This window comes from Ctenocephalides felis, unplaced genomic scaffold (genome assembly GCF_003426905.1).
Source record: "Ctenocephalides felis isolate EL2017-DRISC unplaced genomic scaffold, ASM342690v1 CF-g0.4_SCAFFOLD_00845, whole genome shotgun sequence".
Lineage (NCBI taxonomy): Eukaryota > Metazoa > Arthropoda > Insecta > Siphonaptera > Pulicidae > Ctenocephalides > Ctenocephalides felis.
Window position 1 is genome coordinate 68485954 of NW_020536999.1, and position 105475 is coordinate 68591428.

At 29.4% G+C, this 105475-nt stretch overlaps 8 protein-coding genes across 8 annotated transcripts; 5 read left to right on the top strand and 3 right to left on the bottom strand.

Moving 5' to 3' along the window:
• Window positions 1-2255: 2255 nt before the first annotated feature.
• LOC113373564 (putative ATP-dependent RNA helicase DHX30) lies at window positions 2256-20016 on the top strand. Its single transcript, XM_026613858.1, has 12 exons — window positions 2256-2408; window positions 2482-2634; window positions 4632-4809; window positions 6850-7067; window positions 7128-7202; window positions 7272-7413; window positions 10041-10251; window positions 11100-12306; window positions 12562-12696; window positions 12768-12981; window positions 15212-15490; window positions 19813-20016. The coding sequence occupies exons 1-12, from the start codon at window positions 2309-2311 to the stop codon at window positions 19988-19990; spliced, it is 3090 nt and encodes a 1029-aa protein (XP_026469643.1). The 5' UTR covers window positions 2256-2308; the 3' UTR covers window positions 19991-20016.
• Window positions 20017-23736: 3720 nt separating this feature from the next.
• Window positions 23737-25148, bottom strand: LOC113386808 (probable 39S ribosomal protein L45, mitochondrial). Its single transcript, XM_026624569.1, has 3 exons — window positions 25012-25148; window positions 24261-24934; window positions 23737-24074 (listed from the first exon to the last, which is right to left on the bottom strand). Exons 1-3 carry the CDS (start codon window positions 25127-25129, stop codon window positions 23781-23783), a joined length of 1086 nt encoding a protein of 361 aa, XP_026480354.1. The 5' UTR covers window positions 25130-25148; the 3' UTR covers window positions 23737-23780.
• Window positions 25149-35327: 10179 nt separating this feature from the next.
• LOC113363197 (inner centromere protein-like) lies at window positions 35328-40815 on the top strand. The gene is made up of 4 exons (XM_026605682.1): window positions 35328-35719; window positions 39051-39309; window positions 40079-40328; window positions 40500-40815. Exons 1-4 carry the CDS (start codon window positions 35364-35366, stop codon window positions 40691-40693), a joined length of 1059 nt encoding a protein of 352 aa, XP_026461467.1. The 5' UTR covers window positions 35328-35363; the 3' UTR covers window positions 40694-40815.
• Window positions 40816-42306: 1491 nt separating this feature from the next.
• On the top strand, window positions 42307-46311 carry LOC113374464 (pachytene checkpoint protein 2 homolog). The gene is made up of 8 exons (XM_026614503.1): window positions 42307-42391; window positions 42464-42638; window positions 42864-42944; window positions 43049-43165; window positions 43261-43488; window positions 44027-44374; window positions 44438-44759; window positions 46181-46311. The coding sequence occupies exons 1-7, from the start codon at window positions 42348-42350 to the stop codon at window positions 44753-44755; spliced, it is 1311 nt and encodes a 436-aa protein (XP_026470288.1). The 5' UTR covers window positions 42307-42347; the 3' UTR covers window positions 44756-44759; window positions 46181-46311.
• Window positions 45883-47616, bottom strand: LOC113374472 (cysteine-rich hydrophobic domain-containing protein 2). The gene is made up of 3 exons (XM_026614510.1): window positions 47262-47616; window positions 46158-46368; window positions 45883-46092 (listed from the first exon to the last, which is right to left on the bottom strand). The coding sequence occupies exons 1-3, from the start codon at window positions 47378-47380 to the stop codon at window positions 45925-45927; spliced, it is 498 nt and encodes a 165-aa protein (XP_026470295.1). The 5' UTR covers window positions 47381-47616; the 3' UTR covers window positions 45883-45924.
• A 162-nt stretch (window positions 47617-47778) lies between these two features.
• On the top strand, window positions 47779-72508 carry LOC113370745 (activin receptor type-1). Its single transcript, XM_026611437.1, has 11 exons — window positions 47779-47916; window positions 48091-48229; window positions 48825-48903; window positions 48974-49211; window positions 49572-49795; window positions 49886-49995; window positions 50106-50210; window positions 50572-50794; window positions 51129-51322; window positions 61055-61280; window positions 72107-72508. Exons 1-11 carry the CDS (start codon window positions 47853-47855, stop codon window positions 72257-72259), a joined length of 1755 nt encoding a protein of 584 aa, XP_026467222.1. The 5' UTR covers window positions 47779-47852; the 3' UTR covers window positions 72260-72508.
• Window positions 72509-76685: 4177 nt separating this feature from the next.
• LOC113363167 (inner centromere protein-like) lies at window positions 76686-84381 on the bottom strand. Its single transcript, XM_026605646.1, has 12 exons — window positions 84152-84381; window positions 83261-83374; window positions 83067-83183; window positions 82802-82913; window positions 82411-82578; window positions 82121-82332; window positions 81745-81964; window positions 81602-81683; window positions 79207-79620; window positions 78080-78338; window positions 77066-77315; window positions 76686-76894 (listed from the first exon to the last, which is right to left on the bottom strand). The coding sequence occupies exons 1-12, from the start codon at window positions 84257-84259 to the stop codon at window positions 76701-76703; spliced, it is 2250 nt and encodes a 749-aa protein (XP_026461431.1). The 5' UTR covers window positions 84260-84381; the 3' UTR covers window positions 76686-76700.
• Window positions 84382-88569: 4188 nt separating this feature from the next.
• Window positions 88570-96385, top strand: LOC113372448 (protein krasavietz-like). Its single transcript, XM_026612782.1, has 11 exons — window positions 88570-88683; window positions 88791-88948; window positions 89115-89186; window positions 89959-90135; window positions 90868-90968; window positions 91615-91753; window positions 91829-91994; window positions 94102-94345; window positions 95019-95238; window positions 96056-96178; window positions 96250-96385. Exons 3-11 carry the CDS (start codon window positions 89126-89128, stop codon window positions 96276-96278), a joined length of 1260 nt encoding a protein of 419 aa, XP_026468567.1. The 5' UTR covers window positions 88570-88683; window positions 88791-88948; window positions 89115-89125; the 3' UTR covers window positions 96279-96385.
• The last annotated feature ends 9090 nt before the right edge of the window (window positions 96386-105475 follow it).

The following is a 105475-nucleotide window of genomic DNA, read 5'->3' on the forward strand; positions in this document are numbered from 1 at the left end:
TTTTTTAAAATCGATTCGGTAGAATGAGCTTGAATGTGGACGAAAAGCTTAACACTTAACACTCTTTTTCAAATTACAAAAAAACGGCTCGGCAAATCGTCTCACAAAACTGACAAAGTATAGTGCTCATTGAGATACATCAAATGCCTTTTAAATTTCTGAAATCGGTTCAGGCGTTTTTGAGCAAACGTCGACGAAAGGTCTAATTTTGACAAATGCCAAAAAACGATATCAATTTTTGCAAACTTTGACGAATTTTTATAGCTAAACGAGTTGTCGTAGGGCGGTAATATTTTAGTATGATCTAGATATCTAGAAGACTATGGTGTCTACCGTAAAAAAAATCATGAAAATCGTCGAATTTTTTTTTTAAACTTTATTACAAGAAAACGGCCCGTCCGATCTTTACCTAAAACTAATCAGCACGATTCCCAATCAGTATCTTTCGAACGGTTTTTGAATTTTCAGAATCGATTTAGAATTGCGGGCTAAAACGTGGACGAAAATTTTTTCATTTTTCTGCGATTTACAACGAAACGGCTTGGCCGATAATAGCGCGAAACTGACAAACGATAGTCCTCATTGAGATACATCGAATGGCTTTTAAATTTTTGAAATCGGTCCAGCCGTTTTCGAGAAAACGTGAATTTACTGCAAAAAATCTGTTCAGATACACGCACACACACATACTTTTTCCAAATTTGGTCTCATTCGATTCAGAATGGCTTGAAACATCGAGGAAACATAAAATTATCAAATCGGATTTTTTTATGAAAACATAAACTTCTCCTTCGGGAAGTTAAAAAAACGATTTTTGTGACCTTTGACCTTGAAATTTAATAGTTGCGTACACCATATCATATGTGGGTTTTGAGACAGTTTTTAGGGTGTCAATATACAAGTATTTACAGACTTACAGCTGGGTATCTCAAATTCCGAGGTGAAATACTAAAACGACTGGTCTCTATATATTTTAGTTTTAAACTATACACTTCTTATATTTATATATATGGCTTTAAACTAGGTTAAATTAGGCTAGTTTAGCACACAACTGGTATCTTTATCATTTTCTAATTTTTGCCAATTTTTTTTTATTGACTGATATTTTTTGACACTTTTGTTTCATTGGGAATTGTAAAACATGTGTAAAACAAAAGTAATCACCTAAATCAATGATAAAAACAAAATATATCGCACAATCGCAAATTAAACAAATGAAATGGAAAACCCTATGGAAAACATAAATCATACATGAAAAGTTTAGGATTGTGTACTAAATAATGTTCTCAGCAAATTAACAAAATATGAGCGAATCAACAGCCAAAAGGTAATTATACTAATGTTAATTCAAAATAAAAATTATTTTATGTGGTAAGTTACATATTTTGTAATATTATAAAATTATTAATTAATAATTGAAATTAATTAAGAACTTGAAAGTTTTTAATCCATTTAATTAATCATTTTTAATTAGTCATTTAATTAATCTATAGATACAATCAAAAAATTTTTTTTTATTTTTTTATTATGATATAATTGATGTAATATTATATTATATATTCATATTTTATTACAATATAAATTTGTAATATTTTATAAAAATTATGAAATAAAAATTGACAATGACATTGACAAAATATAAACGAATTTAAGATAGAATTAAAAAAAATAAAAAATGAAAAAAAAATTTAGATTAATTAAATGACATTTTGTAAAATGGATTAAAAAATTTCAAGTGTCAAAATTGTACAATGAAATAAATAAAAGTACATTATAGAAATATCAAATAATTCTCGATATTTTGACTTCAAAATTATTCGTTAAAAATTATATTTACAAATTGATTGACATTTGAAAAATAAAACAAAATTTGTGTCAAGTGGTGCATGTTTAATTAAATGGCGGTCAAGATAATGAAACAAAATCAAAAGACAGTTTTTAGAAAGTGAATTAATATGCTATAATTTTTTATGAATTTCAAAAATTGTCGTTAGCAAGTGAGTAAAATGGATTTTGTACAGGTTATGTGTATTTTAATTAAGTTTTTCTGTAGTGAAACGTTGTTTTTTCTATTGATGAAGCAACGAAATAAATCGAAATTGAACAATATTTTTTTGGTTTTTGTTTTATTAATTATTCTCATTACTAAACTTTTAAATTTAAGCGACATCTATTAAAGTAAGTATTTTTAGTTTTTCTACTAACACTTTGAAATATCCATGATATGTCATAGCAAATACATGTGACATCTATATTTTACTTCAATTTCAACATTATTTCAAAATCTCGTTTAAAAAGAGTGTTAAGGATGAAATCTGTTTTAAAATTAAATATTTCCTGCTTCGGAACAGGACAAACGAATCTAAAACATTTAACAAATTGTTGTTTCCACCGAATAAGTTTGCTAGGTGAACATAACCTACAAAAAACTTGTGTTGTTAAATTAGCCCAAAATGTTAATAAAGGCATGATTTATTTCAGAAATTTGTCGAAATTCGGCATCTGGCAGTACGAGTGTACTTTCTAGGCACTACAGTTTCCAAAATTCTTCTAAAATTAGAAAATTCGAAATGCCAAACCATAACAGGAAACCTGAGATGGAAGAAATTAAGCTCAACAATGTCTCTTCAGCAGGTATGTATCACCAAGATAAAGTCATCAGCTATGCAGTCATCAAATTTAAGTGTTTATCTAAAACTCCGAAAGACTTATGGACTGTTGAATTATGATGCTGCTAAGTAAATTCCAAATAGCAGTCCTCAGCTTTTAAATGCACCAAAGTACTAATGGTATAAGCTACCAAAGTAAAGCTATCTAATGTGGTAATCGTAATACAGTAGAACCTCGATTATCCGGACCTCGGTTATAGGGATTCGGGATTATCCGGACTACCAACCACGACCAATTTATATGTATGTACATACCTACAATTCGATTTTTAGCATAATTAATGCTGCAATTTAGTACATGTATGTAATGTCATTGAATTAAAGATATATGTACAAACATAAAGAAGTGTTAATTTCTTAATAAACATTGATTTTTGTTAATATCTATGTATGTAATTTTTATTTTTAATAAATACACAACATTATTCTTCATGCATTTGATTATCCGGATTTTTGATTATCCAAATGCCCATCGACAACAATTAGTCCAGTTAATCAAGGTTCTACTGTAGTAGGAGAGAAAAGGTTTAGTTTATTAGGTTTTTAGTAAAGCATATTGTTGCTTTATGGTTTGTTAATTTTATAAACATTGCTTCATTAACAATTCAGTTCTGACGAAATCCTTTAATTTTTGAGTCGGAAAACTATATCAACATTTACAATGGGATAGATTATGATGACTAAGGTAAGCTACCACATGTTATATTTTTCATTATTTCCTACAAGCACATTGGTAGTATTACACCTCATTTGGTTTTTGAATCATTCCCATCATTTATCATTTTTAATCCATTTGCCTTTAAAGTTGATATAAGTTCGGCTCCAGGTAAAATAAACTCCATTAGAATGTCCTGCAAAGATAACAAGCTTCTTACAATAATCAATTTCTTTCAGATACGTATTGTGAACCTTTTTCTTTTAACCTGATAGTGGCTATGAAGATTTTGTAATCAATAATTTCTTAATTGCATTTAGTAAAATATGAATTCTAATTAGAATGAATATCTTTGAAGTGTTTTTGCTGTGGCTAACTTTGCACAAACATAAAGAAGTGTTCATTTCTTAATAAACATTGATTTTCGTTAATATCTATGTATGTAATTTTTATTTTTAATAAATACACAACATTATTCTTCATACATTTGATTATCCGGATTTTTGATTATCCAAATGCCCATCGACAACAATTAGTCCAGTTAATCGAGGTTCTACTGTAGTAGGAGAAAAAAGGTTTAGTTTATTAGGTTTTTAGTAACGCATATTGTTTCTCTATGCTTTGTTAATTTTATAAACATTGCTTCATTGACGATTCAGTTTTGATGAAATCCTATAATTTTTGAGTCAGAAAACTATCTCAACATTTACAATGGACAGATTATGATGACTAACGTAAGCTACCATATGTTATATTTATCATTATTTCCTACAAACACGTTGGTAGTATTGCACCTCTTTTGGTTTTTAAATCATATCCATATTTATCATTTTGAATCTATTTGCCTTTAATGTTGATAAAAGTTCAACTCCAGGTAACAAAAAACTCCACTAGAATGTCCTGCAAAGATCACAAGCCTCTTACAATAATCAATTTTTTTACCAGATATGTATTGTGAACCTTTTTCTTTTAACCTGATAGTGGCTATAACGATTTTGTAATCAATAATTTCATAGTTGCATTTAGTAAAATATAAATTCTAATTAGAATGAATTTCTTTGAAGTGTTTTTGCTGTGGCTAACTTTGCACTTCCAATTCTTTTGAAATTGAAATAGTCACAGGATTATCTCACTAATGTTATTTTATATTTTAATGTGAAGTGGATTAGCGATATGAAATTTATTTTTTTCTGATTGTCATAGATAATAACACCATTCCGAATTTCGCTCTGTTGAAATCTTTCATTGAAATCAAAATTTGATATGAGAACATAACTGGTTTAATTTTCTGTTTAATATTATTTCAGAGTGGAAGAATGCAAAAAGACTGGGTTCAAGCTCTTTAGAACTTTTACATAATATTGCTATGAAAGTAAAAACACATACAAAAAAGGATATGATGCAGGATATTTCGTTTACGCGAGGTGAAGATATTTGGTACTGCAGTCGTGTCATATATTGGCCTACAGAACTTAAATTTGTTGGGTAACGTATATTGCTAAATGGTGCTGGATTTACAGTAAGGGGCGACAAAATATGTATAGTGAGAAAAAAATTCTATACAATATAATTAACTATTTTGCTTAATAACATTTTTTATTTCAAGAAATATAATTAACAAAACATAATACGATTGCTATGCAAAATTTGAGTTCAAATAACCGTTTATTAAAATTTATTATTTTGCCTTGCCTCTTTCTCCAAACGTAAATTATCAATTACTTATTTTTAATAAGATATTATCAAATTTGGCAATTTGGCTAATATAAAGATTCGTAAACGAGCTGAAAGTTTAAGAAAAATATGTTCTTCAGATCTAGAGCCCTCTTAAGATGACGAATTTGTGCGCTTCCAAGCTTAAAGTGCAAAAAAAAAAATTAAACTAGTGACGCATGGCATTGTGCCTTCAGGCAAATTACTGGAACTTACCGTGCTGAAAATTATATTTTATAAAGAGGTTTAAATTTTTTTGAAAAATGAAAAAAATTACTTAAAAAACTTTTTTTTAATATTTTGAATTTTTTTGATAATTTTGAACTTTTTTCAAAGCAATCGCGCTGCGTAACTGTTTCAGAGACGAAATATCGAAAACCAATTACAGTTTTTTAAAATGGCTGGACCTGTCTGTGCCAGAAACTAATCAGCACGTCTCTCCAATACAAATCTAATACCTTTTTAATTATTCAAGACAATTTCAAGAAACGGATCAAATGATTTGAATGATTCGATTCCTTTTGATAAGGAGTGGTGCTGATTAGTTATTAGTTATTAGGCCAAGGCAGGTCCAACTGTTTCGAAGATACGGGCTAAAATACCAAAAATGATAATTCAGTTTTTGAGCAACGGAGCGTCCAATATCTTTCAAAAAAATGTACATGTATTATCAAAATGAAGAACTGTTTAAATTTGTGGGAGGCAGGTCTAGCGGTTTCGGTGATCTAATAAAAAAATTTGAAAAAGAAACATTTGGCGGTCTAAAATGATTAGAAATTTACACGTCAAATTACCAGATATTCTATAGATATTTTAATAATAAGTATAAATTTTGATTACTTTTGTTTTTGTTTCTGTTTACTTTTGTTCTATATTTTGTATCTACGCAGCGCGATTGCTTTAAAAAAATGTTCAAAATGTCCAAAATATTTCAAAATATAAAAAACGCTCAAATTTTTCAAAAAAGAAAAAAAAATAATACATAAGGAAAAAAATAATACATAAATTTAAGTATCAATTATTATGAATTTTTTTCTAAAATTGATTTTTTTCAAAGTTTTAAAGAAATATTACTTTTTTATTACATTTTTTAATTTTAATTTTCGTACGGGAAGTTGCAGCAATTTGCCTTAAGGCACGATGCCAACCACCACTATTTATAGTATGCAATGCGTAATAAATTTTCGGCAATCAAATAGTTATTATAATTTGAGGAAAATAATATATAAAGACTATATAACTAAAATTTCAGAGATGGAGCGGCATTTTTGTCAATGCTCCAGGGCGCCAAATTTCAAAATCAGGCCCTGTTTATTTAATTAAAGTTAAGTTTAATCGACCGCGTTTTTAGAAAGTACTCGTTTGTAACTATTAGGCGAATGTGTGTTTTTCAATATTGTATTATTCTTAAACCATTTGTCAAAAATAACTAAAATGTTTGAAAATCTGCACAAAATTGAAAAACCTGCAATAGTTTCTTACATTATAATGATTCACAGTGACTTGGTATACTTATAAATCAAGCTTATATAAATTAATTGATTTCATATTGAATAAGTCGATCATCACACATGTCGCAAAGTTTGTACAATTTTACTTAAGACAAAAAGCTTAGTGTTTTACTTAAGGCAAAAAGCTTAGTTTATTGTTTTTGTCGCCGCTTATGCCAAACTTTTACAAATTTAGTTAAATAGTTTTATAGTAGAATCTGTGTTTTTACTAGTTATTCTATATTACCTTTTATTTATTTATTCATAATAATTGATATTTAAATTTATGTATTATTTTTTTTCTTATGTATTATTTTTTTAGGAAGGGGAGCAACAAAAAAATAGCAGCCCAAAACTGCGCAAAAAATATTTTGAGTTATTTGTTGATATCGAAGAAAATCAACTCAAAGTATGAACCTATATTGTATACAAAAAACGAGTTAAAAGAACTACTTACAACAAAACTTGTTGACATTACATTACCGTCAAATCTCATTGGAGAAGTCCGAGAACTAAACCAGTTATTCGATGATCAGATTGGTTAGTACAGATTGTTCAACAATTGAAATATTTATTTTAAATGTTATATTTTTGTTACAGTTCCTATCTTGAGGGACAACAATCAGTTCTCGAAACGTGATCCAGATTTTGGCTATGAAACAAGCTCAAATCAAAGTTAATATTAATAAGTAGATTATTTTAGTAGTAAATGATTATAATCTCACTAATTTATATTTATTTTAGGTGGTGATAGTTTGCCACATAGTCATAAAAATATATCATATACAAGAATTCAAAGAAGAAATGCAGTGTTGACGGAACGTGCGGAAAAAATCCTAAACAATGAACATTCTGCAAGAAAAAAATTTCCAATTTTTAACTATAGGTTTGTACTTTTTTTGTTTCGTAATTGTTTTTTTAGAATACCGTAATATCACGATTCATCAAAGTAGAGCTGTTAACATGCAAATAATAAGTTAGAAAGGAAATTGCTTATGAATTTTTTTATAATAAAAACTAGTTGTAAGTAGCATTTTGCCTTAAGGCAAGTTGATAAGAATTGTAATTCAGCTATTTAGATGAAATAAAATGTTCAATGTACTTATACTTAATCAGTAAGAATTGAGATTCAGCTATTTAAGGGGGTATTCTACTGTAGAATTTTGAAAAAATCGAAATATTTTTTTTTTCATATTTTCAAAGTTTAGTTATTCAAAAATATGTCATTAAAAGGATTTTTTAAAATTACTATTATTTCCTGAGTTATATCCGTTTTAGTGACATGGCCTCGGTTCGGGTCTGACCGAGTCTCAAAACTTTGAAGGCGTTTTTCTCGGAACTACTTTTTTCGAGCTGGCGGTAAGGAGTTCTAATTAACCGATTTACTTTAAATTTGGAGAGGATCTTCTCTATACATCGCTTTATCGCATGGACCTGTCCCAAAACTATAACTTTTCATTTAGTATTTTTAAAAAATTCGGAATTGTTAAAAAAAAACATGAAAAAAAAAATTTTTTTCAAACTGCCGCCATTCAAACAAAAAAAAATTTTTTAACTTATCCAAGGTTCATACGATAGCGGCATCTATAATAATTAAGAATTCATCTATTTTTTATATTTCGGATCACCAGGAGGGTTGGAATCATGTACGCCATGACACCCTCTTTTTTTTGAGCCCCCACTTTGACTGCTCATAACTTTGTGAAATCTAATTTTTTTTTTAAATATTTTTTTATGTAATAATAAAATATCAATAAACAAATGATAAAAAAATCGATAGTAAAAATATTATTTTTTTCCTTTATACAGCGCTTCAAAAACCGGGCAAAATGCATGCTTCTACAGTAGAATACCCCCTTAAATGGATTAATAATTGCTTATTTGGAATAGAACAGTTTATTTAACACATGTTCTGAATGTTTTCACATTGGGCTTAAAAATGTATTTTAGTGGAGTGTGGACGTAAACTGTAATCAGTAGCTACCAACAAAGCAGCACCGAACGTACAGATGCTTTAGCATAGATTCTGATTAGAAACTCTTAATCTAAATAGCATAGATTCTGATTAGAATAGCAAAATTCTAAACTTTGATGAAGTTTTGTAATTCAACCGCTTATCGTAGACCTATAATATTTTTGTGGTATTTCAGGAAATTCATAGTTCATAAACGACTCGGCCGATCTTTGCCAAAAACTAATCAACGCATTTTCCAAACAATATCTTTCTAAACGTGGACGAAAGATTTTACACTTTTTTGTCAAATACAAAGAAACGGCTAGGCCGATCGTCGCGCAAAACTAATCTATGCTAGTCCTTATCAAGATATATTGAATCGATTTTAAATTGTTAATAAAACGAACCATTTATTTTACACAAAAATAAAAGTAATGTAAACCAATATATTTACAAAAACAAATTGTTATTCTGTATATTCCCTATTTCGAATGTTGTGCCTTTTCGCCAAAAAGGGCCAATTAAAGGGGTTTAGCGCCTTCTTTTTGTGTTCTTTTGGAAGTTGTTGATGAGTGGATAAACTATGTTAACGCCTCATAACTTGCTTTCGAATTTTTGTCAAAATTTGATTTATTGCAATTACCATTGAAAGTTCTATTTGCTATTTTTTGAAATTACTACTAACGAAAACTTCTTGTAGGGTGAATTATAGTAATCACAAAAAGTCGAAAATGAACATTTTTGCATATCATTACGTTTTAGGATCATGTGATGTTAGCACGCCTTAGGAAAAATTGATGTACTCGTGTGTGTGAGTGCATGTAGTATATGTTTGTATGTTTGGATACAATTTTTCGTCCACGATTTCGAGAGGACGGATCATTTGATTTGAATGATTTAAAAGTTCAAATTGAATCGTATTAATGCGGAGACGAGCTAATTACTTTTTGGCAAAGGCAGATCCAGCTGTTTCAAAAATGAGGGGTAAAAAGTAACAAGAATGGCAATTCTAAAAGAACGGAGCGTCCGATTTGAATGATTCAAAAAACATATCTGTATTGATATAACGAAGAATTGGTTAAATTTTAGAGACAGTAGGAGTAGCGGTATTCGGCGGAGATCGAATAAAAAACAGTTTTAAAAAATGCCAAATTTTTATTACATTTCTATGGGTTTCGTGCCAAAATTTGTAATGTTTAGCCGTTAGACTGTGACGCGGCGTAACGCGCTAAGCAACAGGATTCATTGCTTCGAAAGAAAATTTAACTTTTCAAAGAAATTTAAAGCATGCGTAACTTGCCTTAAGGCACGATGCCGTGCACGACTAGTTAACTTCTTGCTTTGGTAAATGCCTCAGATAATTATTAAAAAGATTAGTTGCTGTTTTCTAGAAGTATTTCTTCGCTATTTAACTTCTCTAACTTTGTTTCGTTAATTCCACGATTTCTACGGTAAAGAAAGCAGCGTTAATCGCGGTATTACGGACTAATTTTTATATGATGAATAAATGAATGAATTATGATTTATTTGGTACTTAGCTAATTTCTATAAAATTTCAGAGAACAATTATTGGATTTGCTTGAATTTAATCAAGTTGTAGTGATAAAAGGAGAACCAGGGTGTGGAAAAAGTACACAAGTGCCCCAATATATAATGGAGGAAGCATCAATAAATGGTTTCGGCAATGAATGTAACATTCTAATTACACAACCTCGAAGAATAAGTGCAATCAGTTTAGCACGAAGAATAGCTGAAGAGCGAAATGAAAGGGTGAAGTATATTTTTAATTTTTGAAATAAAAGGACTACAATATTTCGATTTAAAAAACAGTATTCAGTTCATATCACAGAAATATTTATTAATTTTTCTAAATAAGTATGCTTGCTAGAAAATCCGATTTGCTAATTTCGTTTTCCAGACGTTTCACGAAACGAAATGGGATGAAATTTGTGTGCATGGGCTAAAATTTTAATATATAAAAAATTTAAATGAAAAAAGAATGAAACTCCATCAGAATAATGTCTCTTGTCTCAAATATTTTTAGCAAAAGTACAATTTGTATAGTTTGAAATAAATAAAATAAAATTTAAAAAAGAATAAATAAATAAATAAATTTATAAACAAATAAATTTCAACAATGATAAGTTGCTCGCATTATATGTATAACTTTTAGTTTGAATATGGTCTTTATCAGAAATATTTAAATCATTATTTTATCAATATCAATTAAGTCGATTATATAACTTTATATAATTTAACTTATAATATTATATACATATTATAAGTTAAATTACAATATATATAACTTATAATATAATATAATATATAATAATAATTTTATTTATTTAATTAGTTACATTATTATATAACTTTATATAATTTAACTTTATATTATATTACAAGCCTATATAACTTTCTTTGCATAATCTCTCATATCAGGCGCCCCAGTCTGACTGAGATATGAAAATAATATATCAATAAAAAAAAAAATTGGAATTGACATACCCAACAAAAGCTAATTATGATTTTAACGTACAAAAAGATTGTTAAAGTATACTAATACAAAATATATATTTATTTATTTCATAATAAAATAATTAAAACTATTTTATTTTTAGCTCGGTGATGTCGTTGGATATCAAGTGAGATTGAATTCAATTACTCCTGATAATACAGGAGGTAATATACTATTTTGTACCACTGGCATCGCATTGAAGAAAATTCAATATGATCCTCTCTTGCAAGCATACTCTCATCTTATAATTGATGAAGCACATGAGCGAGATGCAGACATCGATACTTTATTGCTTTTAGTTAAATATTCTATGAAACAGAATCCAAATCTTAAAGTAATTGTAATGAGTGCAACAATGAACGCAGAATTGTTTAGGAATTATTTCAATAATGGTGCAATATTAACAATACCTGGTTTTACATATCCAGTTACAATGAACTTCCTAGATGACATGAAGAAGTTACCAATGTTGAAAAAATATTTTAAGTGTACAAATGAGGAGAGGCCTCTAATATTTGAAGAAGAGGTTGCTGGTTTGATAAATTGGATTCACAAAAATAGACCATCTGGTGCTATACTTTGTTTTCTTCCAGGATGGCAGGAAATTATGATGGTTCGAGAACACTTAGAGGATTTGAATAACTCGTCGTTACAAATTTTGGTAGCCCATTCAAAAGTATCAACCGAGATGCAAAATAAAATTTTTCATGTTCCTCCACTAAATGTGAGGAAGGTAATTCTGTCCACTAATATTTGTGAGACAAGTATTACAATTAATGATGTGTCATATGTTGTCGATTGTGGAGTGCACAAAAATAGAAATGTTCTACCTTCTGGTTTACAAAGTTTGGAAGTAGACTGGATTTCGCAGGCTAGTGTAAAACAGCGCCAGGGTCGCGCTGGTCGCGTTAAATCTGGTGAAAGCTTTCACCTGTTTACAAAGAAGCGATATGATGCGCTAGATCCGCATACACTTCCGGAAATCCTCAGAATGCCCCTGCAGAAAGTTATTTTGGATAGCAAGACTTATCATTATGGTCAAACAGCCCAAGAGTTTTTAAGCCAGCTGATAGAACCTCCACCTGAGAGCAGAATTGAACAAGCGGTGAATGAGTTAATTGGCATGTCAGCTCTCGATGAAGATGAAAACTTAACACCTTTAGGAAAAAGAATTGCGTGGTTCTCGTTACCACCTAAATTGTCAAAGGCCTTAATTCACGCATCTATTTTTAAATGTTTTGATCCGATACTTACAATTTCTACAATGTATTCAACTGATGGTGAAGCAGGAGTAAGTGATACAAGAGAAGGTATTGATAAATGTATTATTTACTTCATTATTTATTATGGCATGTCTTCAATCAATATTGATTTTTGCCAGTTTTATGTCATTCTAGATCATGTAAAAACATTAACTTCTCTTTTGGGAAGTTAGTAATCTGCTTGCCTTTAGTACATTGACGAACAACGTTATTTATATACATAATTTATATTAGAATAAAATATAACTTCTTTTTTCATCTAAGTATTGCTATGTTCAATATTTTATATTTTGTATTTTTCAGATAATCGTTTTCTCAAAGCACAGTATGACAAACTCAGCGACCACGTAGCTGTGGTCAAAATTTATAATGATTGGAAAAATTGTAGAGAATCTTCCAGCATGAAATTTAATGAAAAAATTATGAAACAAACTGAACGTATGGATTTATTATGAAATTTAAATATTATCTCAAATGAGAAGTAAAGTATATTACATTTTTTATTGCAGAATTACGGGAGCTTCATGCGGAGAATGTGTATGCTTGTGGAATTTTGAATAAATCAGATGATTATAGATTAGAAAACTCCGAATGCAATGAATTTGCTAATAATGATGAGTTGATGAAAGCAATATTATTTAGTGGTGTCGCTTCAATATGTGAATATCATACTCATAAAATTGTAAAAGGATTACCTAAAAGATCTCCACATTTCTCTAATGTGTAAGTAATTATAAATGATTGTGAATTCAGTTACTCTTAATTTTTATCATGAAAAAGTTAAGTATTTAAAAGTTTTCACATATTTTAAAGTGATGTAGTTTTCCATCTTCTGGAGGTATTTCATTTTACTCACTTTTTACTTTCTGAAGATAATTTCATCAGAAAATTCGATTTGCTAATAAGTTTTGGCATTCTGAATATGAGTGAGCCAGCATTTAGTCGTTTTTTTTTTTTCAAAAACGGCTGAATAGATAAAAAATTAAAAAGGTATTCCATTAAAATCGTTAAACACTCGCGTTGTATGAGACGGTCGGCCGAGCCGTTTGTAAGTAAAGCGAAAAATTATTAAGGAAAGATATTCTTTCGAAATCGGGATGTCAAAGATCGGTTGTGTCGTTTCTTTGTAATCGATAGTTTAAAACGCCTGGGGGTCCTCAGCGCCCGCATGCAAGATTTGTTCTAGCGCCCCCTCCCCCCAATAACTTAAACTCTTTTAACATTTATCATTAAAATTATACAAATATTTACGTAAGTTCATACAAAAAAATTAGATATAATCTACAAGCGTATAAAATACATTGATTTTAATTTTATTCAAAAAATCGAAGCGGTTTGCGGGTTGACCGTAATTAAATATTTTATATGTTCGAGTATTTCTGACATATATATAATAATAATATTTGGGTTTTGAAACATTTTACTTATTTAATTTTAAACATTTAAACATTCGTTTTTCATGTTGGATGTTTTAAATTTCATTTTAATTTTTTTTTTTCATTATTTACAATATCCAAAATTGCATCGTAAACTTCTTCTTATCGATATCGTAAGGGTCGAATTGTATTCATGTTTACTTTTTCATCTGATTGATTATATCAGATTGTTTTAACGTATTTTAAAAGATGCAACGAAATTACATATTTTCTGAACTATATCGAAAACAAAACACAATTATATTTGTATCTGTATTATTTCTGCTTCGTTAATAATCAAATTTAGTATGGATACCACTAGGCATAAAAAAAGCTCACGATTTCTGTTTCTAAGTACATTTTGTTTCCATTTTTCATATTTGCTCTATTTCTAAAAACCTAACCCAAATTTAATCAGATGCGAAATATTTTCAACAAAAACAAAAGTTACACTTAAGTTTCTCGGTCTCAATAAGTCATTTTCTAAGCACTGACTTTCCATTTACCATTTTTCTCTATTATAATTTGTATCTATTTTTTAACAAGTTCCGTTCAAACTAAATCAGCTTCCAATTTTTCGTCAATAATGCCTAATAATTTAAACTTTCATAGGTTTGCGCTTACGGTATTGAACACTAGATAATTTCTTTTTCTATTCCATATTAACTTCAATCGAAACTTAAATAGAGGCTTACGACAAGTTGGCTGCGGTTCTAGAAAATACTGTGTATATATTAGGCGTCTGTTCATTATTTAATAATATGTAATATTTAAACAATTTGTAGAAAATAACTTATATGTTTGATTAATTTGCACAATATTGAATAATTTTTTATAAAATAACACTTTCGCTACGAGTGGAGCTATACGAGCCAGCAAGCTGTCCAAGTATTTGTTACACAAAATATTTTAAGATTATTTAGTCATTTTCAATAAAAACGTTTTAAAAATTAAATTGACGTGCATCCTAACCAACTAGCATGTCATTTATACCAGGCTCAAAAGAAATGTTAGTAGAAAAATGTTTAATTTATAATTTGAAATTTTGAGTCAAATTAAACATTTAAATTATAACATAGTTTATCAACTTTTTAATATTATTTAATTCATAATATTAATTAAGGGGCACAGCTAGTATGACAACCTAAAAAAAGCGCTAATTATGGGAATTAAAAAAAAGAAAACTAGTGAATCCATATATTTAAAATTTTGAGGGTATATTTATACATGTTTTGAGAATACATAGTCAAATTGTTGAAATAAAATATTAAATATTTTTGAAATGACACGCAATCTCCGGCGGCACTAAAAAAAAGGTCCTCCACTGCTGGAGTGATTGCAGTCTTCTAAAAAAGAAGAAGAAAATTTCACACTAGATGTTCCCCTTAATATGAAATGCTATTACTATTAATATAGTTGAAATTGTTACCATATATTTTTCTTTAGTGATCATAAAAAAGTAAAAGCACGTTTTCTCCAACAACTAAATAATCAATTGCTTATAGCAAATTCACTTATATTATTATATTTCTTTTTAGATCTCAACAAATTCTACAAATTACCTGCCAAAGTGTGCTATACGATCGTACAAGCTTTCCTTCACCATTTTTGTGTTACATTTCTGAGTTACACTCAGTTGAAAGGCGTAGATCTTTAGTATCAGAGGCTTCTGTGCTATCACCCTTAGCTCTAATGCTGTTCAATGAATCGGGAATAGCATGCGATTTTGAGGACACGAATGGAAATCGTGCTTCAGATGAATGTCACAAAACAATTACCATTGTAGATCATGATGTCAAATTGAAATGTCATGATGAGTAAGTATATATTTCGAGTAGTTTAGTTAATAATATAAATAATACAATAGAGGGTAAATCAGTACTTGCATTTTAATTATTTATAATAATTACAATTTATACTAGTAGTGAGTTATACGTGTGTATACTTAGCACCATGATGGTGGAAATTGGCAAAACTGATATGACCTGATTTTTTGACGATTTTGCTGCTGTCGATTGGTGTAAACTAAATTTTTTTTGTTCTTTCCTTTCTCGGGATAAATGGGGGGGGATTATTGAAATATTGTTAACTAATTTGTCTCTTTAGACTATTTCAAGTAAAAGTACATAGATCTAAATGCATCAAATTACTTAGCACAGCGGATTGCCATCCGTTTCCATACTACGAAAAAACCAAGATTATAAAATTTAATTTTTTGAAAATTTCTTTTTTGCATCGCAGAACAAAAAAATCACAGATTCCGAAACAATTTTTAAACTTTTTAAAAAGTGTCCTATTTTTTTAAATTGGTGAATTTGGAAATTTTTCGATGCGTAAAAATCTATGATGGGTAAAATGTTTCAGAAAATGAATTGCACCATACGACAGCAAAAAAAAATCACTGATAACGATGGATTTTTTTTTAACTTCCCGTAGGGTAAGTTATTGTAATGGGCCGAAAATCGGAATTGAAAATTTTTACATTTCTCGACATTTTGAAGGTTTCTGAACATTTTGGCTACTTCAGAAAAAATGGATGTGTGTGTGTGTGTGTGTATGTATGTATGTATGGATACAATTTTTCGTCCACGTTCTCGGGCGTACGGATCAACCGATTTAAATGGTTCAAAAAACAATCGATTCCTATTGATAAGGAGATGTCCTGATTAGTTTTTAGCAAAGGCAGGTCCAGCAGTTACGGAGATAAAGAGCAAAGAGTGCAGAAAATAGAAATCGAGTTTTTGAGAGAACGGAGCATCCGATTTGAATGATCTAAAAAACATTCAATTAGTAATGATTGGGAGAAGTGGTTATTAGTTTTTCGCAAAGGCAGGCCAAGCCATTTCGAAGATACGGAGCTAAATGTACAAAAAATGGCAGTTTTTGAGAGAATTAAGCGTCCGATTCAATTGATTCAAAGAACTTTCTGCTTGTCTTAACAAAATTATTGATTTTGGATAAAAATGTTTCAATTTTTTTTTTTTAATTTTTTGTATATCGAAAATAATTCAGATTTTATTTTTAATTCTGACTATAGTTCTAATATACTTTAAACAAATAATTTCAACTCTGCAATTCAGTTTATATAATTCTTATAAATATTAGACAATGTTACAATATTTATAATAATCTATTTGAAAACATTCAGTATTCCTCGAACATATCGTTACGGTACGGGAAGTTCCAGCAATTTGCCTTAAGGCACGATGCCACCCACCCCACTATTTTTTTTGCATTTTCAGAGGGGTCGGTGCTGACTATTCGTATAGTTAGCACCGAATTTGGCCCCACCCATTTATCTCGAGAACGGAAAGAGCAAAAAAGTTTTAGTTTACACCAATCGACAGCAAAAAAATCGTCAAAAAATCAGGTCATATCAATTGCCAATTTCCACCACACGTGTGGGTTGCAATAAACGTGCTTGTACTATCATAGTACGTACAGGTACTATCATCAATCGTAGTACGATGTAGTGGTGATCATAGTATGATGTAGGAAATACAATACCGGTAGGCCGCCCGAATTTTCTGCGGTTTTAATGCCGGTAGTTATATTAAAAATATCGATATTTTCGGTATTTTTACATAAGCGCTATTTCATACATATTACACTCGAATTTAAATTCCTCGGAACAAATTTATATTTAAATTCCATAATCGCATCAACAGATTGTATCTTTAAGTGGCTCTATGGTATAAACAAATATCAAAGTATAATCTCAACTCGTCATTAAACTGATTATTGCTTCATATCGTGTTACAATAAATAAAATAGGACTGATAGATAATGATGTTTATTTCATATTATGTAAAACTGTAACGGTTTTGTAAAATGATATCTGCGCTAAATGTTTTATATCATAAATACTCACAATCAACATAATAAAGATTACCACTGCGTACAATAATTACTAAATATTTTTAACTTCCCGAAGGAGAAGTTTATGTTTTCATCAAAAAATCCGAATTGCTAATTTTATGTTTTCTCGACGTTTCAAGCCATTCTGAATCGAATGATACCAAATTTGGAAAAAGTATGTGTGTGTGTGTGTGTGTGTGTGAACAGATTTTTTGCCGTAAATCGACGTTTTCTCAAACACGGCTGGACCGATTTCAAAAATTTAAAAGCCATTCGATGTATCTCGATGAGGACTAGCGTTTCTAACTTTTGTACGACGATCGGCTGTTTCTTTGTAAATCGCAGAAAAGTGAAAAATTTTTCGTCCACGTTTTAGGCCGCAATTCTGAATCGATTTTGAAAATTCAAAAATTGTTCGAAACATATTGGTTCGGAATCGACCTGATTAGTTTGTGGTAAAGATCGGCCGGGCCTTTTCTTGTAATAGAGTGTTAAAAACGATTTTCATAAAAAATTTTTGACGGTAGATACCATAGTCTTATAGATCATGCTAAAATATTACGGTCCTATGACAAGTAGTTTAATTTTAAAAATTCGTCAAAGTTTACAAAAATTAGCGTCGTTTTTTGACGTTTGTCAAAAAAAGTTGTGATTTTGCATATTTATTTCAATTACTATATATTTTCAGTTTTTTTGCATTAGCTTTATTAAATATATATAATATATATATATATATATATATATATATATATATATTAATATAGTATTTACTATATTTGGCGTACGATTTTCTTGGGTTAATACTACAATTTTGGCTTTTTTATATTTTTTTAAAAATTTAACTTCCTTTTTATCATTAATAATAGATATACATTTAAAAAATGAACTAGTGGCGCATGGCATCGTGCCTTAAGGCAAATTGCTGAAAATGAAACTCGTACTGTATTAAAATATTCGAGAAATTTTAAATATATTTAGTCTGAATAAAAATTAAAATCCGAATAATTTTAGATAATTAAAGAAAATGAAAAGATTTTTTTTTGAAATTTTGGAAATTAGATTTTTTGTGAAATTCGTTTTGAATTATTCAAAAAACTTTCTGCTTGTGTTGACTAAACGATTGCTTTTGGGAAAAGAATTATTTTTCAATTTTTTTTAATATCGAAAAAATATTATTTTTGAATATGAAAAATAATTCGGTTTTTAATTTTAAAGTTTTAAAGCTCACTTATATACCTTTTATAAATCATTGATTTTTTTTTTTGTTTCGGGCGACATTCATTAGCTAAATCGTGTCAACCGTTTTGGTATAGATTTTTCGCGAGGGACATTTCAAGTTCAAAAGGCAAATTGCTGGAACTTTCTGTACCAAAAATTATATTTTTAAAAAAGATTAACATTTAAAAAAAAAATTCACTCTGAAAAAATTAGATTTTTGAGAAACTATAAATTTTTGACTAAAACTTACTTTTTTTTTAATAAAAAAAGACTTTTTGAAGAAAAATTCATTTTGAAATATTTTGGAAATTTTTTTTTCAAAGCAATCGTACTGCTTTAACTGCATAGAGACGAAATATCGAAGCGCGTAAGCGCTGCGTCGCCGTCTAACGGATAAACACTGGTACGGTACCCATAGGAATGTAAACAAAATTTGTACTTATTGTTAGAATCTCTATAAAATATCTGATAATTTGATGTGCATATGTCTAATGATCATTTTCGACCGCCAAATGGATTTTTTTTTACTTTTTTTACTAGATATCCGAAACCGCTAGACCTACCTTCATGAAAATTTGATCAGTTCTTCATCTTGTTAATACAAGTAAAATGTTTTTTGAATTATTCAAATCGCTCTATTCTCTTAAAAACTGAGTTACCATTTTTGGCACTTTTTGCTCCATATCTTTGGAGCGGCTAGACCTGCCTTTGCCAAAAACTAATCAGCACGTCTCCTTATCAATACGAATCGAATGTTTTTTGAATTATTCAAATCGCTTCATCCGTGTTCCCGAAATCGTCGACGAAAATTTGTATCCGAACACACACACACACACGCTCACACACACACACACACATACATCCATTTTTTTTAAGGTATGCCAAAATGTTCAGAAGGTTTTGATACGTAAAGATATATAAAAATTTTCATTTTCGATTTTTTTGCTATTACTATAACTTGCCCTACGGGAAGTTAAAAACAGTATCAAAAACCAGGCCATAAGGTTAATTTTAGTTTTATTAAAAATTTAATTTCATGATATAAAAAATTGAAATGTTACAGGCAAATTGAAGATCTGGTCAAACTACGTCTCGTAATATTTGACACTTTACAGTATTTTATCATAAATCAAGGAAAGGCAGATCTTGATCATGAACGCCATAACGAAATGTGCAATTTTAGAGATAATGTAGTGTCATTAGTGATCAAGTTATTAAACAGGATGAAGTATTGTAGTTAAATCAATTCTTAGTTTATCATGAAGTCTGTGATCTTTATACATATATGAAGGATAAAGTTATGTTTTATATTCTTCAATAAAGGATAGATTTAATTTTCAATGTTTTATTTTTTCGATTTTTAAAACATTTCTAACATCTTTTTAGGATATTTTTTACAGTTTTTATTTATATATGAGCTGAGTTAAAAGATCGCGCTTTACTTCAGTCAAAATTGTGCGAGTTGCTTAAAAGTTTGATATCCATACGTTTCTGCTAACATCCTAGCTTTCTTTCAGTGGAATATCATTATAATTGTATGATCAAGTCAGCTTTGGGGACTTGTTCGAGAGGTCCCGGGTTCGATGCCCACTTCGAGCAGCCTGTTGTCAGGCAGCAGTGACAACGATTTTCACTTGGAAATATAGATAGCAATATGTTTTCAAGTGAAAATAGCCCTCACCCGGCATTGCTGAATCTATAAAATTACTTGCCCTATTACAGAAATTGTAATACGGAGATGTGACAACTGATTGGGTTGCCATCTGTCAAACAGACTAGTATTAAGTCAATATTAGCACAACAGCTTATAGGACTATTAGGTTCTGATTGCTGTTCAGAAGTAATAAAAAAAAGTCAGCTTTGACATCCGAGGATAACAAGACTTTGTCAAGATTTTTTACATATTTTGTATCATTTTTTTGGATCATTGCAGTTCCGGAATTTTATGGTAATTACTAACACATATAATAGCCCAGACCACTGGTCTTCCGTTGTCCCACTTATTTAGTACGCCAAGTCCTCGGGTCACAGCGTGCTAGACAGCAGGTTTGACGACAACACTGGGCGCGGAGTGATGTGGCCATCAAGTCAGCTTTAACATCCAAGGATACAAAACAGTATGTCATGACTCTTTAGATATTTTTATGAATAATATTTTGTATTATGTTTTTATACATTTGGAAATAATTTATTATGAATCAACAAATTTCCATATAATAATTAAGACGGACAAATATATGTGAGCACGCCACTTAGAGCAGAATTATATGCGTTATATGAAATTATCATATTCTAATACGTAATAGCCATCGTTTTTCAACTTAACTTTAGTTTCGTAACGAAAGTTACAGAATGAGCTGCGTGACGGTTTTATTTATGTTATCTTTTGTGGTTTACTGAGAAGCGAACATAATTACTTTTTCCAAATTTGGTTTCAAACGATTAAGAATGAGTTATGTAGTGATATAATATAATATATAATATTCATATTATTAACTTCCCGTAGGGTAAGTTTTTGCAATCGTCAAAAAATCGAAATTGAACATTTTTACATTTCTTCACGTTTTGAAGGTTTCTGAACATTTTGGCATACCTCAGAAAAGATAAATGTGTGTGTGTGTGTTTTGTGTGCCCGCATTTTTTTGTTAACGTTTCGGGCGCACGGATCACCGATTTGAATGGTTAAAAAAATATTCGTTTCCTGTTAATGGGGAGATGTGCTGATTAGTTTTTGGCAAAGGCAAGTTCAGCCGTTTTGGAAATACAGAACTAATGATTTGAATGATTCAAAAAAAATTCGATTCTTATTCGATTCCTATTGATAGGGAGACGTGCTGATTAGTTTTTGGCAAAGGCAGACCCAGCCATTTCGAAGATACAGAGCTAAATGTGCAAAAAATGGCAGTTTTTGAGAGAACTAAGCGTCCGATTAGAAAGATTCAAAGAACTTTCTGCTTGTTTCAACAAAATAATTGTTTTTGGGAAAAAAAAATGTTTCAAATTTTTTTTTTTTTGAATGTTTTTGGTAAAGATCTGCCGGATCGTTTTCTTGTAATAATAGTATAGGAGGCAGCAACGTTTTCAAAACAAGCATTTTAACCAGGCTAGTTTTTTGGTATGTGGTCTTTCGTGCTCCCTCGGTTAGCGTACGGGCCGTCTGGCAGCTGGAAGTGGTTGCGTTAATTAGTGCGCAGCCAACTTGTACAGCGCGATTTCGAAATTTTGAAAGCATTGTAGTCAGTCCAATTTTCATTTTTTTGACTTCGAATAGGTTCACCTCACTCACATTTTTTGTTGCCAGACATTTTGGGCGCTGCTATAGCTATATTTATAAATATGTGCAATACGCCAATTTATTTATTAATTTTTTTTTTAATTCAAATCATTTTAGTCCGTCTGAAACTTTAATATTATGTTCGTTAAGGATAAAAACACAAAATTAATTTGCCAGACGTTTCTGCGGTTGTTAACCACGTCTGGCAATAAAAAAAAAGTCTGGCAATATGATACTAGTTTATAGCATTTTAGTCAGATTTTCATTTTTTGACTTTGAATAGGTTATCCAGACTCACATTTTTGTTGCCAGACATTTTGGGCGCTGCCAAATATGTGCCAGACGCCAATTTATTTATTAATTGTTTTTTAAATTCAAATCATTTCAGTCCGTCTGTAATTTTAATATTATGTTCATTAAGGGTCAAGATCAAGTTAAGTTTTATTTAACTTTGAATAGTACACGTATTGCGCTCTTATGAATATAATAGTTTTTTGTTTTATTCGCGCCAATGTATTTGGCGATTGTCTCACTCTGTCTACTATAGTAATCATATTGGCAAACTTTTTTCGTTGCCAGACATGCTTAACAACCACAGAAACGTCTGGCAAATAATTTTACGTTTCTTGACCCTTAATGAACATAATATTAAAATTACAGACGGACTAAAATGATTTGAATTTTAAAAAAAAAATTGGCGTCTGGCACATATTTGGCAGCGCCCAAAATGTCTGGCAACAAAAATGTGAGTCTGGATAATTTATTCAAAGTCAAAAAATAACAATTGGGCTGACTAAAATGCTTTCAAAATTTTGAAATTGCGCTTGCGTACAGGTTGGCTGCGCACTAATCAACGCAACCACTTCCAGCTGCCAGACGGCCCGTACTCAAACCGAGGGAGCACCAAGGACCACATACCAAAACCGGCCTGGTTAAAATGCTTTCTTGAAAACGTTGCTAGCTGTCGGACCATAAAGTGCTAAAAAAAAAATTAGACGATTTTTATTTTTTTTTTGACAGTAGATACCGACAAGTCATTTAATTTTAAAAATTCGTCAAATTTTGCAAATATTAGTATCGTTTTTTGTCGTTTGTCAAAATTAGACCTTTGATCGACGTTTGCTCAAAAACCGATTTCAGAAATTTAAAAGCCACTTGATGTATCTCGATGGGGGTTATAGTGTGTCACTATAACCCCCATCTATAACCCTATAACTATAGTTATAGGTGAAAATCTACCGAGCCGTTTTCTTGTAATTAACTGTAGAAAAAAAAATTTGGCGATATATATCATGGTCTTGTGGAACTTACTGAAATATTACGGCGTTACGACAAATAGTTTAATTTTAAAAATTCATCAAAGTTTGAGAAAATGAGTATTTTTTTTTTACGTTTGTTAAAATTAAAATTAGACGAATTACTTGGTATTACAATAGAGTACTTAGTCTTAATAAACATACTAAACCATTAAAGTCTTACAGAAACTGGTTCAATTATAAAAATTATTGATTTTTTAAAATTTGTTTCAGAAAATACTCCGGGTTATCATGTTTGTTTTCAATTATGTGTAATAAATCCACTCGGAATACTTTTAATCACTCATAAATTAATTTATTTTTTATTGGTTGTCGATTATTTACACACATCGGAAAGTTTATGTAACTTGCCTCAATGCAAAATACCAATACCAACTAGTTTAATAATTTATTTCTTCAATATCTATAACAAAATTCATATCTACATTGTAAATTATGTTACTATGTTGCAGTGACTAATTTTTGTTCTCCTTGTGGACCTTCACTTGGCAGGACCGAAACTTCTTCTTCTGGATTAAGCTCCTCAGTTTCCTTTTGAGGTTCATTTTTAACTCTGTAACTTTTTGCGGATGGTTCTTTGGGTGGCATCCAATCTGGGATGATTTTATCATGTACTCTCCAAATACCATATTCATTGGATAAATGTTTCTCGAAAACAACATACTCCAAAACATCTTTACTTAGTATTTCACTTCCATGCATTAAACGCCCAAAGCGGTCATAAATAGCTAAAATCTGAGAAAATGTGTTAAATTATTACAATGAAATACATATGACTGTATTTAACTATATATTAACTATATTTTTTACAAACAATTACTGTTTGCATTGTAAAATATCTTAAAAATATTATCTTAGATTTTATAGTTTTATTTAATATAATTTTCGAAATATTTAATACAATTTCTTTTATTACTATACCTGTTCAGTGTGGAATCTAACTGTAACTTGAGCAAAGATGTTGTCTTTCGTAATCATATCAGTGCAACGAGCATGAACAACCCTAGGTGGTTCTAAGGACTTCAAAAACTTCCAATGTATAGTTTTATCAGAAATATTATTAAGAACTTCATTATATGCTCTTTCTGTTACAACTTCTGGTAATTTATCTTTAGCCTTTGCGCACATATATTCGTGGACCTTAATGTAGACATCTTGAGCAAGTTTTGAAAATTCTGGAGGCTCAAAATCTTCATCAAAGTTACGTATTTTACGTACAGCCATCATAGATTTTGATTTTTTCTCAAGAAATTCTAGTTTTTGTTTGGCTCCTGTTTTGCTAATGGCAGACATTTTACCATCTCCTTCAGGAGGTACATAGGGTTCAAATACACCTCCAGTACTGCTGATGAAGAATGCCCGTTCCATCCAAGGTCTGACAGGTAAAACACCCATTTCCTTCATTTTAGATCGCATTTCTTCAATACTCAAATTTTCATTGTCTTCATTGAAATTTGGCAAGTCAACTTTAATAACTTTTTGTGCACGCAGCTTTTTAAACTTAGGGTTGACATGCTTTGTTCGTCTATGCCTAACATGTTGTTGATTGATTAATATATTGGAACCATCGGATATAATAAACTTGATTGAAAAACCTGTAAGAGGTAATATAAAAGTTAGCAACACAAATTATTTATGAAAAGATAATTTGTGTTAATAAAAAAGAATTAACCTGGATTAGTTTGATTCTGCATTGTGTTGTTGCTGCAGACATAATTCGTTAGTGTCAATCTATTAATTAAGTAATTTTCTACAAATAACGCAAGCATTAACTTTATGTCATATTTCATGTATGAAAATTTTCAGGTTAATTTTTTGGCGGCCATAGATACATAAAATAATTAGCCACAGAAGAAACCCTAGAAACTAAAGGTGCGTCCACACCTAACGAACGAACACGAACGAACATAAAAGAACGTACCAGAACGAACGGCAACAGCATAGTGTGGAGCCACAACGATCACGAACGAACATAAACAAACATGGCGAGCAATGTTCCGCAACTTGTCGGTACATCAAAGAGAATTGTTCGTTCATGTTTGTTCTCGTATGTGCAGTGTGGACGCTACCACGAATGTAGACAAACATTTTTCTTTTTTGATGTAAAAATGTGCAGTCCTGCATTAGTTTTTGTTGTGTTTATAATAAGATATTGATGTTATTGACAAATTTTGTAAATTTGATGACTTTAAATAATTTTGCTCTTTCTCGCCACTTTAAATAATAAATCTGACGTTTCACGGTACATCCTCGAACAAAAAGATTCAAGCCCTCACTGCTTTGAGGCGTTTGTTTGGAATCTTTTGCGTTTGTTCGTATTCCTGTTCGTTCTTCTTTGTATTTTCTTGTTCGACATGTTCGTTCGTGTTCGTTCGTTAGGTGTGGCGCACCTTAAGGCTAGACGCTAGACAATCCAAACCAAAACAGTCTGCAAGGAAGTACTGAGCCCTACTGAGCCATAGATAAAAGAAGTATAATGGGTTTACTTATCTATGATAATGGGTTTGTTCATAGATAAAAGAAGAGTATAATCAAGGGTAAAGAGTATTTATACTTGTTTATCTATGAGTATAATGTAGAATGGGTTTGTTAATGCGTTGAAAACGTTATCATTTAACGTCATATTTTCAACATTTACGAATGTATCGCAATTGAGCATCACTCTTTTCATAAAATTATAATAATATAATCAATAATCAGTTGAAATATATCATCTAAATAATCAATATTTTAAATAAAATTATTTATTGCATTTTGTTTCGTTTAATACTCAACTCATAGATAAAAGAAGAGTACTCTTCTTTTATCTATGGAAGAGTATATGACTCAACTAGTTTAAGTTTGATTCAAATCTACCTTTAAATAATAACATGAAATAATAAACTAGTTGGTTTGGTATTTAGCCTTGAGGCAAGTTACATTAACTTCCCGATATGTTTAAATAATCGACTTAATAAAAAATAAATTAATTTATGAGTGATTAAAAGTATTCCGAGTGGATTTATTACACATAATTGAACACAAACGAACACTTTGACTCGAAGTGTTTTCTAAAAGCAAATTTTCAAAAATCAATAATTTTTATAATTGAACCAGTTTCTAGGACTTTAATGGTTTATTATGTTCAAGACCAAGTACTCTATCATTATACCAAGTAAATAGTCTAATTTTAATGTTAACAAATGTCAAAAGAACTACTCATTTTCTCAAACTTTGATGAATTTTTAAAATCAAACTATTTGTCGTAAGGCTATAATATTTCAGTAAGTTCTATGAGATCATGGTATATATCACTAAAAAAAATCCATAAAAATCGGCTTAAATTTTTTTTCAACAGTTAATTACAAGAAAACTCGGCTCGGTAGATTTTCACCTAAAACTAATCAGTATCATTCCCAACTAATATCTTTCAAACAGTTTTTGATTTTTTAAAATCGGTTCGGTAGAATGAGCTTAAATGTGGACGAAAAGTTTAACACTTTTTTTCAAATTACAAAGAAACGCTTGGCAGATCGTCAAACAAAACTGACAAACGTTAGTCCTCACCGAAATACATCATGTGGCTTTTGAATTTTTGAAATCGGTTCAGGCGTTTTCGAGAAACCGTCGATCAAAGGTCTAATTTTGACTAATGTCAAAAAAACGATACCAATTTTTGTGACCTTTGACGAATTTTTAAAGCTAAACGAGTTGTCGTAGGGCCGTAATATTTTAGTATGACCTAGAAAACTATGGTATCTACCGTCAAAAAAAAATCATAAAAATCGTCGAATTTTTTTTTTAAAAAACTTTATTACAAGAAAAATCAGCACGATTCCCAACCAATATCTTTCAAACGGTTTTTGAATTTTCAAAATCGATTCAGAATTGCGGGCTAAAACGTAGACGAAAAATTTTTCACTTTTCTGCGATTTATAAAGAAACGGCTTGTCCGACCGTCGCACAAAACTGACAAACAATAGTTCTCGTCGAGATACATCGAATGGCTTTTAAATTTTTAAAATCGGCCCAGCCGTTTTCGAGAAAACGTCGATTTACGGCAAAAAATCTGTTCACATACACACACATACTCTTTCCAAATTTGGTCTCATTCGATTCAGAATGGCTTGAAACGTCGAGAAAACATAAAATTTGAGAATCGGATTTTTTTATGAAAACATAAACTTCTCCTTCGGGAAGTTAATAATTAATGGAATATACAATATATTGTGTACGCTACGATGGAAATTCAGGAATAATCGCTTTTTGATAGGTAACGATGTTTGCGATGGATGAATATTTGCTTAGAGCGTGACTGCGGCGCCCATGCAGCGCCGTAATAAATATGAACTAATTGTGGCTATCAGTGTGTGGTTTTCATGGGTTTTATATGTTTGTTAAAGAAAAAAGATATTAAATAATTGTTATAAATAATAATAAACAAGATACAATAATAATGTGAACGCTGAATGTTTATTGAAATTATTAAATTTACTTCAACGTACCTAAAACATAATTAAGTATAATGATTCATTAAATAAAGAAATGCAGTAAACATTTTCAAGGTTAAGTGCCTCAAAGCTTATGTCATAATCTCGGAATAGTTCTTAATAAAAACAATATAATAATGATAAAAATATTTTATCAATAGAATTAGTGAATAATAAATTAATTTACTCATTTTTTATTATTTTTGGTCAAACTACAATAGACATTATTATAAAGACATGATTTGATTCCATCATCCATCAAATAAAATTGCAGGAAAAAAAAACTACATTAACTTTGCGAGGCTTGTAAATTGAAGAAAATATTGTTGGCAAGTAGGTACGACTCAATACCTCGTCCGATTTTTTTCTTCTAATGAAATGTTCACTGCAAATGCGATCATAGGGCTTGGGAACCCACGGCGGTGATCCATCAACACTACAAATATATATTTTGCATTTTTCAGCATTGTATTAATTAAACTGTTTGCAAAATAAACATTTTAGCGCTATGTGATAACTTTTATTTTTCTTTTAATCATAAAATTACAATTATTATATAATAAAATGTAATTAATATATAGATAATAATTATACAGAATCAATATACAATATATAAATATATATTTTTCATTATTTCAGCCTTGTATTAATTACATTGTTTGCAAAACAATTTTTTCTAGTAAGCATTAAATTTTGATAATTTAACAATTTTTTGACTTATAATTTTTCTTTTTGCTAAACATAACAATTTTACAACTATTCATAGTACTCCGAATTGAATTTTTATTAGAATAAGGTTATGATACTTACTTTTTTCTTCTAACCGCAGCTATCCACTTTTCCCGTTGATTTTCTTTCCACTTAGCTGTAGAAAATGTATAGAATTTGCAGTCACTTTTTCCGCTAGTATTTCTACAACCCACTATACAACAGCTTTGGTGGCTCATTTTTATTTATCTTATTTAAATTTGAAATAAACAAATATTTTATGTGTTTTTGTTTAAAATTTCGGTTACATTAGCTACATTTAATGCTCAAAGTAGCCACTACGAACGCTTCGGTCGATTTGACTTCCCCTTCCATGCCTTCGCACATTTTAGATAAACGCACCATAGATAAAAGAAGAGTATAGCACAAAACCGTTAAAGATCATACTTGCTTTCAACCTGTCTTTCTTTTTGCAAAAATAACATTAATGTTATATTTTGTTAGTTTCTTTAAATATTCTATATAATATTACCATCATTTAATGATAAAGCTGTAGGTTTACAGTTTTTTTCTTTGATATCTACAGTTTTTTTCTGGCCTACCTACAGTTTTTCTCTATGGCGGATCTGTCAGCACTGACGACACATCCCATCCCAGACCAAACACATAAATACGGTCCGGCATCAGTCAAATATTTGACTAAAGTCAGTTTCAGTGATCGTTATTTGTCGTTTGCAAAAAGCATTTATTTTATTTTGGCTATTTAACTTGTGGATTTCGTTGTTTTTATTCGTTTCATGTAGCATTTTTCAAAATGGATGGTGTAAGTTTAGAGAAATTCGAACAAGAATTGTTAAAAAAGCAGAAGCTGTATCTGTCGCTTATACAACCTGTAATACAAGAATTAGTGGACGAACATAATGTGAGTTCTACTGATTACTCGTAGATATTGTCTTTAATTATTCACTCATTTACAAATTTCAATATAAGGATGAGTATATTAATGTTTCTTCCTGGGAAGTATTCAACTTACACATACACTGGATATCTTGGAACCACATTTAATCTGTACGGTATACCTTCAAAATTCTATAATTTATTCTCAAGAACACTCTATATATGTAATCACAATTACTACCGTTTACATATACTTTAATACTTCATTTTCAATCTTCAAAGGCTCAAATAACACCAATAATCAGCTTAAAAGGACTTGTGATGAAATAATTAAATGTGTTGTGACAGTTTGACGAAGCATTACATTTATAAAATGCAAGTTCATTTTCTCTGGCTCGTTTTTTTAAGCTTTGTTTCGTATGTCCAATACACAATGCCAGACGATTATTGCAGTTTATTTTGTATATTCTGTCACACTCCTCCAAATCTTTTATAAATAATGTTTTATTGACTTCCCGTAGGGTAAGTTATTGTAATCGTCCAAAAATCGAAATTGAAAATTTTTACATTTCTCAACGTTTTGAAGGTTTCTGAGCATTTTGGCATACCTCAGAAAAAATGGATCGGTGTGCGTGTGTATGTATGTATGGATATAATCTTTCGTTCACGTATTCGGGCGCACGGATCAACCGATTTGAATGGTTCAAAAACATTCGATTCCTATTGATAGGGAGATGTGCTGATTAGTTTTTGGCAAAGGCAGGTCCAGCCTTTTCGGAGATATGGAGCAAAGAGTGCAGAAAATAGAAATCGATTTTTTGAGAGATCGGAGCATCGGATTTGAATTTTTCAAAAAACATTCAATTCGTAATGACGGGGAGAAGGAGTGATTAGTTTTTGGCAAAGGCAGGTCCAGCGATTTCGGAGAAACAGAGCTAAATGTGTAAAAAATGGCAGTTTTTGAGAGAACTAAGCGTAATTTGAATGATTCAAAGAACTTTCTGCTTGTTTTAACAAAATAAATGCTTTCGGAAAAACAAAATTGTTTCAATTTTTTTTTTCATAATTTTTTTTTTAAAAAATATTTTTTTTGTATATCGAAAATAATTCTGATTTTAATTGTAATTTTTACTTAAGTTCTAATATACATTAAACAAATATTTTCAAATTTTCAATTCAGTTCATATAATTATTATAAATATTAGACAATGTTGCAGTATTTATTTATAATAATCTATTTGAAAACTTTTAAGATTCCTCGAACATTTTGTTACGGTACGGGAAGTTCCAGCAATTTGCCTTAGGGCACGATTCCATACACACCACTAGTTTTTATTAAAAAATAGTTTAAATAATGTAGTGTGTTTGAAGTGATTATGTTTAACGGTATTAAATTATTTTGTAATGATTCAAATAAATTCGGTATATAAGGAATACGTTCATTTTATATCTTTCAGGTGCATTTGATAAAAAATTTAATTTTGAAATTTGTATTTAGTTTTTTGATTATGATTTAAATATAGTATGCTTAAATATTTCTTTTTCTACAGGAGTTTATGAAAAATTTGGAAGCATGTGAACCACCACAAACAGAGGATGTTTCTACCGTAGGGAGGCCAAGAAGAAATGCTGCCAAAAGTGCTTCAAATAAAATTTCTACTCAAGTAATTGTTAATCTGTGTTATTTATATTTTATCAAAATATTGTATCTTGTTAAATTAAAAATAATATTTATTCGAAGGCACATCTAAAAATGACGAAACTTAGAAGACCTGATGATAAAGATCTAACGGGTAATATTTATGACCTACCTGATAATAAAACATCAATTTTAGAAAGTTGTTCTAATATCACACAGGTATGTAGACCAGAGTCACTCATTTTTAAGTATGGTTTTTACTTCTATATGGTCACTGATCAATTTAGCTTTAATGTTGTCAATTATGCATGCAAATTTTCTCTAAATTATCAATAAATTATCTCTAATTTAACATTTTATGTTCACTTATAGGATATTTCAGTTCAAATTTTAAATAATGAAAGACCAGAGAATTCTCAGAATCCTGCCATTTCATCTGATGAAGATGAAGAGGCTATGCGTGCTCCTGCAATAAAAAAAAGAGGTAGGATATAAATAGTGATAGCTTTTTAACAAGCTCTAATCTGACTAAGTAATATTCTGACTAAAGTAGAAATATTTACTTTTAGTCTTATGATGTAGGAAAAATGCCTTATTTAGATAATAACATGTATAATATTAATATCATCTAATAAAAATATTTTAGTCTAAAACTGATGGTGTCTCTGGAACTGTATTCAACTATTTGATTTTATTTTTTATTTAGGTAGGAAAAAAATTCAAAAAATTAAAGCTGAAAAATTATCAGTGGCTATGAGTATTAAAGAAGAAGTTGAAGAGGATGCTCAAGCAAATGATCAAACACATGTAATAGAAAATATTGTCAATGAAACTATTACCATAAATGATCATCAAGAAATAAATGAGAATAAAGGTATATATACTGACTAAATTGATTTTATAATACAAAACAATATTTTTTAATAAACCTCTTTATTAATGTATTTAGAATTACTCAAAAACGATTCTGGGTTATCTGTTTATCAAGATGCTGTTACTACTCAAGTTATTGCTGCAGAATCAAGTCCAAATGAATTAACTAATTTATCACCTCCCTTGGAAGATATAAAAGTTAAAAAGCATATAAAAGATGATAAAAAATTATCTGACAAGGTGGAAGTTGTAATAAATAGAGATCCTTCTCTTGAACTTCCGAAAGAGGTGAGGAAGCATGGAACACATTCATTATGTATATAAATATATAAATATATATATATATATATATATATATATATATATATTAGGGTGGTCCTTAAAATGATTATTTTCGAATTTCCTAGCTCCCAGAAGCTCAAATGGTTCCAAATAGATAAAAAACAATTCTCTGAAAGTTTTAGCTCTTAATATTAACGTTTAGATAGAGCGCAATTCAATCAAAGTTTTGAATGGATATAGCATGAAAAATTTTTCAAATTTTTCAAAAATTTATAAAAAATGTTTTCAGATGTAATTTAGCGAACAAATGAATGAATAAAACTCATTCATTTGTCGCTAAGTTATACCTAAAACATTTTTTTTAATTTTCAAATTTTTTTCCATGCTCTTTCCATACGAAGTTTGATTGAATTGCGCTCTATCTAAACGTTAATATTATGAGCTAAAACTTTCAGAAAATTGTTTTTTATTAATTTCGAACCATTTGAGCCCCTGGGAGCAAGGAAATTCAAAAATGATCATTTTAAGGACCACTATAATATATATATATATATATATATATATATATATATATATATATATTTGAATTGATGCCTGTTTACCAAGAATTTCGTTTTTATCAACATATACATTACCACATTTTTTAGAATTTGCCAAACAACTCTGCACCTATACAAAGCAATGAAGAACCAAAAGAAATTAATGAAAATGCTACGTTTATGATTACTTCAAATCTTGATATTCCAATAGTTATAAAGCAAGAACTAAAAACTCCTGAAAGACAGTTCATTCCTGTTATGGATCAAACAATTGTTATGGAGAATTTACTAACACCTGCAACCAAAGTAAAACCACATCCTTCAAGAGGTATACATCATAAGCTATTAATAATAAGTTTGGTTATTATCTATTTATGTGTACTTTGTAGAATCTCCATTAATTACGGATGATGAATCCATCTCGGGAACTTCTCCCCTGGAAACAGTTGCAGTAAACGCTCCTGAGCCCAGGTGTGTAATCCTTTTTTGCATATTAATTTTTTTATGTTGATGAGCTCTAATTCAATTTTTTGTTGTGGGAGTTGATTGTGGACACAAGAGATTGAGAAGTAATATATTCAAATTAAAAAAAATTCAATGCAATATCAATATCACTATATTGATAATGATTACTAAGTAAAAATGAGCTACTTGATTATAATTTAAAGCAAAAACATTTTCATTATTTTTTATATTGTCATACTAAAAACTTTAATACTTTTTATAGTTATAATAGTTTTATATTTCCATTAACTTCTAGAAGAAGATGTTAGTGTTTTCCAGAAAATCCTATTTGCTTTTTTTCTTGACATTTCAATTCCTTCTGAATCTGTTGAGACCAAAATTTGATAAAAGCTTTGATAAAGGGCTTTCAATCTCGAACTAAAATCTAAATATTGCTATTTGATTTATACTGGTGCCAAATAAAAAAATGATTAATTCTATTTTTATTATTATTTGTTATCAGCAATTTAGGCTGTTTATGAACACTTGTTATGACGTTATGGGGAGATCAATTTTTTTATAATTTAGTCTCCTTGTATTGTTTTAAAGTGAGTTTAAAGACCACTTGTAGTTTGCCCCTGTACACTTTATTTTTTTGCGCATTTAGCAACCTCTCCTTAATTTTTTCCTTAAAAGATCCCAATCAGAAGTTTTTCTATCTTTTTTGATGCCCCTTAAATGTATTCATTTTTCTAGGAGTATATCAGACACCATGTCATATATTTCACATGACAATCAGTATTTAAATATCGTTCTATTCTATGAGTTTCATTCAAATATATCTATGCATATAAATAAAATTGGAGTGCAATTGGAATTGTATTGTATTGTGTCATATTTTGGTAATGATTTTTTTTTAAATATTTGCATTAAGTATACACAATCTATAGGCACCACAAGACAATGGAATGAAAAATGAAATTTAAAATAAAAAATATATTTTTTACTTGTAAACACTACAGTTGATCAAACAGCAAAATCAAACAATCTAATCTAAACTAATTAATAATTTTTGTGTGTAACAATTGAAATTGTTTGCTGGAGCACCTATCTTTCTTGCCCTTTATTATTGTATTTTGTTTGCAATCAAATAATATTTGAATATAAACTATTTCTAAAAAGGATATACAATAAAAAGAAATATATCGTTTCGTTCGTATATTATGTTTATAAACCATTAATAGCGAATTAGATATGACACGAGATGTAGACGTAACCATAAACAAACTCGGTATGTGTTTTACGGGTTTTTAATACTGGACAAAAATTGACTCGCATCCTAGAATTCAAGATCGATGATTTTGCCAAAAAGGCTGCACCGATCACAAAAATTTAAAAGCCATTCTACGTAATTGTCAAAGGACTCACGTTTATTAAATTTTGTGACATTCGGCCAAGCCGTTTCTTTATAATTAACTCTTCTTTTTAAAAAAAATTGTTCGAAAAATTTTATTTTGGGTATCGTGCTGATTAGTTTTTGGTAATGATCGGTTGGATAGTTTCTTCGTAACTAAATATTATAAAAAAGCGTTTTCAATGAAGATTAACATGGTGCAATTAGTATGGTAATAAAATATTATGGTGAAAAGTATTATAGATCTACGAAAAGTTGTTGAATTATAACAATTTCACCACGCTTTTAGAAAGTACAAGCGCATATTTGTGTCCATTTAAAAGATATCAATTGGAAATAGCATCGATTAGTTTTTAGTTAAGAGAAAACTTTATTTTTGAAATAAACTGTTGAAAATTTTATCTAAATCTCAACTTTTATTGATTAAGTTGATCATTTATATAAATGCTACTTACAACTAGTTTTTGTTTACATTTGCCATACTTGATAGATATTCCCAATTTATATGGAAATTCATTCTTATTGTTAGTAGATTCTACACTGGGTTTATCTACTAATATCAAATCATGTTTGTTATCTTTTTCATGTATTATATTATTAACAATGTCTACTCATTATTTTGCATATACAGATCGCCGATGATAACATTAAAGGAGATTTTATTCCATGTTATTAATAGTTCTGCAACTGATTTGTGTTTAGGTCGCAAGTGAAATCAGAGTCCATGCTTTGGAGAAAGTTATTGCCTCTGAACAAAAAATGCCCTCGGCTAGGGTTACTCGGACCAAATCCCGCATGAATAAGGAAAATTTACAGCTACATTCAAATATAGATGCTTTAAATGCAAAACCAACAAAAATACAATCTGCTCAAAAATTGACATCTACCATAAAAGTGGCAAGTGTCTCTAAGATAGCTACTCTCTCTGCAAAGAAATTCAATTCATCAAAAAATACGACTCCACAAATCGTTAAGAATACCAAGCTCGTATTGCAGTCCGCACAAAAGTCGAAGTCACCTGCCAAAGATGATTCTTTGAAGAAGCAGGCTAGGGAAGAGGAAGCTTTGAAGAAAAAGGAGCAGTTGCTCCTAGAAAAACAGGAAGAGCGGAAACGGTAAGTTTGTGTAAATTATTAACTTTCTGAAGGAAAAGTCTGTTTTCACCAGAAAATCCGGTTTGCTTACTTTGTGTTCTTGGCGCTTCCAAGTCATTCTGAATTATTTGGAACCAACCGTGCTGATTGATTTTTGGCAAAGGTCGGTCGGTTCTATTTTTCGTAATCAAATGATTTTTCGCGTTTTTAATAATACTTAATATAGAGGTACAATTCATAGGTTGCATTACATAGTGTAGTGCATTACCATGGATATCTGATACCATGGATTATTGAATTTTCTGTTTTAACACTGTAAGATTAACTAATTAGAGTACTTTTTCTTTATAATTTTTATTTTCATTTCTAGTTTTTGAATTTTATTTTTAGTTTCCACTGAATGGAAGCTTGGATTATAGCCGAAACGTATGGATGTAAAATAATTTTTTGAAAGAAATTTGTTTTTTATTCATGTTATGCCCTAATATTATGCTTTGGTAATATATATTAGTGATGTGCCGACTCGGAAAATTCCCGATTTGAATGATTCGAATCAGAAAAAAACCTGATTCGAATCATCTCGAATCAAGTATATATATGGACAAAAAAAATCATGGATGTATTTATTTAGTAAAGCGATCCAAATTTGTAATCAAAATTGTCAGTTTAACCAATATAACCGACAAAGTAGAAATTGTGAACATAAATTACTATCAAAAAGTATATTCTGAAAATTATTAAAAATGATTTAATTTTAAAGACGGTTATACATATCTACAAGTTGATTTACAATAATAGATTACCAAACAATTGTGCATCACTAAAGCATATAAAATAATATTTGGAATCATGGGTCAATTGCTTATTTTACTATGTAATCAGTAAAGGATCGCATCTAAACTGAGAGCTGAAAGTTAATTTCATTAATGTGAATTTGCCATTACTTACATCATCAGAAGTTGAATATAATTTACTGGCTTTCTGGTGTTTAGTAATCGTTTCAAACGAGTATTATATTGAATGATTTCCGAAACTCGTTTCATAATTTTGAGTGGATTATTCTGATAACATTTAAAATCTAAAACACTTAATTATTATCAAAATTGGGTATTGATACTTCACGAACAAAATTGCTCTCAGCGCTCTGTAAAATAAATAAACACGCAAGAACGACGATGCATTGTATCTGTTTCGAAGTCGCTTGATATCGTCCCATACGGTTAACTCATATCGCTCAAACGGCTTGAAGTCGGAATGATTCGGTTTGAGCCATATGAAGTCGGATGATATAGTTAGTCGATGAATGCGGTTAAAGTCATACAAAAACGATTGGATTCGGGTGATACATTTAAGCGCATTAAAGTCGGTTGGTTCGCATGATTTAATTCATGATTATTTTTTATATTCATGCCATTTATGTTATTTATTATTTTTTATATTATTATAATATTGAAATAAATTAAAACATTTTTTTTTATATTTATGTAAAAATTGTGTTCATGCATATTTTATCACAGTAAATATTTCGCGGCTTGATACGAGTTGATTCGAATCAAGTAAAATCTGATTCGAATCAAGTAAAATCTGATTCGAATCAAGTCGTTAAAGGCTTGATTCGAATGATTTGAATCACTTGATTCGACTGGGCACATCACTAATATATATACATATACATATATATATATATATATATATATATATATCAAGTGAAATCTGATTTGAATCAAGTCGTTAAAGGCTTGATTCGACTTGGCACATCACTAATATATATATATATTACATATTGATGAGTTATTTAGAATCAGGCAGTAACACCAAGTAAAAAAACTAAAGTAGTTTTGAAATACTTTACTAAAAATTTACTGTGTGATAATAATAATGCGTGGTCTATTAAGTTTATGATTGTGCCTATTTTGATAGAGAGGGGGTGGTAAGAACGGTAATTAAAATAACGGCCTGAGTATGTTGGTTTGTGATACCAACCAGTTATTATATTATGATTTTGCCGAAAGAGTTAAACATCTAAGAAACTGATAGATTTATTATTTTCTAATTCAGAAGTGAATTAGATGTCCAACTCTCTCGCGAAAATAATAATATAATAACTGATTGGTATCACAAACCAACATATTCAGGCCATTCTCACCACCCCCTCTCTATTAAAATAATAATAAATAGACCACGCATTATTATTATCACACAGTAAATTTTAAAGAAAGAATCTCTCTCTCATTTCACAAATCCTAACTAAAACCTACCCACAACACCTCATCCAATCTGTAACAAAAAATAGAATCCTATATCTCCAAAACCGTCACAATAATTCAATTGAAAATCCAAACCATGAAAACTACGTCGGAACTATAAGTTTACCTTTCATTAAAGAATTACATTACCCGTGGAGAAAACTTCTCAGTAAAAATAACATTAGAATAGTTTGTACTTCCGAAAACACTTTTTCAACTCTTTTTACAAAATTAAAATCGAAATTTAACCCAAGAATCCTAAGTAATCTAGTTTATAAGCTTAATTGCCTAGCTAGATTGTAATTGCGTCTACATAGGTGAAACCAGTCAAAACTTGCACAAAAGAACATCACAACATAAAAACAACTCTAAAAATAAAAACCAGTATAAAACACAATTAACGGATCAAATTAAGCTCAAACATAAAATTGATTTTTCCAATCCCACGATCCTACATTTCGAAAATAATTTATTTAAAAAGATTTAGCGAAGGATGCCCAATATTACACAATGAGACGGCCATAAATAAAAGATTGAACAAGAATTTGCTTTGCAATGACTATACAATAATCATTGACCATTTTTCAAAACACCACCATATCTGAATGAAGCTTGTATTTTATTATTTTACTAAAAACATATGTTTGCCAGTCTTTTTACACTTTCGCAAAATTTGTAAACACAATTCATATTCGGTATTTAGACGTTAGTTGTACACACTAGAATGTGACCAAAAATTGTCAAAAAATAATTAGTTTAAATGTTCCAGTTATTAATAGCTTGGTTTATCACAGTGTAATAGTGTAGTGTATTTTTGTATAATTAATTTTCTGTAAGTATTTATATATAAGTCTATAACTTTATATTATTTTCTTCCTACATCATATAAAATCTTTTAGTTTTTCCACTGAACGACGGTCTCGATGAAGATCGAAACGTATGGATAAATAAAGTATTTCAAAACTGCTTTAGTTTTTTTACTTGGTGTTACTGCCTGATTCTAAATAACTCATCAAAATATATATCAACACCAAACTCACATATTTCAAAATATATATATATATATATATATATATATATATATATATATATATTTATTTTTTCAGCAAACGTCTAGAGAAGGAAAGATTAGCTCAACAATCAAGAGAACAACAAGAGAGAGAAAAACAAGAAAAAATCGCGAAAGAAAAGGAAAGGAAACAAAAATTGATACAAGAGAGAGAAGAAAAGGCCAAGGAAGAAATGCGATTGAAAAAATTGCAAGCGCAGCAAAGGGCGCAGGAAGCTGAAATGCGAAGGAAAGCAGAAGAGGCAGCAAGGCTTGAAAAATTGAAACAGATACAAGAAGAACAGAGAAAATTAGAGGTATTCATAAAATCAGACATTGTTACTTTCATTTGAAATTTTAACTTTTTGATGACCGCACCAATTGTCTCAGAGGGTTTTATCAGAAGTGCGTCCAAACACTGAAAACAAAAATTTTCTTTGATGTTACTAACTGAATTGCATAAAGTAAATTTTAGTAATAGCCAAGAATTCGAAAATGAAAATTTGAATTATGTTTTGCGGAAGGTAAATTTTTAAATATTGAAAATTATTCGGATTCTAATTTTAATTCTAACTAATATCTTAAAGCTCACGATTACATGAGTGACTATTCATATTCTGTAAATGATTTATTTACAGTATATAAATACTGTAAACAAATCATTTTAACATTGTTTAATTTAATTTATATAATTCTTATAAATAGAAATATGATATAAGGTCTTTTACTGTAACTCCGTTTAATTTTTATTTATTTACTTTTCATGTTATCATAAATAAACCTAGTCATCCAATTTATAAGCTTTTATATTTTGTCTTTTCATAACGGTATGGGAAGTTCCAGAATATTGCCTTAAGGCACCATAAGTTTCTTATGAGTTGTTAATTTTTACCTTATACCGCATTGTCATAATATGGATGGCGTTTCGATGAAACATCTTGTATTTTCTTTTGTATTTTAATCAAAATTATCTACAAATGTTACTAGATGTTATCGTTAATAACAGTTGTGGCAAAAATTGAAATGAAACAAAAATATCTTTTGTTTTGAAATTTTTCTGAGTTCTGGAATTATTTTTAATTGCAGATGCAAGTAAAGCTTGCAGCAGAGGAAGCTAGATTAAAGGCACAAGAAGCAGAAAAAAAGCAACAGCTTCACTCAAATGCGAAATCAGATGCTACATTTGTACATCCGAACCCAGAAGAAAGCATATTGGATTATAGCATTGCCCCAGTAGCTATGGCTGATGGTTTTGAAAATCTTCAATCGGATTATTCCACTGATGAAGATGAAAAACCAACAAAGAATAATAAACAGAGGCCTGATTGGAGCAAACGTAAATTAACTTTTGATTACTTTTGCATTTACCCAAATTTTCAAAATCTTAATAATTACTTAGTATTGTAGTTAATTCTGTTAACTTTGACTGTTCGATTATTAGTTTATAAAAAGAATATATGTAATGTAATTATATTTATCTTTATATTAAAAATTTATATTTTTTCAGCTGAAGCACGGCAAGCTGCAATTATAAATCAAGCAAGAACGTCAACAAAATTAGTAGATCTGTTGTTTAATGTGAAAGCGACCACACCAGATTTGAGAGTTATATTCCCAGGAATTAGCAAAGACAAATTAAATCGAAGATCTAGTGCTGTCTGGAAGACACCTCCTAGGTACTCAATGCTACCTCGATTTTAGAGATATTTTAAATTTTGTATATAGTCAATTTTAATATTAATCAATTAATTTCAACCTTTTTAAATCTTTGTTTAAATGTTTATGTAATATATTGTTATTGCTGTAAGCATGTGTCACTACAACTATTTTGTAATGTTGATTGAAACTTAGTGATTTTAAATTTGTTACATTTCCAATATAATATCATATTTTTCCTTAGTTAGGCATTTTAACCATTTTTTATTAAACTTTTAATAGAAAAATTTTAATTCTGTTTAATGTATGTGTAATTCATAAGCATAATTTTATCACTTGGGAATGTATTTTTACATGCAATAATTTACAAACTTTTTTGAGAATTCATAAAAATGAATATTGAAAATGCTTGCTTCGTATTTTTCATGATAATGTGAAATTCATTTTAATTTTTGTTATTTAATTATGCTATTACCAACTCTTGTTAATGTTCTACTTATTTGTAAGATAATTATTTATATTTTGTGTATAATAAAATACATAAATGCTCATATGTTACCTTTGATTTGATGTGACGACAAAGTAATACAAGTTGAATAATATTTTTTTTGTTTTATTGCTGTTGTATTACAACTACATTGTTTTTTTGTATGAAAGGCAGAGACCTAGATAAAGAATTGAGCAGAGATGAGAATTGTAGCAGAGACCTAGATAAAGATGAGCAGAGAAGAATTCATAGATTTAAAAAATATTGAATTAAATGTGGGTTTGTTTTATTTTACTTTGTCATTTCAATTTGGCCCAGAATTTTTGTTGAACATAAATGATTACACTTTAGATATATTTTATTGTAAATAAAGGTGACCATACCTCCCGGTTTGGCCGGGACAGTCCCAGATTTCCACCTTGTGTTCCGGATTGTCCCGGGTTTTTGAAAAGTATTGGTGTAAATTGAATCTTCACGATTATTTAATAATAACATGAGAACTACTCATCATGCTATATACAACGAGTATGCTTATATTAAATAATATGTTATGAATGAGAAAATTTTAAAACTTAAAAACTTAAAAAAATATGGTCACCTTATATAAATACATGTTCAAAACTTATATTGTGACTGTATTCTTTAAGTTGTAATAAGCTTCTGGGTGAATAATGTTTGAAAAAAAAAACATTGAAGTTAAAATATGTTTTTATGGTTTTTATGATGAATTCAGTCTTAGTTGCATTGCGACTAATGATTAATTTATATCAGATTGCAATAATCTATAGTTTTAGGCTTTTATTAATCCATGGGCATAGATAAAAGAAGAATATTAATCAATATAATACTATTACCTTCTCTTAATTTTGTTGTTCTATTCATTTATGAATAATTCTAAAATAAAAATTAAATATAAGAGATAATAACTACTATTGGGGTAGCAGGGTTTTTTATTTATTTTTTTCGTTCAAATTTCTTATGTATTATTGCATTTGCCATTGTTAAATATTGCACTTACTAGAAAATGTTTGAGAATTTTTCGTATAATGTTTGGGAAGCTTTATACAAAATATTATCATTATTATGTTGGTTGCCTTAATACTTAATTAAACTGTCGCTGACTTTCGGTTGATTTTAAAATATAATTAATGTCTTTCACTTCATTACATACCGATATCATTAACATTGCAATAAACAATTATTTACTTTAAAATGTCCGCTGATTTACATGTGGAAATTTTACAAAAAAATAACAGGTTTGTACAATTTTATATAATAACTATAGACACCATCTTTATAATAATCACTTATCTATTTATTCATTTCAGTGCAGCTGCCAAAAATGACATTTTACAAATTGCAAAAGTCTTTCTTAATGAAAAAATAAATGTCAATATTCTTGGAACAGTAATAGGACCAGATACATTCCTAAAATTTAATGAAGAATTCCTCTATAACCATGTAGAATCTATTACTATTTGTAATGAAAATAAATTGTCAGGGGTATGATTCCAATTAAAGTGAAGAACTATATAATCATCATATCCATTGTAATACCATTGTCATGCAATTATATAATATGCCCCAATGCTTATATTAAAATTCTACCCCATGTTTTATTTTAAAGTTCACATAACTATACTTTTACCGAAAGGTCTTGTGTTTCTTACTCTTTGATTTTTGAAAATTTAAATACAGCTGTTTGATTATTTATTTTTCAATTTATAGAATACTCCTATAACTGACAATAATATCATATACCATGTATATCGGCTCGATGAAGCAGGCTCTCAAGCTGAAACTATTGAGGTAAAATAGTTGTGATATTGAATTATTATTAAGTGCTATTTCTTTTCAAAATTTGAGTCCTACTTTATATGCCACTTTTTTAATGTTGAATTATCATTTTCTAGGATTATGATGATGATACTGGAAGTGAATTATCAACAGCTAACCATTGGGTGCTACCATCAGTGGATTTCCACGGTCTTTGGGAAAGCTTGATATATGAAATTGACATAAAAGAAAATGTAAGTTGCACTTAAATGTTAATATTTTGCAAAAGTAGCTTTTGAGTTTCTATTTGAAAAATACTTTATTCTCATTATACTACCTTTTCTTTCAGTTATTAAAATTTGTAGAGAGTACTCTGTTATTTTCTGATAAAAATGTGGATTCAAATATAATAACATGGAATCGAGTAGTACTTCTCCATGGGCCTCCAGGCACTGGCAAAACTAGTCTCTGCAAAGCTCTCGCACAAAAATTATCTATAAGGATGAGTGATAGATATACACATGGTCAATTAATAGAAATTAACAGCCATAGCTTATTTTCAAAATGGTTTTCAGAGGTAAGCAACGTAATGACAAAACTTTTCACTTTCCACTTCCTACAAAAATTATTAGTGGAACTTCAAACAGGTGAAGTGACTGCAAATCAGTGTTGAAATATAACAAGTAATATGAAATATTATTTAGAGAGACTTAATATGATTTTTTGAGTTTGCTTCAAAATGCCATGTATTATAGGCTACTGATAAAATTTTGTAGTAATAATCAAATCTGAATAGTTTTAAAATCAGTTCAGAGTTTTATGCGAAAACATAGGTGAAAAACATTGCACTTTTCTTCTAATTGTAAGAGAACCGCTTGGCCGATAGTCACACTAATCAAACCAAGACCAATTCTGCCATTTCTGCTGACATTCAATATACCTTTCCCTATTTTGGTCTCAAATGGTTCAGAATGATTTGAAATGTTGAGAAACTATAAATTAGCAGGGCAGATTTACTGACTAAAACATAAACTATGCTTGCTAGAAGTTGAAAAATAAACAATAGCAAATATATTTGCGTACATATATATGTCAAATAATATTTAAAATTTCAGAGTGGGAAATTGGTTATGAAGATGTTTAGAAAAATTCGTGAAATGATCAATGATCCGCAAGCATTAGTTTGTGTATTAATTGATGAAGTGGAATCATTAACACATGCGAGGCAGTCATCTCTTTCTGGAACCGAGCCATCAGATTCAATTCGAGTAGTTAATGCAGTACTTACACAAATTGACCAAATACGTCAATTTCCAAACGTGTTGATTCTAACAACATCGAATATTAATGGAGCTATCGATCTGGCCTTTGTTGATCGGGCTGATATTAAGCAATATATAAGTTTGCCATCTCCTGTAGCAATTTATGAAATTTATAGAACATGTATAAATGAGTTAATTAGGGTAAGTAACAACTGTCTTTATTAATATATTATTTTTTTTAGTCTTATCACTAAATTATTTCAGGTTGGACTAATAAGTAAATCGCAGGATTTACTAAATCACCATATTATGAAAATTATCAGAAATGTGAAAGACAATGAAAATTCCAGCGTATCTAATAAATTAAGTTTGGATCTTTATAATATTGCTGAACAAAGCGTAGGAATGAGTGGAAGAACACTTAGGAAAATTCCATTTTTAGCTCATGCTTTATATTTTAATAAAAGTTCAACAACAATGGAAGACTTTTTAGAAGCAATGCTGAAAGCTATAGTTAAGCAACATTCGGATACTGAAGTTTTCATGAAAGGAGTAAAAGAAATGTCGGTCGCTTCTCAATAATCAGGTTAAATATTTTTTTATTTAAGTTTTCTTGAGATGCATGAATACACAAGATGAATGAATTTCTTGTTACTGAATATTGAAACTGCGTTTAAAATAGGGATGAATTGAGATTTAAAAAAATGCAATTCATTTTAAAACTCAATTAAGTAACTTATGTATTGATGAGAAAGCAGACTTGTCAATTTGTTTTATATTACATTACTAATAGATTTTAATTTATTCATTGAGATTGGCTTTTTGAACCAATAGAACAAATGAAAAATAATATAAAGAACCTAATATTTTAATTCAGTTTGTGGATACTAACAAATCTGTTTACATATGTACTTTTACTTTGCAAACAGATTTTAGTGTTTGTATTTGATAAATTGTAAATAGGCTGATTGAATTATTTAACAAAAACTTAGTTATAGCTCTGCTGTCTCCTAACTACTAGTTATTTATTTCACACTTTTCATCCCTAATCACATTTCATTAACTTTAACTACATTAACAAATTTCATAAAATATATTTATTATGTATTTGATGCAACATGGTTTCTAACACATCTTTGTCACAAAAAGGTTAAATTCAATAATATTATATCCATATAATATAGTTTACAATATTTTAATAAATATCACATTCTTATATAAATTGTTAGGTATTAATAATTCTAAACTTATGATGATAAAATGAAAAAGCACTTATTTACAGCAAAACAATTGAAATATGATCGCTTTACACATGAAGACATAATGTGCACTACTGCACATCAGTAATTTGGCTTTTACATAGCTCATTGAAATAATAATTTGAGCAAGCAATGTCTGTCATTTTATACTCTCAAAAGTTGAGCACAGCATCATGTTGACAAAATAAAATAGCACCTTAATGAACTTTGATGCTGCTAACCTTAAAAAAAAGTTATTGCTTTCAAAAATAAGCTCAATGACAATGAACTCCTTCAGGAGCTATGTAAAGATCAATGTGAAATGGCTATTTAACAAAGTTTGCTAAAAGCATTTAATAATTAACAATACTACATAACATTTTAAAACTATACACACACATTGTATTATGATAATTGTGATTTAAAGCTATTCAATATACATCGACAGTCAACATTAAAATTTATCATAAAAATATGACCATTAAGATCTCTGTTAGATGCCATTTATAATAATTAATCAGGTCTATAAATAGGTATTTTGGGTATGAATTCTATTAGAAATACATATTCCATCATGGACGATGAATCACAATGTTGTTTAGTTAATCGCCAATGAAGACCTAATTTGTGATACAAGTGACTATTTTCCCACTCCAAAAGCTTTTCTAATGAATTTTGGGCCTATAAAAATTGCAATGAATAACATAATTGATTCAACAATCATTTGGCAAAATAAAAAAACTTACCCTCTTACTAAGACATATTACAGGCCAAAGAGAACAACCGAGAGTACAGCAACAACATACACAGCCACAAAACAACCATTTAACATTGACTGGTAATGTTTTCTTTAATACACTATTAACTCGGGATATTGTTGCTTTGAATTCTTCAGGCGCCACTCGTGAGACCAAACCAGCAGGAAATTCTGTGTTAAAGCGATTACTTAGGCCAAAACTGTAAAATTTACAAGAAAATATTATGAACAAGAAACAAAAAAAAATAATTAAAAATAGCTACATAAATACAATAAAACAATTGCAAAATATTTCATCTTGTTTGTTATTTAATATTCTGCAAAAGACTATGTGCTACTCTACATTTTTTTTAAAACGACAATGACTACATAAGAACTGCTGGTGAATAACATTAAGCACAAGCAGTAAAGGTGTATATATATATATATATATATATATATATATATATATATAATGTGTAGTACTGCCCTAGGGCAGGTCCATAAGCTGAGCTAAACTTCAACTCAATTCAGGAGAGAATAGTGTTAGAGATTTTCCATTGCCATGTCACACCGCAGTGCCCAAAGTCGGGCTATGTTCAATTGAAAACATTTTTTTCTTCTACATTTTCAATTAAAAATGGACATTGTTACTGCACAATATCAGGTGTTCCAAATATGTATATGTATATATATATATATATATATATATATATATATATGTATATGCAAATGTATAAATTCCATGTAGTTTATTTCCTTATAAGTAGGGCTTATTTTTCATTTAACATTTATTCTTGTTTGTATAAAAACTTTACTATTTGCATTTAATTGAACCCTCAATCAATTTTAGAGGATCAATTTTCAGAAATTGATATAAAAAATGAAAATTCAGATTTCAGAATAAGTTTGGATGTCAAAATGAATAGTTGCTAAAAATAATAAGTAGAATATATAAAAAAAAATCTAATTAAAATCTTTGTACAATTTGTTAACGGTAACCAATAAAATTAGTTCTTCATTTCCAAAATCTGGACATTAGTACGGATATTCCATTATATTGTCTAGAGGATATTCTGTCAATATTGAATCACAACAAAGTAAAAGTACATACACTGTCATATTTCCAGCACCACGGATGACAATGGGATCAGGGACAATAATAACATTTGCATCCTGTATCTCATCTTCGTTTTCTGTTTCCTCCTCATATATCGCATCAAAATCAGCCATTTCGAAAACGTTAATTAGGAAAACTTATTTTTATAAGTTAGGTCACACAAAAGATGATAGTTCTTAATTTCATCTATGATACACTACTAAACCACAGATGGCTAAGATTGTGCAACCGATGCCAACATTAACAGAAAATAATAAGGTTAATAAACGATGCGAGGGCAAATTGCATGATTCAATCAATTATTACTCTTAAAGTGATATCTGTTCCGTATTTGTTTATCATAATTACTGTTCCGTATCTGTTTATTTGTTCCATATTTAATTCGGTAAAATGTTAAAGAAACTTAGGCCTCGCCATAGATAAGTAAGCATAAAGAGCAGTACATTTTGATGCCGTTAAGATTCTTACTTTAGGAAAAAATATCACTCGCTTATGTTGGCATTGCAGTCAGCTGTCAAATAAAAAGATTGTTTTTGATTTTAATAATATTATGAATCTATATTTGACAAAAATCTGATTTTAAATATGATTTTCAGTTTGATAACTTATGGAATAATTTTATTATGTTTTCAAGAAAACATGTGCCAAGGTCAGATCTTTATCATGAGATATTTTACTTATTTTTCGTTCACTGATTCCTATTGTGTTATTATAATGTTATTTGTATCTGTATGTTTAACAATTCACAGTTCTATTCACTCAAATATTTAGCTCCATTCGCTTGTTTAATAAATTGATTAATATGTTTTGCTTTTTGTTATAGTATCTGGAGAATTAGGAATTATAGAACCAGATGACTCCCAACAAGCATCAACTTTCAATGATCATGTTGATACTGAAAAAATATCTAAAAAAGCAAAACATATTATACAAGCTCAAAATGTTGTTATTCAACATCCCAAGTAAGTAAAGAGTATGCATTAAGCTTAAGATAATAATGTGTATGCTGGCATTTAAATTAAAATGTTATTTAGTCTTATGTGTGAGTAAAAATAGATGATAAAAGTAGGTGAAACATAAATTTAACTTTTCTGTATTTTCAATGGCGCATAATAAATCCTTTGTTCAATTTACTTATATGTAATAATTACTTATTACTTATTTGCTATTTATATTGGGTGAAACATAATCCTGTAACTAATATTGAAGAATGTTTTATATTTTATTAATTACTATTAACAAATTATTTTGTTGCATTCTTACTAGACGATGGAAGAAAAAAAGGTATAGTAATGTTTTAAATGTAAGAGAAATTAAATTTTATTAAATCAGATATATTTTCCTATGTTTGTTTCTTTAACTTATTGTGTTTATTCATACAATTTCTGTATTTTTGGTTATATATAAAGCAAAATATAAATAGTGGCTATATATATATATATATATATATATATATATATATATATGTATATGTATATATACACAATGTAATCAATCATATATTAATGTTTATATAATATAATGATATCATTAAGGTAACAACAAATTGTTTTACAGTAGGTACAAGTGTTATTCATGTGACCCACCCGATTGCAGTATAAGCAGTGTTACTGAGCATTGTAATAATGCTATACAGGTCTTTAAAAGCTCTTATATTTATAAAGTGAAGTTCTCCATTATATCTAGCTTCTTATTATTTTTATTAGTGCTGGAAATCCACAGTTCGTGGTCCTGATGGGAACGTTATGGTATCTAGAGGATGTACTACGAGTTCAGATCAAATACCATTTGTATGTCGATCTTCTGGAAATTTGACTACAGGTCTAAATAGCATAAGTAAAAGACACACATCGTCAGCTACTCAATATCACATAGAATGCTGTACTGGGGATTATTGTAATAATGGTTCTTTTCCTATTCTGCATCCACATCCATATAGTAGAGGTTAGTTAATTATTTGTGATTTCACATATTTCAAGTACTAACAGTTTGGTATAAACATTAGCATTGTCCTTTAATTGACACTCTAACAAGTAAATAGAAGTTCAAATTAAATGTTCATCTTTTTTTTTTCTTAATTAGTTGGTCTTGTTTTTCAATTATCATACATTTCAAATATGTATATAATGTGCTGCTTTTGAATATTTTGAATGTTGTTTATTTTGTAATCTTACTGAGTTCACTTAATTATAGACTATAATTACTATTTTTATATCTGTTTGATCTACTAGAATTTAGTATTTAACATTGTTCATTTCATCCAATCAAATTTCTATTTTCATTATGTATAAGTTTCTTTTTCAGATAAAGTTCAACCGTACCCTGAATACTTTGGGTATGCTTTCAAGTTGTGCTTGGCAATCTTAGGCCCAATAGTTGTTTTAAGTTTAGTTGTTGGAATGATTTTAATTATCATGAGAAGACTGCATCGTAAACGACTCATGAGGAATCGAAAACGAGACCCTGAAACTTATTATGCTGGAGATGATGTTGTGAGAGCTACAGCTGCAGGAGACAGTACATTAAGGGTAAGTGAATTTATTATATATATATAAAACAAAATAAAATAACATACATTATTACATAATTTATTAAGTCATTTATGATGATTTTTTTAGGAATATTTAGAACACTCTATGACATCAGGTTCAGGTTCAGGATTGCCCTTACTGATTCAACGAACTTTAGCAAAGCAAGTTACTTTAGCAGAATGCATTGGAAAAGGAAGGTACGTCCAATATAACACATATATATTCACAAAAAATTTTTATACTATTTGGATTCAATAAAGACAAAACATGTAAATTTTTAAGATTAAACAAATTATTGTATTTATAGATATGGTGAAGTCTGGCGAGGTGTTTTATATGGAGAAAATGTTGCTGTAAAAATATTTTTTTCTAGAGATGAGGCATCGTGGCGAAGGGAAACTGAAATTTATAGGTTTGTAATCAATGTTATGAATTTAGTTAATTATAATAGCTGACTTAAAATAATTTTTGTGAAATATAATCTTATTACTATATTATATATTATATAAATGCTTATATAAAATTCTTGATCTAGATGTAATTATAACTAATCCAATTATTATTATCATCAATGAACTATTTTGAGGCAGAATTGTTATTATTATGATGTGTAAATCACACCATTATATTGTATCCACTCATTTTGGAGTTGCATCTTTTTCCATCTTTTATCATGAATACTGTTGTACTATAAAATTTAATTGACTCAGTTAATATATATTTAAATTTGTGAGTGAAATTGGTTATATAATTATTTTTGTTATAATTTCTAGCACTATACTTCTACGACATGATTGCATTTTAAGATATTTGGGATCAGATATGATTTCAAGAAATAGCTGTACGCAGTTATGGTTATTGACACATTACCATCCATTAGGCTCTTTGTACGATCACCTGAACAGAACAACCTTGACTCATAACCAAATGGCACATATTTGTCTTTCAATTGCAGTTGGATTGGTTCACTTACATTCAGAAATTTTTGGAACAGAGGTAATAAAGATTAAATAAGATTTATATATATATATATATATATATATATATATTTATATATATATATATATATATACATCTATCTTAAAAGAACAAGTAAATTTTTAAATAAAATAAAAATAATCTTTAAAAATATGAAATCATCTCACCATTGACAATAATTTTGAAATTATTGAGAGATTAATGTATGATGAACTTATATAATATAATCTGGTGTAACTAATCTGTGCTTTTAAAAATGTAATTCTACTACCATGTTTTCTTATAGTGTAATATAGAACTATTAATATATTTACTATAATTTAAGTAATTACTGAAATTATTATTTTCCCAGGGCGAAGGTAAACCAGCTATGGCTCATCGTGATATCAAATCAAAGAATATTCTTGTGAGAGTAAATGGAACATGTGTTATAGCTGATTTTGGTTTAGCAGTTACACATACACAATCTACAGGAGCTCTAGATGTTGCATCTAATCCAAGAGTTGGAACTAGACGGTATATGGCTCCTGAGGTTCTTGATGAAAGGTATGAAGTATTTTATTTAACGTTTTAGTATAAAAAGAAATTTCAGATGATATACTAAATGCATGCAGGAAATTATGGAGAAACCATATATTTGAGATTAATATAAAATATAAAATGCTCAATCAATAAATGTATTTTGTAATGCCTTTTTTACTTAAAGGCTAACATAGCATTAAAACGCAGGTGATTTTATGCTACTTTGAATAGATTACTTAAAGAATGTGACATTATTTTTATGCTCATCATTTTATTATTCAACATTTTATCTATCTTATAGCCTGATTCTTCAATCTTTTGTGCCACTTATTTGAAGTCTTTTACTTAATTTATCTAGCATTCTTTTAATTGACAATATAATATAGATTGAGTGGCAAATTAGATTGAGAATCTATATGATGAATATATTGTATTCATCGTACATATGCTATGTACCTACTATGTACTTTTTAACTTCCCGAAGGAGAAGTTTGTTTTCATCAAAAAATCCGAATTGCTAATTTTATGTTTTCTCGACGTTTTAAGCCATTCTGAATCGAATGAGACCAAATTTGGAAAAAGTATGTGTGTGTGTGTATGTGTATGTGTATGTGAACAGATTTTTTGCCGTAAATCGACGTTTTCTCGAAAACGTTCGCCGATTTCAAAAATTAAAAAGCCACTCGATGTATCTCGATGAGGACTATTGTTTGTCAGTTTTGTGCGACGATCGCCCAAGCCGTTTCTTTATAAATCGCAGAAAAGTGAAAAAATTTTCGTCTACGTTTTAGCCCGCAATTCTGAATCGATTTTGAAAATTCAAAAACCGTTCGAAAGATATTGGTTGGAAATCGTGCTGATTAGTTTTTGGTAGAGATCGGCCGGGCTGTTTTCTTGTAATGAAGTTTAAAAAAAATTTCGACGATACCATAGTCTCCTAGATCATACTAAAATATTACGGCCCTACGACAGCTGGTTTAGCTTTAAAAATTCGTCAAAATTTGCAAAAATTAGTATGGTCTTTTCGGCATTTGTCAAAATTAGAACTTTCATGGACGTTTGCTCAAAAACGCCTGAACCGATTTCAGATATTTAAAAAACATTTGATGTATCTCGATGAGGATTATCGTTTCTCAGTTTTGTGCGACGATCGGCCGAGCCGTTTCTTTGTAATTTAGGAAAAAGTGTTAAACCTTTCGTCCACATTTAAGCTCATACTACCGAACCGATTTTAAAATATCAAAAACTGTTCGAAAGATATTAGTTGGGAATGATACTGATTAGTTTTAGGTGAAAATCTACCGAGCCGTTTTCTTGTAATTAACTGTTGAAAAAAAAATTAGTCAGATTTTTATGGAACTTTTTTCAGCGATATATATCATGGTCTTATAGAACATACTGAATTATTACGGCCTTACGACAAGTAGTTTAATTTTAAAAATTCATCAAAGTTTGAGAAAATGAGTAGTTTTTTTGACGTTTATTGAAAATAAAATTAGATGATTTAGTTGGTATAACGCTGGTGTACTTGGTCTTGAGGTCACAAATTGGCGCCCAACTTTGTGGTAAGAAAAGGATCAGACCAAAGTATACAGCACAAATCTGGCACTCAGCAAAGTTCTGAGGAAACGGACCGTCACAACGGATATGGCCATCAATCTTACGGAGGACACGCTCCAAAGGCTAATTGTATCCTTAGGCCAGAAAGAACCAGAAAGAAGGTAGTTTTGCAAACTGCAAGGCAAGCTTCGATGGAACGCGGGATGCAGAGAAAGTTGCTGAATTCACTACAATGATAGCACTCTACAAGGAAATGGAGAACATTAGTGAAGAAAAAGCGCTCATGGGACTCTCGCTACTACGAAAAGACGTCGGAGCCATCTGGTGGCAAGGCATAAAAAGCGAGGTAAGCACGTTGCAGAAGCAATAGCGCTAATAAAATCCTCATTTGCACCTCAGAGACCAGCCTACGCGATCTATTTAGAGCTCTATTTGCCGAGATTCCTCCGCCTGGAATCCCAATAAGCAGCCAATTAGACATGATATACGAGCTACTACGATTACATATTCGCGAGCGTATTCCGCGAACAACGGTTTCATCTTTCGAAGAACTTCTAGCAATAGCGACATCGAAGCTAACTTAAACGAGAACAAGAAATGTGTCATATCTAAAGAGGAAATGCAGAAAGTTTGCACATTCTGCAAACGAACCGGACACATTGAAGAAGAGTGCCGAACTAAAACCAGGACACAGGCAAAAGCTGCTACTATACAAGAAGATAAAGCAACATACTCATGCTAAGGTTGCGGTAAGCCAGGCGTGATCCGCAGTAAATGTCCAAATTGCACAACGAGTCCTAGCGAGAAAACTGAGATACAAGCGTCAAGTTTCTTCTGTGTGACTTTAGAAGACGGGGGCAAGAAACAAAACAGATTGGGCTGTACATTCTGTAAACGAAGGAGCCAAACGCACAGGAATGTCGACGCCTCAAAGCCCGACAAAACAGAAAAAAAAACAAACCCTCCAGTAAATTTACAAGCTCCGGTAAATACCCCGAGAACACATGCTAAACCCCCTGTTGTACCCATCAAGGTGCAAGGCGAAGCGGGATACGGTTTCCTGGACACTGGCGCCGACCATAGCCTCGCAGGTTATCATTTGTATGAGGTTTTAAGAAAAACCGGACATGAGTTTCAACCGCGAAACATAAAAATGATCATGGCAGACGGAGAAGCAAGACCAAGGGATGTGGTAGTAACAACCATCATAGTGCGCATAATGGGAATACCGATAGCCACGAAATTTGCAATACCGACGGCAAAATCAAATTGCACCTTACTAGGCATGGATTTTCTTAAAAAAGCAGGTTTAGTGCTCAATCTGATAGAGATGACGTTTCAATTCAGTGACAACACGGCAGCGTACGAATTTGTAAGTGATCAAGATCTCAAGGAAACCGTGGAGAGAACTAAAATCACCGAATGGCCAGCAACGAATCAATGACGGTAGAAATCACCAGAAACGGCAGCGACTCGACTGAAGAAATGGACTACGAAGAAGACTACAGACATACGCTTGATAAATCATTCGACGCATGCCTGAAAACTGCAGAAAGTTTGCCAAACATAAATATTGCCGCCGTAAGTGTCCAAGAAATTGATTTAAATCGTGAAGAGGGACAATCGGTACCAAAGAATGAACGCCAACGCGGATTTGTTTCAAGAAAGCGACGAACCCTGTGAACAAGCGGAGCATCGCATCGAAACAAACGGTCACCCACCTATTGCCACCCGACTCACGTCATCACGAGGAGAAGTATTGCAGAAGGAACTACAAGAAATGATTGAACAAAACGTAATCGAACCTTGTGACTCACCAAGGTCGGCTCCGATCGTAATTGTTCCCAAGAAAGACGGAGGAATAAGGGTATGTGTTGACTATCCAAAAATAAAAGCGATTACCTCCGAATATCTCCGACAGCTATCCATTCCCACCCTTGGATGATCTGTTGCACATGGCAAAGAAGAACCTAGTAATTAATAAATATAAGAAACAGTTGCATTACAGCTGTTTTAATTACATTTATATTTTATAGTCTGTATATGCATTACAGCTTTTGTTTTAATTAAATTTTCACCGACCAAACATCGTGAGGTCATAAATTTCGATTTTTGTGATCGCGTTTAAAAGGTTTCTGAACATTTGGCATACCTTAGAAATAATGGATGTGTGTGTGTGTTTTGTGTGCCTCAATTTTTCGTCCACGTTTTCGGACGCACAAAGCATCCGATTTGAATTATTAAAAAAATATTCAATTTGTAATGATGGGGAGAGGTAGTGATATGTTTTTGGCAAGGCAAGACTAGCCATTTTGGAGATACGGAGCTAAATGTGCAATATAATGCAGTTTGAAGCAACCGATTTGAATGATTGAAAAAATTTGCTGCTTGTGTTGATGAAACTGTGGAGAAATCAAGCAGGCTAGACTTGGAGGAAAAACAATTGGACTTGTCATTTTATTTATTATTAATTTTTATAATCAATAAATTTTATATATTTTTATACAAGTGGAGTTTATACTTTCATATTCATAACTACTCCCACATTGGTGATCCCGACGTGATAGATGAAGACAGAGAAGGAGCATTTTTTGAGGATTTAAAAAATATAGATTTTGATGCAGCACCATAATCACTGGTCTTCAGTGACTACTTATAAGGTACGTCCAGTCCTCGGTTCATCGTAGTTAACACATTTACTACCTGATACCGGACTTTCATTGGTATACCCATTGGGTATACCCAGACCTCAGTGTTTATTGCTGACACAAAAGTTAATTCTGAGCCTAGACCTTGGGTCAAGAATTGAATGCATTATCAAATGGTCATTGGAATCGTAATTCAACCTCTCCTTGTCCGTTAACTCACCAAATCGTCTTTTGATGCATAAGACTTAAGACTGCATCTTCTCAAGTTGATGACTCTTTAATACGCTTTCCTTCGAATCGCATCCGATTCGAGAATCCGGTGTATGAACCAAAGGGCTACAGAAGTCGACAATATTATTTTAATCATTGCGAAAATTCATATTCTCACAGAGCGCCATCTGTTTACCCAAAATATTGTTGAAATAAAAATTAATACAGTGGATCGAGGCTGAATCTTCGAAGTTCACCAATACATCCAGGTTCAAGAAATTCACCACATGATTTATATTCAGAACCAAATGCAGAGTATGAAGATGATGGAAGGTTGAATCACCTACCATACGGTGGATATGCCGGCGAAACTGTCATTTATTCCATTGGAATTACTAATTGACCAGTACCACAACACTGCTATAATCTGCTTTCCCACCATATTTTTATAACATGTTTCCCTGTATTTTTTAAACTGTGAGGTCAACACTGGGCAGGGAGTGTGTGGGGAAATCAAGCAGGCTAGACTTGGAGGAAAAACAATTGGACTTACTTATTTTATTTATCATTAATTTTTATAATCAATAAATTTTATATATTTTTATTCAAGTGGAGTTTATACTTTCATATTCATAACTACTCCCACAAAACAATTGTTTTTGTTTTTTTTTAATTCAAAATTACAAAAAGAAAATTTATATCGAAAATAATTCGGATTTTAATTTTAATTCTGGCTAAAGTTCTAAAGCTCACTTATATACTTTTTGAGGGATAATTTTAACTTTGCAATTCAGTTTATATAATTCTTATAAATATGAGACAATGTCCTTCATTTTGAATCCGATTCATTAAATTTTGTCTACTTACTTTCCTGTAATATATATACAGACTATAAAATAAGAGTAATGAATGTTACATTATTTATAATAATCCATTCGAAAGCATTTAATATTCGTCAACTATGATCTTCGACATCACTGGTTTCATTATGATTTGAGATTTCATGCGATATCATCAACTTTAACTTATCGCGCGTTTAATATGAAAAAATATTTTTCATGATTATAGCTCAGTTATATTTAAAAAAACTACATGTAAAATTTGTTTGAACAAGATAACGCGTCAAGAAATGCATTTCTATAACCGATCTAGAAGATCATCCGAATGATATTGTTGCATAACACCTTGTAACACCACATTCTAGAAGGCTGAAAATGGAGATCCAAATAGATTACGTTCAAACATTATTAATTGTTTTTGCAATACTTTTTTTATTTAAATTATTAAAATAATTGGAGACCTGAAAATTCGCCAATAATTGGTAAATCACACACAATTATTTTATCTAATGATATTAAAATGAGTCTCAATCGCTTTTACGCATTAGTATACATTTTACACATAAACACATCTTAGATTTATTGACGACCAGCAACATAGTCTTTTAATTGAGTAGGAACTATAATAATATATTTATTAAGGAAAAATGCAACTATAATACAAACTACTTTGTCCATATAGTACAGAGGAAATGACATATAAAGTAAGGACATTGTAAGATACAACTTACAAAGAAAAAAAAGACAGTTCACAAATAAATCGTTTAGTTCCCTTTGACATATCAGCGCATAACGCATTTGAAAGGGAACAATTCATATATAGTAACCCAGTGGCTTCCGACCTATTTGGCACCGCGCCCCCTTGCTCTAATAAAAATAATTTGCGCCCCGCTACCCAAATAAAAAAAATGCGTCTCCTGCTCTAATAAAAAAACTAATTGGTATTGGTATTTTGCTTTGAGGCAAGTTACATGAACTTCCCGATATGTATAAATAATCGATTTAATCAATAAAAAATAAATTAATTTATGAATGATTAAAAGTATTCCCAGTGGATTTATTACACATAATTGAAAACGAACGAACACGTTAACTCGGAGTATTTTCTATAAGCAAATTTTCACAAATCAATAATTTTTATAATTGAACCAGTTTTTGTAGGACTTTAATGGTTTAGTATGTTCACTAAGACCAAGTACTTTATCATTATACGAAGTAAATCGTCTAATTTCAATTTTAACAAGCGTCAAAAAAAACTACTCATCTTCTCAAACTTTGATGAGTATTTAAAATTAAACTATTTGTCGTAATCGTAAGGCCGTAATATTTCAGTAAGTTCTATAAGACCATGATATATATCGCCAAAAAAAATTTCCATAAAAATCGGCTTAAATTTTTTTTTCAACAGTTTATTACAAGAAAACGGCTCGTTAGATTTTTACCTAAAACTGATCAATATCATTCCAAACTAATATCTTTCGAACAGTTTTTGATTTTTTAAAATCGATTCGGTAGTATGAGCTTAATAGTGCACGAAAAGTTTAACACTTTTTTTCAAATTACAAAGAAACGGCTTAGCCTATCGCTGCACACTGAGAAAAAATAATTCACATCGAAATACATCGATTGGCTTTTAAATTTTTGAAATCGGTTCAGGCATTTTTGAGCAGCCGTCGATGAAAGTTCTAGTTTTGACAAACGTCAGAAAAACGATACTAATTTTTGCAAACTTTGACAAATTTTTAAAATTAAACGAATTGTCGTAAGGCCGTAATATTTTAGTATGATCTATGAGACTATGCGACTATGATATCTACCATCAAAAAAAATCATAAAAATCGAGGAAAAAGCCCAGCCGATCTTCACCAAAAACTAATCAGTTCGATTCCCATCCAATATCTATCGAACGGTTTTTGAATTTTCAAAATCGATTAAGAATTGCGCGCTAAAACGTGGACGAAAAATTTTTCACTTTTCTGCGATTTACAAAGAAACGGCTCTGTCGATGGTCGCACAAAACTGAGAAATGCTAGTCCTCATCGAGACACATCGAATTACTTTTAAATTTTTGAATTTGGTCCAGCCGTTTTTGAGAAAATGGCGATTTACGGCAAAAAATCTGTTTACACATAGACACACACACACATACTTTTTCCAAATTTGGCCCCATTCGATTCAGAATGGCTTGAAACGTCGAGAAAACATAAAATTAGCGAATCGAATTTTTTGATGAAAACATAAACTTAGAGAAGTTAAAAATATTTAACCCGCCTTAATTTTTTCAACAATTTGATTTTATAAATACTATACTGATATTTAGGGCCGGTCCTGCCCTGCATACGATGCATGCAAAAAATGCGGGCGCACGCCTTAGGGGGCGTCAAAACGAGTTTCGGAAAATAAATTTATAATATATTATTTATATTTTTTATTATTTATGTAAAATCTAGAATATTTAATGAATTATAATAAAAAATCTAACTTAACTATGAATACGGAGACACAAAAAGCATATTTATTTGGCAATGTGATATCAGTAGAAACAATTAAATGATTAATAATAACAGCTGAAAATTAGTAAATAACATCTCTATTTATTGCTTAATCTACTTATTCAATTTTTCTCTGTTTGAAGTTACCGTTAAGTCGAAAAACAAAATATTTTGTTCAATCTCATAATCTCATAAGCGCAAACCTGCGAAAGATTAAATTAACTATTGGGCATTATTGACGAAAAACTGATTTAGTTGAAATGGAACTTGTTAAAAAAATATAAACAAATTATAATCGGGAAATTAAAAAATGGGGAGTCAGTGCTTAGAAAATGGCATGTTTATTCCGAGAAATTGAATTGTAACTTTGTTTTTATTGCAAATGTTTCGCACCTGATGAACTTTGAACATTGAGGATATGCGTGGTTAGGCGTTAGGGTTATGGAAATGGAACTATAATTTAATAATAATGAACTATAATTAATTGGAATAATTTAATAATTATTAACTATGCAGAAATAATATATATCAAATATAATTAGTTTTTTCTTTCAATATAATTCAAGAAATGTTCAATTTCTTTGCATTTTTTACTGATTTTTGACAATGCTTCTAAAATACGTTGAATATTTAACATTAACCCTTGCGACTCGGATGGGAAAATCGGAAATTCATATAAATCTTGCAATTCGCGAGTGGCAAGGGTTAAAACAACAATCTGATACTTTGAATATGACGGGAAAGCAAGGATAAATACAATTCGGCTCTTACGATATCAATAAGGAGAAGTTTACGGCGCAATTTTGGATATTGTAAATACATAATGAAAAATTAAAATGAATTAAAATTTGAAAAATCCAACATGAAATACGAGTGTTATGATTGAAAATGAAAAGCTAGTTTTTTTTAGCTCTCTTGACATGATTTGCTCAATAGAATAAATTGCATAATAAATATGTAAAATGTTTCAAAACCCAAATATTAATATTGCACATATGCTAAAAATAATTGATTATAATCAACCCGCGAATTGTCTCGATTTTCTAAATAAATTTAAAATCAATGTATTTTATACGCTTTTAGATTATGTCTAATTTTTTGTATACAAAATCCAGAACAATTGAGAATAAAATTAAAAAAAAAATGTAAATATTTATATAATTTTAATGATAAACTGTTAAAACAGTTAAAGTTAATAGGGGGGGCGCTGAAAATAAAGTTGCATGCGGGCGCTAATGACCCCAGGACCGGCCCTGCTGATATTTATTATATTATGATATCACGACGTAACCAATCTTTGTCGGGCTTCGAACGTGAAATAAAATCTTTGCAATAAATGTAAATCTCTTCGTTTTACCGGTGGATCTTTGGTCTATTTTAGAAGTAGTTATAGTAAAAATTAAAATCCAATCCCCTATTATAGTTTACAATTTTTGGTCTCGATGGAACTACCCTGGAATTGGAATAATCCAATGTATCAGTATGTCATTTTGCCCAAAAGAGAACAAAAAATTAATAAACACTGAATATTTCATTAAATCCATATCCAATGTATCAATAGTCATTTAGTCCAAAAGTGAACAAAAATGAATAAATATTAAAAATTTCATCAAACACCTGATTATCGAAAGTAGCATTGCTTTTTAATAAATATAATTACAAAGAACAAGTACCAAAAAAAGTTATAACAAAACTGCCCTCAAAATAAACTTTTGATGGCGCGATACATGTTTGATCTATAATTACTGCGACAAGACCGTGACAATGACGCTCAACATCTGACAGGATTATGATTGAAGCTTTCTTCATGTTATACAGTCACGGAAACGTTACTAAAACTAGACAATTTTAAAATGGCCGGTGCGTCATATTGTCCACATATACCATTTTGTTCGTATTTCCGCTACTGACTGCTATTTACTAGTGATAAAAAAATAGGTTTTAAGCTTGTTGCAAAGCAAATACTTTTATCTCATGTAATTTTTTTTATATATGTTTCTTTTTTAGCATCAACATGCAATGCTTCGAAGCCTTCAGGCGCGCCGATATCTACGCTCTGGGTCTTGTACTATGGGAGGTCGCTAACAGAACTCTTTCGAATGGCATTGCTGAAGAATATAGGCCACCTTACTACGACGTCGTGCCTTCTGATCCAAGCTTTGAGGATATGCGCAAAGTGGTCTGCGTTGACCAGCACAGACCCAGTACACCTAACAGATGGTCATCAGATCCGGTAAGTTGAATATATTAGCCCATATTAACTGACTATGACTGTATAATTATCACTCCGAAGGATAAATTTATGTTCTCGTCAGAAAGAACGTTTTTGTAATTTTTTTCTAATTTCATATTTCAAGTCATTCTGATTCGTTTGAGGCCGAAATTGGAAAAATACGTGTGTGCATGTGAGTTAAAATTTGAACTCTCGTTGAAGTTTAATTTTTTGCGTCGATCGACCTGTTTCTTTAAAAATAGCAGAAAAGTTTTTGACTACGCTTTCGACAAAAATTCTAAACCAGTTTTTAAAATCCAAATACAGTTGTAAAAGATTCGAGAAATATATCAAATATTTTGTAGTAAAACTTCTCTATGCGCGACATGGGTGTAAATCCGTACAAATGCAACGGAAATTGTTACGCCAACGTGAAGTGAGAGTCATTCGCTCTCGATGATAGGATTTTTATACGGGTCGATATAATTCATGAGTTTATAAAAATGTTTGGATCGGAAGAATATTTTTTTTGGTAAAGATTGGCCAGCCATTTTTTTAAATTAATTATTTTATTGAAGCTTTAATTACGAAAATCTTAAAATATTATTGGTCTACGAAAAGTGGTTTAAAATTCATCAAAGTTTGGAATAATGGGCCTTGCTTTTAGGGCATACATAATGCATGTGCTAATCTTAGTTTTTAACATGATGTTTTGTTTTTTAATGATATTCATTTATTTATTGAATTATATTCAGTCTCAATTATCTTTATTCATCTTAGGTTCATTGACTAACTTTTTTATAAAGTAGTATAACATATTAGGGAAAAATGAAACCAATTGCAAGTGCAAGAACTATTTTGGCCATATAGAACGGACAATTTACCCTAAACCCAGTGGCGTACCTAGGGGGGGGGGGGGCGGTCCGCCCCGGGCGGCACTTATTTTGGGGCGGCATTTTTTAATTTACTTACAGTTCCAAAAAGCAACTAGTTCATTTCACGTTTTGAAGGTTTCTGAACATTTTAGCATACCTCAAAAATGCATGTGTGTGTTCGCATTTTTTCGTTCACGTTTTCGGGCGCACGGATGGATCGATTCGAATGGTTCAAAAAACATTCGATTCCTGATGATAGAGAGATGTATGGTGCTGATTAGTTTTTGGAAAAGGCAGGTCCAATCGTTTCGGAGATACCGAGCAAAATGTGCAAAAAATATCTGTTTTTGAGAGAACTAAGCATCCGATTTGAATAATTCAAAAAAACATTTGATTCGTATTGATAAGGAGACGTGCTGATTAGTTTTTGGCAAAGGCAGGTCGAAAATAATTTAAAAATATAAGTAATCATTGTAGAATATTTTTATCTGAGAAAATGTTTTAGATAATTTAATTAGCTACAATTTTATCTAACATGATATTTAGTTACAAAATACAGTTTGGAAGCAAAAATGTTAAAATGCGTCTTTACTGAACTATGCAAATTTCAAAAATATTTTAAAAATATAATTAATAACTTTACATAATTTTCGTCTGAGTAAATATTTTAGATAATTTATCTAGCTATAATTTCCTCTAATACAACATTTACCTAAAATTTAAAGTTTTCGAGTAATCGAAAAAATCATGAATAAATGTCTTGAATTTACAGCACTAAAGTAACTGTGAATTATTATGTAACAATTCCAATGCATCAAGTAAATATTTTTGTGAATTAAAATCAGTTTTAATGTGACTTTCGTTGGGTTTGTATCAATATTTTATTTAATCGAATTAAATCGGATTTATTTTAGTGTTTTGTGTGAAATTAAATTGTGTAGTTATCAGTTTAAATATTTGCAATAGTGATTTTTGTAGTTAAAGTAATGGTTTTGTGAAAGGCATTAACAGAAATCTCAAAAAGTAAGTAATAATTTATGAAGAAATATTAATTAAATAATTTAGAAAATAAATTATATTCATTTTATAGCATTTAAATTAAATATTTCTTTATAATGTATAAATGTATTTATATATTAATAGGGAAAATAAATTTAATTAGAATTAAAACGAACATCCCTATTAATATTACTACGTAAAATGTTTGCCTGATGCAAATGCAGTTGATACGGACATTTATTTATATTTTTATTAATAACGTTTAAATTACTTTTTATAACTAAATATAGTCTTTGGCAAAGTTATTGCTGAATAAATTCTCTAAAGCATTTTCTCAATCAAAAATTATGCAAAATGTGTGCTTATATTTTTAAAATATTTTTAAACTTCCATAATGTAGAAGACGTGTCGGCCATTTTGTGGTACAAAGCCATTTTTCTGTATTTTGATTAATATCATTAATATCATTTTTATTAATGGTAAAATAAAATTTATTACATTGATAATATTTACATAACAGTATATATACCATGGCGGAGATATATTCGATAAGCTTTAGCAATATTCGAATAACCAATAAAGATTCCAGGTTTAGATCTCGAATCAAATTTTCCTTTGATATTTCCATTTTAATCAATTATTTAATATAGTAACATAATATTATTATATCACTAAATTTTTCACATTTTTGTTAAGTTTTTCATGCAGTATAGTTACAAATATTTTTGCAAATAAAAATTTGAAGAAATTTGGCAGAAAGCAAATAAATGTCCTTGGACTGTTGGTTAAAATACAATTAAAGTTCAGGGTTTTTTTAAACACATTTTTAATATAGCAACATAATTTTGTTATTTAATAAAATTATGAAGAATTTTATTATTTTTTTATTTATGTATAACAGTATATATGTTTTTGAATAAAATTTTGCGATATTTTGCAAAAACTGGAAAAATGCCCCAAGTTTCTCTATTGTGCTTTTAAGAAAATAGCTTGCGTTAAGGGGGTTGTTCTTTTTTTGTTACAAAAAATGCAAGGTATTTGTTTTTGTTTTTCTCGAAATGTATTTATCATAGAGACATGCGGGTTTTTTTAAGCAAAAATTACAAAATCATAGAATATTACGTGATTTTCTTCTTTTTTTTTGCGCCGTCATTTTTTAACCAGGGGGCGCCAAAGTCGGTCTTGCAAAATCGATCTCTTTTGCGGTGCCACAGATAAATCCGTTGTGCATCGCCTGAAACTATTTCGCCTATTTAAAAAAAAAGTGTCAAAAAAGGCCTTTTTTTGGGGCGAGAAGCTTCGCAAAATTTTTTTGCGTAATGTTATCAAGTTGTTTGAGGTAGGGGGACTAGGTATTGCAGTGGTGAGCAAATTAAAAAAAAATGCAAGTCGATCCGACTTGTAGTTTTTTTTTAATTTGTGGCACCGCATTGAAAAAAGTCATTTTGAGAAAAACGTATTTAAAGTTTTTAATATAATGTACTAAATACACCATTTAATTTAATGTACTAAATACACCATGGTGTTCAAAGATGCTGACACATTAAAAAGTCATGTGCATGAGGTATTATAATGAAAAAGAGGCAGCTGGCATACAATAGCTCGCGGAGCGATAAAAAACGCTTTCAGAGGATCATACATATAGAGATATAAATATCTATAACTTCGTCAAAAAAATAGATATTGAGATGATTTTTTTTTTAAATAATTCTAAGGTTTTTAGCTTTCATAATATCAAAAAATCTCAAAACCGAAACAAAGAAAAATAAAAAAGAACAACTCCCTTAATACTAAAGTTTGTGTATATATTTTAGCCATTTTTAATATAGTTACATAACATTATTATATCACTAAATTTTGCTCACTTTTATTAAGTTTTTTATACTGCAATTTACAAATATTTTTACAAATAAAAATTTGAAGATATTTGACAAAGAGCAAATAAATGTCCTTTTTGCCGTTGGTTAAAGTATAATTAAAGTTTAGAATATTTTAAACTCTTTTTTAATATAGCAACATAATTTTGTTATTTAATAAAATTATGAAGAATTTTATTATTTTTTTACTTATGTATAATGAAATCTACATTTTCAAACAAAATTTTACCAAATTTAGCAAATAATATCTATTTAAACAAAATTTTAAGATATTTTGCAAAAACTAACAAAATGTCATGCGAGTCTTTTATGTGGTTGGTTCAATAAAGTGGACTTTGAAGTATAGTCAATGTCTAAACCAAGGATGAGCAACACGTGGCCCGCGGGCCGCATGCGGCCCGCCGGAAGTTTTTCTGCGGCCCGCCAAACATTTTTCAACTACAGAATATTTTTCTAGATATTTTATAATAAACGGCTGTAAAGGCTAATTTTGTTGTCAGTCAAATACTGGTAAAAACTGTTGTTCGCAGAAATAGCATTTTCTGATAAAATAAATATTAATTTAAATAATAGTTTAACAATATTGCAAGAAAAATTGAGAACTTTTCGGACTTGAAAGACTACCTGACAATTTAGATTTAGAGCGTGAATATGGCGATGTGCTTTTCAGTACCAAAGTACGTTAGCTCAATAGTGATGCAATGCTTAAAGGAGTATACGACCCAAAAGTGAACTACAATTGTTTTTGGATATGAAAGAACAATTGTAGTTCTTTCGTGATTTTGGTAATTAAGAATAATATCTAATAATTTGTAGTATTTTGTGTTTCACATTTCATTTTCAGAAAAAGGAAATATGAACAAATTTTAATTGTGATTCCAAATGTTCAAAGCTAACAAAACAGCTGTTTTCATGTAAATGTTTTCTTCGTCATTTACCATGCAAAATAATACAGATTTAGAAAATATATTTTTTCAGCAAACATCTCAATTTTTCATAGATCTCATGTCAGCCCTGAGAAATTTTCGCTCTTGAAAAAAAAAACAAATAAAATTCTGATAAATTATTTTTTTGGAAGTACGTATGTGTGCGAACAATAAAAGGTAATAAAAGAAAAGTCGCTGGATAATAATTCGTTCATTCAGAAAAAATGCCAGATTGAAGATTGTGGCAGTTTTTAAATATTTTTCCATATTTTGCGTCCCAATTTTGACTACAGATTTATCTTCAGCGGTAAAAGTACGTTGAAAATACATCGAAAAACATATGTACCACACCCAACCCAGACAACTTTTTTTGTGGACCCTGTTTTAATTTCTACCATGAAATTCATAAAAAATTACCACCTATCAAAACTGAGTAAAACATATCAAAGCTGCATACGTGTTGCAACTTTCCGCATTAAAAAAAATAATATAAAGAACAAAATTAAAAAAGGCTTATATTGATCAGAATATATAAAAAAGCAGTGACAAATTTCTTATTAAAGTTTTCAAGTAAATTAGTTTTTCTGTTTAACTATTATTTGTTTTTATTTTGTATTTTTATTTATGAATCACTTCTAGTATACACTCGTAATTATATAAAATATATAATTTTTTCAATTTTGTATTTTTGTTCTTTTCTTGTGTCAATTTTGTAATTTTGTTGCAATTACATTATTTCCGCGCTCAGTCAACAAATTTTTTGACTTAATTTTAGTTCAGGCTTTCGAGTTTATGAAAAAGCTTCAGTTTTATTTAAAAAGAAAAAGCAATTTATTTTTATCATGGGTTGTACGAACGTAACATTTTTTTAAAATTTTGTTCTTTATTTTAATTTTTTTAATGCGGAATGTGAAACTACATTTAACTCCAAATTTTCTTTATTTTATAATAGTCATTTTAGTAGTCCAATCATTTTTATTTAACTTGGTAATCGATCAATTAACTATTATCGCCTTTTTTGTGAAAGTTTTTAATTCAAATTGATCAAGATTCTTCTGAGCTTATAAAAAAGCTTAAATGTATTCGCTGCAACATTTTAAAAATAATTCTTAGATATTGGCAACAAAATGGTTTCCTCCCATAAAACTAACTGATTTGCAGGCTTATTCTATTGTACACATATTTCCCTATGTGCATTAGAAGTACATAGTTTTTGAATGTCTTGCAGAAGAAGCAATTCTAGCAAAAAAATTAGAAATTTAATATTAAAATCTGAAGATAAAACTGTTTTTGAGAGAAAACTGAATTTTTTTATAGTTGAGTTGAAATCTCTTTCAAATATGTATGCTAGTATTTTATCGTTGTAGTGGGTAAATTATCAATGTAATATATGTTAGCTGCCCCTTTTATTTATATACCACATATTTATAAATTCAGAATTAGTTAGTCATTTCTAATACTAATGATTTTCTAAAAATGTTTCCTGTGGCTAAACGTTTGCCGGGTCAGCTAGTATATATATATATATATATATATATATATAAATTACGTGCGGCCCGCCATAAAATTTTGAAAATCAAATTGGCCCGTGGGTTAAAAAGGTTGCTCGCCCTTGGTCTAAACATTTATTTTGCAATTATACAATATTGTGCAAAATTTTATCATATTTTGAATGATATATAACAATATATATGTATTCAAAAAAGTAAAAAAAACTTTCCAAAAACTCTGTACGAAAAAAAAAAATTTTTAGCAACTTATTGATTTTTTAAAATTATTTTTAATCCAACCAGACAATATTTGAATAACACTATGTTATGTAGATTTTTATCATATTTCCAATGATATATAACAACATATGTGTATCCAAACACAAACTTTGTGAAATTTCCAAAAATATAAAAAAATGTCCTATTTATGAACTATCCAAATTTTTTTACCAATTGACGGATTTTTTAAAAATTGCACATAAGTTGTTCATAAAATACGCTCGTGGCCCAATTTAAAAAGCATTTAAAAGTTTACAGTATGTAATAATAATCTATTTGAAATTATTCAAAACAATTATTAATTATTTTCATTTTTCAAATTTTTAATTACGGTACGGGAAGTTCCAGCAATTTGCCTTAACACTAAACATACCATAACGGGTCAAATGACCCATTTTGAACTTTTGCATTGAAAATGCACGTCTAATTTCATTGCGTTTGCACATTTGACTTCATGACTTTTATTAAGTAATTAAAGTACAGTTATAAACAATTTTTTTTTCTTGTTTTGTTTTGTTTATTCTGAGTAATCCTTCTTGTATACCGATATCTACCACGATGGGTCATTTGACCCGGAGAAAATTTTTTGGTTTATGAGATTGTCGAGTCATATTTGTAGTCAGTAAGTTGCACATTCTTCTAAACACTGTTGCTTAAAGTATTTCAACGAAAATAGCTCAAAATAATTTCAAGAAAATATCAAATTTTAGATTGAAAATAGCTTTTTATTGTTAGAAAAAGTGGCAGAAATTGATAGTCTTGGTAAGTGCCTAGCTTAAATTTTATTTTGATAGCTATAGTAATACAGGTTATTTTTTATTATTCGGTCAACTAAAAGAGAATTACCACTAATTACGAAGCAAAAGAAAGATGATATGGAACAATTTTCATCGAAAATTTTTGCAACAGATAATTGCACTCTTACAATCTATAAAAGTAAGCCAACAAACAAAGTACTTTTACTTAGTTCTAAACATAAATTCGTTAAATTGGAAAACAATGATAAACGTTTACCTGAAACTGTTTCATATTGCAATAAAACCAAATTTGGTGTAGACATGACCGATCAAATGGCGAGGAAATTTACTACAAAATCCAAGTCTTGCAGATGGCCTCTCCAAGTTTTTTTTAATATCCTTGATTTAGCTGGCATAAATGCCTGGATTTTGTACAAGCAAACGACAGGAAAAAATATCTCGCGGCTTTTCTACTCAAGCTAGCAGAAGAACTTGGTGCCGATTTTCGAGAAGTCAACAACCAAAATAAGAAACAAATACGAAAGTATCGTTGTCTAAGTCTACTACAGATGCTTATAAACGTATGAGATGTCAAATAGGATACCGTAAAAAAAAATAAAACCAACAAAGTTTGCTCTAAATGTAAAAAATATGTTTGCGGAAAATCAACAATTATGAATACAACTATGAATTAATTTTTTTTATTTTTGCTTCTGTAATAGAAATGCTCAACATACTATTTTGTTTAATTATAATAAATTTAATTTTTGTTTTTATTTTCTTCCTAACATCCATATTTCATACATTCAAGCATGAAACATAGAATTGGGTCATTTGACCCGCTATGGTAGAATTAGGTATATATTAAGTCTTGGTATGATTAGTGTTAAGGGGGTTGTTTTTTTTTATATTTCTTTGTTTCAATTTTGAAATTTTTTGATATTATGAAATCTAAAAACCTTAGAATTATTTAAAAAAAAATCATCTCAATATCTATTTTTTGACGAAGTCATAGATATATATATCTCTATATGTATGATCCTTTGAAAGCGTTTTTTATCGCTCCGCGAGCTATTGTATGCCAGCTGCCTCTTTTTCATTATAATACCTCATGCACATGACCTTTTTAATGTGTCAGCGGATCGACTTGCATTTTTTTTTAATTTGTTCACCACTGCAATACCTAGTCCCCCTACCTCAAACAACTTGATAACATTACGCAAAAAAATTGGCGAAGCTTCTCGCCCCAAAAAAGGCCTTTTTTGACACTTTTTTTTTTAAATAGCTGCCATTTTTTTGCTTTTTTTCTTTCATTTTGGTAGGGGGACTGGATTCAAACTTCTTCTTCAACGTAGTTTCTTTTTTTTTTTTTTCGGGCGATGCGCAACGGATTTATCTGTGGCACCGCAAAAGAGATCGATTTTGCAAGACCGACTTTGGCGCCGCCTGGTTAAAAAATGACGGCGCAAAAAAAGAAGAAAATCACGTAATATTCTATGATTTTGTAATTTTTGTTTAAAAAAAACCGCATGTCTCTATGATAAATACATTTCGAGAAAAACAAAAACAAATACCTTGCATTTTTTGGAACAAAAAAAGAACAACCTCCTTAAGGCACGATGCCATGCGCTCCACTAGTATGAATATGTTAACGAGTGCATATAATTTTTTTAAAAAAAAATTACTCTGAGTATTAATTAATTAATATTGATTAAATAACTTAATAATTTATTAACTTTCCGTAGGGTAAGTTATAGACTACAGTAATCGCAAAAAAATCGAAAGTGAAAATTTTTATATATCTTTACGTTTCATAGGTTTTGGAATTTTGGTATACCTTATAAAAAATGGATGTTTTTAGGTACAAACTTTCGTCGATAATTGTAGGAACACGCATCAACCGATTTGAACGAAACACTCGATTCGTACTGATAAGAGGTGCTGATTAGTTTTTGGTAATGGCAGGTTAAGACGTTTCAAACATACTAGACAAAAAAGCTAAAGATTGTAATTTAGTTATTGAGAAAACGAAGCGTACGATTTGAATAATTCAATTCAATTCATTGTATTGACTAAACGAACACTGTTTTTGGGAAGACAGGTCTAGCGGTTACAGAGATTCAATAAGAAAAGGTAAAAAACGACATTTGGCGGTTCAAAATGATCATTAGATATTGTAGATATGCACGTTAAATTGTCTGATATTTTCTAGAGATTTTAATGATGAGAATAAATTTAATTTGCATTTCTATGGGTTCCGTATCAATGTCTTACGACGCTTACGCGCTTCGATATTTCGTCTCCAAAACAGCCACGCAGCGCGATTGATTTGACAAAAAGTTACAAATTTTCAAAAAAAATCAAAATATAAAAAAACAGATTTTTCAAAAGTCAATTTTTTTCCTAAATTTTCAAAATTATCAAAAAAAATTTTTTTTCAGAGTTTTCAAAAAAATTTTAATCTTTTTTAAAAATTTTATGTTTCGGTACGGGAAGTTCCAGCAATTTTCCTTAATGCACGATGCCATGTACCACTAGTTTATTTATATTAATTTATAAAAACCACTCAAAATTTGTAAGGATTATGACTACAACATTCTTTATTATATACAGTAGCGGACGCGTTATTAAAACTAGCCAATTTTTAATTAAGACCACAGTGTCATTTTATCCATTTCCCCTACAGCTCATTTTTATTTCATCATATTATATTTAACTTCCCGTATATCCGATGTGTGTGTGTGTTTGTGTTTTGTGTGTCCGCATTTTGTCACGCTCTCGGGCGCACGGATTAACTGATTTGAATGGTTCAAAAAACATTCGATGCCTATTGATAGGGAGATGTACTGATTAGTTTTTGGCAAAGGCAGGTCAGGTCTAGCCGTTACGAAGATACGGAGCAAAGAGTGCAGAATATAGAAATCGAGATTTTGAGAGAACCAAGTATCCGATTTGAATGATCCAAAAAACATTCAATCAATGATTGGGAGAAGTTGTGTTTAGTTTATGGCAAAGGCAGGTCTAATCGTTTTGGAGATACCGAGCTAATTGTGCAAAAAATGGCAGAGAGAACTAAGCATCCAATTTGAATGATTCAAAAAACTTTCTGCTTGCTTTGACAAAATAATTGCTTGAAAAAAAAATTTAAATTAAAAAAATGTTAAAAATATTTTTTTAATTTTTTTTTTGTATATTGAAAATAATTCAGATTTTAATTTTAATTCTGGCTAAAGTTTTAAAGTTCACTTATATACTTCAAATAAATAATTTTAACTTTGCGATTCAGTTTATATAATTATTATAAATATTACACAATGTCACAGTCAGTCACAGTATTTATAATAATCTATTTGAAAACAATTAATATTCATTGAACATTTCGTTACGGGACAAGAAGTTCTAGCAATTTGCCTCAAGGCACGATGCCATACACAACTAGTTTATAATTTATTGCACAGCTAGAATAATTCATTTTTGATATTATAGTCTTTTATAGTTAAAGATTGTTCAAAATCGAAAATGAAAATTTTTGCATTTCTCGGCATTTGCATTTGCATCTGCATTTCTTTCTAAATATCAATTCTTATTGATTAAGTTTTATAATTGAATGCAATTTCATACTGACAATAAGTGGATTACCAAATATATTTTTTCTTCCTTTTAGACATTATCGGGCATGGCTAAATTGATGAAGGAATGCTGGCACCATAATCCAAGTGTTCGGCTGCCTGTACTTCGTGTACAAAAGACTCTACTTAAATTGGCACAAGCCGATCCTGAAATAAGACTCGATACAGACACTGATGTTTGTGTGTGAATTTGTTACTGTAAGTATATAGGTGTATAACATTTTGGAATGTTCGAATGTGTATGATTGATATGATGAAGCAATTATATGGTGCTATACATAAGCTATATATTGTAGCTTAAATTGTAAAATTGCTTTTTTATCATTTGAAAAAAAAAATACTGTTCAGATTTCTTGCAGATTTTAACGGTGTTTTGAAAGACTATGTGTGTTGCTTTTTATTAGTTTAACAGATTATAACATTTTCAAGAAAGTATTCTGCGAAAGGCTACATCAACTACATCAAGTTATTACATTAACTCATTTGTTGGTCTTGGTTCATTTAGAAAGTTTTTGGAACAAATGTTACATTAAATTAAAAGGATAATAGTCAATTTTAAAATTTACCAATATTAATAAAATGACAGTGTATGTGAATATAATATGAATTTTATTTACATTTATTATAAAATTAATTGGATATTATCTGGCATGAAAATTTAAATTTTTAATATTATGATCATTTGATCACATGTAATTAGTGTTTGTCATTTGCAGAATATCTTTCTTGATAGTGTATATAATTATATACCTGCTGAAGCCACTAGAGAAATAGTATAATATGTTAAGGAATAAATTTATTTTATGTTATATCGACTATAAGCAAGTTTATAAAATTAAGCAAATATTTTCTATTAAATTTTCAATAATTTAAGAGTAATACGCCATTTATTTAACAATTACTAATTAAAACATAATATGCTTATTGTTTTCATTTTTATATTAATAATGTATATATGAGATAGCCATACTCGTGTATATATATATATATATATATATATATATATATATATAATTTGTAAATATATGTAGTCACCCAATATTTTAAGATGATTGAAGTATTAACTGTTAATTTAATATTCTTGTAAAGTATATTTCATATTTACTACTGTAAAATCACTGCAAACTTATTATTCATTCATTTCTTTGTATCTTATTTTATATATGACTATAGAAAAGTACCTGACCTTTATTGCATATGTAAGCGACAGGCATAAATACTAATTATTCATTATAGAACAACAATAAGACTTTACAAATATAATTATAATAAATCATACTATGGATATTCAAACGATATTTCATTCAGATTTAATAAAGCAAATAGGATGGAATAAGATAATATTATATTTTCAGAATGTTACAATGTGTAAAATTGCATTATTTTCAAATATAGCTAGCTTCAATGGGAAATAAGTTCTATTTAAAACTACATATTTTTCTATATCTATGGTCTTATATTTGCCATACGAGATAATTAAAATTGAAGTATGAATGATAAATCCCTTCCTACGTTTTGGAATCAGATATAAACTTCATATGATCTACCAATAAAAATATCCTTTATCAAAAAGGCGCTATAAACAGTTGATTTTTTTATCACATATGCGATTATGAAGATTTAAGATATATTCTTAAGATAGAATGTAAAAATTAGTAATTTTCGGCAAAAAGTGATATTGTTGTTAAAAAAATTCTAACTTTACTTGTTTTTGAGATATTGGCAGTAGATCTTTTTACCCACGAACTTTTAAGCTCCGTTCTCTCCTAATGTTTTTTTTTTCGACTATATATTCATTTTTCGCCAGATGCGAAATTATAAAATATTTTTCAACCGAAAAACAATAAGATTGTCATTCGAAAGTGACAAATGAGTACAAGTCTTTGAGGACCCCGACGTGAAAAGCGCGACTCGCGCTTGGAGATATTTAATATCTTTCGACGTAGTAAGTCTCCAACAAATTGTAAAAAGAATTTTGTTGCAGAGAAAAAAAGAAAAAATATGTTTTTTTGGATCGATTCAAGTTGGGGTAAGGCTGAGTAAAACCTTTGTAAATATTTAAGGGTTGTTATTGTTAAGAAAATTGCAAAAAAAAAAAATTAATCATTACAAAGTTCACTTCAATATGAGTGTAATAAAAAAATAATACTGATCCAATCAGCACATCTAGTGCAGTAAACGGAGAGGTAAAAAGGGTATAACCTCTGAATTCTTTTACTGGGCTCCGAATTGAATGAAATTTTGGAATTAGGTTCATCTTACCCTTAAGGTCAAAAGTGAAAACAATTCGGGTTGCGCCATCACCCCCAGGGGGGATGACACCCCTTCTCAATTGTGTGATTACATTTTTTCAAAATAACGGAAATCGATAGAAGAACTAATTATAAGAAAAAAATGTCTTCTATAGTTTTTCAAAAAAACTAATACTTTTCAAGTTACTGGCAACTAAAGATTCATATATTTTTGGCGTTTTTCTTCGTTTTTTTGCAAATATCTCCTAAAATATACATTTTAACGAAAATCATGTAATGAATAAAATAATGTCAATAAAAATCTTAATAAATCGGTATTACATAAAGTGTTCTAGGAAAAATATTAAGCAAAATTTGAAAGAGCAAAGTCGTTTTTTATTTCGTTCAAAATTTAATTGTTGTATTTAAAGCCATCTAGTGTCGAGGTTTTACATTTTATGCATTTCGGTGAAATTGGGTTTTATAGTGCTCAACATAAGCTTTAAAATGAGTGCTGTTACAAGTTTTTTGCGTGTAAAATGAGTGAGCTATCATGCAAATAAAAAGCATATACAAAGTTTTTTTTCTTTTAAATCATATGGTTTAATGAGCGCCATTTCCACCAGAATTAATGTAATTCACATTCCATCTAGGATTCACTTCATTATAGACATCTTGATGGATTCTAGCAGATTCACTACTTTTGTACAAACTATATTCAGAAAACTCACGATTTTATAAAAACTTTTATATATATATATATATATATATATATACATATTTGAATGTATACATATGTATATATACATAATGTATATATATATATATATATATATACATTATTATTATTATTATTATATTATATATATATATATATATATATATATACATTATTATTATTATTATTATAATTTATATATATATATATATATATATATATATATTAATTCGTACGTTACGTTTTTGAGGCGGAAATAGAAACGTCTTTGTGCCTCTTAGATTACGTACACGCTATGTTTGACGTAACATCTGTTACGTTATATTAACGTTTTAATTACGTTTGTGGTTTACTCATTTACTAAATATGTAAATGATATTGCGGTTTACTCATATATCTAAAGTGTAATCATTTATGTTCAATAAAAAATTCAGGTCCAAATTGAAGTAATAAAATAAAATAAAACAAACCCACATTTAATTCAATATCTTTTAAATCTATAAAAACAACTCTGCCCAATTCCTTATCTATGTCTCAGCCTTTAATACAAAAAAAACGTAGTTGTAATACAACAGCAATAAAACAAAAAAAATATTATTCAACATGTATTACTTTGTCGTCACACCAAGTCAAAGGCAATATATGAGCATTTATGTATTTTATTATACACAAACTATAAATAAAGTATCTTACAAATAAGTAGAACATTAATAAGAGTTGGTAATAGCATAATTAAATAAAAACAAAAACTAATGGAGTGTGTGGCATCGTTCGAAGAATCCGGCATTAAGTTCGAAGAATATTGAATGTTTTGAAATAGATTATTATAAATATTGTAACATTGTCTAATATTCATAAGAATTATATAAACTGAATTGCAAAGTTGAAATTATTTGTTTAAAGTATATTAGAACTTTAGTCAGAATTAAAAATAAAATCTGAATTATTTTCGATATACAAAAAAAAATTCTTAAAAAAAAAAAAAATGAAAAAAAAATTCTATTTTCTGAACTCTTTGCTCTTTATTTCCATAACTGCTGGACCTGTCTTTGCCAAAAACTAATCAGCACATCTCCCTATCAATAGGAACCGAATGTTTTTTGAACCATTCAAATTGGTTGATTCGTGCGCCCGAAAACGTGGACGAAAAATTGTATCCATACATACACACACACATCCATTTTTTCTGAGGTATGCCAAAATCTTCAAAAAACCTTCAAAACGTCAAGAAATGCAAAAATTATCATTTTCGAGTTTTGGACGATTACATGCAAGTTAATTAAAATGAATTTCGCGTGATCATGAAAAATACAAAGCAAGCATTTTCAATATTCATTTTTATGAATTCTCGAAAAGGTTTGTGAATTATTGCATGTAAAAATAAATTCCAAGTGATAGAACTGTGTTCATGAATTACACTTACATTAAACAGAATTAAATTTTTTCTATTAAAAGTTTAATAAAAATTGCTTAAAATGCCTAAATAAGGAAAAATATGATCTTATATCTGAAATGTAACAAATTTAATATCACTATGTTTCAATCAACACTACAAAATAGTTGCAGTGACACATGCTTACAGCAATAACAATATATTATATAAACATGAACAAAGATTTAAAAAGGTTAAAATAAATTGATTAATATTAAAATTGACTATATACAAAATTTAAAATATCTCTAAAATCGAGGTAGCATTGAGTACCTAGGAGGTGTCTTCCAGACAGCACTAGATCTTCGATTTAATTTGTCTTTGCTAATTCCTGGGAATATAACTCTCAAATCCGGTGTGGTCGCTTTCACATTAAACAACAGATCTACTAATTTTGTTGACGTTCTTGCTTGATTTATAATTGCAGCTTGCCGTGCTTCAGCTGAAAAAATATAAATTTTTATTATAAAGGTAAATATAATTACATTACATATATTCTTTTTATAAACTAATAATCGAACAGTCAAAGTTAACAGAATTAACTACAATACTAAGTAATTATCAAGATTTTGAAAATTTGGGTAAATGCAAAAGTAATCAAAAGTTAATTTACGTTTGCTCCAATCAGGCCTCTGTTTATTATTCTTTGTTGGTTTTTCATCTTCATCAGTGGAATAATCCGATTGAAGATTTTCAAAACCATCAACCATAGCTACTGGGGCAATGCTATAATCCAATATGCTTTCTTCTGGGTTCGGATGTACAAATGTAGCATCTGATTTTGCATTTGTTTGAAGCTGTTGCTTTTTTTCTGCTTCTTGTGCCTTTAATCTAGCTTGCTCTGCTGCAAGCTTCACTTGCATCTGCAATTAAAAATAATTCCAGAACTCAGAAAAATTTCAAAACAAGAGATATTTTTGTTTCATTTCAATTTTTGCCACAACTGTTATTAACGATAACATCTAGTAACATTCGTAGATAATTTTGATTAAAATACAAAAGAAAATACAAGATAATGTTTCATCGAAACGCCATCCATATTATGACAATGCGGTATAAGGTAAAAATTAACAACTCATAAGAAACTTATGGTGCCTTAAGGCAATATTCTGGAACTTCCCATACCGTTATGAAAAGACAAAATATAAAAGCTTATAAATTGGATGACTACGTTTATTTATGATTACATGAAAAGTAAATAAATAAAAATTAAACGGAGTTACAGTAAAAGACCTTATATCAATTTCTATTTATAAGAATTATATAAATTAAATTAAACAATGTTAAAATGATTTATTTACAGTATTTATATACTGTAAATAAATCATTTACAGAATATGAATAGTCACTCATGTAATCGTGAGCTTTAAGATATTAGTTAGAATTAAAATTAGAATCCGAATAATTTTCGATATTTAAAAATTTACCTTCCGCAAAACATAATTCAAATTTTCATTTTCGAATTCTTGGCTATTACTAAAATTTACTTTATGCAATTCAGTTCAAAAGAAAATTTTTGTTTTCAGTGTTTGGACGCGCTACTGATAAAACCCTCTGAGACAATTGGGGCGGTCATCAAAAAGTTAAAATTTCAAATGAAAGTAACAATGTCTGATTTTATGAATACCTCTAATTTTCTCTGTTCTTCCTGTATCTGTTTCAATTTTTCAAGCCTTGCTGCCTCTTCTGCTTTCCTTCGCATTTCAGCTTCCTGCGCCCTTTGCTGCGCTTGCAATTTTTTCAATCGCATTTCTTCCTTGGCCTTTTCTTCTCTTTCTTGTATCAATTTTTGTTTCCTTTCCTTTTCTTTCGCAATTTTTTCTTGTTTTTCTCTCTCTTGTTGTTCTCTTGATTGTTGAGCTAATCTTTCCTTCTCTAGACGTTTGCTGAAAAAATAAATATATTGATATATATATATATATATATATATATATATATATATATATATACATATATATATTAAAGCGGGTCGATTGGTATGAGTCAAAAAAGTCGCTTTGGCATATATGATTTTCGGATTCTAGTGATCAAAATAAGATACTATGCTGAAGAAACCCCTAAGATGAATTCTGATGTCCTAAATAAAAGTTAAAATTTAAAAAACTCCATTTTGACCCATTTAGAGTGCCCCAATCGCGTCCAAATGTATGACCTTGAACCCACCGTCATCAGAATTCATTTTAGAGGTATGGTTTCTTCAGCAAAGTATCTTATTTGGATTCCTAAAATTCGAAAATCATATGTACCTAAGTGACCTTCAAATCGACCTTATATATATTACCAAAGCATAATATTAGGGCATAACAGGAATAAAAAACAAATTTCTTTCAAAAAATTATTTTACATCCATACGTTTCGGCCATAATCCAAGCTTTCATTCAGTGGAAACTACAAATAAAATTCAAAAACTAGAAATGAAAATAAAAATTATAAAGAAAAAGTACTCTAATTAGTTAATCTTACAGTGTTAAAACAGAAAATTCAATAATCCATGGTATCAGCATATGGTAATGCACTGCACTATGTAATGCAACCTATGAATTGTACCTCTATATTAAGTATTATTAAAAACGCGAAAAATCATTTGATTACGAAAAATAGAACCGACCGACCTTTGCCAAAAACTAATCAGCACGATTGGTTTCAAATAATTCAGAATGACTTGAAAGCGCCCAGAACACAAAGTAAGCAAACCGGATTTTCTGGTGAAAACAGACTTTTCCTTCAGAAAGTTAATAATTTACACAAACTTACCGTTTCCGCTCTTCCTGTTTTTCTAGGAGCATCTGCTCCTTTTTCTTCAAAGCTTCCTCTTCCCTAGCCTGCTTCTTCAAAGAATCATCTTTGGCAGGTGACTTCGACTTTTGTGTGGACTGCAATACGAGCTTGGTATTCTTAACGATTTGTGGAGTCGTATTTTTTGATGAAATGAATTTCTTTGCAGAGAGAGTAGCTATCTTAGAGACACTTGCCACTTTTATGGTAGATGTTAATTTTTGAGCAGATTGTATTTTTGTTGGTTTTGCATTTAAAGCATCCATATTTGAATGTAGCTGTAAATTTTCCTTATTCATGCGGGTTTTGGTCCGAGTAACCCTAGCCGAGGGCATTTTTTGTTCAGAGGCAATAACTTTCTCCAAAGCATGGACTCTTGATTTCACTTGCGACCTAAACACAAATCAGTTGCAGAACTATTAATAACATGGAATAAAATCTCTGTATATGCAAAATAATGAGTAGACATTGTTAATAATATAATACATGAAAAAGATAACAAACATGATTTGATATTAGTAGATGTAGAATCTACTAACAATAAGAAGAAATTTCCAAATAAATTGGGAATATCTATCAAGTGTGGCAAATGTAAACAAAAATTAGTTGTAAGAAGCATTTATATAAATGATCAACTTAATAAAAGTTGAGATTTAGATAAAATTTTCAACAGTTTATTTCAAAAATAAAGTTTTCTCTTAACTAAAAACTAATCAATGCTATTTCCAATTGATATCTTTTAAATAGACACAAATATGCGCTTGTACGTTCTAAAAGCGCGGTGAAATTGTTATAATTCAACAACTTTTCGTAGATCTATAATACTTTTCACCATAATATTTTATTACCATACTAATTGCACCATGTTAAACTTCATTGAAAACGTTTTTTTATAATATTTAGTTACGAAGAAACAACCCAACCGATCATTACCAAAAACTAATCAGCACAATACCCAAAATAAAAATTTTCGACATTTTTTTTTAAAAAGAACAGTTAATTATAAAGAAACGGCTTGGCCGAATGTCGCAAAATTTAATAAACGAGAGTTCTTTGACAATTACGTCGAATGGCTTCTAAATTTTTGTGATCGGTGCAGCCGTTTTGGCAAAATCATCAATCATGAATTCTAGGATGCGAGTCAATTTTTGTTCAGTATTAAAAACCGGTAAAACACATACCGAGTTTGGCAACATTAAAGGTTTGTTTATGGTTTACGTCTACATCTCGTGTCATATCTAATTCGCTATTAATGGTTTATAAACATAATATACAAACGAAACGATATATTTCTTTTTATTGTATATCCTTTTTAGGAATAGTTTATATTCAAATATTATTTGATTTGATTTTGCTGTTTGATCAACCGTAGTGTAGTAGTAAAAATATATTTTTTATTTTAAATTTCAATTTTCATTCCATTGTCTTGTGGTGCCTATAGATTGTGTGTACTTAATGTGAATATTTAAAAAAAAAATTCTTTACCAAAATATGACCCAATACAATTCCAATTGCACTTCAATTTTATTTATATGTATAGATATATTTGAATGAAAGTCAGAATAGAACGATATTTAAATACTGATTAATTTCATGTGAAATATTAATACATATGTCATGTGAATTATATGGACATGGTAAGTGTACGATATACTCCTTGAAAAACGAATGCATTTAAGGGGCACCGAAAAAGATAGAACAAAACTTCTGATTGTTATTTAAAAAAAAATGGAGAGGTTGCTAAATGCAAAATGTGCGCAAAAAAATAAAGTATACAGGGGTAAACTACAAGTGGCCTTTAAACTCACTTTAAAACAATACGAAGTCTAAATTATAAAAAAGTGGATCTCCCCATAACGTCATAACAAGTGTTCATAAACAGCCTAAATTGCTGATAACAAATTATAATAAAAATAGAATTATTCATTTTTTTTATTTGGCACCAGTATAAATCAACAAGCGATATTTAGATTTTAGTTCGAGATTGAAAGCCCTTTATCAAAGCTTTTATCAAATTTTGGTCTCAACAGATTCAGAAGGAATTGAAATGTCAAGAAAAAAAGCAAATAGGATTTTCTGGCAAATACTAACATCTTCTTCTAGAAGTTAATGGAAATATAAAACTATTATAACTATAAAAAGTATTAAAGTTTTTAGTATGACAATATAAAAAATAAGAAAAAAGTCTTTGTTTTAAATTATAATCAAGTAGCTCATTTTTACTTAGTAATCATTATCAATATCACTATTTGCATTTTTTTTATTTGAATATATTAGTTCTCGATCTCTTGTGTCCACAATCAACTCCCACAACAAAAAATTGAATTAGAGCTCATCAATATAAAAAATTAACATGCAAAAAAGGATTACACACCTGGGCTCAGGAGCGTTTACTGCAACTGTTTCCAGGGGAGAAGTTCCCGAGATGGATTCATCATCCGTAATCAATGGAGATTCTACAAAGTACACATAAATAGATAATAACCAAACTTATTGTTAATAGCTTATGATGTATACCTCTTGAAGGATGTGGTTTTACTGTGGTTGCAGGTGTTAGTAAATTCTCCATAACAATTGTTTGATCCATAACAGGAATGAACTGTCTTTCAGGAGTTTTTAGTTCTTGCTTTATAACTATGGGAATATCAAGATTTGGAGTAATCATAAATGTAGCATTTGCATTAATTTCTTTTGGTTCTTCATTGCTTTGTATTGGTGCAGAGTTGTTTGGCAAATTCTAAAAAATGTGGTATTATATATATGTTGATAAAAACGAAATTCTTGGTAAACAAGCATTAATTCAATATATATATATATATATATATATATATATATATTGATTTATTTATTTATATATTTATATACATAATGAATGTGTTCCATGCTTCCTCACCTCTTTCGGAAGTTCAAGAGAAGGATCTCTATTTATTACAACTTCCACCTTGTCAGATAATTTTTTATCATCTTTTATATGCTTTTGAACTTTTATATCTTCCAAGGGAGGTGATAAATTAATTAATTCATTTGGACTTGATTCTGCTGCAATAACTTGAGTAGTAACAGCGTCTTGATAAACAGATAAACCAGAATCGTTTTTGGGTAATTCTAAATACATTAATAAAGCGGTTTATTAAAAAAAAACATTGTTTTGTGTTATAAAATCAATTTAGTCAGAATATATACCTTTATCCTCATTTATTTCTTGATGATCATTTATGGTAAGAGTTTCATTGACAATATTTTCTATTACATGTGTTTGTTCATTTGTTTGAGCATCCTCTTCAACTTCTTCTTTAATACTTATAGCCACTGATAATTTTTCAGCTTTAATTTTTCGAATTTTTTTCCTACCTAAATAAAAAAAAAAAAATAAATAGTTGAATACATTTCCAGAGACACGATCAGTTTTAGACTGAAATATTTTTATTAGATGATATTAATATTATACATGTTATTATCTAAATAAGGCATTTTTCCTACATCATAAGACTAAAAGTAAATATTTCTACTTTAGTCAGAATATTACTTAGTCAGATTAGAGCTTGTTAAAAAGTTATCACTATTTATATCCTACCTCTTTTTTTTATTGCAGGAGCACGCATAGCCTCTTCATCTTCATCAGATGAAATGGCAGGATTCTCAGAATTCTCTGGTCTTTCATTATTTAAAATTTGAACTGAAATATCCTATAAGTGAACACAAAATGTTAAATTAGAGATAATTTATTGATAATTTAGAGAAAATTTGCATGCATAATTGATAACATTAAAGCTAAATTGATCAGTGACCACATAGAAGTAAAAATCATATTTAAAAATGTTTGACTCTAGTCTACATACCTGTGTGATATTAGAACAACTTTCTAAAATTGATGTTTTATTATCAGGTAGGTCATAAATATTACCCGTTACATCTTTATCATCAGGTCTTCTAAGTTTCGTAATTTTTAGATGTGCCTTTGAATAAATATTACTTTTAATTTAACAAAAAATAATATTTTGATAAAATATAAATAACACAAATTAACAATTACTTGAGTGGAAATTTTATTTGAAGCACTTTTGGCAGCATTTCTTCTTGGTCTCCCTACGGTAGAAACATCCTCTGTTTGTGGTGGTTCACATGCTTCCAAATTTTTCATAAACTCCTGTAGAAAAGGAAATATTTAAGCATTATATATATATATATATATATATATATATATATATATATATACTATATTTGAATCATAATCAAAAAACTAAATACAAATTTCAAATTTAAATTTTTTATTAAATGCACCTGAAAGATATAAAATGAATGTATTCCTTATATACCGAATTTATTTAAATCATTACAAAATAATTTAATACCGTTAAACATAATCACTTGCAACACACTGCATTATTTGAACTTTTTTTAATAATTATTTATTTTTTAAAATAATTTATTATATTTAATTTAATATAATTTTAATAATAATTTATTTATAAAAGATTCAGAAAAGTGTAACATATGATATACAAAATAAACTGCAGTGCATTGGATATACAAAACAAAGCTTAAAAAAACGAGCCAGAAAAAATGAACTTGCATTTTATAAATGTAATACTTCGTCAAACTGTCGTAACACATTTAATTATTTCATCACAAGTCCTTTTATAGCTGATTATTAGTGTTATTTGAGCCTTTGAAGATTGAAAATGAAGTATTAAAGTATATGTAAACGGTAGTAATTGTGATTACATATATAGAGTGTTCTTGAGAATAAATTATAGAATTTTGAAGGTATACCGTACAGATTAAATGTGGTTCCAAGATATCCAGTGTATGTGTAAGTTGAATACTTCCCAGGAAAAAACTTTAATATACTCGTCCTTATATTGAAATTTGTAAATGAGTGAATAATTAAAGACAATATCTACGAGTAATCAGTAGAACTCACATTATGTTCGTCCACCAATTCTTGTATTACAGGTTGTATAAGCGACAGATACAGCTTCTGCTTTTTTAACAATTCTTGTTCGAATTTCTCTAAACTTACACCATCCATTTTGAAAAATGCTACATGAAACGAATAAAAACAACGAAAACCACAAGTTAAATAGCCAAAATAAAATAAATGCTTTTTGTAAACGACAAATAACGATCACTGAAACTGACTTTAGTCAAATATTTGACTGATGCCGAACCGTATTTATGTGTTTGTTCTGGGATGGTATGTTTTGTCAGTGTTGACAGATCCGCCATAGAGAAAAACTGTAGATAGGCCAGAAAAAAACTGTAGATATCAAAGTAAAAAACTGTACACCTACAGCTTTATCATTAAATGATGGTAATATTATATAGAATACATATAGCAACTAACATTAATGGTATTTTTGCAAAAAAAATATACAGTTTGAAAGCAATTATGATCGCTAACGGTGTTATTATAATCATCCATCAAAAACATCGTTATCGTTGGTTATCGTTACCTATCAAAAAGCGATTATTCCTGAATATAGGTTTTTCATCGTAGCGTACACAATATATTGTATATTTCATTATTTATTTATTATTTTATGTTATTATTAATAAAGGTAGATTTGAGTCAAACATAAACTAGTTGAGTATTAAACGAAACAACGGAACAATATGCAATAAATAATTTTATTTAAAATATTGATTATTCAGAAGATATATTTCAACTTTGAATGTTTTCATATAGATTATTATAAATATTGTAACATTGTCTAATATTTATAAGAATTATATAAACTGAATTGCAAAGTTGGAATTATTTGTTTAAAGTATATTAGAACTTTAGTCAGAATTAAAAATAAAATCTGAATTATTTTTGACAAAAAAAAAATTCTGAAAAAAAAATTGAGACATTTTTTTTCCAAAATCAATTATTTTGTTAAAACATGCAAAAAGTTTTTTGAATCATTTAAATCAGACATTTTGCACATTAGCTCTGTATTTTCGAAATGGCTGGGCCTGCCTTTGCCAAAAACTAATAACCACTTCTCCCAATCATTACTAATTGAATGTTTTTTAAATCATTTAAATCGGATACTCCCTTCTCTCAAAAACTCAATTTCTATTTCTGCACTCTTTGCTCTTTATCTCCGTAACTGCTGGACTTGCCTTTGCCAAAAACTAATCAGCACATCTCCCTATCAATAGGAATCGAATGTTTTTTTAACCATTCAAATCGGTTGATCCTTGCACCCGAAAACATGACCAAAAATTGTATCCATACATACATACACACACACATTCATTTTTTCTGAGGTATGCCAAAATATTAGGAAACCTTCAAAACGTCGAGAAATGCAAAAAAAATCAATTTCGATTTTTGGACGATTACAATAACTTGCTCTACGGGAAGATAAAAATTATTTTTTGTGTCTACACTTTTTTTTCCTTTTTTATTATTTTAATAATTTTTACAACAGTTCTGAAACGGACAACAAGTGAAATATTTGACATTAAACTGAAGGCGTTGGCAAAATACAAATCATCTGACCATTGCCAGCGATTTGTCGAAGGTCTTATCTATTGTTGATTAATGCAGAAGAAATTTTCTTTTTAATCGGGCCCTGGTAGAGTTATTGTTCGCGCCAATCAAAGCATGCGCGTATATGCGAAATAGAAAACAAAAAATCATCAATCGATTTATTATAAAATTAAACTCAAATCATTCAACACGTAATAAAACCATATTAAATTATTATAAATACTATGTAATTTATGTAATTAAAGTAAAAAATATTACTAGTTACAAAATCAAAGTATTTACAGTCGGTCGGCAAGCTAGGCGATTTCTATATTTATGTGCTAGTGCCTGTGGCTTTGTGTATTAACCAATTTGGAACATACTTTGGTGCTTTCAAAATTTCTTTTAATAACTTGTTTTGAAATTAAAGAAATAAACTGATGGATAAAATAATAAAAAAACTAATAATAAAGAAAATATTTAACAACAGATAAGGTTGATTCGTTAAGGAGAAATAAGCCTTTCGCTTTTCGCCGCTAGATACGCCGTTTTTTTGTTGCATTGACTGTTAAGCATGAGCCATAGAGTTTTTCCTAGTAGAAAAACTATTAAAATTTATTTTATACTATTAAAATAATCGATGACCATTATTTCTAGTTTAACAATAGTAGTTTTATTGAAGTTGGTTCAGTGCAACTGCTACTTGTACTTGTACAGAGCAATTGATACTTGTTTATTTATGGCTACTCAATTTGCATTACAAATAAAATAAACGGCGCTAGCATCTTCAGCAAAAAAACTGTAGATTTCGAGCCCAAAACTGCAAAACTGGGAACATTTTCAAAAAAAACTTCAAATCTATAGCTAAAACTGTAGACATGGCAACACTGGTCTAGTAATGGTCGGCCATTTTTTTGACATCTCGCGTGAACACACGAAGATGCAAAAATACCAACATAAAAATGTGAAAAACCCTGGTACATAATGACAGTTCACTATGACATAGAGACAGTAACAATTATACATAGATAAAAGAAGAGTATATTTATGCAATATATGCAATGTATGCAATTATATATTAGCTCACATTTTAATTTTGACAAGATACCATATTCATGTGCTATCAATATATCAAGCAAGCTAGATATCGTGGAGAAACAATATTAACTTGTCATTTTCATTTCATAAAATTTTTTAATTAATAAATTGTTTATATTTTTATCCAATGGTTTATATATATTTATATCCATAACTTTTCCCACACTAGTGACCCACGACGTTTGAGATGAAGACAGAGAAGGAGCATTTTTGGGGATTTAAAAAAATATAGATTTTGATGCAGCACCATAACCACTGGTCTTTCGTGACTACTCATAAGGTACGTCCAGTCCTCGGTTCATCGTAGTTAACGCATTTACTACCTGACACCGGACTTCTGTTGGTATACTCATTTTGTATACCCAGATCTCAGTGTTTATTGCTGACACAAAAATTCATTTTGAGCCTAGACCTTGGGTCATGAATTGAATGCACTATCAAATGGTCATTGAAATCGCATTTTAACCTCTCCTTGTCCGTTAACTCACCAAATCGTCTTTTGATGCATAGACTTAAGACTGCATCTTGTCAAGTTGATGACTCTTTAATACGCTCTCCTTCGAATCACGTCTGATTCGAGAATCCGATGTATGATCCAAAGGGCTACAGAAGTCAAAAAGATCGTGGCGGAATCCTCGAAGTTTACCAAGACATCGAGGTTTAGAAAATTTACCACTTGATTTATATTCAGAACCATATGCAGAGTATGAAGATGATGGAAGGTCGAACTACCTGCCATACGGTGGATCTGCCGACGAAACTGTCATTTATTCCACTGGATGAACTACTAATTGACCAGTACCACAACACTGCTATAATCTGCTTTCCCACCATATGTTTATAACGTGTTTCCCTGTATTTTTTTAAACTGTGAGGTCAACACTGGGCAGGGAGTGTGTGGGGAATCAAGCAGGCTAGGCACCGTGGAGAAACAATATTAACATGTCATTTTCATTTCATAAAATTTTGTAATTAATAAATTGTTTATATTTTTATCCAATGGTTTATATATATTTATATCCATAACTTTTCCCACAAATATATCAAGTAATGGCCCGCTCCACTACACGACGCGCACGGCGAATCCTGTTTTTGACATGCGCGAGGTTTGCTTTTGCTTGCAATAATTTAGTCTGCGCACATTTCGAACAGATTCGCCGTACGGATTCGTGCAATGGAGCGGGCCATAATGTATATTATATTCAATTTTTCTCTACGATCTAATATCACGTAAGGAATTAATACTGTCACAGTAGATAGTAATAATCATATTTAGTCTGAAACTGCTTAAATGTAGTTTCAAAAGTTTTATTTATGCAGGTTACCGTAATATACAACCGTTTTCTTCGAAAAATGTCTTGTCATATCAAAATTTGAATAATAATCTATATATGTATATCTATTTATATTGCTTTAATGTGTGATCGATTTAAATGAATTTGTTCAATAACTTTTGATCGATAAGGTGGAATTCTGTAAGTCAGATGTCAAATAAAGTTTTGCTCAGGCATTTGAAATTATTTGCTTGTTTAAATTAATAGTACGTATGGTCATTAGAATACTAAAAATCTTGATGATTGAATAATGAACCTAATTTTTGTTAGCAAAATAAGTGTAGTTTGAACCCGTATTAACATAAACCATAGCATTGTTTCTTTCAGTAGAAGTATACAACTTTTTAAAATGAATTAAGTCGACAAAGGTGGCCGCCCAGCTCGATTTGAATCGTGCGTGTCGCGCCTTAATTCTCGTCGCACATGGCAACACCAATTTATGCAACACGTTGATAAAAATTGTAGCAGCACGCGAAGTTCTCGTCGCTCTTCCTTTCCCCTTTCGCCCCACATTTACATTATAAGTAAGACAGTTGAGATATATAACTAACCTGTGAAAAGGTAAGCTGATATTACGACGGAATTAATCAATCAAAAGCGTTGTTATTAATATTGAGTTTGATTTTTTGTTTTTTCATTGTGCTAAATTCATTTCATCCTTGACGCAGATCGTCGGCTTTGGGGCAGCCAGCACGTAGGTTTCTGACTCATTTCAGTTTGGTCATTTCTGATTGGCATACATCATTGTTCTGCAACTGTTTTTATAAGTTTTTACACATCTTCCAAATCCTGTGCAGTTTTTTTTATTTGGGACCACAGTATATAAGTAAGCTTATTATTTAATTTATGATTTTATTTAGGATTCTACGTATTTTCTTTTCCTTTAGCCATTGACCTTTCTTTGGCGTTTGCACATTTCCACGTCGTTAATGAATTAAATTTGGGATATTTCAGTTTGAAAATGTGCTAATCAATTGTTTTTTTGTTCGCAGCAAGTTATTGTATGAGTCAGAAAACCGAAAAACCAGTACTATCAGGTCAGCGCATCAAGACCAGAAAAAGAGGTTAGTTTTTATAAAATGGCATTTGGAAAATTTATAGAACGCATTGTTTGTATTTTTTGTTTCAAGTACGACTATGATCATTTATTTGACATTTTATACTCATGCATCTTACACAAGATTAAAAAAATGTCGCAATTTTGTAAATAATAATTAGTCATACAATTATTTTAAACATAAAATTATGCTACATTTTTCATGATTGTGCAATTTTTTTTACATGGTTTTTTAGTATTCTCTTTAATTCAATGTATGTATTTTATTATTTGTTTTACTTTCAATTTCTATACATTGTAAGCATTAATAATAACTTGGGGCATATATTCCACGGAAACTAATCGCAGAAATTTAATCATTTTTATGATGCCAGGGTAAAATTTTGTGCAGTTCTTAACCAGAAATGTTGATGCCCATTTAACAATGTATTTTAAATAGTAATCTGTTTATAATTTTTTACAAGGAAATTTGTCTCAAAAGCTTTAAACATATTTTTATTATCGTTAGTAAATTTGATGCGAGGTTAATTGTAAAATTTCGTAAACAAAAATATTATCTACAGTTGAAAAAACTAAATGTTTGTTGAAATGTATGCATAAATGTTTAATTCTCTATTAATTTTTTATTACCACTGTCTTTATAAATCATACTCGAGGCATTTCAACTGGTGATTACATTTAAATTATAACATCATTTGCTTCATCCTCAATATTTTATCACAAAGAAATTGATCTACATTAAATACTCTCTTTTAATGGTTACATTTCAATTCATGTAGATGAAAAAGAGAAGTATGATCCAAGTGGATTCCGTGACGCAGTTATCTCAGGTCTCGAACGTGCTGGCAACGATCTCGACGCAGTTAACAAATTCCTTGACACAGCAGGCTCTAAGCTTGATTATCGCAGATACGGAGAAGCACTGTTCGATATTCTTATAGCTGGTGGATTGTTAGGTACTATAATTCATGATATAAACACCTGTTATTATATTTATGAACCTAAAGTTGTTTCATTACCAGTATTAAATTGATCAATGTTTAAAGGATATATTGAAGCAAAATAAATTCACCTTACAACATATTTTAATTGTAAGAGTTAAAAAATTTAGTAGTTTTCTAGCAATATTTTAAGAAAACTTGCTATTGTTTTTCACATGTTGCATATTTATCTCATTAATAAAAGTACGTAATGATACTAAATTCTGAGCTACTGAAGAATTGTTTACCTTAATTACCTTGAAGGTCAAGTTCATTTTCAAGTTCCTCTCAATATAAATTTGTTGTGTAAATATTTATCATTTTGCTGAAAATATAAAAAAATTAAGACTTAATTACATTGTATGAAAACAAATACTCAAAAATTAAAAACATAATCATTAGCATGCATATAATTATAAATACATCCATAATGTTTGCTTTATCATGATTTTCTTGATCACGATTATTAAACAATTGTGGTATATTATATAAAGCACACACACTGGCTTTACATTCAAATGCGAATATAGAGTTAACGAGCTGTGGTACATTCAAAATTTAATAAAAAAAAAATTGAATTATCTTTGAATATTTGACAATTTGACATTTTTTGTCGTTTGTAGTGTACTAAGTTTAAATTTGAGGATAGTTAAGAAACAGAATTTATTTATTTCAATGAGTTTTAATGATAATTTTATATTAATTTAGTGCCGGGTGGTTCAATAGCACAAGATGGAGAAAAGCCCCAAACCAGTAGTTGTGTCTTCACAGCTTCTGAGGATATGGAGTCAATGCGAAACCAGGAGCAGGTTTGTAGAATAATCTCAAACTGACAAAACAAATTGTTTTAGTTCTGAACAGTTACAAGTGTTTTTTTTTTTTAAATTGTTTTGCTTTGTTTTTTAATTCACTAAAAAAAGTAATTGTTTATAAAATTATACAACTGAAACAATAAAAAAAGTAAACAAAATCTAATCTTAATTAATATTGCCATTGAATTAGTAATGAAATTCTTAAAATATCATTTAATAAACATTTTAAAATACAAATTTGAAAAATAACATTGTTATAAATGCACGAAACTAACTGACTATAAACTATTCATTGAACTTTTTTTTGTTAATACAACGTAATTTTAATAAACATTGCAGATATTTTTACTTTATTAAATTGAAATTTACTATTCTAATCAATGTAAATAGTTCAATGAACTTTTATTCGTAATACTAATACACATTACATTATAGTTATGAATATTATTTCTATAACACAATGGTATATAAAACAGGGCCCAAACACTAGCCAATTTTAGTTGAAAAGTTAATGAGATATTTTGTCACTTTTAAATTGGAAAGTTAATAAGAGATCCTTACATTGTAACTTTCAAGTTACACAGCTACTGAAACAAAAATAACTAAATAAAATAAATAATTAATTAATAAATTTTTTTTACAGGTTTTCGTGAAATTAATGCGTCGCTATAAGTACCTTGAGAAGATGTTTGAGGAGGAAATGAAAAAGGTCCTCGTCTTCATTAAAGGTTTTAATCCAACTGAGCGAATAAAGCTTGCGCGCATGACCGCTTTATGGATTGGTGAGTTTGTCATTACAAGTTTTAAGTGTTTTCATACATCATAAAATTCAGCACTTAATTATATTATTAATTTAGGAAATGGTTCCGTTCCACCCTCCATACTCCTGGTGCTTATCAATGAACATCTTGTGAAAGACGGTATTGCTTTAGATTTCTTAGTTGAAGTGTTTGTAACATTTAAACAAGAAAAGGGATTGTCGAGTTTAATGGCAGCACTCAAAAAGGGATCTATTGAGGGAAGGTTAGTAAACCATTACAAAAAAAATTATATATATACATATATATATATATATATATAAATATATATATATATATATATATATCTATCGAAAAACTCCTGATTCGAATCAGAAAAAACCCTGATTTGAATCATAGTTTATATCAACTCGAATCAAGTATATATATGGACAAAAAAAACATGGGTGTGTTTAGTAAAAGTGATCCAAATTTATAATCAAAATTGTTAGTTTAACCAATACAACTGACAAGGTAGAAATTGTAAACATAAATTACTATCAAAAAGTATATTCTGAAAATAATTAAAAATGATATAATTTTGAGGACGGTTGAAACATATCTTCAAATTAATTTACAACAAAAGATTACCAAACAATTGTGCATCACTAAAAGCATATAAAATAATATTGGAATCATGACCCGATTGTTTTACTATATAATTAGTGAAGGATCAGCATTTCATTTCATCAGAGCTAAAAGTTAATTTCATTAATATGAATTTGCTATTACTTACATAATCAGAAGTTAACATATCATTTACTGGCTTTCTGGTGTTTAGTAATTGTTTCAAAAGGAGAATTATATTGGAAGATTCCCAAAACTCGTTTCATAATTTTGAGTGGTTTATTCTGTTAACATTTAAAATCTAAAACACTTAATTATTATCAAAATTGGGTATTGATAGTTTACTCTGTAAAATAAAACACGCAAGAACGAAGATGTGTTGTATCTGTTTTGAAGTTGCTCATACGGTTAACTCATATCGCTTGAAGTCATATCAAATCTTTCACTAAAAAAGATTTTATCAAAAAAGTTTATACATTTCTTTTGTTTTAATCTACCATCTTCTGCTTTGTTTCTTGACAAATGTCCTGAAGATGGAATGTACCTAGTTCTGAAATGTCGACAGTAGATAAATAGTTTTTTCATAAACTTTTGTTTTTATTACTTTTTGGATTCTTTGTTCAAAGCTCTACAATATATATATGTATATATATATATATATATATATATATATATATATATATAATTTGAGTTTAATATTCGGGCGTAACATCAATAAAAATAGTATGAGTTTTTTTTAAAAAATTTATTTATTTAAAATCCATACGTTTCGGCTAGCATCTTAGCCATCATTCAGTGGTAATCAAGTTAACTATAAAAATTGAAACTAAATAAATTATATGAAAGGAAATTTCATGGAAAAACAATAATAATAATAATAGTAATAAAACACAAATTAGGATACAAAATTGTGTTTTATTACTATTATTATTATTATTGTTTTTCCATGAAATTTCCTTTCATATAATTTATTTAGTTTCAATTTTTATAGTTAACTTGATTACCACTGAATGATGGCTAAGATGCTAGCCGAAACGTATGGATTTTAAATAAATAATTTTTTTAAAAAAACTCATACTATTTTTATCGATGTTACGCCCGAATATTAAACTCAAATTAAACATATATATCAACATCAAATTCAAGACTATTCAAAAAAAAAAATATATATATATATATATATATATATATATATATAGTTTTATTGAAAAAAAAACTCAATAAGCTCATACTAATTTTGAATATTTTGATGCATTTTTAAAAATATTTTTCTGATTAAATAATATATTTCTTTAAATGTTGAAAAAATGAAATGATGACCAAATGATATATATTAATAAAAATATTATTTAATCAGAAAAATATTTTTATAAATGCATCAAAATTAGTATGAGCTTATTGAGTTTTTTTTTAATAAAACTGAATTTTGAACTTTTTTTGCAGTTTTTGAGAAATAAATTTGTTATCTAATTTATTAGATTGCAATTAACATTTCTAATCAATGTCTAAAATTTAATGATTTTTGTTTGTAAAATCACTTATTTTAAGTGCATAAATCTCCATTGTGGTTCCAATCTGAAAATTATAAGAATTATTTCTATAATTATAACACAATGGTATATCAAACTCGGCAAACACACTGGCATTTCAATTTTTATTCATTGAAAAGTTAACGAGATTTGCTACATTTATATTTGAAAGTTAATTTGAATTTTCAAAATTACCTTATACATTGTCTTTTAATCAGGATGTGTTATTTTCTTTAGGCTAATGGAATTTGTACCACCCAACAAGCGCACTGAGGAATACTTTAAGTCCCTATTCTCTGAACGGGGCTTAACTGATATTGTTCGCTTGCATAAAGCTCAAGCTTCCCAGGAAGCTAAGCGAGATCTGCAAGAAGTTCTTCTTGATGATCTCGGTGACAATAAACCAATCAAGGATATGATTGTTGATATAAAAGAATTTGCTTCTAAAACCGAAATTCCTGAACATGAAATTATTGCATTGGTAAGGGGGAAATAATTTTTAGTTTATATGTATTAAAAATTGTTTCTAAATTTTTATCAAATTTAGATTCTCAATGCATTATGATTAAAAATTAATTATAACTCAATTTTTATATCGCTTAATATTTTTGTATTGGTAGTTGTGTAATTTAACAGTATTAATGCATTGCTCTGTTTCTCATTCTTTCATTTTTATAAAATATTTTGCAATTACAAAAATAACAATGTTATTTATCTTAAATTTTAACTTGTTTATATATTTATATATATATATATATATATATATATATATATTTCATTTAAATTATTAATAATTGTGTAATTCAATGGGCTCTTAATATTGTGGTTTCTAACCTGTGGGGCAGGGCCCCTCAAGGAGGGGGCTCGAGGCTATTGAAATTTGGCCATACAGCTGCTTTTGAAATACTATTTCCAAAAAACAAACCAAATGATATATTATTAAAAAAAAAAAATTAGGGGCATGATTATTAAACAATATCCTTCCAAAAAAAATGGAGGACTTTGATGCAAAAAGGTTGGAAGCCATTTCCTTTAATGCATTACTGATTCTCATTCTTTTATTTTTACAAAATATTTCATAATTTGCAAATTGCAGTGTAATTTAACTAGTTTTTTATTTGTGTCCTTCAACAGTATGTATTTCTTTTTCTTAGATATGGAGCACTGTAATGACAATGGCTGAATGGAACAAGAAAGAAGAATTAGTAGCAGAGCAAGCGTTAAAACATCTAAAAAGTTACACTGCCTTATTCGAAGCATTCAGCTCTTCAACAAGAGCTCAACTCGCTTTGGTTTTGAAAGTGCAAGAGTTCTGTTATGAAAACATGAACTTCATGAAAGCTTTTCATAAAATAGTACTCTTGTTCTACAAAAGTAAGTTACTAACATATTTATATAATGTATAAATACTTCTACACTAATTAGTGTAGAAAATTAAATTAGATATTCGCATTTAGGATGCGTCTGTTAATCATGTGATTTATTTTCGAAGATCTTTGGACCTTTTTTCCTCTTAGTGATCCGTTGATTTTTTAATTTTTTTAAATATTAGGTAATTTTTTTTTTAAATAGGTAAAAAGTACATGTGATATCTTACAAGACTTTCCCCACATATTTTATTTTTTCAAGCACTCTCCCTGTTTGAGCTCCCTTAGCAATATATGATCAGATGAATCTTTCCACGATTTTGATATAACTTTTATTTAAGAATTGAGCTTACTAATTTATATTTATTGATGAATTAAGAACGATTTTTATGCATAGCATTATCATTTTAATATTCTATGTTTATATTATTAATTTTTGTTTTATGAGATTACTAGACAAAGAATAAATCCTTTGTCTAGTAATTATATTTGAAACTCCAAATTTCTGAAATAAAATGAATAAAACTGTATACATACAAACTCCAAGTCCTAATTAGTCACTCTTTATTAGTGACATTAAAAAAAAACTTTGAAATAATGAATATTTTCAAATTTTACTTTAAAAAAATTGAAAAAAAAAATATTATTGCAAGTTGAATAAATTCATGTTTTTACCTCAGTGAATTTTTATATATTATAAACTAAAATGTAAAATTTTAGTAATGTAAGGTAAGACTGGATTTTTTACATAGTCTTTTAATACTTATTTATTCTCAATTTAAATGATTTATGCATAAAATCTCACTTAGTAATTTAATTTCTAGCTGATGTTGTATCTGAGGAAGTCATTTTGAGATGGTACCGGGAAGCTCATTCTGTTAAAGGCAAAATGCACTTCCTGGAACAAATGAAAAAGTTTGTGGAGTGGTTACAAAATGCTGAAGAAGGTAATTGTTAATAATTTTAATTGAATTACCTAAATTAATAGCATATATAGATAATATAAATTAATTTTTAGAATCTGAATCTGAAGAAGAGGAGGATTGAATGCAACAATTTTTAATGTTGCCTGCTGGAATACATGTAATATGATAAAATAACTAACGGTGGTTTGTATAAAGGAACTTTTAAGCACACACAACTTGTCCATAATTATTTAAAAACCGAAAATTAATCCATGTGTAAATCATTCATTTTTACAGTATATATTCATGTATTTATAAATGCTATATTATTTTACAATAAATATTGAAACTGTTTATTATTTGTTCTCATTCTAATAAATCATTTTTAATTCATGCGATATGCATTATTACTTAATTGGTAATAAGTTCTATTTACTGTTGTTCGTAATATTAGTAGACTTTACTTACAGCAAATGAAAACCTTACAGAAAAACATTTTGTTATTTGTGGAAAAGTGATTAGTGCTGATCCAAGCAGATATTTTACACTTCCTTTACAATCTTAAAGCAATTTATCAAATACAATGTATTTGAATACACATCTTATCGGGCATACTTTCAAGCAATGGCAAACATTGCATTCATTTTTATACATAACATGTTATAAAATAGTCACACTCTAATCGTGTAAACTAGACTAGTATATATATAATATATACTATAAACTAATATGACTTGTTTATTTATATACACACTTTTTTAAGTTACCAATTCATGCCTGCATGAAGAATATCTCTGAACTACTTTAAATGTTTTTTTTAAATAATTGTTAGTGCTCTTTTACTGTAAAATAATTTTAGCTGAAGGATGAGGCACGACCATTTGAAATGTTTTATTTCAATCATTTGGCCGATAATTAATCGAATTTATTTCGAAGTTGAACAAAAAGCCTCAAAATATATTCATTGATTGATCACACGAGGCTTTTCCACCAGGAGAGAAGCCTGGTGTGTTTGGCATGTATTACTGCTGGACATTGATTTTGAAGATAGTTTGGGTATGAAATATTTTTTTCTGATGGTGAAAAGTATGTAGATAGAAACAAAAAAACTTTTTGATCAAGCATCCTTTCATAAGATGTTACTAAAATATTAAACATTTTTAATAGATTTCCATACGTTTTGAGTTCCATGTTAGTGGTAGTAGTAACAAACTTTGCATGGTATGATCACATATTGTTGAAATATTGCCAAAATTAGTACAGAAGACGGACTGATTTTTGTTTTGCTTATTTATAAATTAAAGAAAGAAAATTATGAAAATACTTTAAATTTCAGCTTGATAAAATGCAGTTTATTTACGTTCATACGTTTGTACGTTTAGTTGCTTACCATTGAGGCGCCTGAAGACTTTAAATTTATATTATATATTTATACGGTATTATATACATTTATAAACTTCATACTTTTTTATTCGACGTTGCAATAAGCTCTTAAAATATTCGAAATAAAAAACTAATAATAATTAAGAATTTATTATGTAGGTTTAGACATTGTATGTGGAATCATTCAGCAAGTTAACAAATCCAATACAGGAAAATTTCAAATATAATAAACTGTGACGCGGTGCTTATAGGTGCTTCGATATTTCGTCTCTAAAACTTGTAAAAAAGAAGATCCAGATTTACAAAAAAAATACAAAATATAACTAGATAATATTGGTATTTTGCCTTGAGGCAAGTTACACGAACTTCCCGATATGTGTAAATAATCTACCTAATCAATAAAAAATAAATTAATTTATAAGTGATTGAAAGTATTCCGGGTGGATTTATTACTCATAATGGAAAACGAACGAACACGTTTATTTTCTAAAAGCAAATTTTCAAAAATCAATAACTTTTATAATTGAACCAGTTTCTGTAGGACTTTAACGGTTTAGTATGATCATTAAGACCAAGTTCTCAATCCTTATACCCAGTGGCCAGTAAATGGTCTAATTTTAATTTTAACAAACGTCAAAAAAATTACTCATTTTCTCAAACTTTGATGAATTTTTAAAATTAAACTACTACGGCTTACATTTTTTTCAACAGTTAATTACAAGAAAACGGTTCGGTAGTTTTCACCTAAAACTATATCAGTATCATTCTCAACTAATATCTTTCGAAGATTTTTGATTTTTTAAAATCGATTCTGTAGTATGAACTTAAATGTGAACGAAAACTTTAACACTTTTCCAAATTACAATGAAACAGCTCGGCCGATCGTCGCACATAACTTAGAAACAATAGTCCTTGTCGAATGGCTTTTAAATGTTTGAAATCGATCCAGTTGTTTTTGAGAGCATGATGCATGATACCATGCACCACTAGTTGTTTGATTGATTTTGTTTAATTTTGTTTTTAAGTGAATATTCGTATAAATCGTTAAAGAATGAAACGTGCTACAGTACCTTAGATTCTTGCATAGTTACAATTATTATTAAACAAAAATCAAATATGATTTACAAAAATGATTCCCGTGAAATAATTTCATTAAGTAAGTACATTGAGACCTTGAAAACTAAGACATTTTATCTCTTTTTATATTAGACTCAGACTCCATTGAAAAGGCCACCGTGTTGCTTATAAGATTAGAATCCTTATGATGTTATTCATTGCGAATATCATATTTAAAAGGCGCTGCTGGAATTGTTTATGAAGCCATTTGGACGAGTTGAATGGGATATCTTGTTACAATCTAATCTATTTGTGATGTCGGCATATTGTTGATAACGACTTAGGACTTTATTCTTCTGTAGACGGAGACCTCTCTGGTTAAAAATATGTAGAATCCATGTAAGACTGCCATGCTTCAACATGATTTCCCGTGGATTTATACTATCTATGCCGTGGTCCCGTGGACCCTTTATTTACCGAAAGGATTTTGTATAAATTTACAACTCAGTATTTATTTTGATTACAACTGGTTTAGCTTGTTGATTGGATTTTTACAGATTTGTCTTAAACCAAAAATCTCTACATTAATTAACTTCCCTTAGGGTAAGTTATAGTAATCACAAAAAAATCGAAAATGAAAATTTTTATATATCTTACGTTTCAAAACCTTCTGAACATTTTGGCATACTTTAGAAAAAATGGATGTATGTGTGTGTGTGTGCGTGTATGTGTGTGCGTGTGTGTGTGTGCGTGTGTGTGTGCGGATACAAATTTTTGTCGACGATTTCGGGAACACGGATCAACCGATTTGAATAGTTTAAAAAATATTCGATTCGTATTGATAAGGAGACGTGCTGATTAGTTTTTGGCAAAGGCAGGCTCAGTCTGTTCCAAAGATACGGGGCAAAAAGTGTAACGGTAACCCAGTTTTTAAGAGAACGGAGCGTCCGATTTTAATAATTCAAAAAATATTTTACTTGTATTGACAAGGTGATAAACTGATTAAATTTTTGAGAAGGCAGGTCTAGCAGTTTCGGATATCCAGTGAAAAAATAAAAAAATGCCATTTGGCGGTCAAAAATGTCATTAGATATATGCACTTCAAATTATCAGATATTTTATAGAGATTTTAATAATGTTTATCATTTTCATTTACATTTCTATGGGTTTCGTAACATGGTTTGTTTGTTAGACAGCGACGCGGCGCTTACGAGCTTTGATAATTCGTCTCTATGCAGCTAAAGCAGTGCGATTGCATTGGTAAAAAGTTCAAAATTTCTAAAATAATTCAAAATTAAAAAAAACATTTTTTTCCAAATGTTTTTTTTTCAAAAAAGTCAAATTTTTTTTCAAAAATTTAAAATTTCTCAAAAATCTATTTTATTTTTAAAAAAAAATAGCTCTTTTAAAAAAAAACTTTTGGCACGGAAAGTTCCAGCAATTTGCCTTAAAGCACAATGCCATACACCATTAGTTTATATAAGATTTTGACCAGAAATGTGATTTGCTGATTTTATCTTTTCTTAACGTTTCAAGTCATTATGATTTTTTTTGCACCAAAATTGAAACCAGTGTTAACGAAATTTCACCCGTTTCAAAAATTTTAAGGCCATGTAACATTTTAAGGACTCGCGTTGATTAATTTGTGTGACGATCGACGATGATTTTTTTTAGAATTAGCAGGAAAGTGCAAAATTTTTTGTCGACGTTTTTGCCTAAAATCTTCATTAGATTTTGGAAACGTTAAAACCGTTTGTCGTCCGAAAAAAAATCAGTTGGAAATCGCTGATTTGTTTTGGGCAAATATCGGCCAGACCGCTTCTTCGTTTTTTTTTTGCATTTTTAATAATACTTAAACCAAAAACCTAAAATATTTCATCACAGAGGAGTAGTTTCATTATAAAAATTCATAAAACTTACAATAATGGGTGTCTCTTCAAACATAAGCTGTGTACTTATGTCTTATGTGCGTCTATGTCCTTACTAAAGCGCACTTAAATTGAATTGAGCATCAAAACTTTATTTTCGAACGAAACAGTTTTAATAGGTGATGATTTTATCATCACAGTTTTATTAGTTGCTAAATCTGTGTTTCTATTGATTATGCCAATTTTTGCTACACATTAAATAATAATTAATTATTAACTTCCCGAAGGAGAAGTTTGTTTTCATCAAAAAATCCAACTCGCTAATTTTATGTTTTCTCGACGTTTCAAGCCATTCTGAATCGAATGAGACCAAATTTGCAAAAAGTATGTGTATGTGTGTGTGTGTGCGTGTGTGTGAACAGATTTTTTGCCGTAAATCGACGTTTTCTCAAAAAACGGATGGGCCAATTTCAAAAATTTAAAAGCCGATCGTTGTATCTCGATGAGGACTAGCGTTTCTCAGTTTTGTACAACGATTGGCCAGACCGTTTCTTTGTAAACTGCTGAAAAGTGAAAAAAATTTTGTCCACGTTTTAGCCCGCAATTCTGAATCGATTTTGAAAATTCGATATTGGTTGGAAATCGTGCTGATTAGTTTTTGGTAAAAATCGGCCGGGCCGTTTTCTTGTAATAAAGTTTCGACGATTCTTATGATTTTTTTGTGACGGTAAATACCATAGTCTTGTAGATCATACTAAAATATTGCGGCCCTACGAAAAGCCGTTTAATTTTGAAAATTGTTCAAAGTTTGCAAAAATTAGTATCGTTTTTTGGCATTTGTCAAAATTAGACTTTTGATCGACGTTTTCCCAAAAACACCTGAACCAATTTCAGAAATTTAAAAGCCATTTGATGTATCTCAATGAGGACTATCGTTTGGGACGATCTGCCGAGGCGTTTCTTTGTAATTTGAAAAAAAGTGTTAAGCTTTTCGTCCACATTTAACCTCAAACAACCGAACCGATTTTAAAAAATCAAAAACTGTTCGAAAGATATTAGTTGGGAATGATACTGATTAGTTTTAGGCAAAAATCTACCGAGCCGTTTTCTTGTAAATAACTGTTGAAAAAGAAATTGAAGCCGATTTTTATGGAACTTTTTTTGACGATATATATCATGGTCTTATAGAACTTACTGAAATACTACGGCCTTACGATAAGTCATTTATTTTTAAAAATTCATCAAAGTTTGAGAAAATGAGTAGTTTTTTTGACGTTTGTTAAAATTAAAATTAGACAATTTATTTGGTATAACAATAAAGTATTTATTGTGAACAACTAAACCATTAAAGTCCTACGGAAACTGGTTCAATTATAAAATTTATTGATTTTTGAAAATTTGCTTTTAAAAAATACTCCAAGTTAACGAGTTTGTTCGTTTTCAATTATGTGTTATAAATCCACTCGGAATACTTTTAATCACTCAAAATTTTTTTTTCTGATTAAGTCGATTGTTTACACATATCGGGAAATTCACGTAACTTGCCTCAAGGCAAAATACCAATACCAACTATAGTTAGCATTGTGCACATATGGAATACAATACTAGTTCCCATTATATATTTTTAATTCTGTTCATTGTGCTTCTTTCTGTCTAATCTTGACCTGCTAGCCATCTATGCCATAAAAATAGGTGCTGGTTTCCGGAGCTTCCTTATCACCTCGTTGAGACAAAACAAAGTTGCCTTGAGGCGAGATATGGATCCAATTCGAGATCCTAAAACAAACCACTTGGTATTTTTATAATAGATCATAATATAAGCAAATCGAATTTTTCGACACACAAATGTCCCTTTCGGGAAGTTATAAGAAAGAAACATACATTTTTGCTCAAATATAATCATACCATTCGCTGTATCCATTTGCTTAAAAGTTCCGTGTCATACAACTAATTTGAAGTTTAAACTCCTAATGTCATGAGTACCTCGCTTTACCTTCTTAAATCCATGTTTTTGCGTTTTTGCTGAACAACCCTTGTTTGAATTTAAAACAAGTTCTAACGAAACCGGACGGTTGAATCTGTGAATTGAATAGGTGCTTTTTTATTGCAAAATAAATCTTTTATATTGATAATAACTATGAAAGTTACTACTTGTATGGCATTTGCCATGTATTTTCCACTTTGAATTGTAGAGAAGATCATAGGTAATGGCTTGAATTGTACGGGCTGATCTTTGCCAAAAACTAATCAGCACGACTCTCAAATGATATCTTTCGATATTCGTTTTGAATTTGCAAATTCAGATTTATTTGTGAAAATGTGGGCCATCGAATGGCCTTTAAATTATTAAAATCAGTACAGCCGATCTAGAGAAAACGTAGACAAACAGTCAAATTTTAGATCATCTTTCTTTATACACACAAAGTTACTCTAATCGTTACAGAATGATGTTAAAAACGTTGAGAAATCATAAAATTAGCTAGTCGTATTTTCTGACGCAATCCTGAACACCTTATTCCAGAAGATAATAAACCAAATTATGTTTGAATTTCTTTAATGAACGAAAACATACAAATAATTTAAAATAAAAACATAATAACCAGCAAAAACGACATGTATTGCAAACATATTTAGGAAATAAAAATGTTTTATATGAATAAACAGCAATATTGAGTAAAAACAAAAATATTTAAATTCAAAAAAAGTAAATAAAGTAGTAATATTTTTTGGTGATTGTATTTTTAAGTTTCATATGTCAAAAGTAATGAGTTTATAAAAAATAAGTTTTTTTCTTTAAACATTTAAATCAATTGATTATAAGTTGTGACAATTGTAAAAACATGTTGATAAATTAAATATGTATATTTTATTTAAAAAAAAAACGTTTCAAAAGTTTCTAAGCATTTTAGCATACTCTAGAAAAAATTGATGTATGTTTATGTGTGTATGTAAATTTAAATATTTTTGTCGTCCACGATTTCGGGCGCACGGATCACGGAGTATCCGATTTGAATGATCTAAAAAACATTCAATTTGTAATGATTGTGAGAAGAGGCGATTAGTTTTTGGCAAAGGCAGGTCCAGCCATTTCGAAGATACAGAACTAAATGTGCAACAAATTGCAGTTTTTGTAAGAACTAAGCGTCCGATTTGAATGATTCAAAGAACTTTCTGCAGGTTTTAACAACATAATTGCATTTGGAAAAAAAAATGTTTCAAATTTTATTTTCTTTTTCAAAAAAATATTTTGTTTTTAAGAATTTTTTTTTGTATATCGAAAATAATTCAGATTTTAATTCTAATTTTGACTGAAGTTCTGCAATTCAGTTTATATAATTCTTATAAATATTAGGCAATGTTACAATATTTATGATAATCTATTTGAAAATATTTAATATTTCTCGAACACTTCGTTACGGTACGGGAAGTTCGAGCAATTTGCCTTAAGGCACGATGCCATACGCCACTAGTTTTTTTTTTCAACCTAATTGTCCTTCAGGAGAGTCCACCGGCGTATAAAATGGCGCAATAATATATTTTATTATTGTCACCGTCTACTTCTGGATATGAAGCAATATAAAAGTGCGTAATAAAAGTAGGACACAATGAGAAAAAAATAATAATGTGTACAGGCTGGATATTATTTATGCGCGGGCATAATTGAGGACCAGTTTCGTAAAAGGAACCGTCAATTACTTCAATAAAAAGGGGAATAGATTTGTATACAGTTTTATGTTTTGTAAATATAATAACGAAATGGATTTGAAAATTTATTATTTCGTATGAGCTCAGACCGCCGCGAGTTTCTTAGAATAGCGGATGAGTAACCATGATCACGAAGTTTCAGTTTCATAAACGATATACATATATACACACACACACACATATATATATATATATATATATAATATATATATATTATATTAAATGTTATATATGAACAATACAACACTTAGAATTTTAACACACTTTTTATTTAATAATTACAGACGTTTCGAGCCTTAGAATGTGTAGTATAAGCTATACTGACTGTATAGTCTTATTAAAATGTGTAGTATATAAGTAACTGTTTTTGAAATTACACTGAAGATGAAACATACTATGGTCTCGAAACTTCTGTAATTATTAAATAAAAAGTGTGTGTTAAAATCTGAGTGTTGTATTGTTCATATTTAACATTAAATATTCGTTCTACTCATATCACAAAATTCTTTAATATATAATATATATATATATATATATATATATATATATATATACTAGCAAACCCGACGAACTCCGTTTCGCCACTAGATGGTTTCGTGAGAAAGATGATTTTTTGTTTGTTATATATTTGAAAAGAAAAAAAATGATGTTATTACACAACAGTGATGAATTTATTTCGATTACAAAAATGGAGTATTTTTTAGTGGAACTTCTCTAAGTAAATGAAAGTGAATCCGCAAGTTATCCGTTTCATGGAAGTGCTCTTTGATAAACCACATTTTTTATTTTTTGGTCTGACGTTAACACAAACAAAGCGGATGGTTTTCTAACTCGTGAACAGGCAACGTATAACTGCCCATGCGAAAAACAATGATTTTCTAAATAATCTATTTGAAATTTATCCCGCAAACACTAAACGATTGGCCTTGCGACTTGTTAGTTGTCATTGCGAACGCAAGGCAAACTGGAAATTGCGATCGTTTAAAGTCAAACGGAAGACCAGTCGGAATCATTGGTATGTCACCAAATTGCAAGCAATTTTTGATTGAATGGTGAAATTCAGTGCGTGTACATCATTATTTTTTGCGGCAAGAATTGCTCGTTGACTTAACCAAGCATAATTCTGATAATTCTTACTAATGTCATTACTCGAAATTTAATTACAAGCGTGAAGTTCCAGCAATTTGCATTAAGGCACGATGCCGTGCACAAACTAGTTTTCTTAGCTATAAACCTTGCGGAGCCCGAGACCTTTCCAACGAATGCGTAATTGTCGAAATCGGTTAGTGCGTTCTGGATATGTAGATATGTATATATATATATACAT

Coding starts and splice junctions, on each gene's coding strand:
- LOC113363197 (XM_026605682.1), top strand. CDS start 35,364: ATGCCCTCGGCTAGGGTTACTCGGACCAAATCCCGCATGAATAAGGAA. Junction 35,720..39,050: donor AAACAGGAAGAGCGGAAACG/GTAAGTTTGTGT, acceptor TTATTTTTTCAG/CAAACGTCTAGAGAAGGAAA. Junction 39,310..40,078: donor AAGAACAGAGAAAATTAGAG/GTATTCATAAAA, acceptor TTTTAATTGCAG/ATGCAAGTAAAGCTTGCAGC.
- LOC113386808 (XM_026624569.1), bottom strand. CDS start 25,129: ATGAAATATGACATAAAGTTAATGCTTGCGTTATTTGTAGAAAATTAC. Junction 24,935..25,011: donor GCAGAATCAAACTAATCCAG/GTTAATTCTTTT, acceptor TACCTCTTACAG/GTTTTTCAATCAAGTTTATT. Junction 24,075..24,260: donor TTAGATTCCACACTGAACAG/GTATAGTAATAA, acceptor ACATTTTCTCAG/ATTTTAGCTATTTATGACCG.
- LOC113370745 (XM_026611437.1), top strand. CDS start 47,853: ATGATTTTCAGTTTGATAACTTATGGAATAATTTTATTATGTTTTCAA. Junction 48,904..48,973: donor ATTGTAATAATGCTATACAG/GTCTTTAAAAGC, acceptor TATTTTTATTAG/TGCTGGAAATCCACAGTTCG. Junction 51,323..61,054: donor CCTGAGGTTCTTGATGAAAG/GTATGAAGTATT, acceptor TTTCTTTTTTAG/CATCAACATGCAATGCTTCG.
- LOC113374472 (XM_026614510.1), bottom strand. CDS start 47,380: ATGGCTGATTTTGATGCGATATATGAGGAGGAAACAGAAAACGAAGAT. Junction 46,369..47,261: donor GGTGCTGGAAATATGACAGT/GTATGTACTTTT, acceptor TAAATTTTACAG/TTTTGGCCTAAGTAATCGCT. Junction 46,093..46,157: donor TAATATGTCTTAGTAAGAGG/GTAAGTTTTTTT, acceptor CAATTTTTATAG/GCCCAAAATTCATTAGAAAA.
- LOC113363167 (XM_026605646.1), bottom strand. CDS start 84,259: ATGGATGGTGTAAGTTTAGAGAAATTCGAACAAGAATTGTTAAAAAAG. Junction 82,333..82,410: donor AGAAATAAATGAGGATAAAG/GTATATATTCTG, acceptor TAATGTATTTAG/AATTACCCAAAAACGATTCT. Junction 78,339..79,206: donor AAACAGGAAGAGCGGAAACG/GTAAGTTTGTGT, acceptor TTATTTTTTCAG/CAAACGTCTAGAGAAGGAAA.
- LOC113373564 (XM_026613858.1), top strand. CDS start 2,309: ATGAAATCTGTTTTAAAATTAAATATTTCCTGCTTCGGAACAGGACAA. Junction 4,810..6,849: donor ACAGAACTTAAATTTGTTGG/GTAACGTATATT, acceptor TTATTTTTTTAG/GAAGGGGAGCAACAAAAAAA. Junction 12,307..12,561: donor AGTAAGTGATACAAGAGAAG/GTATTGATAAAT, acceptor TGTATTTTTCAG/ATAATCGTTTTCTCAAAGCA.
- LOC113372448 (XM_026612782.1), top strand. CDS start 89,126: ATGAGTCAGAAAACCGAAAAACCAGTACTATCAGGTCAGCGCATCAAG. Junction 90,136..90,867: donor TATAGCTGGTGGATTGTTAG/GTACTATAATTC, acceptor ATATTAATTTAG/TGCCGGGTGGTTCAATAGCA. Junction 96,179..96,249: donor GTTACAAAATGCTGAAGAAG/GTAATTGTTAAT, acceptor ATTAATTTTTAG/AATCTGAATCTGAAGAAGAG.
- LOC113374464 (XM_026614503.1), top strand. CDS start 42,348: ATGTCCGCTGATTTACATGTGGAAATTTTACAAAAAAATAACAG. Junction 42,392..42,463: donor ATTTTACAAAAAAATAACAG/GTTTGTACAATT, acceptor TATTCATTTCAG/TGCAGCTGCCAAAAATGACA. Junction 43,489..44,026: donor TTTCAAAATGGTTTTCAGAG/GTAAGCAACGTA, acceptor TTAAAATTTCAG/AGTGGGAAATTGGTTATGAA.